The sequence below is a fragment of the Rhamphochromis longiceps genome, linkage group LG3, assembly GCF_057381845.1.
Source record: "Rhamphochromis longiceps isolate RC_006_pf linkage group LG3, R_longiceps_female_GT1.1, whole genome shotgun sequence".
Taxonomy (NCBI): Eukaryota; Metazoa; Chordata; class Actinopteri; order Cichliformes; family Cichlidae; genus Rhamphochromis; species Rhamphochromis longiceps.
The window spans coordinates 15129813-15251892 of record NC_140559.1 but is presented as its reverse complement, the minus strand read 5'-3'; the positions used below and the strand labels follow the sequence as shown (position 1 = coordinate 15251892).

General features: G+C 42.0%; 8 protein-coding genes across 16 annotated transcripts; 1 reads left to right on the top strand and 7 right to left on the bottom strand.

The window, feature by feature from the left end:
• Positions 1-1150: 1150 nt before the first annotated feature.
• Positions 1151-16757, bottom strand: LOC146673086 (butyrophilin-like protein 2). 3 transcript variants are annotated; one of them, XM_085401540.1, is made up of 6 exons: positions 16496-16757; positions 14780-15127; positions 12678-13010; positions 12490-12591; positions 2206-2538; positions 1151-2138 (listed from the first exon to the last, which is right to left on the bottom strand). In XM_085401540.1, exons 1-6 carry the CDS (start codon positions 16524-16526, stop codon positions 2092-2094), a joined length of 1194 nt encoding a protein of 397 aa, XP_085257666.1. In that variant the 5' UTR covers positions 16527-16757; the 3' UTR covers positions 1151-2091. The 3 variants fall into 3 exon arrangements, with proteins under 3 accessions (XP_085257666.1, XP_085257664.1, XP_085257667.1); XM_085401538.1 differs by lacking the exons at positions 1151-2138; positions 2206-2538 and adding exons at positions 9584-10510; positions 10577-10909 and having other exon boundaries at positions 16496-16742; XM_085401541.1 differs by lacking the exons at positions 1151-2138; positions 2206-2538; positions 16496-16757 and adding exons at positions 9584-10510; positions 10577-10909; positions 15953-16091.
• Positions 3297-8339, bottom strand: LOC146673087 (uncharacterized). The gene is made up of 5 exons (XM_085402626.1): positions 8313-8339; positions 5782-5785; positions 4298-4645; positions 3514-3837; positions 3297-3427 (listed from the first exon to the last, which is right to left on the bottom strand). Exons 1-5 carry the CDS (start codon positions 8337-8339, stop codon positions 3297-3299), a joined length of 834 nt encoding a protein of 277 aa, XP_085258752.1.
• Positions 16758-18517: 1760 nt separating the features above from the next.
• Positions 18518-24898, bottom strand: LOC146673085 (butyrophilin-like protein 2). Of its 2 annotated transcripts, XM_085401482.1 has the most exons (8): positions 24806-24898; positions 23594-23944; positions 22457-22789; positions 22289-22378; positions 20375-20707; positions 19926-20258; positions 19566-19823; positions 18521-19496 (listed from the first exon to the last, which is right to left on the bottom strand). In XM_085401482.1, exons 1-8 carry the CDS (start codon positions 24840-24842, stop codon positions 19441-19443), a joined length of 1791 nt encoding a protein of 596 aa, XP_085257608.1. In that variant the 5' UTR covers positions 24843-24898; the 3' UTR covers positions 18521-19440. The 2 variants fall into 2 exon arrangements, with proteins under 2 accessions (XP_085257609.1, XP_085257608.1); XM_085401483.1 differs by lacking the exon at positions 19926-20258 and having other exon boundaries at positions 18518-19496.
• Positions 24899-37212: 12314 nt separating this feature from the next.
• LOC146673084 (uncharacterized) lies at positions 37213-44211 on the top strand. Of its 6 annotated transcripts, none has more exons than XM_085401531.1 (6): positions 37213-37312; positions 38285-38635; positions 40755-41081; positions 41171-41272; positions 42119-42432; positions 42548-44211. In XM_085401531.1, exons 1-6 carry the CDS (start codon positions 37276-37278, stop codon positions 42731-42733), a joined length of 1317 nt encoding a protein of 438 aa, XP_085257657.1. In that variant the 5' UTR covers positions 37213-37275; the 3' UTR covers positions 42734-44211. The 6 variants fall into 6 exon arrangements, with proteins under 6 accessions (XP_085257657.1, XP_085257661.1, XP_085257656.1 ...); XM_085401535.1 differs by having other exon boundaries at positions 42119-42451; positions 42548-42731; XM_085401530.1 differs by having other exon boundaries at positions 37218-37360.
• A 4655-nt stretch (positions 44212-48866) lies between these two features.
• LOC146673083 (myelin-oligodendrocyte glycoprotein-like) lies at positions 48867-52411 on the bottom strand. The gene is made up of 4 exons (XM_085401641.1): positions 52253-52411; positions 50252-50588; positions 49999-50097; positions 48867-49321 (listed from the first exon to the last, which is right to left on the bottom strand). The coding sequence occupies exons 1-2, from the start codon at positions 52290-52292 to the stop codon at positions 50281-50283; spliced, it is 348 nt and encodes a 115-aa protein (XP_085257767.1). The 5' UTR covers positions 52293-52411; the 3' UTR covers positions 48867-49321; positions 49999-50097; positions 50252-50280.
• A 6749-nt stretch (positions 52412-59160) lies between these two features.
• LOC146673082 (uncharacterized) lies at positions 59161-67801 on the bottom strand. The gene is made up of 9 exons (XM_085401656.1): positions 67722-67801; positions 63716-63958; positions 62884-63471; positions 62408-62589; positions 61899-62039; positions 61577-61631; positions 61263-61416; positions 60095-60173; positions 59161-59588 (listed from the first exon to the last, which is right to left on the bottom strand). Exons 2-9 carry the CDS (start codon positions 63915-63917, stop codon positions 59547-59549), a joined length of 1443 nt encoding a protein of 480 aa, XP_085257782.1. The 5' UTR covers positions 63918-63958; positions 67722-67801; the 3' UTR covers positions 59161-59546.
• A 3868-nt stretch (positions 67802-71669) lies between these two features.
• On the bottom strand, positions 71670-79617 carry LOC146673081 (butyrophilin-like protein 2). Its single transcript, XM_085401655.1, has 7 exons — positions 79484-79617; positions 75947-76294; positions 74870-75193; positions 74682-74780; positions 73902-74228; positions 71933-72256; positions 71670-71867 (listed from the first exon to the last, which is right to left on the bottom strand). Exons 1-7 carry the CDS (start codon positions 79518-79520, stop codon positions 71776-71778), a joined length of 1551 nt encoding a protein of 516 aa, XP_085257781.1. The 5' UTR covers positions 79521-79617; the 3' UTR covers positions 71670-71775.
• A 14068-nt stretch (positions 79618-93685) lies between these two features.
• On the bottom strand, positions 93686-120873 carry LOC146673080 (uncharacterized). Its single transcript, XM_085401453.1, has 9 exons — positions 120698-120873; positions 109778-110125; positions 107180-107512; positions 106990-107088; positions 105910-106236; positions 103492-103815; positions 98572-98895; positions 94603-94920; positions 93686-94490 (listed from the first exon to the last, which is right to left on the bottom strand). The coding sequence occupies exons 1-9, from the start codon at positions 120732-120734 to the stop codon at positions 94399-94401; spliced, it is 2202 nt and encodes a 733-aa protein (XP_085257579.1). The 5' UTR covers positions 120735-120873; the 3' UTR covers positions 93686-94398.
• Between the last annotated feature and the right edge of the window lie 1207 nt (positions 120874-122080).

The window sequence follows — 122080 nt, the reverse complement described above, 5'->3', positions numbered from 1 at the left end:
GACACTACACAGGCTTAGAGTTTAAAGCATCTTGAGACGACTGTTGTTGTAATTTGGGGGTACAGAAAGAAAAAGAAAGAAATCTAGAAAGTCAGAGCAGCTGTCTGTGTTATGACTTACCATCAACACGATCATACTTCAAATAGCAATACCATCATGTTCAATGAATCCAAATCAACCTGATGATCAAATGACCTCAGATGAGCTGCTTCCTCCAACCAAACTAAACCACTGAGTGGATTTGTTCCCTCTGTAGTGTTGAACAGCTTAGCAGGATGAAGAAAACGAGACAAAACCTCAGTGTGTAAGAACAGGATCAGAGCCTGAAGTGAGAAATTCCTCCATGATCTACATCCAGACTTCAGTAGAGCCAAACAGACTCAGACTGTCTGCTGGACTCTTCCACACATTCAGAGCTCAACATATACACTACACACTAAATAGTTGTTGCTGTTTCAGACTCTGAATCTGAAGCTCAGCAGTGTGTTTCCTGTTTTTCTGTCTTTACATTGTTCCTTAAAGGTTCCTCCAAGTTTTCTCACTGTTCCTCTGATCCATGCAGATCATCATTACAGGCATTCAGCTTTCTTCTTCTACTCCTTCTCTGTGTGCCATGTCCTGTTTGAATCATCCATCTGTAGTCAGGAGCAGCCGCTCCATTACAAGCACCACAGCAGAACAACAACACTGGATCAGATTAAATTGTTATGACCGAGGTTAAATTCATAGAACAATAATTATTATAATATGTTAGATCAAAACCAAATTGACAAGTTAAAAAAGGCGACCTGTGATCATGCTGTTTGACATCATTGATCAATCACACAGATCAAACTGATTGTTACGGCCCGTCTAGACCAGCGGTCCCCAACCGTTTTTGCGCCACGGACCAGTTTGTGCCCGACAATATTTTCACGGACCGGCCTTTAAGGTGTCGCGGATAAATACAACAAAATAAAACCAGTACCGGTACCGAAAAAAATAAGATTTATTCATAACACACGTGAAAAGACCCAGGAAAACAGAGTTAACGAAAAAACGATAACAAAATAACGCTGAAAACCGATAAAAACCCTGAAAACCATACATTTCACACCCGAGTCTCACTCTCGCAGCCCGGCACCAAATGAGAGACCGGTGTACTCATTATCATCCTCATCAGTCTGTGTATTTAAGCCCTCTCTTTCTACTCGTTCACTGTCGTGTCATTGATGTTGTCCTTCCCGTGTGTTCCCTCAGTTCAGTCCGCCATTCAGTTGTCCAGCCAGTCAGTGTCCGTTCACCCACTCCTTATAATAAACCTCACCTACCTGCCAGTCCTGCGTTTGGGTTCCTTCTTCCTCGCCTCCACACAACGCCTGACACACACATATGAACACTGCAAGGTCAAAGTTCTGTTTTATATTAATACATCTTCCTGTGTGTGAGTCACCTGGGGTTTGGTTCCTCTCCGGTCTGGCAAAAGGTGTGGCAAAGGGCTGGGAGAGCTGAAGTACCACTGTCAACCGCCATGCCTCATTGCCTGGAGGGTGTTTCAAGTTTAATTGTTTTGTATTAGTTGGTTATATGGCAGCCATTTTGTTTTCCTCTGTGTGTGTCATGTGTTATAGCTAAACCAGTATTAACGTTCCCCCGTGTGTTATTTCAGGAGGTCAGTTTGTCTTATGTTTGCTTGAGGTTTCGTTAATTGTTACCTTGAGCTTAGTCTATTGAGTTGACCTGTTTTGCTGGTCTGCCTGTTTAAGTTTTGGCTTTGTTAAATATCTTTTTATACTTTTGGGTCAATAAAACCCAATTTTTTAAATTAAACATCTGTGTCCTTTATGCTTTACTGCTTGGTCCCTGAGACAATGATACAAACAACATACTCAAAGAAATTAAACCAAATGACAGCAGCGTACCTCCAAAACTAACAAAAACAGGAGAAAACAGTGATCAAATACAAAGGCAGTCCACCCCTACATGCTGCTGTGTAAATATGTTGTCTCCATGTAGTTAGCCAATCTGCAGGCACCGTCTCCAGGTGCATATGAGAGACAACATTACGACAGCAGTCATAACACTGATTGATCAGCCGTCAGAGGAGTCGGATCAATGGAGCTGCTTCTGGTCCCGATGTCCCCTGTTTGATCCTGGACCTGCAGAGGAGACACATGACAGTCAGACACAAATCGCACAAACCAGCAAACAAACAGACAAACCAACCTTTGACTTTGAGCTTCACGGTTTTCTTTCTGATGAAGGTTCCCTTCCTCCACACCAAACACTTGTATTCTCCACTGTCTCTCTCTGTGGGCTGTTTCAGGGTCAGACTGAGGTCTCCAGTTTCCAGCAGGTCTTTGTTCATCACAGTTCGGTCATGGTAAACCTCGTGCTGTTCTTCAAATTGGTTTGGGCCGTTTGTAAACACGTGAGCCTTCTGGAACGGCTCGTAGCGTTCCCATATCACTTGAATTTCCCCCGACAGGTTTTTTGTTGTTTTAAAGGGCAGCTGGACAGACTCCACCCCCTCCTCCACCTCCACCTTCACCGGAATCACTGAAAGAACAGCAAACATAGACAGCAGCAGGTATTCAGAGGTGTAGAGAAATACCATGTCTTGTTTGAATCATCCATCTGTAGCTTCACTGAATGCTGGAGGTTCAAAGAGTCTAAAGCACAAAGTCTGATTTGTGTTTACGGAGCAGCTCAGAGCAGATCTCGCTGTTCTCACAGGGGGAACGTTATCAGGTTTTCTCCTGGAGGTCAAAGTTCAGCAGGTGTTTGTTCACTTCTCCTTTTACACTCTGATCCTCGAGGACACAGGAGGAGCTTTCAGACCAAACTGTCCTGCAGACTCTCTGAGAGGAACTGCCCACTGAGGAGCTCCTCCGACATCTACAGACTAACAAAGACTTGTTTTCTGTTTGAATGACACCACCAGCGGGGACAGGCTAATGTAATGGAAAAAGGTCTCCCCAATCTTACTGGTGGAATTTGAAAAGAATACAAAAAACTATGATCCCACGAATGAGAAATGTGGGTGTTACACAACTCTTATAGCAAGGGGATATAAAATATAAAAGGAAGACACAAAGTGGTCCTATCTACATAAGCAACTGAAGTTTGTATATGCAGGTAACAATGTACAGAAATATTAATAGAAAACTGTACGGAGTAAGATAGCAGTAAGATGAACAATGGGCTGTGACGGCAGTTCTTTGATCATTAATATCCAAATTAAATATTTACATATTAATGAATAAATTAGCGGAACAAGTCAAGAAACCCCAGAAGACACCTGCTAACTATATGCATTATGGGTAGTGTAGTATGAGAGACTCACCTGACACCAAGGCATGACGGAAATGAAACAAAAGACTCGCAGAAACAACTACAAGAAGAAGCAGGAAAACCAGGAGAACTGTGGCCCAGGATGGAAACGGTTCTGTGGACAAACAAAACAATATCACATGACTGCTGAACGCTGTACTCAATCTGCACTGACCTCTGACCTGTAGCTACATCTCTGACCTTTGACCTGCAGCACTACTTTCTGTCTCAGGATGTCTCTGTCCCTGTAGATGGTGCAGATGTATCCTCCACTGTCTCTCTCTGTGGGGTATTTCAGGGTCAGACTGAGGTCTCCAGTTCTCAGCAGGTCTTTGTTCATCTTTGTGCGACCACAGTAAAGGTCGTCCTGGTGGTCGCTTCCATTTGAACACCCATGGACCATCATGAGTTCTCGGTCAGAGTGAGTCCACTTTACTGTGGTGTCCTCAGGCAGGTCAGGTGTTGTGTTGCAGGGCAGGATGACGGAGTCTGAGCCTTCCTCCACTTTCACCTCCACCTGCTGGTCTGAGAGAACAAGAAACCACAGTATCAGCAGCAGCAGTCACACTGATGATAATCAAAGCATCTGTGTTTGTGATGGTCCTGTGTCTTTGACCCAGTCTTTGAGCTGCAATTATAAAATGTTCATATTTGAGTTTTCTATTATATTTACATTCTACTTTATATGGCTTTTGTATTCTTTTAGTCCATCTGACTTTTTTTAGTCAGACCAGTTTGTCTCTGTGTCCTGTCCTCAGTGTGCTCATGCTAGTTTACCTCAGATTTCCTCAGTCATGGTCTCTTTGTCTCCCCAGTTTTGTTTTGATGTTTCCAGACTGGTTGTGTTTATAAAATGTTTCTGCCATTTTTTAGGTTTAGATTACTAGAAAGACCCTTTCTACTACCTTCTACTGTGACCTCTGACCTGTGTCAGCACTGTACTCATGTTTGACTTGTAATTACAAAGGTTATTGGGGTTTTTGACCTTTGACATGCAGCTGTACGTCTGTCAGTTTCAGTTCCTCCCTTTCAGTGCGGATGGAGCAGGTGTAGTCGCCACTATCAGTCAGTCGGGGGTTTCTCAGAGTGAGGCTGAAGTCTCCAGTGTCCAGAGCATCAGGCCTCATTGACGTGCGCCCGCTGTAACGCTGGTTTTGTCCGCTCAGATCATCAGTTTCTTCTTGTCTCAGATGGACAGATTTGGGGTTGAGATCAGTGCGAGTCCATATCATTGTGGGGTCCTCAACTACAAAACCTGTGTACTGACAGGGCAGCAGGACAGACTTTGCCCCCTCATACACCTCCACCATCACAGCCAGGACATGATGCGAAACTGGAAGGAGACACAAAAAACAGAAACACTAATTAACTATAATTAGCCCATATAATGAGGATAGAAAGAGACTGAAATCCCCCTGACTTTTCTCTCCCTACATCTGAGCAAGTGTGGAAAGGTTTAATATCATTTATGTGTGAAATGATAAAGCTCTAAAAAAGAGCTTTTCCATACAGTGGGATGCAAAAGTTTGGGCAACCTTGTTAATAGTCATTATTTTCCTGTATAAATCGTTGGTTGTTACAATAAAAAATGTCAGTTAAATATATCATATAGGAGACACAGTGATATTTGAGAAGTGAAATGAAGTTTATTGGATTTACAGAAAGTGTGCAATAATTGTTTAAACAAAATCAGGCGGGTGCATAAATTTGGGCACTGTTGTCATTTTATTGATTCTAAAACCTTTAGAACTAATTATTGGCTCGGTAAGCTCAGTGACCCCTGACCTACATACACAGGTGTATGTAGAAAGTGTAGCTGCACTGCAGGAGCTACGTTTCAGATAACAGAAAATTGCTGTCTGGGTTTCCCATGAACTGTTGAAAGACTGCACGAGATGAATTCAAGCTATCTAATGGATAGCCACAGATAGTGGATATCTAATTTTGCAAATTAGACCCATTAGTCTGACACAGAGACAGACAACGATTCACACCTACGGGCAAATTAGAATCACAGATTAACCTCAACCCCACTGACTGCATGTCTTTGGACTGTGGGAGGAAATCCTGAGAGAACCCACTCATACACGAGGAGAACATGCAAACTCCACACAGAAAGGCCAGATGCTGCAGTGAACTCAGGACGTTCTTACAGTGCACCAGTAAACTCATCGACTCGTGAATTTTCTTCTCTCCTTCTTAAATCCTGCCCTCTGAGGCAGCATCAGAATTATGATGCGAATGCTCTGTTGCCAAGATCAGCTCCGTCTCCTCTGGTTCATGTGTTTCTTTTATCTTTTTGTTTCTTAATTTCTATTTGTGTTGTTTCAGTTATTAAAAATGTATCTGGTGTACAGTATGATGATGTCTAAGGCAGGACAGGCAGGAGGAAAACATGGGTGGAGGAGACTTTAGGAAGATGTAATAAATGACTAGAGCACAAATAGAAATGAACAGCATATCGCCAACTGCTCTATTGGTAAGAGAAAGAACAACAAATGTACAACATCTGGAAAATAAACATCTAAAAATTCACAGCTACATAAATCCACTTAAATCTTATCATGGTGTGTGTGTGTGTGTGTGTGTGTGTGTGTGTGTGTGTGTGTGTGTGTGTGTGTGTGAGAGCGAGCGAGAGCGTGTATGTCTTCAAGTTAGGCGCACACAAATTGTATAATAATTTATATAATATAATGTGTTTTTCTGGATACACTGTGCTTTTTCAGCATTCAAAGATTGATGACACCGTGTCAGAGCACTGGCTATGAATTTCAGAAGGATCAGGCCTTAACTTAACAGAAAAGTTATCAATAGTTATTTTCTTATTACAGCTACATCCACGTCTGTCGTGCCTAGGCGGCTCACTAGGGCTGGGTATCATCACTGATTTCTATAATCCATTCGATTCCGGTTTTCAAAGTCCCGATTCGATTCAACTTAGCCTCAGACAGTCAGAAATATTATAATTCTGATCATTTATCAGTACTGACTTCATCAGAATTGTGAACATCACAGCAGATGCCTTTGTGTGAAAGTAACTGAGAATAAAACACAGAAAAACATGGAGATTTTCCTGGTCTGGCTTTTTATAGCAGATAACCTTAAAAATATTCTACAATGTTCTGCATATAAAGTTTAAATTTCTTCAGTATTGAACAACAGAAAAAAATAGGCTTTCTTGTCCGAGGTCATTTAAGTGAAAAAGAAAAGAAAAAGACAGCAGCCACAGCGCTGTAAACAACGGTAGACTGGTGGGTAATAAGCGAATGAATAATACAGAAAACAGAGATTGGAGACGAGAAACTGTTCTTGAAGTACAGAGAGAGAGAGATAGAGAGAGCTAGCTGTGCATGAAGTGTGATTTTAATAGTCGTGGAAGCAAAACAGCAAAGTTCATGACGACATTGATCGAATGTGAAGCGCAGTTTGCTGCTTCTTTTGCTGCTGGCTCGGTGAATTTTGGTTGGAGAGACAAAACCTGCAGCTCAAAATCAGCACAAAAAGACGTAATCACAGCGCGGACCGGACGCATCAGGATCGCTGAGCTCCGACAGCGTGTCCGTCTACGGGCCGTCGGGTGAGAAAGCCGAGAAAGACAAAGCTGATTCTGATGCGTCGGCTCTGTGTTTACGTCTTTGTGTGGAGTCCGTGTACCTGCTCTCATCTGCTGTTTGGTTGTTGTTGAAATGGTTTTGTGAGCTTTAATCTGAGAATCTGGCGTTTCTGGCAAAACACAGTTATATTTAAAAGTCAATTCAGGATTTAATGAATTGATATCGCTTTATTCAAGCTACTCACCTCCCACTTCCACCTGCACTTTCTACTGGACCACGGCCAATCAGAGAGGTCCCGCCCCTGACTATCTCTGATTGGTTTAGTCCACGATAGGGGCATAATGTGTGTCTGTTGTTGACCACAGGGAAGGTTGCAGATTTTTTTTTTTTTTTTTTGCTACCCGAACATTTGGTCGCACAGATGCAACCAAATATTTTTTAGTCGCACCACTGAAAAATTTGGTCGTATTTGCGACCAAATTGGTCGCACTCTAGAGCCCTGAAAGTACTTTTTCAATTTTCAGGTTTTAAAGATGTTTTTGAAAATAACTATGAAATCAGTTAACAAATCAGCCATGCAGTGTGATGAAAGGAGCTCTCTGATTGGTTAGAGTAACACAAACATGCACTGGTGCTAGCATTAGCTTTTTTAGCACATTAGCTTAAGAGGTTCAATGTTGCACTGAGTGTGAATGCTGGAGCGAAAAGTCCTTTAAACGAGCACACACACCTGTTAGTAATGCTAAAGCAGAGCTAATGGTTCAAACAGGAGCTTAGAAAAAAATCCAGGTCAGTCTCCAAAGTAAATTTTAAAATTAATTCCGACATGTATTTACTAATCTGTATTTTATTGTACAATTAAACACCAAATCAAAAAAGCTTTATGTCAATGTGTGTGAATCTCTTGGTCTTCCATATCAGACATCTGGTGCTTTGACACACCTGGAACACTGCACAGCCAAAAGTCATCAATTTAAAAAGACCAGAGCACATTTGTGCGTTTGGAACAAACTGTTACAAATAAAACAAAAACTAAATGTTGTTTGTTAAGTTTAACAATGACCTGTGAATCAGTGAAGCTTAAAAAGGCACCAGGATGAACCAGTGTGGGGACTACACAGCACTTTGTTACAACTGACCTGCTGCAAAAGCACACTGTTCCCATTTATTTAGCTGAATCTACAATAGATCTGGCACCAGGCTTCTTTTATAACCTTTAATGTGGCCAAACTTCACTACAGGCAGTATTCTGGTAATATTAGTGAGACAGGAAAGGAAAATTTCTTAAACAGATGAGCAGATACCAGGATCATGAGCATGAAGCCTGCAGATTTCAGCAGGAGTAAAGTAACTGAGGTGAGTAGTTATACATGTTACACACTTCAAATTATTTTAAACAACCGTGCGTGTGTGTGTGTGCATTCAAAGAGCGCTCTCACCGAGTACCAGCAGCACGAACAACAGCAGCAGCATCTCCTTCTCTGGGAAAAACCTTTAGTTAGAAATCACAGTGGTGTTCGCTGCACTGCAAGCATTGGTGCACGACAAAAAGTTTCCTGATAAGAAGACCCTCCTGAGTTCCTTCAAAATAAAATCCTTTACAGAAAAGGACTTTCAACATTAAACTCGGAGGAGAAGCGTTACAGCAGGGGTGCCCAATCCCGGTCCTCAAGAGCTACCGTCCTGCAGCTTTTAGATGCATCCTTGTTCCCACACACCTGAATCAAATGAATGGCTTGTTATCAGGCCTTTGCCAAACATGATGGCATGCTGAAGAGATCAAACCATTTGATTCAGCTGTGTTGGAGTAGGGATGCATCTAAAAGCTGCAGGATGGTAGCTCTCGAGGACCGGGATTGGGCACCCCTGCGTTACAGCATGTCTCACACAGACTACTGACAACTTTTAGCAACATGTGGATTTATATTCTGCTGGAACCTGAAGCTGAAAAGAAGGTTTGAAAGGAAGGACGTCAGTTTTAGTCTCTCTATGTTGAAGTTCTGCAAAATTGACAATAAGTTTTGAACCTATGAAAAATGTTTTTATAGCTTTAAAAATAAAATTCAACTCTTCAAGCTCATGACTTTGTTTTTTTGAGTTTTCCTCTTTCACTCCTGCAGCAGTTCTTATGTGTTAAAAAAACACACAAATTAATAATGATTAAAGAATTAAGTATTATAAGTATTAAGAAAATGTTTGTAATAATTTTTAAAAGGTAATGAACTTGTGCCATGTTGGAGATGTCCGCTGATCACTCTGCACACATTTTTACAGAGGACATGTTTCTGTTACAAAATATTTTCCACTAACTTCATTTAATTGTCTCCTCTGTCGCAGAGGATGACTGGAGGCTCATAGAAAGTTGAGAACAGACAGAAAACATGTCCTCCACACTCTGGAAACATGGGCCTACAGAGCTGATAGACGGAGTGTGAAAACGATCTAAAATGAGTTTACGTTTGAGGTTAAACACACATGTGGACTATAAACAGCCCGTGCATGAAGGTAACAGTCAGTAAATGTTCAGAAAAAAAGACCCAACACTGGACGTCCAGAAATGGCTCATAAAAGGCTCAATTCATGATATCAAGTTTGCACAGTGGGTAAGCTTCCTGAAGCTGTGGGAAACCCTGATTTCATCAAACACATCAGGAGCAGCTGCTCCATCACAAACACCACAGAAGAAGAACAACACTGGATCAGATTAACGGTTAGCCTGTTGTTTTTATTGAACAGGGACAGTGTGAGTTAATGTAAATGAATCAGAAACATAGTGATGGAAACCAGTCAGATTGTAGTTAAGCTGCTTATTTCCAGCTGTACACTCTGGACAGGTCACATGGTCCCAACACTGGTTGCACCACAGTAGCAAATGATGCATTCAGTGCACTGTGAACCCAAACAGTTCAACTCAGTTTTATATATAAATCATGATAACAGTTGCCTCAAGACAAGCAGGTGAAAAACAGCTGAAGCTGTCAGAGGAACAAACACACAGGCCTCTCATTTGTCTTCCTCTGAGGAGAGCACGGGTCCCTCGCCTTCACCAGGTGCAACACCTCACAGCCCACTGGTTCCACTTAGTTGGTTCCGCTCTCCATTTCCATCACAATGTAAAAATAACAACCTTCTGTTGGCATCGCAACAATTACCAAAATATTTTCTTCATTTTAATTTGCAAAAGTCAAATACACACAAAGCTTAAAAAGACAACAAACAAAACCCCAAAATAAACACAAAGGTAACACTAATCTATGTGTGCAACATAATGCATACAAAAGACACAAGAAAACCAAATGATAAGTGAAATAAAGTGAAGTAAAACCTTTATTTGAAAGTGTTTAGAAAAAGCCCAAAAATGGCTTAAAAAGGTTAAACAGCACAGACTGTAAAGATGGTGAGAAACAGATGAGGAATATGGAACGTCACACAATAGCTGATCACACACAGTGAAGGACTGTGCACACAGCAGAGACAGAGTGAGGATGTGACTGGACTTAAAAGTGAAACGTGTGTTCCTGTATTATCACGCTGTGACATTAAAACTCTCTAAATGAACAAAAAGGCAGAGTGGTGAGGGTAAAACTCAGAGTCGGATCAATGAAGCAGCTTCTGGTCCCGATGTCCCCTGTTTGATCCTGGACCTGCAGAGGAGACACAAGACAGTCAGACACAATCACACAAGCCAGCAAACAAACAGACAAACCAACCTTTGACTTTGAGCTTCACGGTTTTCTTTCTGATGAAGGTTCCCTTCCTCCAGACCAAACACTTGTACTCTCCACTGTCTCTCTCTGTGGGCTGTTTCAGGGTCAGACTGAGGTCTCCAGTTTCCAGCAGGTCTTTGTTCATCACAGTTCGGCCTTTATAAACTTCGTGCTGTTCTTCATATTGGTTTGGGCCGTTTGTAAACACGTGAGCCTTCTGGAACGGCTCATAACGTTCCCATATCACTTGAATTTCCCCCGACAGGTATTTTGTGGTTTTGAAGGGCAGCTGGACAGACTCCGCCCCCTCCTCCACCTCCACCTTCACCGGAATCACTGAAAGAACAGCAAACATAAACAGCAGCAGGTATTCAGAGGTGTAGAGAAAACTGAAGGACGGAAGCAGATCTGAGCAGGAGGAACAGGATAGAGATCCTGACACTGACAGAAATTTAAAACTGCTTGGCTTCTCATGTCTTTTGTATAGTCTCGATTATTCTCTAACCCTAAGAGAGTCTCCCAGACTTGTTCTCTAAAAACCTAAAGAAGAATTATGGATTTGATCAACTGGTCCCTTAACGAAACTGACACTCTCCGGGAATTGAGAGAGCCCGATTGTCCTGCAGAGACGTTTGCTGCCAGATACTCGATGGTCGGTTGCGTCGTGTGTCTGGCGACACTCTTGATGGAGGACACTGAACGACGTCTACCAATTCAGAACTACGGTAACAGAGTTCTGGCTGGTTGGAGCTGGCTCAGGCCTGGCTTATTGAAGAACAAGAAGCGGCTACAGCTGTTCAAAATCTCACAAGGCTGGCCTACATGATAGACGATGGGTTGTGAGTACTCAGACCTGGTGACCAGTGACGGACATTACACCAGCTGTAAAACTGGATGCAGTTTTTTCGCCCTAATCAAAACAACTACCATCTTCATCTCATCCCCTGGCACCAGCTGGATGCTCAAGGCAAAAGCTGACGGAAATAACAAAACTCTCCTTTAGATAATAAGACTTTTTGTTGTGACTCTAATTCCCCTCATTCAAGGCCACCCGCACTGATCGAAGATTGTTGACTTTAGCTTAACCGAGTGAAGGGACACTTTCTCTTGGTTGAACACAGAACACATACGCATCACGCAGACCTACACTCACCCCCCTGATCTCCCAGTTGAAGCTCAGTCTGGGGGAGTTATTTTTTCTCCTCGTCTTTCCTCATGTTGTACATTTTCCATTGTTATACCTCTCTGACCTGTCTTCCCCATGTGATGTTTGTGTAATGTATGTATGGTCGGAAGGGCAAGATGGCGCTGGCACGGCTGGCAGCCTTAACCCGATTTCCCTCGGGATGAATAAAGTATTATCAATCAATTAACGGTCTCATATTTTCTACGCACTGAGCAGCTAACAGCACTGTGACGTATGTATACTAAACTTGAATTGTTTAATCGCATAACATTTAACTTGATCTTTTAACTTGTGCCTGACCTCATTTTCTACCTTTTCCTTATAGAAAACATCATCTTTGTCTTGTTGAGTAAATATTTAAATCCCCATTCATAAGAGTACTTTTCATTGAAGTGCAACTCACTAAGGCACCTTTAACCAAATATTGCAAACAATCTGCACCTCACTGATGTTCTTGAATATTGTTATTATTACACTTCTTCTGGATTCCTTCATCTTGATAAAAACCCACAGACGAGAGTCAAAGCAACAACGTTTTGGAGCATGATGGAGACACAAGTGTTAGACTGTTTCTCCATCATTTTTCCAAGTGAACAGAGGGTTTTGATTGAGTTCACTGATCAATGACGGAGTCTGAAGGAGGTTTTCTGACTTCAGGAAAAAACTTGGAAGTTTCTCTTCAGCTCTGCTAACCATCGGCATTATGGGTAGTGTAGTAGGAGACACTCACCTGACACCAAATAATGACGGAATTGAAATATAAGACCCGCAGAAACTACTAGAAGAAGACCCAGGAGAACCAGGAGAGCTGTGGTCCAGGATGGAAATGGTTCTGTGGAGAAACATGAAACAATATCAACATGACTGTTGAACCTCAATCTCCTGCACTGACCCCTGATGTTTTTCCACATCTCTGACCTTTGACCTGCAGCACTACTTTCTGTCTCAGGATGTCTTTGTCCCTGTAGATGGTGCAGATGTATCCTCCACTGTCTCTCTCTGTGGGGTATTTCAGGGTCAGACTGAGGTCTCCAGTTCTCAGCAGGTCTTTGTTCATCTTTGCGCGGCCACAGTAAAGGTTGTCTACATTTTTAGGATGGTCACTTCTGTTTACATACAAATGGACCATAGTGAGTTCTCGGTCGGGGCGAGTCCACTCCACTGTGGCCTTTTCAGGCAGATCAGGTTTTGTTTTGCAGGGCAGGATGACAGAGTCTGACCCTTCCTCCACCTTCACCTCCACCTGCTGATCTACGAGGAAAATGAACCATAATATCAGAAGCAGCAGCAGCCATGCTCATGGTAAAGACAAAATTGATGTGCTCTGATCTGAGCATCTATGTTACTGAACTCTGATGTCTGCTACCAGTAAAAATACATGTTAATAATATATAAATATCATGATTCTCTCTCTTTTTGTTTAAAATGGTAACTAAACTGGACACTATAAAATCCATACAAATAGTCTTCACAGTGCTACCTTTAGGTAACAACTAACAAGCAACAGAACATGTGTGTAAATAAAGATAGAGACATACACTGTAGCTCAGGTGGCAGAGCAGGTCAGCCACTAATCAGAAGGTCAGTGGTTCGAACCCAGGCTGCCCCGTTGGGCAAGATACTAACCCCATGTTTGCCTACTGGTGGTGGTCAGTGGCACCAGTGTCCTCGCCTCTGTCAGTTCCTCAGGGCAGCTGTGGCTACAAGGTAGCTGTCATCACCAGTGTGTGAATGTGTGTGTGAATGGGTGGATGACTGAATGTAGTGTAAAGCGCTTTGGGGTCCTTAGGGACTAATTAAAGTGCTATACAAATGCAGGCCATTTACCATACACGATCATGATTGGTCATATCGGCTGTTCCATCAAGCTCAACCACTGTTGCTGATTGGCTCTGATTACCCACATTTCCTGACTCCAGTGGAGCCTGCACATCTGGATCCATGAAGAGGACCAGCTGTACTGTACCGACTTGGATTCTGCAGGGTCCAGCCAAAGCTCTCCTACACTAGGCCTCCACTCCTCAGTGTCTATTCAAATTTTATATACATTTCACTACATGTGGTACATACACAGTACAGATGGCAGCACCTGGTGTTCATCGTCATGTCAAGGATCGCATCTCGGCCCTGCTCTGAAAACAGTTGGCCAGCCAGCATCTCCATTTCAACCCTCCATACGCTCCACATGGTGGTTCGTGGGAACGAGAGATTTGTTCCATCAAGTCAGCTCTACACCATCTCGGAGCATGTCACTGAAGAAGTCTTTAGGACCATACTTAGCAAAGTAGAGGGCATCGTTAACTCCAAGCCCCTGGTTATGTTTATGTCCCCTCAAATGTAGCTAATTTTGATTCAATCCCTCCCAACATGTTGTTGATGCAGCGGCCTGATGCAGGTACGTTCAGGTCATCTACCCAGAAACGGAGCTCCTGGGCCATCATAGATGGAGGCGGTGCCAAGTTTTGGATCCACAACATTCAAAATTATCTGCCTTTCCTCCAGACGTGCCACAAGTGGCAGCTTGAGGCCATTAAGGGAGCGTCACTAATTTCTCATGTTGGCACTTGTATAACACCCCCTTACCACACTACCTCCACACTCACATTATGAATGCATAACCCTGCTTCCTGTTCAATAAATGAATAAATGAAAGCTACTTGATTGGAAGTGGATTCTTCTGGAATAAAGAACAGCTGGCAGCACTTTATCATCCTGTCATTCATAGTTCCAGAGGTCAAGTTTATCTTCTTAAAATGACATCCTCTGTTACATGTTGTACATCGGTCTCTATTAGGCCTGTGAGCTGCAGGTTTTCCTGCGTATACAGGATGTAAAACCTTCTGAATCAAATCATCCAGATTTAGTAGAAACACCAAAAAATCTACCTGTGAGATTTTGATGTTTGCAGACTGGTTACATCTGGAAAATGTTAATGCCATTTTCCAGTTTTCAACAAAAGAAATTCCTTTTCTATCAACCTTTAGTTTGACATTTTTCTTTTGTTTGTTTGTGTTTCTTACCTTTGACATGCAGCTGTACGTCGGTCAGTTTCAGTTCTGCCCTTTCATTTCCGATGGAGCAGGTGTAGTTGCCACTATCAGTCATTTGAGGGTTTCTCAGAGTGAGGCTGAAGTCTAAAGAGTCCAGAGCATCAGGCCTCACTGATGTGCGCCCGCTGTAACGCTGATTTTGTCCTGTTACATCATTTGTTTCCTCTCGTCTCACGTGGACAGATTTGGGGTCGAGATCATTGCGAGTCCACAGCACTGTGGGGTTCGTAAGTATAAGACCTGTGTACTGACAGGGCAGCTGGACAGACTTTGCCCCCTCATACACCTCCACCACCACAGCCAGGGCATGCTGGGAAACTGGAAGGAGACACAAGCACACACAACAAAAAACACTAATCACCTGTATGCTGTGGATTTTTCTAGTGGTTCACATCGTGGGAAAAGTGGTTTCAGAAGCCACATTTTCTGCTAAGTACTCAAACATGGATTCTTCCCATCCAACAAAAAGTAACTCGAAGGATGCTTTAAAAACATCAAAGAAAACTTTGATGCACGTCTGAAAAACACGGAGGTGAAACGTTCTGAGACTAGTCTCTGTTACGAATGAAGTGCTTTTAATCCCTGACTGTAATCTGCAAACGAAGAACGTGTTAATAAACAAGCAGGGGTGACATCACAACTGTGAATACGTGCGTACTAAACCAATTTTGATTTGTTTTCATGTGTCGGGCTTAGAAAAGAAGGAAGTTCTCATTAAGCAGATGAAACATTTTTCATGACAGTTTTTTCAACCCCATGAAATAAAAATAACAACCATAATAACAGCCGTTAAAAACAGTTTGAGAAACGTAATAATCCTAAAGCTTTTAAAGCTTTTAAGAACATACTGATTTCATGAAGTGACACTTCTGCAGCTGTACCACCTGACCTCGACATCTAAACACACTTTTACATGGACACCTTTACTGACGTTTGTCCTGGTACCACCAGCATATATAACACTTCTTAAATGTAATAAAAATATTATAATGCATTAATATTTCCTAGTTTTCACATTTGTTCTATCTCCTGACATGAAATGAACACCAAACATACAAAGCTATCAGTTTGTACAGTAACAGTCACAGTGAGACATTCTAATGTATGAAAAACAAAAAAGACCATCTCTACTGTGGACCTTACTGTAAGTCATGTGACCAGAGGACCAGGGAGGCGACCTGTTCAGGGGGATTTCTATAAGGGGGCAATTCAGGACACAAGCTATTCTGAGACTAAGCATTAAAAATGTATAAACACAGAGTAACATCTGGTGTTGAATTAAAAAAAAGAAAAATTTCTATTTGTTGTTTTAGGATTGTTATAACTTTATTAATCAGTGAACTTGAACATAGATGATTGTGCACGTGGCGTTATTGTGAACAAAAACCATTTTTGACACATTAAAGTGCTTTCTATGGTAAACGGGGCTTTTAATATTGTGAGACAAGCTTTTAGTTTTTATACAAAGTACTTTTATTCCTGCCGTGAATCACACGCACACGAGCGCTGACGCACTTCTTAAACAGACACGCGCAGATATCAGGATGATGAGCTCAGCTGTCACGGTGAGACCCGCCCCGCATGAATATCGCATGTAGGGACCACAGTAACTACACAGAGGGGCCTAATGCAGTCAGCTCGTGTTACACACTGTGTGTGTGTCAGTCTCTGTGTGTGCTTTCTTACCGAGGACCTGCAGCACGAGCCACAGCAGCATCTTCCTCTCCGCTGAAAGTCCCGTTAACTCTGAGAAACAGGCGCACACAGCTCGATCACAGCACCGCTGACGCACTGAACAAAGTTTCCTCCTCTGAAGTTACACAGAGACACCTCACAACTTCCTGTCAGAGCCTTCAAAATAAAATCCTTCTGCAGAACTCCAAACATGAAAGTGAGGAGAAGCAGCAGGGCGCACAGAGACTGCAGACAGCGAGCTGCTTTCAGGAACACGTGGTTGATCCACGTGGGTTTATATTAATGTAACCTGACCTAATTACAGTTTTAGTTTTGCAAAACTGACAGTAAGTTTAGAAGCTGTATAAATGATGGCTGTGTGTGTGTGTAAAATAATAAAAACGAATAAATAATCAAATAAAAAGAAAAAGTATTAATATAATAATATGATCAACTGTCCTCACTGTTATTTCATAGTTTGAGTTTGGACCCCCAAAAAGGTCATGCCTAAAATTCTGACTTTAACTAAATTAATTACAGGTAAATTTTCCATGTATTTTGTTACATAAGTACACTGTAAAATGTTACATTTATCATAATCTGGTCAAATTAAATGTAGTTGGTTGGTATACATGCAGGTTATACCGAAGACGGTTTACTTAATGGTTAATTAAGTGAATAAACAAGCCTTTTATTGCTGTATTTTTGCACAGTGTTCATAGTTTGTGTCATTGTGAGTTTGGTATTTGATTTATCTCCTGTTTTAGTTTTATTGTCAGAGTTTCTTAGTTTTACTTTCATTTTGATTCCCTGGGCTTCCGGTTTCCCTGCCCTCCTGTGCGCCCTAATTTCATGTCAGGTATTCTCTGCTGTTGTAACATTTCATTTTGGTAGTTACGTCTACTGTGTGCTGTTTCTGGTGTTGCTTTCTCTTCTTCTCATATTGAAGAGTTTTCAGTTACTGTGCACAAATGTACTCCATTTGTGAATAGGGGGTTTCCACATACTTCACTGAAGAGGTACGTGCCATCCTGCATAGACCTGATCCCCCTCTTCTGGCCCTCGCATGTAACATTTTCTAGATCCGCCACTGTTTGAATGCTGGAGTTTCAAACAGTCTAAAGCACAAAGCGTGGTCTGTGTTCACAGAGCAGCTCAGAGCAGATCTCACTGTTTGCCTGCTGATGATGGAGATCTCAGAGGGGGAACGTTATCAGGTTTTTATCAAAGTTCAGCAGGTGTTTGTTCACTGGCACAAAACTTGTCATTTTACACTCTGATCCTCGAGGACACAGGAGGAGCTTCCAGACCAAACTGTCCTGCAGACTCTCTGAGAAGAACTGACACACAAACTGTGGTGAAATTTAGGTTAACAAAGTCTGCAGACACGGTTAGCTGTAACAAACGCCTATATGACCATGTGCATGGGAGAGGAAACAGACGGTTAACACACTCATGCGAGCTCTGAGCTCTCGAGGCGTGGCGGCACCTACTTATCCTCCCATAACATCAGCTACTTACTTCCTCTTCTCAGGCTCTGCGGTCTTCACCCCAGCATGTTCAAAACAGATGTCGCCGTTTCAAATGACTTTAAGAAACTCATAACGTAGAAAAAGCAGTTGTTTTCTTCAAATGTCGAGGTCAAAGTAAGTTCAGCTAGTTGTTGACTGTTCAGTGTCACAACTGAGCACATAAACACTTTAAATGACAATAACTAACACACACACACACACACACACACACACACACACACACACATAAAATCTTCCTTTACAAAAACCAACTTATAGTTTTATGTGATGTTCTGTATCTCTCATTAAAATATAATTATCATAAACAGTAGAGACTAATTTGTGGACTATTTCAGTTTATTTCTTTCTAAGTAAGCAAGCTTAAATTCAGCTTTCTAAAATTTTACATGTTAAATAAAAGAAATTCAGCTCTTTGCATCACCAGTTTTGAATCTTGTGTATCTTGCTGTTGTTAAATTGTTACAAAACTGAAACTTTGCTGAAGCAGCAGGAACCCTGGCTTCATCTAACACATCAGGACCACCTGCTCCATCACAAACACCACAGAAGAAGAACAACAAGGATTAGATTAAAGGTCAGCCAGCTGTTTTTATTTTGTGTGTTAACAGATAATAACCGATCTAAAAAAGCAGATGGAAAGCTGACAGATTTGAGCTCTGCTGCTCATTTCCATGTGTAGTCCCTGTGCAGGTCACATGACTCTATCCAACAGTCCAGAGAAGAAAGATGAGTAACCTTCCTGTCATGTTCAGGTCGAATCCAATTTACAACTTAAAACACTCATAAATATTGTGTTTTCCATCCGATTGGCTCGAGGCCTTATGACATCCTCCCCACTATGCACTTGAACATATAAAAGTGATGAGCACCTCTTTCACTGAATTTTGAGTGTTTTAAACAACCATGTTACATCTGCGGTGTTCCTGGTCAAACCATAGGAAATGCCCCCCCCCCCCCCCATTGCCTGAACGACCCACTGACGACCCACTGAACTGTATTTGGTGGTGAAAAATGTTTGTTATGCCAATTTAAGAGCCAACCGATCAGTTTTGACTGGAGCACTAAAGTGAAGGGGGGAGGGGGGGGTCCTGATAAGGAAACAGGATGGGTGGAGGGGGCTGCACCACATCTGAACACCAACAACAGGAAACTGGACTTAAAATAGAATCTGCATTTCTGTGTTACAACGCTGAAACAGCCAAACCACAAAATGCAGTAAAAGTTCAAAGGTCAGAGTGACGGAGGTTGAACTCATAGAATAATAATTATTATAATATTTTACATTAAAACCAAATTTACAATTTAAAAAAAGGCAAATTAAATGAGAACAAAAAGCATTACTATGGTCCTGTGATCATGCTGTTTGACTCACAGCACTGGTCACACACAGATCAAACTGATTGATCAGCCATCAGAGGAGTCGGATCAATGGAGCTGCTTCTGTTCCTGATGTCCCGTTTGATCCTGGACCTGAACTCTCCCTGCAGAGGAGACACAAAACAGTCAGACACAATAGCACAAGCCAATAAACAACAAATAAACAAACCTACCATTTTTGTCTGATGAAGTTTCCCTTCCTCCCACTGTCTCTCCAGTTTTCAGAGGGTCTTCTTTCATCTCTGTTTGGTCTTTGTAAACCTGGTCCTCTTCTTTAGGCTGGTCTGAGGGTTTCTTATACACGTGGACCATCACTGATGGACCTGATTCTTCACGTATCCACCTCACCTCAGCATCTTTAGGCAGGTTTTGTGTGGTTATGAAGGGCAGCTGGACAGACTCCGCCCGCATCAAGAACTGCACCTGAGAGACTGAGAGGACAACAAACACAACATGAGCTGTGAATTCATAACTTCATAGATTTATTTTGGCACCAAAATCAGAGCTTCTTCTACTTCTACAGATAAATCAACCTTTGACTCTGAGCAGCACAGTTTTCTTTCTGATTAAGTTTCCCTTCCTCCAGACCAAACACTTGTATTCTCCACTGTCTCTCTCTTTGGGCTGTTCCAGGGTCAGACTGAGGTCTCCAGTTTCCAGCGGTTTTTCATTCATCACAGTTCGGCCTTTGTAAACCTCGTGCTGTTCTTCATGCTGGTCAGAGCCGTTCTTATACACGTTGACATTCAGTGATGGTTCAGGCTCTTTGTGTTTCCACTCCACTTTAGTATCTTCAGGCAGGTTTTCTGTGGTTATGAAGGGCAGCCGGACAGACTCCGCCCCCACCTCAAACTGCACCTGACAGACTAAGAAGACAACAAACACAACATGAGCTGTGAATTCATAACTTCATAGATTTATTTTGGCACCAAAATCAGAGCTTCTTCTATTTCTAATATGACAGCTGTACAGACAAACCCACCTTTGACTTTGAGCAGCACAGTTTTCTTTCTGATGAAGGTTCCCTGCCTCCAGACCAAACACTTGTACTCTCCACTGTCAGCATCTGTGGGGTATTCCAGGGTCAGACTGAGGTCTCCAGTTTCCAGCGGTTCTTTATTCATCACAGTTCGGTCTTTGTAAACTTCGTGCTGTTCTTCATATTGGTTTTCGCCGTTCGTAAACACGTGGGCTTTCTGGAACGGCTCATAACGTTCCCATATCACTTGAATTCCGTCCAACAGGATTTTTGTGGTTTTGAAGGGCAGCGTGACAGATGTTTCCCTATCCTCCACCTCCACCTTCACTGGAATCACTGAAAGAACAACAAATACAGACAGCAGCAGGTTTTCAGAGGTTTAGATAAAGCTGAAGGACAGAAGCACATCAGAGCAGGAGGAACAGTAACATCCCTGTTTTACAGGATGGGGTTTTAAGATATCATGGAAATGCACATTGATTTGGGATTCTCCTTGATGATGGAGAACCATCTCTCCTCCTGATCACCTCGACCCCAAGAAGCTGCTCAGAGTTTTCATCATGTATGAAGAGGACACTATTTACTACTTCCTTCATTTCAGCTGAGTTCCCCTGTGTGAAAGCACGATTTCTTTTAATTCAGCAGCGCTTTGGAACTGAAGCAGGCTGGATGTTGACATGTCTGACTAAAGCTAACAGAGCACAAACCAGAGGACAGCTGAACCTCAGGACTAAACTAAAGAAATCCCAAACTCTGAAACCTCCCAGAGACATTTCCCTGCATTATGAGTTTAACACGATGGATACATGGTGTCTGTTGGTGGTGTTTGTGAAGTTATGTCAAATAAACACTATGGATTTGTGAAAACTGTGTTTATTTTAAATGAAGAGGCTTCAGTATATTTAAGTTAAGCTGTCCTGAGGCTCCAACTGCTCAGCTGATCTTCTTAGTTTAATCCACTCGCACAAGCTGAATATTCTGTGAACCTCAGGTGGGTGATGTTTGCACCTGGCAGTTAATATTTGGATGTTCTGTTTGTCTTTGTGCTTTTCTGTTGTAAAGACTTGTTGGAGTCTTGAAACACTTTCATTTTCATTAAGCAATTCTTTATAAAGCCAAAGTAGTTCTCACTTTAGATCATCTAGAACAAAAGACATTAACTGTTAACTGCCTGAATTAACCATGATATGAAATATGAAACAAGTATTAACAAAACATGTATTAAAGCAAACAAATGTGCTTTTAAATACTTTGTTCATCAGACGTATAAAACAGACTTATTAATCAAGATTCTATATTTATATTGATATCAATTTATATCTATCTATTTATAAACTAAACACTAAGGATGAGTATTACTTTATAAATGATTAATTAAGCACTCACTACCTTACTAATGCTGCAGACATGTTGGATGAAGAAGCACAGACAGACTGAGCCTCCACAGTCGGCCATGTCTCACACACATCAGCACAGAAACCATGAAGATCTCATGTGTCTGAACATCTGAAGCTCTCCACCACATGACTGAGCACAACTCAAGGAGGAACATTTACTGAAGCTGCTGCAACATTTACTGTCAGCACATGTTTCCATGTCAGCTGCTGTTTACCACCACAGAAGAAGAACAGCTTGTCCACATGCAGCCTCTGTGTCAGATCAATGCAGTGAAGCACACACACTGTTTAGTAAAGTCATGTTGTGGAGCTGTTTCACTGATCAATGACTGAGTCTGAAGGAGGTTTTCTGACTTCTGGAACAAACCTGGAAGTTTCTCTTCAGCTCTCTGTATCAGCTGTTTGTAACTCTCAACTCTTTCAGCTTCTGGAACAAGTTTGTGTGAGCCACAGTCAAGGAGCCACCAGAGGACACCTGCTGACCATCGGCATTATGGGTAGTGTAGGAGGAGACACTCACCTGACATGAAATAGTGCCGGAAATAAAATAAAAGACCTCCGGAAATAACAAGAAGAACCAGGAGAGCTATGGCCCAGGATGGAAATGGTTCTGTGATGAAAAGAAAACGAAAGGTTTTCTGACCTGTGTCCACAACATTGACCTCTGACCTGTAAGTACAGCACTTACCTTTGACCTGCAGCATTACTTTCCATCTGAGGATGTCTTTGTCCCTGTAGATGGTGCAGATGTATCGTCCTGTGTCTCTCTCTGTGGGGTTTTTCAGGGTCAGACTGAGGTCTCCAGTTCTCAGTGGATCTTCACTCATCTTCGTTCGGTCTCTATAAACTTCATCCTGAGTCATAAGTTGGCCACTTCGGTTTGAATACTCACGGACCACCATGAGACCGAGGTCAGAGCGAGTCCACTCCACTCTGGTGGCCTCGGGTATGTTAGGTTTTGTTTTGCAGGGCAGGATGACAGAGTCTGACCCTTCCTCCACCTTCACCTCCACCTGCTGATCTATGAGGAAAATGAACCATAATATCAGAAGCAGCAGCAGCCATGCTCATGGTAAAGAGAGAATTGATGTGCTCTGATCTCTGCTACCAGTAAAAATACATGTTAATAATATATAAATATCATGATTCTCTCTCTTTTTGTTTAAAATGGTAACTAAACTGGACACTAAAACGGAGCTCCTGGGCCATCATAGATGGAGGCGGTGCCAAGTTTTGGATCCACAACATTCAAAATTATCTGCCTTTCCTCCAGACGTGCCACAAGTGGCAGCTTGAGGCCATTAAGGGAGCGTCACTAATTTCTCATGTTGGCACTTGTATAACACCCCCTTACCACACTACCTCCACACTCACATTATGAATGCATAACCCTGCTTCCTGTTCAATAAATGAATAAATGAAAGCTACTTGATTGGAAGTGGATTCTTCTGGAATAAAGAACAGCTGGCAGCACTTTATCATCCTGTCATTCATAGCTCCAGAGGTCAAGTTTATCTTCTTAAAATGACATCCTCTGTTACATGTTGTACATCGGTCTCTATTAGGCCTGTGAGCTGCAGGTTTTCCTGCGTATACAGGATGTAAAACCTTCTGAATCAAATCATCCAGATTTAGTAGAAACACCAAAAAATCTACCTGTGAGATTTTGATGTTTGCAGACTGGTTACATCTGGAAAATGTTAATGCCATTTTCCAGTTTTCAACAAAAGAAATTCCTTTTCTATCAACCTTTAGTTTGACATGTGATCTTTGACTTGTGATTATAGAAGGTGTTATTTTTCTTTTGTTTGTTTGTGTTTCTTACCTTTGACATGCAGCTGTACGTCGGTCAGTTTCAGTTCTGCCCTTTCATTTCCGATGGAGCAGGTGTAGTTGCCACTATCAGTCATTTGAGGGTTTCTCAGAGTGAGGCTGAAGTCTGAACTGTCCAGAGCATCAAGCCTCATTGATGTGCGCCCTCTGTAACGCTGGTTTTGCCCTTTCAGATCATCTGTTTCCTCTCGTCGTAGGTGGACAGATTTGGGGTTGAGATCATTGCGAGTCCACAGCACTGTGGGATTTTCCTCAGGTATAAAACCTGAGTACTTGCAAGGCAACAGGACAGATTTTTCCCCCTCATACACCTCCACTACCGGAGCCAGGGCATGCTGGGAAACTGGAAGGAGACACAAGCACACACAACAAAAACACTTATTATGTGTATGCAGTGGATTTTTTCCTTGGGTTGATATAAAGTCGAATATAAAGTGGTTTCAGAAAGTTGCAGAATATGTAACGTCACTCTCAGCCTTGTTTTATGAAAAGCATTCAAACATGTATCCTTCCTCTCCAACAAACACTGACTGAAAGGACATCAAAGATGTTAAAGAAAACTGATGGATGACTGAACAACACTGAGGTGAAAGGAGGAAACCATCTCTTATTTATTTCTACATTTTGGTGAAAATGAACACAGATACAAGCAGATCTGAGCCCTGCAGGGCTAACAACGACACCGCAGTCCATTCATTTTTAACAAATAACCTCACCATGCAACAACATCAAATGAGGCAGAAACACAGTCACACACACACACACACACACACACACACACACACACACACACAAAACAGTTTATTAGCAAATGGACATCCCAGTGTTACAACACATAAAAGTGTCACCACTGACAATGTTACACACAACTGGCGACACAACCAATTTTCATCTGTATCATTGGACACCTTTTCATCTTCTGTTTTTGCCATAGTCGTTAATCTTGTCAAACGTCACTACACTCTGGCAGGTTTGTGGTTCTATCAGTAAGAAACAGACGTCTGGAACACACAGATAGTTCATCTTAAACAGATATGAACTCAGCTGTAACCCTGTGAGCGCGCTGCATGAAGTCCCAGAGGGCGTTATAAGGAATAAAGTCAAGTACAGTCAGTTTACATTCAGTAAACTCATGTTAGACTTTATGTTGTCTAAAAGCACAAACAGTTGTGTCGTTGTGTTTGCATTCAAAGAGCGCTCTTACCGAGTACGAGGAGCAGGAGTGGCAGCAACATCTTCATCTCCAGTTAAAGTCCTGATAACAACAACACGCAGCTGCTGCTGCACTAAAAGTTTGGTCCTCTTAAGTTAAACAGAGGAACACTGATAATTTCCTGCAGATTCTTCAAAATAAAACTCTTTTTTGTTCTTTTTTTTTACTTTCACAATTAAACTCAGAGGAGAAACAACATGTTATTAGAAGCGTTACTCCTTCTAGTAACATGTGTTTGCTGCCCTGAGGAATTAATTTTCTGCTGTCATTTAGAATTTAAATGTAGAAATTAAACTTAAAATTTTACAAAACCGACAGTAGGATTTTAAGCTTTGTCAAAACATTTTCATACATTTACATCGTTTTTTGAGGTTTCCTTCTTCACACCTGCAGCGAGGATGTGCAGCACTGTTTGACTCACTTGTCATATTCCAAAGACATAACTTTGTTTGTTACTTCTTTACTTTTGTAAAAGTAAACAAAAAAAAGAAAGAAAAAGGAAAAAGAAAAGTGAATAACGACAATCTTTATATTTAATTCTAATAAATACATGTATGTATTTTGGATTGCTGCTAAATTTATTAATAATAATAGTGGATTGCATATAGCACTTTTCGAGAACCTCAAAGCGCTGTACAATTCCACTATTCATTCACTCTCACATTCACACACTGGTGGAGGCAGCTACAGTTGTAGCCACAGCTGCCCTGGGGCAGACTGACAGAAACGAGGCTGCCATATCGTGCCATCGGCCCCTCTGGCCAACACCAGTAGGCGGTAGGTGAAGTGTCTTGCCCAAGGACACAACGACCGAAACTGTCCAAGCTGGGGCTCGAACCGGCAACCTTCCGATTACAAGACGAACTGCCAAATCTTGAGCCACGATCGCCCTTATTCTTAAAAACGAAAAAAAATCTCATGTCTAAAGACTTTTAAACAACTGATAGCCAAAAAAAAGTACTGTACCATTAGAAACTGGGAAAATTTTGAAGTACTTGGATGACCAACTGTAAAATATGAATTAAACTAAACAGTGATTGATGACGTGTTGAATGTATAACAGTTGAAACCTAATCTTCAGGTATTAAAGCAACATACTGTGTGAACCTGATCTCTAAAAGTAGCAGAGCCACATCACATCCTGCAGCTCTCATAGACACGTTTATAAATGAGGCACTAAGTGGACTTCTCAGTAGTGACATCAGTGACCATCTTCCAGTTTTTAAAGTCTGTGAAGGTAATTACAAGATTAATATTTTGGACAGAAATAAAGATCACAGACGAGTAAGGACAGAGGAAACAATAAATGCTTTTAAAATGATTAAATAAATCAAAACTGGGTGAAATATATCAGAAACAAGATGTCAGTGTGTATGATGAATTCCTTAGAATATTTACATTATGATATAACACAAACTGCCCAATAAAGCAATATATTAGAAAACATAAATATATAGAGTGTCCATACATAATAAATGCATGTAAAAAGCAAAATGCACCAAACAGAAATGTCTTAAGACAGAAAACTGAAGAAGCTTAAAATGTTTATAAAAGATCCATCCATCCATCCATCTTCATCCGCTTTATCCGGGGCCAGGTCGCGGGGGCAGCAGCCTAAGCAGAGAAGCCCAGACCTCCCTCTCCCACAGCCACGTCCTCCAGCTTATCCGGGGAATACAAAGGCGTTCCCAGGCCAGCCGAGAGATGTAATCTCTCTAGGGTGTCCTGGGTCTGCCCAGGGGCCTCCTCCAGGTGGAATATGCCCGGAACACCAACCCCAGGAGGCGCCCAGGAGGCATCCTTGTCAGATGCCCGAACCACCTCAGCTGGCTCCTTTGAATGTGGAGCAGCAGCTGCTCTACTCTGAGCCCCTCCCGGATGGCCGAACTTCTCACCCTATCTCTAAGGGAGAGGCCAGCCACCCTTCTGAGGAAGCTCATTTCTGCCGCTTGTATCCGCGATCTCGTTCTTTCGGTCACTACCCACAGCTTGTGACCATAGGTGAGGGTAGGGAGGTAGATCGACCGGTAAATTGAAATCGTCGCTTTTACACTCAGCTCCCTTTTCACCACGACAGACCGGTGCAGCGTCCGCATCACTCCCGCCTGCAGCCCCAATCCGTCTGTCAATCTCCGGCTCCCTTCTCCCATCACTCGCGAACAAGACCCCGAGATACTTGAACTCCTCCACTTGGGGCAGGAACTCATCCCCGACCCGGAGTGGGCACTCCACCCTTTTCCGGCTGAGAACCATGGCCTCAGATTTGGAGGTGCTGATCCTCATTCCCGCTGCTTCACACTCGGCTGCGAACTGTTCCAGTGCGAGCTGGAGGCCCTCACCCGATGAAGCCAACAGAACCACATCATCCGCGAAAAGCAGAGATGAGATTCTGAGGTCACCAAAGCGAAAACCCTTCACCACTTGGTTGCGCCTAGAAATCCTGTCCATAAAAATTATCAACAGAATCGGTGACAAAGGGCAGCCCTGGCGGAGCCCATCACCCACCAGGAACGAGTCCGATTTATTCCCAGCAATGCGAACCAAGCTCTTACAACGGTTGTATAGGGATCAAATGGTCTGTAGCAATGGGCCAGACACCCCATACTCCCGCAGCACCTCCCACAGGACACCCCGAGGGACACGGTCAAATGCCTTCTCCAAGTCCACAAAACACATGTAGACTGGTTGGGCAAACTCCCATGCACCCTCAAGTATCCTCGAGAGGATAAAGAGCTGGTCCAGTGTTCCGCGACCGGGACGAAAACCGCATTGTTCCTCCTGTATCCGAGGTTCGACTAGCAGACAAACTCTCCTTTCCAGCACCCTGGCATAGACTTTCCCAGGGAGGCTGAGGAGTGTGATCCCCCTGTAGTTGGAACACACCCTCCGGTCTGCTAGTCCAGGGGTACTGCCCTGATCTCCACGCAACATTGTAGAGGCGTGTCAACCAGGACAGCCCTACAACGTCCAGATCCTTCAGGAACTCGGAGCGGACCTCATCAACACCAGGGGCTCTAAGAAGGCTGGGTACTCTGAACTACCACTCGGCGCATAAGCGCAGATGACAGTCAGGACCCGTTCCCCGACCCTAAGGCGCAGGGAACAAACCCTCTCATCCACCGGGAAAAACCCCAACGTACCGGCAGCAAGCCGAGGGGATATTAGAATACCCACTCCAGCCCGCCGCCTCTCACCAGGGGCAACTCCAGACTGAGACAGAGTCCAGCCCCTCTCCAGGAGACTGGTTCCAGAGCCCAAGCCATGTGTAGAGGTGAGCCTGACTATATCTAGCCGGTACTTCTCAACCTCACGCACCAACTCAGGCTCCTTCCCCACAGATTAAAATAAAATTTGGTATAATGTTCTTTGACCAGTGTTCTGTTGAATTAAATTTTGGAATTCTGCATTTTCTAGGCCACAGATGAAGCCATTATCCAATGATCTAATAAGGAAACAACCATGGGAATTTACATCATAAAATCAAGAGATGCCAGCGGCAGCCCTGAGGACATTGGGATAGTCCTTGAAGGCCAGAGAGTCTTGCAGGATTTGGATAACTATACCCTAGCAGCTGCAATGCTGTTTGGATTAATGTACACTTTGAACCTCACCTACCCACTGGAAAAGTATACTTTCGAGGTATTATAGAAACTGGTTATGGAGCTCAAACGGAACAGCCTTTCAAAGAAGGCCCAGGTTTTCAGGAACAGACTGTACGATTGAACAGTTTTCCAGTTATGATGTGGGAAAAACTTTACAACAACCAAAGTAAAACAAATGACAGTATTAAAATATAAAACAAAGCTTAGACTTGTAGTTAAGTTTATCCAGTCTTTATTATAAGCACCGTGCTCATTCTTAACCAGCCTGCAAGTCCTGCATTTGGTTCCTCTTTCTCCAGTTTCCACACAGTACACTGACAGAAGAACAACACCTGCTGCAAAGACACGAACTGGACCTAGTTGACGTCGACTTGTATGAGCGGCAGCAGACAGCACTCTTCTTTTTGGAAAAAGAGCTGAGGTGGAAGCCGTGGATCATCCTGTGCTCTAATGGGGTGATATGGTCATTAAGATAAGATGGGGCCTGATTATTTACGACCTTGTATGTGATGAGCAGGATTTTGAATTCAATTCTGGATTTAACAGGAAGCCAATGAGGGCCTGTCAGTACTCTTGCTGCAGCATTTTGGATTAACTGAAGACTTTCCTTCATGTAAATATGTAAAAAATTGTGTATGTTTCTGTTCTGTGTCTTGTGTACTGTTTGTTTGTATATGTGTTTTTCTTGCTGCTGTTACACCCAAATTTCCCCCTGTGAGACAATTAAAGGATTTTTCTATTCTATTCTATTCTTTTCAGGGAATTTTTAGGACTTCCTGATAATAATGAATTACAGTCGTCCAGCCTGGAAGTAATAAATGCATGAACTAGTTTTTCAGCATCACTCTGAGACAGGATGTTTCTAATTTTAGAGATGTTGCGCTAATGGAAGAACGCAGTCTTACATATTTGCTTAATATGTGCATTGAAGGACATGTCCTGGTCAAAAATGACTCCAAGGTTCCTCACAGTGTTACCGGAGGCCAAGGTAATGCCATCCAGAGTAAGAATCTGGTTAGATACCATATTTCTAAGATTTTCAGGGCCGAGTAAAATGACCTCAATTTTATCTGAATTAAGAAGCAGAAAGTTAGCGGCCATCCAGGTCTTTATGTCTTTAAGACATTCCTGCAGTTTAACTAATTGGTGTGTGTTATCTGGCTTCATGGACAGATAGAGCTGGGTGTCATCTGCATAGCTGTGAAAATGTATGCTTTTGTCTTCTAATGATGCTGCCTAAGGGAAGCATGTATAATGTAAACAGAATTGGTCCTAGCACTGAACACTGTGGAACTAATTGACCACTGCAGTGCAGTACCTGTAATACCTACAGCATGTTTTAATCACTCTAATAGGATATTATGGTCAACAGTATCAAATGCAGCACTAAGGTCTAGCAGGCTGTTTCTGTGCTGTGATGAGCTCTGAAACCTGAGTGAAAATCTTCAAATAAGCCATTCCTCTGCAGATGATCTGTTAGCTGTTTGACAACTACTCTTTCAAGGATGTTTGATATGAAAGGAAGGTTGGAGATTGGCCTATAATTAGCTAAGACTGCTGGGTCTAGAGATGGCTTTTTGAGTAAAGGTTTAACTACAGCCAGCTTGAAGGCCTGTGGTACATAGCCGATCATTAGAGATAGGTTGATCATATTTAAGATCGAAGAATTAATTAATGGCAGGACTTCTTTGAGCAGTTTTGTGGGAATTTGGTCTAAAAGACACGTTGATGATTTGGAGGAAAGTAATTATTGAAGTTAACTCAGAAAGATCAATTGGAGAAATTGGAGATAATATTACATCTGTGAGATTTCTCACAAAAGAGCTCTGACTTTTTGTCAGCCTGGCTACAGTGCTGAAGAGAAATCTAGGATGGTTCTTATTTTCTTCAATCAATGATGAATAGTGGGATGTTCTGGCTTTGCAGAGGGCTTTCTTATAAAACAACAAACTTTTTCTCCAGGCTAAATGTGTCATGGTCCTGGGTCGTTTGACCCAGCATTTTGTGTTTAATATTATTATCTCATGTCGTACTTAATTCTGGTTTTGGTTTCCTGTGTCCTCCCCTTGTGCTCTCTTCGTGTCCCTGAGTTTGTGTTTGTGAATTTCCTATTTTCCTTTGAAGGTCCCGTGTCATGTTAGCGTATTCTGTTTTACTTCCTTGTCTTGCCTAATTAGGTTCAGCTGTGTTTCCCTCTGGTGTGTCATTCCCTCGTTATCTCATGTGTATTTATAGCGTGTGCCTGCCTATGTTCCTTGTCGCGTTGTCTGTGTAACTCTGCCTTCTCTATTCTTCATCCCATGTTCGTCCTGGGATATTATGGTTTCAGGTTTGTTCTCTAGTTTTCCCAGTTTAGGTTATGTTTTAGTTCTGTACTCGACACCCTCGCTTTTGTTGTTTTCACCTCTCATAACACTTAGAGCCCCGGAGAGCAGCCAGTTGGCTTTTCTACCATTAAAACCCTCCTACCAGCCAAATGGCTTTTAGCTAGGCTTTAGCTTCAGCCAAGTGGAAGCTAAATTGGCTAGTCATTCATATGTAAATTAGGTTGTTACCTGGGAATTCTGGAGGGAGGGGAGTGGGGGGTGTGAATGAGGGGGTGGGGGAGCTGCTAAAAGCTGTGAACTTCCTTTTGTGTTCGTCTTGATGCATTCTCAATCATCCAGGGAAATAAATCTCCAAAAGTCACCAACTTGGAGTGTTTCAGTTTGCCATCTTAGGGAGAAATCAACACACATGGGTGTATGTCCTTTGTTGCTGAGATTTATTGATAAAAACAGTACAAAAAACCAACCATTTGTACACATATTTACAAATAATAATAAAAAGTGAGTGAGTACATTTCAACATTTTCAGCAATCACTCACAGTCCTCAAACAATCCTCACAAGCGCCCCTCCAACAGCCAAACCCATCTGTTCTCTGATTGGATTATTACATTTGTGATTGACATGACATTGACCAATCAGATGAAAGGAAGAAAAATAGGGTCAAAATTCGTACTTGTAACTTGCAGGGTTGTTTTTTTTTTTTGGCTAAGTCCACACACAAATCTTTTTTACACATACAAATCCTGATTTAGTGTAGAAAATATTTATGACCACATTTTGAGCCCATACTTAAAGGGTTAAAGTACGCAGCCTTAACGGTCCACAAGGGCTGTGTACTCAAAGACCCCTAAGGCTGGGAGTGAGAGGCTTGTGAAATGGGACGGTCTAGCCTCCATCGCGCTGCCCAGGTTGCCTAGCAACCATTATACTAACAGCTGGAAACGTTTCATACAGCTTTGTTTGACAGAAATGAAGGAGAACATATCTTGTTCATTTGTTTGTTTCAACATGAGCTTTGTGTGATTAGCTGAGTATCTGAGGCTGAGACCACGGGACTGTAATGGGATGAATGGGATGAATGTGCCTGATCCCATCTGCCGGTGGATCACTGACTTCCTGACGGACAGGAAGCAGCATGTGAGGCTGGGAAAGAATGTCTCGGACTCCTGGACCATCAGCACCGGCTCCCCTCAGGGCTGTGTTCTTTCTCCTCTGCTCTTCTCCCTGTACACCAACTGCTGCACCTCCACCCACCAGTCTGTCAAGCTAATCAAGTTTGCAGATGACACCACCGTTATTGGACTCATCTCGGACGGGGATGAGTCTGCCTACAGGAGGGAGGTTGAACGTCTGGTGTCCTGGTGCAGCCACAACAACCTGGTGCTGAATGCCCAGAAGACAGTGGAGATTATTGTGGACTTCAGGAAGCACACAGCCCCACTCCCCCCATCATCCTGACTGACACCCCCATCACCTCTGTGGACTCATTCCGCTTCCTGGGTACCACCATCACCCAGGACCTGAAGTGGGAGCCCACCATCACCTCCGTCATTAAGAAAGCCCAGCAGAGGATGTACTTCCTGAGGCAGCTGAAGAAATTCAACCTGCCAACACGGACGATGATGCAGTTCTACACTGCAATCATCGAGTCCATCCTCACCTCCTCCATCACCGTGTGGTACGCTGGAGCCACTATCAGGGACAAACAGAGACTGCAGCGTGTTGTGCGCTCTGCTGAGAAGGTGATTGGCTGCAGACTCCCATCTTTGCAGGACCTGTACACCTCCAGGACACTGGGGCGTGCAGCTCGGATCTCAGCTGACCCTTCTCACCCTGGACACAGTCTGTTTGACCTGCTCCCCTCAGGCAGGAGGCTCCGGTCCATTCGCACCAGAACCTCTCGCCATAAGAACAGTTTCTTCCCCTCTGCTGTCGGACACATGAACAATAACCATATGACTGTTCCCACCACTAACACATGACCCTACGCTGTGTCACTGCATCATTCCATGTTTGCACTGATCACCACCTGCACTCATGTATATATCTTTCTACGTAGCACTTATAATTCTTATTCTCATGTATATATCTCATGTATATCTCATGCACATATCTTTCTACTTAGCACTTTTAATTCTTATTCTTACTTTTATTTTTTTTTTCATGTCTATTTAAGCGCAATTTATGACACTATGTTTGCACTGAAGCACCGCAGCAATTTCCTAATGTTGTAAACCTGCTCAACATTTGGCAATAAACCCCTTTCTGATTCTGATTCTGATTCTGATTCTAAAACATGATTGTTGGGCTTCATTTCTGTGCTGAACAGGCATTTTAAGATCAGTTAGTAAATAACAATTAGCTAATGTTGTTCATGAGTTCAAAGTCATCTCACTTTGGTAATGAAAATATAATATGGCCAATATTATAGTTATTATAATAGTCATTATTAGTTATTGCAGCAGTGAACATGAACTCTGTGTCAAACACTGAGCTTCAGTAAAGTTCAAGTTGCAGCTATTTATATGTCTTATCACCTTAAATCTTCACTCAAAGACAAGTATCTTTGACAGTGTATATATAGGTGTATCATATATAAGAGACAAATGTTGTTCCTTCAGTGGACAGTGCAAAAGTTATGAGGCAAAAATTAGAATACAGCAAAAATTAGAATACAATTATCAGTTTATTTTACTGGAACTTTAACCTCCTAAGACCTGAACTCTTCCACAGCATATATTTTTAATTTCTCTTTGATATTTGGGCTGATTGGGACCCAATGAATATAAAAACAAAGAATTACCAAATTTGTTTTACCTGATTTTTCTTTCTAAAAAAATGAGAGCCAAATATCAATCAATCAATCTTTATTTATAAAGCACTTTTCATACAAAGATGTAGCACAAAGTGCTTTACATGGTTAAAAGCAGCCCACCCCACCCTCCAACTCACTCCCCACACTCTCATCAACATAAACATGAGGATATTCATTTAAAATTTCAGTAGCAGTATAATGTATTTTAGTCTAAATAACCCAAAATGTGATGTCCACATATGTGGACGGCAGGTCCTAGGAGGTTAAGATCAGTAAAGCTTTGCTTTATATCACTTTATCTTACACTCAGCGCTGTCATTGCTTCCTTCCTTCAAAACACAGCAGCTCAGAGATCATCCAGATCTGCGTGTCATGTATTTGTAACAACACACAGGCTGTTTGGAAGTCTTTTTGCCTAAAATTTGTGGGAAAGTGGAAAACTCTACAATAGTTTTTATCAACAATCTTTAAAGGTTCTGAAATGAATATGTAAAACATGATATTAACACCAACCGCCCCCAACATGTCCGGCTGGATAACCACTGCTCATCTACCATCACAATGAACACCGGTGTACCACAAGGCTGTGTGATGAGCCCTTTCCTCTACTCCCTCTTCACCCACGACTGCAGACCTGCTGATGGTTCCAACACCATCATTAAGTTTGCAGATGACACCACGGTGATTGGCCTCATCAGTGACAACGATGAGGCCGCCTACAGGGAGGAGGTGGATCGTCTGGCTGAGTGGTGCGACACAAACAACCTGCTGCTTAACACCGAGAAGACCAAGGAGCTCATCGTGGACTACAGGAGGAATGCTGACCCACATCCACCCATCCACATTAAGGGGACGGCTGTGGAGCGTGTGAGCAGCTTCAAGTTCCTGGGAGTCCACATCTCCGAGGATCTCACCTGGACGACCAACTGCTCCAAGCTGGTCAAGAAGGCTCACCAGCGCCTCTTCTTCTTGAGGACTCTGAGGAAGAACCACCTGTCCTCAGACATCCTGGTGAACTTCTATCGCTGCACCATCGAGAGCATCCTGACCAACTGTATAACAGTCTGGTACGGGAACTGCTCTGCCTCGGACCGGAAGGCGTTGCAGAGGGTCGTGAAAACTGCCCAGCGCATCGCCGGAGCACCACTTCCTGCCATAAAAGACATCTACAGGAAGCGGTGTCTGAAAAGGGCTGGGAAAATCATCAGAGACCCCAGTCACCCATCACATGGACTCTTCACCCTCCTGCCCTCTGGGAGGCGCTACAGGAGCCTCCGGACTAAGACCACCAGGTACCGGAACAGCTTCTTCCCCACAGCTGTCAGACTCCTGAACTCTGCCTCCTGACATCTGACCCACGTTAACTCATGGACTGAACATACACACACACACAATGGACAACTGTACCCTCAAACACAATAATAACATGGACTGAACCACCACTCACAACCACTAGCACTTTATATAGCCTCTGTAGAAACTATCTACACCCTCACTTATCTTAACTGCACTACTGTATAGCTCTGTGTAAATAATCATTCTGTACATTCGATAATCTTTAATCCTACAACTGTTTACAACTTGCATAGTTCCCATTTCTGTATAGCTGTATATCCCAGATTCTGTAAAGTTATTTATTTCATATTCTGTATAGTTTTTCATATTTATATCCTGTTCATAGCCTGTACATAGCTTGTACTCACTACAGCCTGTACATACTTATAGTTATAGAATATTCACAACCTACTTCATACCATGTACATTATAACATAATAGACCCATTTCTGTAATATACTTACATATCTATATTATTGCTAATATATATTGTAATATATCTATATCACTAAGCACTTCTGGATGGATGCAAACTGCATTCCGTTGCCTTGTACCTGTGCATGTGCAATGACAATAAAGTTGAATTCTATTCTATTCTATTCTATTAACACATGTAACATGAAACTGCAGCTCTGCAGAACAGCAACCATTGCTGTTTACTCCCAAGAGGGAGTGGATGGGGAGCCGTTAGGAAGTCTGATGTTAGGAAGCCTCACATACAGATCTGGAAATCTCCTCCTACTGTAAAAAACACTTGAGACTCATCTGAAAGTTTAGTCAGATAATGATTTTCCACCCTGGGCTGGAGGGAAATGAGCACAGTCTTATCTTTTAAATGTACATATTTGTAATTAATTAAAAATCAAACGCTGTGCCAGTTTCTGGCTTTGCTTGAGAGTGTGTCCAGCAAACCTGATGGTACAGACTCTTAAAATCAAACACATCCAAACTCTGAGGCTGTGAGCAAAACACGAAGCACTGAGGCCAAGAACAGCTGTAATCCTGTGTGATTATCACAGGAAGCACAGCAGTCTGTTCTCTCTTTGACTTTAGAAAATGATTTATTGGGATCAACACGAATGTTAACAGAGGGAGAATTTTACTGATTGTCTTAAAAACAATGCACCAATTTAATAACTCGGTGTAGAAAGTACTTTGTTACACTACTTGTTACATTACATTTACGTTACTGTGTAATACAACCTGGTTGTCTTAGAGTTATCACATAACAATATAAACCTGAGGCTGCAGTCTGACACACCCACACAAATCTGGTAACATTTTATATTACTGATGATTTAACAGTTTTTACTGAGCCAATTTTAATGGCTTTAAACTGGAGAAGGCACCAGTATACCACAGGTTTTTGGTTTGACTCTACTAGCACACTAGTGAGTACATGTCATATGTTTTCAGATTCTAGACAAGATATTGTTTTTGATATAATTCATTTAATCTATAGAATCAAACATCGAGGGATAGAAATACATTCTTATGGATTCCTGCACATATCTGTGTAGATGGAAATGAACAGGCTGATACGTTTGTTAAAGGTGCAATAAGAAATAATCATGTAGATATGAATATAAACACAGTAAAGATGAGGTTAAAAATGGCCTGTATTTATATAGTCCTTTATAATAGTCCCTAAGCACTTTACACAACCAGTCATCCACCCATTCACACACTGGTGATGGCAGCTACATTGTAGCCACAGACAGAGGTGAGGCTGCTGGACACTGGCGCCACCAGTAGGCAGCGGGTGAAGTGTCTTGCCCAAGGACACAACAACTGAGACTGTCCGAGCCGGGGCTCAAACCGGCAACCTTCCGATTACAAGGCGAACTCCCAACTCCTGAGCCACGATCGCCACCTTAAAAGTATAATTAAGGTGAAGTTAATGGAAAAGTGGCAGGCATGATGGGACAGAGAAGGTAAAGGTAGTGGGACAGTAGAAGAAGTCAGAGAAGTAAAAAAAACGAGTATATAATTTCAAGAGTAAGATTTGGTCACACAGGGTTAAATAGCACACTTAAAAGGATGAATAAGCACGAGACAGGAGACATTTGATCATGTAATGTTAGAATGTGGTAAATATAGGTGGGAAAGGCAAATACAGAAATCTGAATCACAGAAAAATACAGTTCAATTAAGGGTAACATAAATATTTCAAATGAGTGCAGTTCGTGGAGTTAAATAGAGCGATATTTGTGTTTTTAAGAGCAACAGCTGTTTATATGAAAACAAAGGTGTAACGATGTCCAGAAGGTGGCGGTAATGCACCTGAAGCTGTTTGCCAACCGCTACACAAGGATAGAAGAAGCAGCAGCAGCTGCAGGCTGTGGTGGCATCGAGCAATAACGGAATTTTCTCCCGGAGAATGAAGACGTTGCTGACGTCACTGCTCCTCGTGCTCGGTAGGAAAGTCGCTCTGACCCTGTTTGAAGGCGCACGCGCTCACTCAGGTGTGTGCCTTCCAACAATAAGAAGTGTAACGTGAGTTTACTGTGAATCCGCGCGCTGTCCTGAACTTCACCATGTGATGAACCGTGTGTGTCTGCGGCCTGGTGGGGGCGCTGTTCCTCTGTATCCGCTCTTCATGACGCACTGGAGCAAATATTTAACCCTCACGTCACCCGGCTGAGGGCACCGCCCTGTTTGTCGGACAGTGATGATGCGGAGCTGGACTCTTAGCTGGGCTGTTGCTGCTGCAGAGTTTGTGTCATGTGTTTTTAACTGGCAGCGAGTGAAGCTGTAGATCATTTAAACATAGGATACAGTTCATCTTCTCTATAAATCCTCTTTTTCCAGCAACACTGAAAACAACCAACTGTTAAAACAAACAAGCAGCACAAAACAATATGAAGCAGTATAGTGGAAGCCATTGTTGACAGTCACCTCATGCACTGTTTGTATATCCATGTCCACACATGCTTCAGTGGATGGCTGCACATATTTTGCACAGTTAGCTGCTGTTGTGTAAAAGCAGCAGGTGTCCACAGAGATCTGACTTAAGATGAGGATAAAAAGTAAAAAGCAGCTTTTCTTCTGTTTTCTGCTTCATGTGTGCTGAGTCAACAATGTTGTGTTGATTAGACGTCTAAGCAGCGTCTAAATGTCAGGGTTTAAATGTGAGGCTGTCAAGACGTCGAGCAGGAATTTGCAAAGTGCTGAAAGCTCAAAAAATCTCTTCCTTCTCTTTTCAACAAGCTCAGAAGATGTTTTTCACCTCAGTGTAAGGAAGTCGTCACTAACCTCTGATGCCTTTGAAACATCCGTTGGTTTTGTGTAATTACTCATTGTGTGGCTGTGACGGACGTTGTATGTTTGTAACTTTCTGAAGCCAACTGAAACACTCAGTTTGTGTTCTTGTTTGTGTCTCCTGCCAGTTTCCCAGCATGCCCTGACTGCAGTGGTGGAGGTGTATGAGGGCGTAATGTCTGTCCTGTTGCCCTGCAAGCACTCAGGTTTTATCCCTGAGGATGACCCCACAGTGCTGTGGACTCGTAGTGATCTCAATCCTAAATCTGTCCATGTGAGACGAGAAGAAGCAGATGATCTCAGAGGGCAAAACCAGCGTTACAGCGGGCGCACGTCGATGAGACCTGATGCTTTGGACTCTCTAGACTTCAGCCTCACTCTGAGAAACCCAACAAAGACTGACAGCAGCATCTACACCTGCTCCATCAGTGATGGGACAGAAGATCAGAGACTGAGAGACATCCAGCTGCAGGTCAAAGGTCGGTAATTAACCTGACCTGAACAGAATGAACGTTTTGGGATCTCTTAAAGTAAGACGTCTGTTAGTGGACTGGTGGTGCTGAGAGAAGCTTTAATGAAGTCAGTCAGGAAAAGAACCTGAAGATCCCAGTGTGTGATCCAAACATCTCTGCTTTTAAGATTAGACATCAGACTTTCATTTTGATAAAGCTCCCTGTGATCTGGATCTTAGTGCTGCTGCTACAGGCTGAGGCTGCCTGGTTTATGGTCTGTCTGAGCTCCTCTTTCTCCTCGTTCTTCCCCATCACCAAGTCATGCTCATAGATCTTTGAATTCTTTTCTGTGTAAAACACTCCAAACTCGAGTGCTCTCACAGATGGATGAAGGTGAAATCAACGTGGTAAGAAAATAGTTGGAGGAACCTAATTAGAAAGGGAGAGATTCAAGGATTCAGGTCAACAAGCTGCTGTGACTATCAGTCATTGCTAACAGCTAAAGTGTAGCTTTTACATGTTTCAGTGCAAGTAGGGCTGCACGATTTTGCATAAAATGAGAATCACGATTTTTTGGCTTAGAATTGAGATCACGATTCTCTCACGATTTTCTTTTCCAGTATAAATATTTATTGCACTTATTTACTGCACATCAACTTCGTAACAGGTGAGACTGAACATAAAAACAATAAATAAACATAAAAACAACAAAATGTTGTCCTGCTTGAAATTCCGTCTCCACCGTTGCTCGACGCTGCGTGTACAGAGCAGGTAGTGCAACAATAGAAAAATAGTTGCGGGACGGCACTGTGTAGCGTTTGTCTAGGGTGTTGATCATTTTCCTAAATCCCTCGTTTTGCACAGTGTTGATGGAGCCATATCTTTGGTCAGGTGATAAGTGATAGCCTCCGTAATTTCTTTGTGCCTGCGGGAGTTCGACGGGTATAGGGAAGCGCTGTATAAGGTTCCCGTTATTAATGTTTGGGTGGTTGACCGGGACGGATTTTCTCCTGTCACTTTCTCATCATCCCTGACGTGCTCTCCGTGGTTTTTTCCTGCTAATGTTAGCATCACACGGCACAGCTTCTGTATCACGTGGTATAAGGCTCCGCCCTCGTCATTTGTTGAGCAGGAAGAGAGAGCGCTTGTTTTCATGCAGAGTACGTCCCGGATCAAAATGCGGTACAATCGTCGTCGTCTTTTTTTTTTTTTTTTTTTTTTTTTTTTTAAATCGTTGTCATTTGGAAATGAGATCGCACATAAGTATGAATCGAGATCGCGATTTTCTAACGATTAATCGTGCAGCCCTAAGTGCAAGTAAGGAATAATCCAACAATAGCTCTTCCAGCCTGATTAAAACCCATGTTAATACACACTGTATGTGTTTGCATCATATATAGTCAGGACTACTGAGCGATGGTGGTGGACCACCTAGAACAGAAATGCCAGGGACGATGTTTTTGTCCCAGCCCATTAAAGTCAGTCTGTCGGCATCTCTCAGGTTTCATTACAACTGTTCATTTTAAAGCTCAGTTTTTAAGAGCCTAGTTTCTTTTGCAGGATGTTTCACAATATAAATATATGTAATTTATCAAACACATCATATACAAAACTAATATGTGATTAAAACTATGACATTACATGTAAGCATTAAGTCTAACGTCTCTTCTTCTCCTGTCCTCTTTCTTATCTTTGTCCATCTTCTTTCCTCTCTGTCTGAATTACAGCAGCTGGACCTTTAGCTGCGACACACTGTGAGACAAACTGCACACAAACAGTTTGTGTGTTTGCTGATGTTTGTTAACACTGCATTTGAAATTAGCTGACACTTAAACATCACGCGGTGTCCGCTCGCTTCTCCAGTGCAAGCTAGATTCTGTAGACATGACTTACGGACACGTGCACTCCCACTTCATCCCTGAGTAGAAACACTAAACCTAAAGTAACCAGCCTGTTTTGAAAATGTAAGAAGTAGAAAGTTCTGATACCTGAAAAATTTACTTAAATAGCAAAGTATTTGTACTTTGTTACTTGTGACTCAGTAACATTGATACCCAGATCTAGTAGGTCACGGCTATGCTATTACTTAAAGTGTGTCTGCTGATTCTTCTTCTACAGTTGATATTGTGGTTTCTCGTCCTCTCAGACCAGCAGGTGGAGGTGAAGGTTGTTGGAGGCTCAGACTCCGTCATCCTGCCGTGCCAAATCAAACCTGACCTGCCTGAGGACACCACAGTGGAGTGGACTCGCTCTGACCAAGAACTGGTCCATGTGTATTCAAACAGAAGTGACGACCTGACGAAACAGGACGGACTTTACAGAGACCGAACAAAGATGAACGAAGACCTGCTGAGAACTGGAGACCTCAGTCTGACCCTGAAATACCCCACAGAGAGAGACAGTGGAGGATACATCTGCACCATCTACAGGGACAAAGACATCCTGAGACAGAAAGTAGTGCTGCAGGTCAAAGGTCAGAGCTGCAGATTAAGACCAAAGGTCAATGCAGGAGGTTAAGGTCAGAGTTCAGAGGTCATGTGTTTGTTTAATGTTTCTCCACAGAACCGTTTCCATCCTGGGCCACAGCTCTCCTGGTTTTCCTGCTTCTTGTTCTGGTTGTTTCTGCGATTCTTTTATTTAATTTCTGGCATCACATCATGTCATGTGAGTGTCTCCTACTACACTACCCATAATGCCACAGCATGACTTTACTAAACAGTGTGTGCTGCATTGATCTGACACAGAGGCTGCATGTGGACAAGCTGTTCTTCTTCTGTGGTGGTAAACAGCAGCTGACATGGAAACATGCTGACAGTAAATGTTCCTCCTTGAGTTGTGCTCAGTCATGTGGTGGAGAGCTTCAGATGTTCAGACACACGAGATCTTCATGGTTTCTGTGCTGATGTGTGTGAGACATGGCCGACTGTGGAGTCACCGATTATTTCATGAAGTCTTATCTCGGCTTCCTAGAACCTCTCCTGCTCAAGCCTGTGAGCATCACCCTGTTGTCTCGTCACACAGCAAACTAAAGATCCAGGAAACACAAGAAATTGAAAATAATCAAATCTAAAATGAAACACATATTTAAAAAGAGCTAATGTATTAGCTCTTTTTAAATATTAGTCTTTTTTAAACAACAAATAATGTGCAAATAGGAAACTAAATATATTTTCTGTCCACAAGTTCAATAAAGATTCAAATGAAATCAAAGCGATTTTATTTTCCCGTCCAAAATAAAGTTTCCAACTTTTACAGATGAGTCATTTTATAAATTCACGACAGCAGTGGACGTGCTCTGGAGTGAGGCTCACGCTTATCTTTGTTCCCAGCTGCTGATAACCTGCTGAAGAAGCTCTGTCATGACTTCAGCCATGTGGGAGGTGCATGAGCCTCTTTACAGGACGAACTCATTCATGTACCTGTGCTTTTATTTAGTTTATGTTTAGAATTACCTCTAAAAACCTGCTGTTACCGTCTGTACAGCTCATGTTGTGTTCATTGTCTTCTCAGTCATTCCGGTGGAGGTGGAGGTGGTGGAGGGGGCGGAGTCTGTCCAGCTGCCCTTCAAAACCACAAAAAACCTGCCTGAAGATGTTAAAGTGTTGTGGGAACGCTATGATCCCAGAATGAAGGCCCACGTGTATCACAACGGCTCCGACCTGCCTGAAGAACAGAGCGAGGTTTACAGAGGCCGGACGAGGATGAGGGGAGACCCACTGAGGACTGGAGACCTGAGCCTGACTGTGGAACGGCCCACGGAGGGAGACGGTGGGGAGTACAAGTGTTTGGTGTGGAGGAGGGGAGACTTCATCAGAAAGAAAACCGTGAGGATCAGAGTCAAAGGTGTGTAGTGGTGTGTGTGTGTGTGTGTGTGTGTGTGTGTGTGTGTGTGTGTGTGTGTGTGTGTGTGTCTTTGACTGTCTTGTGTCTCCTCTGCAGGAAGAGTTCAGGTCCAGGATCAAACTGCTGGTGAGCAGCTCTGACATGAACCATCACTCCTCCACGTCCAGCACTGTGGGGAAAGCTGTGGATTGTAAACTTTCAGTCACGTATCAGCTTCCTGTCACACACGAGGACTTCCTGTTAAGGTCAAAAGTTCATCTATCAGCAGCTTATGCATCGTAAAACTCCACCCGAGTGTTTCAGAGGATGATGATTCTCGATGGTGGTCTTTTCAGAGCTCAGTGTTTGGGCATAAAATCCCAGATATGACACACAATGATGGACAGCAGCACCACTGCAGTATCAGCGGTGCTGGTTATTCATCATGTGTGTACTTTAAAGGAAGGAACGAGCAGCAGCATGAGAATAAGCTCCATGTGTGCACTTCCAGAGAGGATGCGGCTTCATCAGATGCACAAATCAGCAGTTGCATTTGAGCTTTATTAGCAGAGCCTGTCGCTGAGCTCTCTATTTAAACTTGAATCAGTCTTTTGCAGTAACTTGAACATGTTGGTGCTCAGTCAGAGCCCTGCATATATCAGTGAGTTACTGCAATCATACGTAACGTCTGGCTCTCTGAGGTCAGCTGATCAGTGCTTGTTGGCTTTCTATTCATTATAAAGTGATCGAGCTTCATTACATTTAATAAAATCATGTGAAGAGTGAAAGGATGGAGGAACAGAACTGCTGAAGTGCAGTCTGTTTACATATTCAGTAGGGCTGCAACGATACACAAAATTCACGGTTCGGTTCGATATTTTTTCGATACAAAAGAATGTTCATGCTTTTTTAATTTGTCATTTATTAAAATGATAAATATATATTTTAACTCAAAAGTAGTTTTTAAATGTAATGTTGCTGAAACAACAAAGTAATAAAGAAAATAAATATATCTGATTGAGGAATCACTCATCTTTTGAAAAGAGAGTTTATTACAGAGAAATGGCTCTTTCCAAAATAAAAGCCAATAAATAAAACCAAAATAGTTCCAAACGCCAGATCTGAATGAGGGTGGGGGAGGTTCAATTTGCCATGTTGCAAGGAGAGCTTAACTTCTGTCTCGCTAAGCTAAGTCGAGCTTAGCTTCTGTCTGCTAGCTTGCCCTGCGCTCAGTGAATCTGCGTTCGACTGCTCCGCCTAGGCTGCACTGTCGAGCGCAGATCCACTGAGCGCTCAACACAGACAGCATCGTCAGAAGGAAAGTTGATAAAATAAATTACAAATGTTGTATTGTTCGATACATATGCGTACCGAACCGAAAGCACTGTATCGAACGGTTCAATATCGATACGAGTATCGTTACACCCCTAATATTTAGGGATAACTATTGTGCCAATGACAGAATATGTTTCTAATTATGGAAGAAATGTCTTTATTAATAATAGAAGAATTGGAGCTGGTGCACGCCTGTTTCACTGACTGTTACAATCACTGTTTACACGTATGAATATCTATAACTATGCAAATATTATTAAAGTTATTTTATCCTTTCTTTAAAAAAAAAATCTGTTTGTTGCAAAAAAACATATAATTAAAAGTCAATTGACCTTTTTTTTTTTAACAACTGTTGGATTATTCAAACAGGGGTGGATCTATGGGGACAAGGGGGGGCAACTGTGTCCCTCCTGTAGAGCCCGCCCCCCACCACCCACCACCACAACTTCTGTATTCTCAAAACACTTTTCACCTGTTCTTGTTTTTCCGGTGCACAGTGGGAGGTTTTCCCCTCTAAAGCTTGTTAAAATCCTCTTGTTCTTGTTTTTTACAGCACATAATGACACAATAAGTACAGGGTGGGCCATTTATATGGATACAGCGTAATAACATGGGAATGGTTGGTGATATGAAAGTCCTGTTTGTGGCACATTAGTATATGTGAGGGGCAAACTCCTCAAGATGGGTGGTGACCATGGTGGCCATTTAGAAGTCGGCCATCTTGGAAAACAACATTTGCTTTTTCAATAGGCAGAGGGCCATGTGACACATCAGACTTATTGAAATGTCACAAGACAAACAAGGGTGTGCTTGGTTTCAACGTAACTTTATTCTGTCATGTCATCACAGCTGGTACAAATTAGACTTACAGACGACCGCTTCTGGTCCCCAGGCCGTATGTTTGAAAGTCAATAAACAACACTGAGAGGCAGTCGACGGTTTGATCTCCTACAAAAATAAAATTAAGTAGAGCCTGAAATCTGTTCTAATAGAAACTGTGTGAATCCTCTGTGGGGCTTTGTTTTGTTACAAAAACATCACAAATATGAATACTGCATAAATCCTGGAACACAGCATTTATATTAGCTGTTGGAGTCCAGTCACTCTGACATGTGTGACTGTAGATCTTGGCTGTGTGCTGGCCAGCTGTCGCGTCTCACTCCAGCTCAGAGGATCCAAGCGATGCTGCTCCATCTGCACTCTGCTGTCTCCTCCTCCTCCTTCAGTCTCTCCTCCTCCTCCTCCTTCCATATGGTTCAGTGAAGCCTGTAGCTCCACCTGCCTGACAGCAGCTAACAGCAGACAACATGCACCTCCTGTCACATCTCCAGGATGTCTGAACACGAGCCCACGTCCACGTGAAGAGACCTCATTAAAACAGCAGAGCTGCGATCAGCTGAGTTATGATCAGAGATATGTCTGTGAAGGTTCTCAGTCATCCAGGTCATCGTAGTTCTTTGCAAGCTCCTTTGACTATGATCAGAGATGAAAAAGCACCTCTCATATTTAAAACTGTTTCCTGAACAAATCGAATTTATCTTTGTGTTTATTGATTCATGATTGGTTTTGCCCTCCAGAGTCAACAGCTCATTTAACAGCCTGTTTATCGTATGTAACATTGTCACCATGACTACGAGTCGTTACTCATTGTTAGACAGCTGATAATAACACGGCTGTAGTTCTCATTATTTAAATCATGATATAATCAGAGGTGGGTCGACTATCCAAAAATTGTACTCAAGTAAGAGTAAAGAAGTACTTGGCGAAAAGACTACTCAAGTAGCGAGTAACTGTTTGAAATGTCCGATTTATTTTTTAAATAAATGTAATCAGACAAACAAAAATAAATAAATATACAAATTTTAGTATTTTCAAAAGGAATACATGTTAAAACATCAACAAAATAAGGCACAACTATTCTAATTTCAGATTTCAGTTTTTCACAACATAAAGCTTTTTCACCAATACCTGCAGTAAATAATATAAATATATAAACAGTGCAAACTATTTCCAGTCACAAGATATGCTGTAAACTTTATGTTCATGTTTGCTCCACATGGCACATCAGCCTCAGAGGAAACAGAACGAGGCATCCTCATTATTTAAATCATGATGCAATAATAATACTTTAATTAATAATAATCACAGTGTGCCTGTAGGCTGTACTGTGAGCTCTACACAGAAGGAGAAGTTCCACATAACCCGTGGCAGCTTGTTGTCACGTGACACCTCATTACTCAACAGCTAGGAAGGTGTGGGGGCGTGGCTTGTGCCTGACAGCATGCGAGCGGCCTCCCACAGGCCCGACCTTTCTGCTCCTTACAACAGGCTCGTTACTGTGGACTTATTTCGTTTATGTGGAATTATTATTTCACGTCACGGCCTTGGAAACACTGCTTTAAAACATCGCGTGGCTGTTTTTGATGTTACCGCTTCTTTTCATTACACGCGCCTGTGTAAAAGAAAATAACATCCTCTCGTGATTATTCCTGCTGTGGATCGTGGAGACTTTAATCACATTAACATTATGTATATTTATAAATAATATATGAACATCTTACTGGAAGAATTACTCCATGCAGACTGGTGGGTGAGCCTCGTTCACGCCCACCAGCAGAGAAAGAGAGCGAGCTCGTCTCTGCTGTCAGGGAGGAGAGAAAACAGGAAGAGGCTTCAGCTCTGACCCCCACGGGCTCTACTTTCTTCTACTTTTAACAGAAAATGTCATTTACAGCGCTAAGTGACGTCATCCTCACTCCGTTACTCACATGAAGAAAATATTCATACCGAAAAAGAAAAACAAGAAAAAGACATTTATTCATTAATAACGTTTATGAAAGAGGAGCCTTTTCTTTCTTTATTCCCACTGAAGCTTCTGTTGTGAATATCTCACAAAAGATTTAAAGATGTATGAAATGAGCTCTCGGGATTGGTCAGAATTAACCAATAAAAAGGTGCTAAATTTTAACCTCTTATAAAGATGGAAAACAAATTTAGTATTTTTATTTAATATATATGTATGTAGATATATAGATATTTTACTGAATTAAAATCCATATCTAACGCTATCCCAGCTTCTAGCCGTGTGTAGAACAAACGTGATGATACAAAATCAGACAAACACGTCCAAACTCTGAGGCTGTTAAACACAAGCATGAGGCCAGAAACATCCGTGACCAGTGCGGGTATTAGAGGAGACACAGCCGTCTGTCCTCTCTGTGCTATTTATTCTGGACAACACGGATGCCAACAGGGTCAGTGTTCATCTGATTATTAATATTTAATATTAATAATTATTATAATTATGTTATCATTAAAATAATGAGCACTACAGCCATGCTGCTTTCAGCTGTCCAATAACGTTTGTAAGGACTCGTAGTCATAGTGATGATAATAAATATGATAAACACCGCTGACTCACTCTGGGAATTATTTATGGGAAATTATTACTTATGGGAAAAAACATAAATAATTCAGTTAATACATTAATCAGTAAATACAAACAGGTTTCGATTCGTGCAGGAAACCGTTTGAAAAATTGAAGGTAACTCAGCTGAGTGACGTGTGGTCTGCTGGTAGCTGCTGTCACGTAGGTGGAGCTACAGGCTTCACTGCGACATATGGAAGGGGGAGGGGCAGAGACAGACCAGCAGAGTGCAGGCGGAGCAGCATCACTTGGATCCTCCGAGTCCTGCTGTGAGACAGCGACAGCTGGCCGACACACAGCCAGCATGTACAGTCACACATGTCAGAGTGACTGGGCTCCAACAGGAAGAGCAATAAATAACAGGACGCAGCATTTATATCAGAGTAGAAACATCACCTGTGTATAAATGATGGTGTCAAACATATGGCCTGGGGGCCAGAAGCGGTCGCCTGTAATTCTAATTTGTACCAGCTGTGAAAAATAGAACAAGTGTAAAAAACAAAAAGGTTTAATTCAAATTTATCTGTGCAGAATTTTATTTTATTTTATCTTTTGCAGCAAGCACAAGACTGTGCCATGATTTTTTATTTCTTTTTTTATTATTATAAAATAACATTATTAATATATCCATATTCATCCATGTAAACAGGGATTGTAACAGTATAACAGGCGTGCACCATCTCCAGTCATCTATTATTAATAAAGTGATTTCTTCCATTAAACGTATAGAAACATATTCTGTCATTGGAACAATTTTATCCCTAAACATGTAAACAGACTGCGACACTTGGCTCTGTTCCTCCATCCTTTCACTCTTCACATGTTCTTATTAAGTGTAATCAAGCTCGATCACCTCATAAGAGATGAAATTTCAAGACAAACAGTCACAAAGTGATTAAAATTGTGTAAATGAAAAAAGTCAAAGGACGCCTGCACAGTTGGGACGTCAGCGTCTTTATTCAATCTTCTGTGTTATGTTCGGTACTCAGAAGCATCACCATCTGAAACACTCGGGTGGAGGCTCGCGATGCACAAACTGCTGATAGAGGAACTTTTGACCTTAACAGGAAGTCCTCGTGTGTGACAGGAAGCTGATACGTGACTGAAAGTCCACAGTCCACAGCTTTCACCACAGTGCTGGACGTGGAGGAGTGATGGTTCATGTCAGAGCTGCTCATCAGACTCACACATACTAAATGTTGTTTAACCACTGAAGCTCCAGGCTTATGTGTTTTTATTTCTCTGAGGTTTTTGGTAATGAGTATAAAAGCTCAGCATCATCAATGAAGAGAGAGTTATTCTAAAATGACGTTCTTGTATTTAGACTTTAGTTTTATTTTACATCATAACACAGTAAAGCTGTGATTATTAAGCAAAGAAAAAACACTTTATTCCTTTTTGTTACGAGGGTAAAAAATACGGTTGATGCTGCATTTGAGTTAATTGTTAACTGAGAAGCATGAGGGCACGTTTATCGTAGAGCTCGTAATCTTTACAGAGGTAGAAATGCAGGAGAGGACAGCAGTGGGAACAACCTCCACCTGAGAGGAGACGGGACCATCATATCATTGCCTACACATCTGATCTGAACACGCTCCGTCTTAGTGACTCAGTGTTTGTGTCTGTTTGATGTCAGTGGGGATAAAAACCAGAGGCTCTGATGTTCATGTGGACGCCTTTATTTCAGGTTCTGAGTGAACAGGAAGTTTCTGGACCAACAACGTTAACAAAGGACGGCGTTGTAGCCGCTGTAGTCAGTTTACTCACAGAAAAACCTCTAAATTCACCTGACTGCTGTAGTATCTGATTGTTGCTGTCAAAAGTAAACACACTCCGTCTACAGAGAGGCAGAAAGCTTCAGCTGCTGTGAGGTGTGTGCCTGTGTCCACGCCTGTGGTTCCTACCAGAGGTCAGTCAGTCGTATCCTGTGCTCTCATTGGTCGCTTGAAGACTTCTTGACGCTGCAAATCACATCCCGTGTGCGTGATGATGCACTAAGAGCAGTTTGTCAGGCAGGTGTGTCTGTGTGTGGATCCTTGTGTGTTTGTAGAGCGTCTCCTCTGTGACGTCCTGATGAAGGTCAGCTGTGCTTTACAGGACGTCAGCATCCCCGTCTTCACGTTCACAGCCTGAAGAAGTGAGAGGAAAACAGAGAGGTCAAACACACAGATGTCAGTGAGTCCACTCTGCTGTGTGAGCAGCTCTTCACTCATGTTTCCACTGAGTCCTCTGACTTCAGTGATGACAGAGAGGACCAGACTGTGTCCTCTGGATCACTGTGGGACACCTGTAGCTGCTTCACTCTGCCCTGGATCAGCTGACAGCTTTGTAAACGTGTTTTCATGGGTTGGTTTGTTCCAAGTGAACTACAAACCATGTGACCAACTTCAGCGCCACAAAGAGGATTTACATGAATGTCGCGCTTAGTTTGCAGCTGGTACTGACTGTGCACGTCTATGCTGTTAGCTACCTCAGACTTACAGCATAGATGTGGTAGCTGATCACACTTACACACCATCAAGGAAGTTTTTTTATATCTGGAGTTTGTTTAGAAGCAGATCTGGACCACGCCTCTTTCAGCAGCGCTCTTATCGTAGGTCAAACCCTGAATCTGACGCTTCGTAGTCGGAATGAGGAAATCGGATTCTGACACTCAGGAGAAAGCTCAGGGATATTTGCCTGTTCACTTCATAACTCACAACTCTTTCAGCTTCTGGAACAAATTTGTGTGAGTCACAGTCAAGGAGCCACCAAAGGACACCTGCTAACCATCGGCATTATGGGTAGTATAGTAGGAGACACTCACCTGACATGAAATAGTGACAGAAATGAAATAAAAGAACCCCGGAAACTATAAGGACCAGAACCAGGAGAAACACGAGAGGCTCCCAGTATGACCACTGCTCTGTAAAGACAGACAACAAACAGTGTGACCTTTGACCTCTGAGTCCATGTAATCTAAGCTGTATTGAGCCAACAAAGTCCTTTGATTGTAAAGTAAAGACTACTTTCAGTGATGTAATCTTTATCAACAGCAGTCGCTGAAGCTTCTTGCTGACCTTTGACCTGCAGCTGCACATCTGTCAGTCTAATTTGTCCTATCATCTCTGATGGAGCAGGTGTAGGTGGCGCTGTCAGACAGTTGGAGGTTGGTCAGGTTCAGGCTGAGCTCTCCAGTTTCCAGAGCGTCAGTCTTCATGGATGTTCGGCCGCTGTAACGCTGGTTTTGATCTTTCAGTTCGTCTCCTTGAAGCTGACGCTGGTGGACGGTGGGAGGACTGAGGTCGGAGCGACTCCACACCACTGAGGGGTCAGTCAGATCGAAAGTGTCAAACTGACAGGGCAGCATGAACGAGTCCCCCTCATACAGCTCCACACCAGAGGCATGCTGGGAAACTGTGAGGACATATAGAGAGACACCGTGTGTCATGTTTGAGGTAATAATCACGGTCAGACCTGCTTACAGACGTCAGAGCAGACAGAATGATGATTACAAATGTTGAATTCATTTTCATTCATGCAACATGAATTAAACTGGAGAGGAAGCCCATCATCCAAAGATGCTAAACACAAAGCACATCAAACAGGAAAGCACAGGAAAGGAACAGAAATCTTCAAAGTAAAACAGGAAGTAAAGTGTAAAAGGGCCAGAGGATAAAAGGAAACCATTTACAAGCACAAGCAGAGTGATACAGGATTAAAAGTGAAAATGCTAAAATGCTAAACAAAGGAATCGGGGCGGGGGGTATCTTGTAGGCTGGTTTACAGGCACCGTCAGGCCTAGTGAGGGTGTCCCGCCACCCTCACTAATGAGGGTGATGGATGATGACACACGCATGCTGCTGATCAGCCTCGTCTGGGGGAGCTAATTAGGAGAGTGGCTGAGCACCCATCGTTCCGTGACAAACCGTCGGTTCAATCAGTACACAAAGCCGTTGTGAAGTGTGTGGTCTGCAGCTTGTGTGAGGTTTCTTACGGCTGCATTTGTTGTTTCACGCAGGATCGCGGAAACAGGAGGACAAGCAAGCGCCAGGAAACAGAACATATTTTCAGTATAGTAATTATGAATTACTTTCAGTAATTAGCATAATGCAACACTTTTATGAACACTAAGGAATAATGTAAGTAATGTAAGTAATAGATTACTTTTTGGAGTAACAACCTCACCACTGACTGTGACCTGATACAGTCTGATGCTGTTCATGCAACCACCGTGCCAGCTAACAGAGCATATCCACCAGTACCTATGAAGACTCGTGCTAACCACTTTCAGATTCATTTGCATCTAAATTCTGTTTTTTCTTTCACTGTTGCAAAGTGCAAACATGACAATTTTCATGAAGTTAAAAAGTAATCTATTACAGCTTTAAAACAGGAGACAGTTGATTTAGCCTAAAATCTTGTGTTGCCTCAAGTCAGTCGCTGCGTTGATGTTTGACAGATTTCAATGAAAGTTTCTGGTTGGAGCAACAAACAGAGCTCAGATTGAGCTCTAACCAGACTTCAGGCTGACTCATGGCTCTTTAAACCTCTGTTCAGGTGCAAAAGTGTTTCTCCTGTTCCTAGTTTCCCTGTTTTTGTATGTTTTTAAATGTTTCACATCATCAAACTAATTCAGATATTAGAGAAAGATAACACAAGTAAACACAAAGTGCAGCTTCTAAGTGATTAAGGGGGGAAAACGGTGCCTCAGTTAAATCACTTTAAGTTTAGATTTAAAGCACTAAACAATCAGCTCATACAGGACAAAGAATCTGTTTAAACAGCTGAAGCACAAAGAGCCACGTAACAGCTGAACAAGGTTTACTTAACGCTGTTTCAGTATATGTAGGTCAGCAGGATGTGTGAGCCGAACTCACACAGAGAGGGTTACACACCATATCAAACTTCTTCACACATGGACCTGTGAGCCACGTTTCCATCTTTTCTCCAAAACTTTCAAGACTTCCATGTTTCTAATGAGCGTACAAACCTTGTAATAAACATGATCACGTCTGTGACGATGATCAACCTGCAGTGAGTGCAAACAACCTGCATTCAGACTTCAGAGAGTTTCTTACCGTCGATGAGGAGAAGCAGGAGCAGCAGCAGCATCTTCATCCTCCTGTGAAGTTGACACCAGCACAGATGCCGTTAAACACTCGGACGCTCCTCTGCAGCTGCTGACGCACAAATCAAACGTTCCTCTCGGCCTCTGCTGTCTGTCTGTGGCAGGAAACCACCGAGAGCTGATATGAGATAAAGAAGCACCAGTTTCAGTGTTCGCTGCTCTTCATCAGTCTGAGCTGCTGTGGTGATTCTCCTGAACTCTCATCTATGTTTTAATCGTTTCATCTTTATGCATATTTATATGCAGCACATGTTTTAGCCTTCAAGTTTCATTTTTTATTTTCATTTTAACTTCATCAGCTTATCTCAGCTCCCAGCAGCAAAGCTTTGGTCTGACACAGGTTCTCTTCATGCAGATGTAAAATTTTACTGTGTTTGTTAAACTTCAGTCTGAGTCTTTCCACCGCAGGAGCTACATCTATTTGTATTTTAGAAAAATAGAGTCCATGAGTGACTCAGACATCAGCGCTGTGAAGCATCTTCAGCACACAGTCGAAACCAGTGACTCACACTGGAGGTGAATGTAATCTTGCATCTATGCGGGTCAGCGATCCTCGAGAGGAGTGAAGACAAAATGTACAAACTGACCTCAGTTCCTGGATCAACGAGGTCTGTGTTCATTATGCAGTAAGTAGCAGCTCAGCCTGATGCTGCTGTTGCACTTTGAATTTATCCTGTGGACAGTTTTGGGATCGGCCTCGTTGTGAGTCCACATCAGTGCAGTGACAGACTTTAAACTTTCACTCACCTCCACCACCACAACCAGGGCATGCTGGGAAACCGTGAAGACACACAAACAGCAGCATGCTGTGGATTTCTTCCACAGAGCACACAGTGGACTGAAGGTCAAAGGACCTGCAGAGCCCAGAGAGCTTTTAGAGAATGAAGGTCACAAATTGTGTGTTTAACCTGAAAGACAGGACTGAACTCTGAGGGACCTCACAGTCCAGAACACGCTGTCTTCTTTTTCTTCTCTGTTATATAAAATATTGACGTGTGTGTAAAACCACAGCAGTTGATGGGACCCATCGATGCATCGACACTACATTCATGCTGAACCTTGATGTGTGTTAGAAACCAGAGAGAAATCCTGGATATGATGAACCTGCTCCATAGTTCAGGTTCTGGATCAGCTACAGTTTTATTTACTTATTTGTTTTTATTTATTTATTATCAGCTGAGTGATGAGGTGTCATGTGACCACCGTGTGCTGTGTGGAGCTGACAGCGCAGCCTACAGGAGACCCAGTTAAACCTTTATTTATGAAATCATTATTATCATAATGGTGCAGATTATAATTACACATGTCAATAATAATATGAGTTGTTGTGTTTTTAATCTCAGATCATAACTCAGCTGATTGCAGCTGTCACTGACATGCACACTGAGCGCAACATTTTAATGCAGCTCTGCTGGAGATGTGAGAGGATGTGCATGTTGTCTGCTGGTAGCTGCTGTCACGCAGGTGGAGTCACAGCGAGCGGACACAGACTGCACATATAGGAGAAGATGGGAGCTGCAGCAGGAGAAACAGCCCAGCAGAGTGCAGACGGAGCAGCATCAGTTGGATCCTCCGAGCTGGAGTCAGAGCTCAGACACGGACATGTGCAGAGACCGGAGCAGCCAGCTCCAGCAGGTGTCCAATTCATGTAATAAAGCCACAGCAGCGCTCTGACTTTATTTTTAGATTCTTTCATGATGTGGAAAACCTGAGATTAATCTTGGATTTATTTTCTTCACACACATCCTGGAACAATCTGGAGCTGTGTTCGTGGGCTTTGACAGGATCCTGTCTGTAATGATAATAAGCGGCTGTGGGACTGTGGCACACACGTTTCCATGGCAACAAACACAGAAAAACGTCAAAGCTTCCCTGTTATCGCCTCACAGCGTGTTCGTGTTCACACGTTGTGTTTTTAATGTAATCACAGTATTCCCACGGACACGTCGCGGTGCACCTTTCACTGACTCGCTAGATCTCAGGTTTATCTGTAAATTTATATTACACATAAATACACATATTTTTGTGGCCTAAAGGTTTTTTTATTTTCCTCAATTTTAATTATTTTAGTGGTAAAATCATAATTTTCCAACCTAAAAAATAATAATAGAGTTATAATGTGGTTTATGAGCGCATAGGAGGTGACATTTTCTTTAGAATATGTTGCATAAAGAAAAATAGCTCTGTGACTTCATAAGAAATCTCTCTGGTCAACAACTTCCAGACTGAGTATTTGGTGGATATGCTCTGAGTATTCAGGATACAGGCGGACAAAATGGTGATGGCTAACCAACCTGATATAGTGTCGGACAAACAGAGGATGACGGCCGTAGTGATAGATGTACCGAATGACAGCAAAAGCAGGAAGAAGGAACATGAGAAGCTGGAGAAGTACCAAGGGCTCAGAGAAGAGCTGGAGAGGATGTGGGACGAGAGGGGCATTATATTGTTTTATTTCATAAAGGTAAGTTGAGCATTTGTACTTCATCACTTTAAAGGACTGTCTCCTTCTCTGTATGAGATCTGTGAGTCTGTTTTTCTCTGGCTTCCTTTGATTTGAGTCAGAAACAACAACCTCACACCGACTCCATTCTGACATCCGGTGGCTGTTCTACCCTGTTTGGTGCCCTGGGCGAACACTCCCTCTGGCCTCTGTTGTGGTCAGTGCTATCCTCCATGCTGTTGCATGGTGGGGCAGCAGGTTGGGGGTCACAGATGCCAACAGACTAAATAAACTGATCCACAAGGCCAGTGTTGCACACTTGGATTAAGATGAATTGAAACCAGTGTAGCTTTGTGACTTAGTTTTTAAACTCAAAGGCTAATGCTCCTTACAGGAAATAAACATAAACAAAGGATAGTGTGATTCACCAGTCTTCATTCGCTGGTACTGGTATAGATCCACAACAGCGCCACTAGGGTTGCCAACCGTCCCTTAAAAAACGGAATCGTCCCGTATTTCGAAACAAAAGTACACGTCCCGTATTGAGCTAATAAGGGACGCACTTTGTCCCGTAATACAGTGAGAATCAAAAGTAGTCTATAACTTTTAATGGAATTAACGCTTTGTTTGAAAACATAACTCCCAGCCCCTCTCCTGCTTTGTGACCAATGAGCTGACAGCACACTTATGACAATTCGAGTATGACAAGTCAGATTACCGCTCATCTCATTGGTCGAGGAAAGGTCGCTTACGGAGAAAATACCGGAAGACAACAGATGACCACAACAAGAAGCATGGCCAACAGGGAAACAAACGCCGACACTGCGGTGCAAGTCTCGGATGACAGTAAACCTAAAGCTGGACAAACACTGTGCGATTTTCAAACTGCACGATTGACTCGCAGGGGTTAGAAGTTCATAGGTCACGATGCAGGGTCTCACACTATACGGCCTGATGCTGTGATGCGACCTGAGAGCTCACACTGTGCCTCCATAAAATGAAGGTTATAACAGAAAATCTGTCGCTCGCTCTCTCTCTGTCTTTCACTCACACAGACACACCACCACCATCAACTTTGCTAAATTGCTAATGAAAAACACTCATCAGGCAGCTGTGATTGAGCAGCAGTGTGGATCCAACTGTTTTCACGGTTGTTGTGGTCGTGATAATTTTGTGAGGCCACATCGAAAAGGCTCGGATGAGCTTTCCAAAGTTCTACAAGTTGTGCCTCCATCGCTTGTGTCCAGATCACACGCTGCACAGCCGTGCTGCTCCGTCTTTTTCACTGACGTTTACGTGTTTGCACGTGAGCAGTGTGAGCGGCTGCGGTGACCATCTCACGAGCGATTGATGATCGGGAGCTGCTCGAGGTGTTAATCGCGTCTCGTTACCCCACGTATACTACATGATTCACGATGAAGGCCAAAATTGGGCCGATCACCAAATCGGTCGCACGACTCAAAAATCGTCTCAAAATGGGCCAAAAATCGCACAGTGTGAGCCCAGCGTTAGAGCAGCAATGTTTGTTCCCCTCAGAGAAAGAAAAGAAAAAAGGCTGCAAAAGTACAGGGAGGACTGGGAAAAGGAAAACACCTGGCTGGAAAAGTGCACTATAACACCTATAAAGCGCACTGCACTGTGTGCCGGTGTTGTGCCAAAAACTGATTTCCAATGTTTCTGTGTATTTTTTATGTGTAATATCTTTACGTATGTTGGTAAATAGACTTCGGTGAACAGGGTTTACAAAGGGGTTATATAGAGAATTTAAAAATTATCCGTTTTTCAAGTATATTTACAACTCTGTGTTATTGTACTTACATTATAACCAATCCGGTCCTTTATCCCCACTTAAAATATTTTACAGAACTATTGTAATATTTGCTGCCATTTCTGCTGTCCTCGTGGCCAACTTACTCTTACAAAAGACATTTTAATGTTAATGAGATTTTTTTTAACTGCATAAATAAAGGTTATATAAAAGTCGCTGCCAAAAACTGATTGCGGCTTCTACCTTGTTACACTAATGTTGTTTGTGGCTCAAGATGACTTTATGTCATCCATAAGGGATGCATTTGACATATGTTTCACATAGTATAGCCCAACAAGTTACTTATAGCAGTTTAAATACGAGCAATCAGTTTTTGGCAGACAATCACTTTTTGGCACAACACCGGCGCACTTTTTCCATAGGCATGCTTCTAGTGGTGGGCACATGAAGAACATGAGGGGCGTGAAAGCTCGGGGAACCCTTTACCAATTTCTTGTCCACCAGGCCACGGCTGAAGCAGATATGGTATGTAAACATTGGTTTGCTTTTTTAAACCCTCTGGTTAAGGTTAATATGGGCATGTGCAGTGAATATCAGCGCTATGTGGCCAGAAGTGTGATAATTTATTTTGTGTAATAAACAACTGCAAGGATAGATGATTACAACAAATAGATGACTAATACATAAAAGTAATACATAGATGAATAATGATGATGAGTTAAGATGCGTAATCATGGGAACAAGCGGGTTTACAAACAGGAGCAGCTGATTAGCATTAGAAAAGCTGAAATAATACCTCAACTGAAGCCAATTGTACTAAATGCACTATATGTGCACTGTTACAAGAATGTTTTTCGTTCTATTGCTTTCTATTAATTTATATAATTTTAAGTTAAGCAGGACAGAGTTCTTTTAAAGAAAGATTTACTTATATTCTCAAAAGTTAAGCATGACAGGCTTCTGTTTAAGAAAGAGACCTGTTTTACTGTGTTAATGTTGTCATTTTGAGCTAAAAATAAATGGCTAAATGATCATTTGTTTCCCATATGGTCATATCACAAAGAATATGCATCTGCTTAAATCAAATTCAAGTCAAATGGTTAAAAAATAATTTCACACACAAAAAAAAGAGCTACCACACTGGGAAGGGTGAAGACAACTGGGTTGCCCGGCCCTGGCCACGAGGTGTCCCTTATTTATTTTTCAGGGAGTTGGCAACCCTAAGCGCCACGAGGTTTCCACACAAACTAATTATTAGCTCCAGATGCTAATCATTAGCTTCATGGCTAATTCACATCTCTACCAATAACTTATATACTAATGACACATAGTGGGGATCAGTGGCCAAGTTTCCCACATCCACATCAACCCTGTGGACTTACTCCCTCTTGTGGTACAACGGAGCAATAACTACCCTGATTGATTATTTTACAACAACCAAAGAAAATGACATATTTGAACAATCAGAACATAAAAAAATATAATATTGTAACTAAAAGATTATGGCAGGGGTGTCTTGTTTTGTCTTTCTTGTCCTTGCACCAGTAATGTTGTGCAGCCCACGAACACAGTTCAACCGTAACACTAACACGAAATCATCAAACTGTAAATTACAAATTATAAACAGTTATTGATCCATTTACCACGAGTCCTAAAGCGTATATTTATTTTCTTACTCTTATATTTATTGTTTGTTTGCTTGCACTGCTGTAACTGGAGCCTCGTCGTCTCGTCTCTCTATATGCTGGACTGTTTGTAGCGGAGACGACAATAAAGTGACTTCAGCACAGCAGCAAGCAGGCGCACCGAGGGCTCTCGCGAATTTCGAAAAAAGAAAATCGGTACAAATTAGAAGTCTGTATCATGGTGTCTGCTATTTTTGTGTTTGTCGCCCATATCAAAAACCACCACTGACTATGTGTGTTAGAAGCCAGGGAGAAATCCTGCATATGACGAACCTGCTGCGTAGTTCAGGCTCTGCATCAGTGTACAGTTTTATTTACAGCTGGAGCTGTGACAGGATGTGCGTGTTGTCTTCTGGTAGTGCTGCCACGCCGGTTAGATCTCCGTAATCTGCCGTGAGAGGCCACAGACTGCACATAGGAGAAGATAGAAGCTGGAGGAGGAGAAACAGCCCAGCAGAAAGCAGACGGAGCAGCATCACTTGGATCCTGGAGTCAGAGCTCAAACACAGACATGTGCAGAGACCGGAGCAGCCAGCTCCAGCTGCACTATTAAAAAAAATTCCGTTATAAAACGGAAAAAGTGCTGGTAATTAATTACCAGCACTTTTTCCGTTATTGTACGGGCACTTCCGTAAACCTTAAAACGGATATTTCTGTAGATTTACCCGAGTTTTTCTGTACCATTGACGGACATTTCCGTCAAACCTAAAATGGAAAATTCCGTATTTTCCATAAATTTCGGCGTTATTGCACAGACAATTCCGTAAACCCTATAACAGATATTTCCGTAGATTTACCTGACTTTTTCTTTACCATTTACGGACAGTTCCATCAAACCTAAAATGGAATATTCCGTATTATTTAAGTACTCAATCCATACCATTTACGGACACTTCAGTCATCCTAAAATGTTTAATTCTGTACCATTCTCTATACCGTTTACCATCAATAAAGCACAAATGTAGAATCACAGCAATTATTTATTTCCTTTAACAGCTGCCAGTGCTTTAAAGTGATTTCACTTTTTGTGGTGAATGATTTGCAATATTTACACTACAACCATTAAAACATTCAGAACATCACCTTCACATTCAGAGAAATTTTACATACATAAACCAGCTGTTTTCTCAAAGAAGTACAGCCATGTCCTTTAACAGGGAGATGCCAAATCTAGCAACTTTTTAGCATCCACAGGCTGACAGGCATTAATAACAAATTGATTTGTTAAAGACAATGACAAAATAAGACAATAAAACTGCCAGCATTGCTGTTGCTGTCTCACCTGTCAGTGCAAAATGAGGAGCCCCCTCCAGGAGGATGCAGAAACCTACACCTCCAACTCCACATATCACACCGACAGGCAGAGCTCTGCAACCAGTGGCTGACCTTTCTACAAAAAACAAATAGAACATTAGAAGTATTACATTATACAACTTTTCTATAAAACATCAGTGCAGCAATAACAACCATGACCTTAGAAGGATGACTGTGCAACATGCCATAAAGAGATTTTTAAAACTCTTAAAACAACTTAAAACTAAAAAAAAATTAAAACTTACACCTCCAACTCCACAATGACAGGAAAAGCTTAACTGGAATGACAAATATCGCCCACCTTCCCTCCCCCTTAACATGGGGGATTTGAAACTGCAGCATGTGTGTTGTGGGCATCTAGTTAAAACATCTGAACTCACCTAATACTGTAAAAATCTGTATTTCTACTCCCAAGCCCCATGTTTTTGGATTTGCCTTTGTGTGTGTGTGTGTGTGTGTGTGTGTGTGTGTACATTCAGTCCAAAAAGGTATTTTCTGAGCTCTGAGAACAGCTCAAATGGCCCATTCAGATTCCTTCTGCTTGCATTCAAATTCCTTCAGCTGAGAAACCAGCTTGCACACCTGTGGAGGAATGAAGTGCCGTTTCTTCCCCTTCTTCTCTGCCTTGGAGCCTCGCTCAGGATTGACCCCAAAGAAAACTCTGAGGGAAAAAAAACAAAACAATAGTGATATGCAGACAAAGTTTGCACATGTAGTGTGGCTTGACAGGAGTGGAGCAGTTCAATAAAATCCTACATTTGTTTTCTTCAATATGCCCCTATGTGTGAACCTCTCTATCATTCTAGTTGACCATCTGTCTAGAACCCAATGTTGTTGTGGTGCTGGTGCCAGTGGCTAAGCTCTCTTCCTTTGTCTTTTCAAGACACATGCATTCACACTGTGCATATACAGAAATGTTTGCAAGGGTGAGAAGTCTGCTTATCACCAACACATGACAGCATGCATCCTCAATGTGTATGCAGGGATATTATAAATGCACAGAACACAGAAGGGGATAGAAAACACAGTTGACATTGTCCTATCAAAAGGTGTAACAGCACATTTGAACACGGACTGTCCTGGGGGTTATTCAAACATGGAGTGGAGAAGCTGTGACATTCAGTGCACGTTACACATCAGTACAAGTATTAACATTTGGGCATGAATCCACTATGTAGTATTTTTTAAATTAATATGTTTAGTCTTTCCTTCGGGGGGGGTCCCTGGAACAACATATTTTGAGTTTGGGGTCTGCAGCCAAATAAATTTCAGTTTGTGTGTCTTTGACATGAAAAGGTTTGACCACCACTGACATAACCTGGTCTCAGGTGCTAATGGTTTTAAAGAGATAGCTCAAACGAATTTTGTGTCAACAAACCATTCTGAGAAAAATATGTTTTTGCTCCATTTCCCAACTGGAATCATGTTATGTTATGTTTGTTTTGTTATTGATTGACTTAGGACACTATTTAAAGCAAAAAGCATGTTACCTGCCCTTTAAAAAGATATGACACATTTATTCCAACAATAGTCTTCAACAGGGAGCTACAAAATCTCTGAACAAATCCATATTCAGGGGGATCATAAGCCAATAACAGCTGATCTAAAAGCTCACAGCATGTGACGACACATTTTGAGCTTGTACATCTCAGACAAACGGGTTTAGTGTAGATTGACAAAAAGCAGGTCAGGTGCAGAAAGGCACGGCAAAGTCACATTTACAAAGTATTTCCAAACAATGAGTGCTTACCTTTGCATGAATTCGAGAGTAAAAGCCATCTCCGGTGGGTATTGGACGTTGCAGACATAAAACATGGAGAAGACGTAGCTCAAGGCCACAATGGGAGAGGTGATGTGGTCATTGACAAGTAACCCATCAACAGCAATCTTGAATTGCTGGTCACCTTAAACACAGATAAAAACCATGTACCATTTACAAAAAAAAAAAAAAATCCTATATTTTAAGGCAAGCAAAAATTTCTTTAATAAATATGACACAACAACAGCTTATAACAACAGCTAACAACAGCTTGCTGGGATACAAAAAAAGATTTAACTACAAACCTCTGATTAGGATGCATGGGGTCACTGGGAGTTCGACTTCAGGATCTGCAGAGATCTGTTTTGGTGACAGACATGATACATGAATTAATGTTTCCAGTACACACAAACCTGCTGGCAAATTGACTATCTGCTAGTGTCTTCATCAGACAGAGGTAGCCATTATGCAAAAACATTAATGTAAATAGTTTATAGATAGAGAGTTTATAGAGAATATCAGCAGCACAATTAGGGGAATCTATACTTCCTACTGTGGTTGGTTACTTGGTTCACCACTGGATGCAAATAATTATCTTGCACACAGTTTAAAATCTACAACATCTACCTCTTTTTTGTGGAAGAGTTTATAAGAGTCTTCCTTGAAGTATTTTGAAATGCCACAGATGAGCTGTATTGGACCTTCGCCCATCTTCATCCCTTTGGAGTCAAGGAAGTCATTGATCCCCTTTTCTTTTTTGGAAAGTTCCTGTTCAAGGTTCAAGGTGTTAATTTTGTACAAGTACATAAGACTAACACTCATTTTCGTTTGGAGCTATGGAGAGAATTTTGAAAAAAATAAAAATAAAAATGAATTATTTCATTTTCATTTGCAACCTGTTCTGTTTTGATCTCAAATGTCCTGCTTTTTTGGTTGTCACTTCCTGATTTTTGGTCTCAAATCTATTCCATTTGATTGTTCATCCAAGTTATTCTATTTGATTGGTTGCCAGTTTATCTTTTTTGGTCTCAACTCTCTTTTTGGTTGCAAATCTTTTTCTGATTGATTAATAAAGACAAAATTCTCTCCATATGGAGCAGCACAGCACAATCATAATAATAACAATAACAACACACCTGTGCCAGCTTGTTTTGTACAGAGAAGCCAAGGAGTTTAGATGCATGATCAAACAGGTGAGGAACTTCAAACAGGAACGGCCACTCGTCCTTTACAACGGCAATAGTGGTATCATCATCGTTGAGGATTTCACGCTGAATGGGATATGTTTCAGTCATCAATTTTCGAACAGATGACTCCTAAAGATATGAGGCAGTTAGACAAACAGTCGAACAGTTAGTCAAACTAACCAATTAAAATAATAAAACAGGGTATCAATTTCAATTGACTATGGGCATAGTGATCTACAGACGATCTACAATTTCACAATGTGTCCTAAATTGTACTTGGACCCAGACCTTATCGCATTACTCCTGCTATATACTATTGCTGTGTGAATGGTTGTATGTCTAGATGGTGGACTGTAGGAACCGAATTGCCCTTCGAGGATTAATAAAGCTTTCTGTATCTGTAATGGATGATTGCAGACCCAGCTGAAGATCCTGGGTTTGAAAGGCACGTTTCAACTCATCTCGTTTAGACAGCAGGTCTTCTCTACACACGGCCCCCTCAATGATTGGATCCCACGCCACACATCCATACAGATCTGAATTCCTGGGCCTTTTCTTTGTTGAATTTTCACCCCCTGCTTGCCTCTTCAGTGAGCTTTGTGGCCTCTTCATATTTTCAATTCTGTGTTCCAGCTGACGAAAGAGAGTTTCAGAACCATCTTTTGCAAAAGGTTTGTTTCCAAACGGCTCTGTCAGCTTGAAGGAGGCAGGATATTGTCCTACAATCATACTGGCGAGTTCCCTCAGCTTTTGTCTACCAGGTCTTCCTGGGTGTTTATGGAGGTAATCTTCAGCGACGATCCGAACCATCTCTCGTCTGTCTTTCCCCATTATGTACTTTTTTTCACGCAACTCATCCATGACTTTTGAGGGAAATTTGTGCCATGGTACAGAATATGCGTCTTGGGATGGGGAGTCGGCTGTCTCAGGTGGTGTTGAGGGCAGCTGAAACCTCTGTGGTTCAGGTGTTGATGAGGGGCCAGGCCGGGTGAACTGCGGTGGAGTTTGTGAATCTATGGATGACATGACAAACATCTCCATAAATTAAACACATCACAATTGTTGCAAATCAATTAATACATTGGTCCTCAATGTCCAGTTTGGGTCAACCAGGAATACAAATGGACCTAATTATGAAAACCAATTATAGAGTAATTATTGCCATGTACAGCTGATGGCAACTTTTTTTTTGCATTTTTGGAATAAACCTTTGTAGTTTCAGAAAACTTGCATTAAAACAGAGGGGCAAAAACTCACCTGCTTCCAATGCTTTGACAGCTCTGACGAATCTTTTGCACTGAATGAATGGCAGAGTGTCTTTAATGTCCTCCGGGTCCACAAGGCTCAGGTCATCTACAGAGAGAACTCCTAATTCCTCCAGTTTAGCCATGAGTGTATCCATCTGATCGCTACTGAGCGATGGCATTGCTTTCTTGACATAGTTTTTCACAAGTTCCATGTTGGTGTGTGTTTAAGAGGAATGAGCCACCGAGTACCTCTCTGGTAAGAATAAAGTGGATGATAATCAGCAAGTTTGTTCAAATCATGGCAACTGAACAGGTCAGAAGCATTTTCATCAAGTTCATAGAGTCCAAGCTCAGGTATCCAGCTGGCAGTTTTCCCTCGAAGCAAAAGTAGGACAGTAGTTTCATTTTTTACAAAAATGCTTGCTATTTGTCCTAACTGCAGTAGTCCTTTTGTGTAGCTCAGTAAGACCAGCATTCCATTTGCATATGTAGTGCCTTTAACCTGCACACTCTCTGTGACAACTGAGTTACTTGAGTTCAAATCAAATTCTCCAACCACTGTCTTTATGTTCTGGTCATAGAGCTCTGGATAGAACCGTGTTGAGTCTGAGACATGAACCTGGGAACGAAACAAGGTACCACAAGACTGATAAGCCTGAAGCAACTGGTGCCGTTCAGCCAGAGACTTGGTTACATTTATGAAGTTCTTACTTGCTCTAATGCACCTTTTAAAATAAGAATGTTTTGATTCAAAGCGCATTGTCCAAGTATATATGAGTGGGCCAAATTGTAAAGTCAAGTGTGCATAGTGAAGCAGATAGTGGTGTTTTGGTCTAAGTTGAACTCTTGGAAACAGCTCTTGCCTCAATTCCACATACAGTTCAATCAGTCCCTTCATGAAAGCAATCTGCAACTCTGAGAGCCGAGGTGCACAGACAAATTCAACAAGCTCCCTCAGAAGTAGTACAAGTCCCCATACTTCATTATCAGCATCTTCAATTGTGTCATGCACCAAAACAGGCAAGAATTTCAAAAGCCACCTGTTTTGGGCTGCATGTCCTCCAAGCCTGGCTCCTGTAGTGGGAATAGTGTTTAGCTTGTCGCTGCTTTCACCAGGAAATGATTTGATTCTTTCATTAAGAACCTCATAACTGAACCACTTTTGTGTTCTGATTAAGAACTGCAAAAACAATGCCAAATCATAATCTACTACCCCCTCAAACAGATCATGAGCTAAACAAGCTGGTAAGCCTGGCTGACACACATGAAAGTTGGACAGTTTGTTGAAAACACTGTCACATTTAACACCGTGATGAGTGTGTACTTCATTGTTACTTTCCAGAAACCGCACAGTCTCATTATGATCAGCTGGATTTCTATGAGTGAAAACTGTGAGAGGGTTCGACTGAAATTCACTTTTTGTTGCCAAACAGTATCTGCAGAAATATTGAGCTGTGCTGAAATTTTCTGTAAAGCCACCAATCATGTGGGAGCCCAGATTATCGCCCATTATGCACGCAACAGTGCCTTTATATATTTTTCCATTGAAAGATATGCCCCTTTCCTCCAGCTCACACAAGTCTGACACTAGCTTATTGAAAATCTTATCCATTCCAAAGTATTTGCAATCTTTCTCTACACAGAGTAATGCCAACTGTATCTGATCAACAGTTGATCGTTGGTGTGGATGAAAATTTCCAAGTGTGAAGTAGACAGCCAATACTTTATGCTTTGTCTTGGCAGATCCGAGTGGATTAGCCACCTCAAAAGCATCCTGAAAGAGCATTACCTTTAAACTGTCTGGGTCTGAGGAAAACATGGCATTGGATTTGATGGCCCACCCATCAGTGACATCACACAGTACATCATCTTCAGAATTTGAACTAGGACTGTGCTGATCTAAACCTTGCTGTTTCAGAATTACTTTGAGGGTTTCCAGTATTGGGATGTAATGATAGTGCCTCTTCTGGCCACTGCGATTGCGTCCAAGAAAGACTTCAACAGGTTCAACATAGTCATAGTGTGACTTGTAATATTTCAGCCTCTTGTGTTGCGTAGTTAAATGACCCTTTTCATGTAATGCCTTGTGCATAGGGCTCTGCTCGTATATACTATTCCCAAGAGATGTTACAGTCTCCTTTGGAACACCATACTGCCCCAGTTCACAGGCTAGTGCATCCACAGTATATTCCTGTTGAATATCACTTATAGTTCTCATTTCATTTGCTATTTCTGTTATTGTGGAGGCTGGAACCAAATATTTTGCCTGTAAACCCAAGTAAAACTGAGCAAGACTCTCTGTGAAGTTGTCTTTCACTTGATCACTGCAGAAATTATCACTTTGTTCTGCATCAATGTTAAAACTTTCAGGTTCTTCAGGTGATCCTTCACCTTGGAAAGACCGTTCTGTTAGTTCACATATATGAACTGGGGCTATCTTGGTAACATCCCACCCTTTATGGTATCTGGAAATATGCGTTAAAAATGATGACTTTACATTGAATGTCTTAGAACATCCATCAAAGGGACATGTTACAGTCAAACCCTCATCTATGTGACCACTCAAATGACACTTTAAAGTTTTAAGATCATCATATTCACTGCTGCAAAAATTAAACAAGCACCTTAACTGTACAGACACATTACGGTTCCATGTTTGTGTGCTCCTTCTGTCTACATGAGCTCGTGACATATGCACAGCAAGGCTACTGTATGTGTTAAACTTCCTTCTGCAATCCCTATGGCCACATAAAAAAGATACATTATTATTATTTCTGTGTGTTCGGCAGTGTTTCAAGTAATCAGTCGAAGACCGAGCGTTAAAGCCACAAATGTTACAAGTCAACATTTTTAAGAGATTGAATTTGCCAATTGAAGGATAGCCAGAATCAGAACAGAATCAATATGAAAACAATAAATTTATATCAGCACAGTGAAGCACATTCACTTTTCAGGTACCTTCAAATAAGTAATCTGCGTTGGGCTGCATGGGCCCAACCTTTATGGTATCTGGAAATATGCGTTAAAAATGATGACTTTACATTGAATGTCTTAGAACATCCATCAAAGGGACATGTTACAGTCAAACCCTCATCTATGTGACCACTCAAATGACACTTTAAAGTTTTAAGATCATCATATTCACTGCTGCAAAAATTAAACAAGCACCTTAACTGTACAGACACATTACGGTTCCATGTTTGTGTGCTCCTTCTGTCTACATGAGCTCGTGACATATGCACAGCAAGGCTACTGTATGTGTTAAACTTCCTTCTGCAATCCCTATGGCCACATAAAAAAGATACATTATTATTATTTCTGTGTGTTCGGCAGTGTTTCAAGTAATCAGTCGAAGACCGAGCGTTAAAGCCACAAATGTTACAAGTCAACATTTTTAAGAGATTGAATTTGCCAATTGAAGGATAGCCAGAATCAGAACAGAATCAATATGAAAACAATAAATTTATATCAGCACAGTGAAGCACATTCACTTTTCAGGTACCTTCAAATAAGTAATCTGCGTTGGGCTGCATGGGCCACTCTCTTTGGGCTGCAATGTTTTCTGCAATGAAATCTGATTCTACTTAACTATCACCCCTTTTAATTATTACCATGTTCAGTTGCATGCTAACGTAACACAGCGAGCTATAACAATACACACATGTGGCTAATTTACACACACACACACACACACACACACAAGCGCGCGCATCCAACTTATGGGCTAACGTTAACTTTAGTTGGGCAAACCACGCTTCAAAATAACGCAAAACCCACACATTCAAATGTTACCATGAAACACACACGGCTACCAACTGACTATCGAGACCAAATTTCATGTAAGAGGGAGGGAAAAAATGGTTTTTGACGTACTTACGAAGCGCAGGCGGCTGGCTAATGCTAACGCAGCTAGCAGTAAACGTCCACTCACATACACACCACTACCAACTGCCTATCGAGACCAATTTAATGTACAAGGTGGCACTCAATTCTCATTCTCATTCCACACAACCAACCTGTTTCCAACTTTCCTTGTGACTTGCAGAAATTTAGGTAGGCACTGACCGCACTGAAAGTAATGGCGTCGGAATATTCTGGGTGGGGGAGAAAATTCTGCCTTGCGCAACAGCAAACTTTCCGTATTTCGCAAAACGGAGCGAATCCGTAGCAAATCCACGGTAAAGGGACCCCTAAATTTACGGATTTTTTTAACAGTGTGGTGTCCGGCATAAATTCATGTAATAAAGCCACAGCAGCGCTCTGACTTTACTTCAATGTGAAGGTTCATTAAACACCCGAGAGTTTGATGTGCATAGAAAATGTCTGCTTGTTCGGAGTAATACTTCTAATGATGATGATGATGATATCAGCGGGCACCAAGGACGCGTCGGCCTGACTTTATCCTTCGCACGAAGTAAGCGAAGCATAAAACATTAAATATTAAAAATGAGCCGCTTTATATCCAACAAACAACAAAAATAATAATTATTCATGTTTATTCGCTGATATTAAAAAGATTTTCCTGACCCGCGTGGGCTCTTACCTTCATTTCTCCAGAGTTTAGAGTCTTTGAAAGCCTGAGATTTATTTTCTTCACACACATCCTTGAACCATCTTGAGCTGTGTTAGTGGGCTGCCTGTAATGATGCGTGGATGTCATAATAAGCCACTGTGGGGCTGTGACACGCTCGTTTCCATGGCAACAAACACGAAGCATAACGTCAAAGTTTCACACCGTTAACACCGTGTTAGTGTTCACACGTTGTGTTTTTAATGTTATCACAGTATTCCTACCTCCCACTGACTCGCATCGCGGGTTTATCTGTAAATTTATATACAATACAATTTTATTTATATAGCACATTTAAAAACCACAGGTATGCCAAAGTGCTTCACAGAACGAGTCAGAGCAATAATAGGTACAAATACAAAACACAAAATACAAATAAAATATACTAACAGGCGGGTGACAAAACTAACCAATAATAAACAGCATAGTAGGCACACCCCGAAAGGCTGAAGGTTAAAACATTATAAATATTAATAAAGCGAAAAAGATAACTTACAGTACAACAAAAATGCGGGCTCTAGGAGGCGGGGAAAGCAAGGCTAAACAGATGAGTTTTTAATCGAGATTAAAAAGATTGAATTGAATCAGACGCCCGAATAGCTAGAGGGAGGTTATTCCAGAGGTTAGGGTGCAACAGCGGCGAATGCGCGGTCACCTATATCGCGGCTTCCTGCGGCCTAAACCTGTTTTTATTTTCCTAGATTTTAATTATTTTTGCGGTAAAATCAGCATTTTCCGACTTAAAAAACAACAACAGCGTTATAATGTGGTTTGTGGGCACATTGGGTTTTTTTTAAATTGCTGTAAATATATTAAATTGATAAATAAAGGCGTGTTTTTTTTCCACCTGTCACAGAACAGCGTGCAGAGTATCGGAGCTCTGACATGAAGAAGCTCATGTTTCCTTTGTGGAGCTTCACATGTGACCCTGTGATGTATTTCTATATTCATGTTTTTATAGAAATAATTTTTCATAATTTAAACAGTTTAGGTTGTTATCTTTGTAATCCTTCATAAACTCATAAAAATTATAAATTGAATACATCCATTTCTTCCATAATTTGTGTGATTATTAACAAAGATTTAACAGAATATTAGTGATGGTCATAGCTGGACTGGCCATCGGCCCACCAGGCAAATGCCGGCCGATGGGGGTTTTTTTCTCGTTTTTTCCCCCTAACGGTATAAACACTGAAAGGTGGTGGATGGCCAGATGAAGGGAGATGTGTAAAAATAACGCAGTTGTTTAGTGGTGGCTATTGCAGAGCTTCTACAGATTTAGTAACATTAGCAAGTGGTGGAGGCCAGCAGATGCAACACGCTGGCAGGTGGATGACGGAAAGGCAGGTGGAGCAGAGACCCGAGGCGGTGAACTGAACTTCAGGTAAGAAGTTATGACCTGCAGTCTATCTGGGTCAGATATAAACCAAGTTTAGGTGGAGTTTGTTTTTGTTGTGCTGACTTTTTACAGTCAGTTACAATAACTCGTTTCTATACTGCTGGGCAGGTGTTATGATGTTATTGGTTCTTTATTGTTATATTGTTATATTGTTATATGTTTCTTTTCCAACTATTTATTTATAAGTGACTTATGTATGTATGTATGTATATATATATATATATATTGTACTATTCTTAGTTAGCGTATTGTCTGTCTTGTCTTAATGTTGGTTTAAAATGGAGCACTGTAACAAAAAAATAATTTCCCCCAGGGATCAATAAAGTATTCTGATTCTGATTCTGATTCTGATTGATGTTGAGCTTGTTTTATCTTATTTATATGGTTAGTTATTAGAGTTTCCAACCGTCCCGTAAAAAACGGAATCGTCTCGTATTCAGAGAAATTATTACGCGTTTCGTATTGAGGTGAGAAGGAACGCAGTTTGTCCCGGACTCCAGCTACAATGAAAAAGACACAAAGCTGGAGTTATTCTGTGTCTTTGCTGCACAGCTGCCTCTTATCTCATTCCCCCCTCCCTCTCCTGTTTCTACTTCAATCATGAAACTCAATGATCAGCTGATCGGCTTTTCTCTCTTGTTTGTTTATTGCTCTGAATCTTACAACAAACGTTTTCATCTGATGTCAAATGTATAGAAATCCATTATTGTACATAGTAATTTTTTTAGGGCCCCATCATAATTTCTTCAGAAGTAGCTAAGTACTGTATATGATGCCAGCATTTTCCCACATTTTCTAGATTCTGTACCACTACTGTGTGTAAAATTCCATCAAAAAGTCAATTAAGTTTTATTCTTTCTCACCTGTCTTTCTGTCTCCTTTCACTTTTTAAAGGTTGCCATGTTAGAAAAAACAGCCCTGTCATGCTGTTTATTGATGTGGCAAATGAATGGTTTATGAAAGTATATCTAAATCTGTCATCAGTAATCAGTAATGATCATGTCTCACCTCTAGTCTTCTCTGTCTCAATTTCAGGTTTTCACCATGTGTTGTAGATAGTTCAGGAGGTTAACTCGACCAACAGTCTACTGTCAGGTACTGTTTAGAATACCAGAATAGGGATGGTGTAGGTTTAAGTTTATTAGACTGACACATATGTACCAACAAGACACTGTACCTGTGACAACAGCGTTTGTTTTCATTCAAAGGCTTTATGGTTTTTCCTATAATACCTGCTGGGCCGGTCTCTAGTCAAAATGCCCGGGACGATTTTTTGTCCCAGTCCAGCCCTGGTGATGGTTGAGTATGCATATATTTGATTTAGATTTTTTTAAAGGCAATAAAGAGATAACCTGTACAATTAATCGAACCTGAAAAAAAATTGAAATAAATATTTAAAAACTCCAAAATCATCAAGACATGCAAACTATTGACCACAGCTGGTTCACAGCATCTCCTTCCTGGTTTGGTATCTCCTTAAAACATCTTGTACATCTGTGTTTGTTAACTATCAGGTTTGTGACCAATTTCATTTTCTTTAGAATAACTTTCATAAAGAAAACCAGATTTGCAATTTTATAAGAAATTGCTTTGATCAACAACTTCTAATCTGTGTATTACAGATTGGAATAACCAACCTGACATAGGAGTGTCAGACAAATAGAGAATGACGGCCGTAGTGATAGATGTACCAAATGACAGCAACATCAGGAAAAAGGAACATGAGAAGCTGGAGAAATACCCAGGCCTCAGTGAAGAGCTCGAGTAGATGTGGAGGGTGAAGGTAACAGTGGTCTCAGTGGTAGTGGGAGCACTCGGTGTGGTGACTCCCGTGCTAGGCGAGTGGCTCCAGCAGATTCCAGGACCAACATCTGAGAGCTCTGTCCAGAAGCAGTTCTGAAACAGCTGAGATTTTTTTATTGTTTTATTTCATAGAGGCAGGTTGAGCATTTGTACTGTATCACTTTAAAGGACCGTCTCTTTCTCTGCATGAGACCTGTGAGTCTGTTTTTGTTCGGCTTCTGGAGATTTGAGTCACAAACAACAACATCACACTGACTCCACTCTGACATCACTGATCAATAATCAAAGAACACACAGATCAAACTGATTGATCAGCCATCAGAGGAGTCGGATCAATGGAGCTGCTTCTGTTCCTGATGTCCCCTGTTTGATCCTGGACCTGAACTCTCCCTGCAGAGGAGACACAACACAGTCAGACACACACACAAAAACCACCAACCAACCATCCAACCAACCTTTGAGAAGCAGTCTTTTCCTTCTGAGGAGTACAACACCCGTTTTGACTTCACATCTGTATCTCCCACTGTCTCTCTCTGTGGGCTGTTTCAGCGTCAGACTGAGGTCTCCAGTTTTTAGAGGGTCTTCATTCATCGTGGTTCGCCCTCTGTAATCCTGGTCCTGTTCTTCAAGATGGTCAGATCCACTATGATACAAATGGACCTTCCTACATTCAGGTTCACAGTATTCCCACTCTACTGTGGCGTCTTCAGGCAGGTTTTGTGTGGTTTTGAAGGGCAGCTGGACAGACTCCGCCCCTTCCTCCACCTCCACCTGACAGACTGAGAGGACAACAGACACAACATGAGCTGTACAGACAGCAGCAGGTGTTCAGAGTTGTAGAGAACGCTGAAGGAAGCAGATCAGATCAAACATGCAGCCGTCAGCAGCATGTTTGTGGCTCTAAGAGCATTTTCACACCAATGGTTCTTTTACTCTGGTCTGAACTTAACGGGACACGCAAAGCAGTCAAACTTACACACAGCTTAAAGTGAGGGATATAGCGACACAGACCAAGGAAAACATGGGGCTTAAATACACAGAGGGAGCTATCAGGAAACGAGAGATAGGACACAGCTGGAACAAAATCAGGCTAACGTGGCAAGGGATGGGACAGGAAACACTGACATCCGACACGGACCTTCAAAGTAAAACAGAAAACACACCGACTGAACTTACAGACTCACGAGCAGACACATCACAGACATTAGCTGCAACTGTCCAAAACTGGACTTCCTCTCTCTGTAACATGCCGTCAAAAACAAAATGCACCAGTACCAGTTCTTATTTCTAACAATCAGCACACAAGTCCTGATCATGTCTCATTTTCATGCAAATTAGATCCTTTTCTGAGAAGCTGCAGAGAACCCACACAGTCACAGGGAGACTGTGCAACCTGCACTTGACAGCAGTGCTAACCACTGTATGATCTGTCACTATGGGATGGCAATTTCACCTCTCCTTTCACCCAAAGGAGATAAAACAATGAATGACTGAAGTTTCTGTCTTCAGTATTGGAGAACTGACTCTTAATGACCAGCATGCAGACACAGAAACAGACAAATGCAATGCAGCCTAAGAGCAAGTCAACATCTGATTGGCTCCTGTGTCTCCAAAATATTTTCATCTTGTTTGTATAAATTGATGAAAGAGTCATTTCAATATAGATTTTGTCCTGAAGTATTGTAGTTTTTATTTTGCCTTTAGGACCGACCATAGAACCAAGTCCGCTAGAGCTTATCTTTATATTTTTACATGCTGTAGTGCCATTCTAGAGAGCATTTCAAGTTGCTATACATCAATACAACTGTTATAGCTCAGATTTTAATAATATGTATGCATTAAGTCCACAGTAACTACATAAATTGCAAAAAAGTGCAATGAACCAAAAAAATTGAAATCATCTTAGGGTTGTTTTTTGTTTGTTTGTTTTTTTAACTTATATTTCTAGTTAGGGAAATTTAAGAGGTTTATCCCTCAAAACTGTAAATACAAAAAAGTTGCACAAAATAGTTTCCCACCTCAGGAGATTTATTTTGAGTGTCTTCTTAGTTTAATTTATGGGATACGCCAATTTTTAAGCGTGTTTCTGGAATATTATGTTATTGTTGCTGCAACTGCTTTTCATGCATTTTTGCATGTGGAAGGAAACCCTGACTTAGGATGAGCTGATGGAATAAGATGTAAGTGCAACTGGTTTCATATGCAAAAACAATTATTACGCTAGCTTATGTGGTTGCAGTTCTACAGGGATTTAAATACAGTGATGCAAAATGGAGCGTGTCTTAACCCAGTCTTAAAGGGTTAAGCTTCTTTCATCAGAAAAAGATAAAAGATTGTTGGTCAGCCAATAATGGTAGGAACAAGCACGGGTCATCTAGTTACAACATTGACCTCTGACCTTTGACCTGTATGTACAACACTAACCTCTGACTTTCAGCTCCACCTTTCTCTTCAGCAGGATGTTTCCCTCCCTGCTGTAGACGGTGCAGGTGTAGGCTCCTGTGTTTCCATCTGTGGGGTGTTTCAGGGTCAGACTGAGGTCTCCAGTTTTCAGCAGGTCTTCATTCATCTTTGTTCGATCCCTGTAAACCACTTCCTGTTCTCCAGGCTGGTCAGAGCCGTTCTCATACACGTGGACATTTTTGTTGTAAGAGTTACTCCAGACGACTTTAGCATCTTCAGGCAGGTGAACTTTGGTTTTGAAGGGCAGCTGGACAGACTCCACCTCTGAATCCACCTCCACCTTGGGGTCTGAGAGGACAAAAAAGCACAACATTAGCTGCACATACATCAGCAACACTGAGCACAGTTTATTTGACTGGATGAAGTCAAATATTTGCAGTTCAAACATGTTTGACTGGTTCCAGTATGAAATATTCTATTTTTTTTATTAGTCCTTTATTTATCCAGGTAAAAAATCTCATTGAGATTAAAAATCTCATTTCCAAGAGACACCTGGCATCATGGCAACAAAAGTCACTCTAACCACAAACGTCATTCTAACCCTGTTAGCTGAGGGATATGATGAAATTTCAACATGTCCATACTTGCTTTATGGCTTAACCAAACATAAAGGCCCAGCCAGAGATAATGTTCATCTGGATGGTGATTATGAACTTTCTGAAGGAAAACTGACTATAACGTAGCCACCAGAGGACACCTGCTAACCATCAGCATTGTGGGAGTGTAGTAGGAGACACTTACCTGGCATGAAATAGTGCCGGAAATGAAATAAAAGACCTCCAGAAACCACAAGAAGACCCAGGAGAACCAGGAGAGCTGTGGCCCAGGGTGGAAATTGTTCTGTGGAGAAACACACAAAAAAAGCAAGATCTCTGAATCGTGACTTTGATTGTTAGCATTGACCTCTGACCTGTGTCAGCATCACTTACCTTTGACCTGCAGCACTACTTTCTGTCTCAGGATGTCTTTGTCCCTGTAGATGGTGCAGATGTATCCTCCACTGTCTCTCTCTGTGGGGTATTTCAGGGTCAGACTGAGGTCTCCAGTTCTCAGCAGGTCTTCATTCATCTTCGTTCGGTCTCTGTAAAGTCCATCCTGTTTCTTAAGGTGGTCGCTTTTGTGTGGATACACATAGACCACTATGTCAGCACAAGTCCACTCCAGTGCGATGTCCTTTGGCAGCCCAGGTTTTGTTTTGCAGGGTAAGAGGACAGACTCTGACCCTTCCCCCACTGTCACCTTCATTGGGTCATCTATGAGGACAAGAGCAACATTATCAACCACAAGAGCAGGAGCAGAAAAACATTAGTGGTAACTGAAACCTGATGAACATCTGCATTCCTGAGCTCTGACTCTGGCTTTTTACTGGTGAAGATGTCTGATGGTATTATTTGGTTTACCGGGCATTACTCACCAACAGGGAAACCACTGAAAAGTGGGGTGAAAAGAGGGGAGTGGACGAGAAGTGCTCAGTGTATCATGGGAAGTCCTCCCAGCACTTTGAGTGTACAGCAGCAAGGGTGGTGAAAGGTTGATGTCTGATCTTAAAAGCAGAGAGGTTCTCTGTCTCCTGAACTGAGACTGTGCCCTTTATTCTGGATGCCTTCATTAAACATTCACAGGTTCTGTCTCCAGCTTAGCCAGTCCACCAAAGAAAAATCTCCTATGTATAAGTATTATAAGCAAATACTTTATAATGCAATGGCTAAAAACTCAGATTCACAACATCATTTGCAGTGGCAAAAGCAGACACATTCATCTTAGAGTTACAGAGGAGTCGTTCCATCTCGCATCAGCACATTTTTAGAGCATTTCCTGCTCATCCATCTGATTTGCATAAAAAGTGGCTGTAGATGGTTCAGTTCCTGCCGCTTTCATCTCCCTCAACCTCTTTTGTCCTTCCTTCCAGTTTTTTTAAGGATATACTACCTCTCCATTTGACCTCTGACCTTTGTCTACAGGACAGATTTTTTCACCTGTATTTTCATCTGGGGTTTGTTGCTGACCTTTGACCTGCAGCTGTACATCTGTCAGTCTCCGTTCTCCTGTCCCATCACTCATGGTGCAGGTGTAGTTGCCGACGTCGGTCCGTTGTGGTTTTCTCAGAGTGAGGCTGAAATCTCCAGTGTTCAGAGCATCGACCATCATTGATGTGCGCCCGCTGTAATGCTGGTTTTGTCCTGTAAGGTCATCTCCTCCTTCTTGTGTCATGTGGACAGTTTTGGGATCCAGATCACTGCGAGTCCACATCACTGTGGGTTGATCAGGAATGAAGCCTGAGAACCGGCAGGGCAGCAGAGCAACCTTTGCTTCCTCATACACCTGCACCAGCACAGCCAGGGCATGCTGGGAAACTGAGGACACATAAACACAGATTAGCTGCACGCTGTGAGTTTGTCTCAGAGACCACATTTATCTGCAGGGAGCAGAGTAGTCAGCCAATCACATTAACTGTAGTTTATTTTAATCATCAAGGGTTTTCAGCTGTAGTTGACAAAGTTAAAGTCTTGCACCTCTTTAGTCGAGCACATATCCATGAAACTGCAGTTTCTGTTCTGTTCAGTCTCACTGCTGCGTTCGACTCTGTTGACCATGAAATTCTAATACAAAGGTCTAACAGGTCAGGCACCTGACTGCCGCTCATCATTTCAAATGAGTAAAAATTCAATTTCAATCAGCAGTTTTCAATTTTTACAACTAAAAATACCATCAGGAGTTTCTTAGGGGTCTAAACTATAGTATAAATGTTGCTGATACTAAATGGTCTGCTTAAATAAGTTAATATACAGTATCAAAAATGTTTGTTTCTGTCTGCTGTGTAGGCACATTGAAATGTGCATTATGAAAAAATTGCATTGCTTTAGTTGAGTGCATTGCAGGGGAAGATCGTGTAACACTGATTCAAATTTTGCTAAAAAATAATCTCTGGGTTTTTTCTATAAAACTAGATCCTTGAAACATGAACTGTCTAATTGGTGCCAAGAAAAATGTTATTGATCTCAGAGGGAAATTCATCTGTCTGACATAACTCATCAGCCATTTGTATGAGAATTAAAAGCCTGATGAGTCAGTACTGATGGTTTCTGCTTCCATAAAGATGTTATGAAGTGGTCGATCAGAGTTGTGCATCTTTCCACCACTCCCCCCACTGTGCCCAGTCTGGCTCACAGAGACAGCTCTCCTCACCAGTTTGTCCAGTCTCCTTGCATCACTGTTCCTGATGCTGCCTCTCCAGCAGACTGCAGCGTAGAGCAGGTTTCATCCATCCATCTTCTGCTTATCCAGATATGAGTCACTGGGGCAGACAGACCCAGGCCTCTCTCTTCCCACCACCCTCAGTTCTTAGGTGGAGAGTACCATGTCATTCAGGCTACGTCCACACGTACACGGGTATTTTTGAAAATGGAGATTTTCTGTTTTCGTTTTAAAAAATAATCCCGTCCACACATAAAGGCAGAAATGAAGGAAAACGCTGCTATGAACATGCCAAAGCAGCAGGTGGCGCTAGATTCCTAACCGTGTAGAAATGTTGGCCAATCAGAAGTCTAGAAGCCTCGGTGGGAAAAAGTAAACAAAGCTGGGGCATAGAAGCAGAACCGAGTCGTAAGTGTGGAGGGACAGTAACTGTGTGTATATGTAAGCATTTAAACACTGCAGAGAGTACAAGTAACAGTATTGTAGAAATGCGTTTCAGTGAAACAATAACGTGGCGCACAGTGTGACGCTGCGTTTTCTCCGTTCAGCTACAGTCTGACCATTTCACCGGGAAAGTTACATTAAACTTGAGAGGTGTAGAAGTGACTGCTTCTGTGCTGCTTCCTGTAGTGCTGCGTGCAAACACAGTGCAGAGCTTCTGCTAAACCACAACATTGTTTTTGCTGACAGTCCTGCAGACTCAAAACCATCAACAAGCATCCAGCCTCACTTACACACACAGACACACACAGTAGCGGTTTTAGATACGGGCGACACGGGCGGTTGCCCGGGGCAGCATCACGGGCATCGGCAAAAAATAAATACTCATGTTCGTACTCATGCTGCCCCGACATCAGCCAGCGCATATTGGGAATGGCACAGGCACCGATTGGTTTTCTATCACCCTTTTGCTGGGAGTAAGGGCGCCCTTCGTTTGCGAGGTGCGCCTGCAGCACAGGGAGGAGAGGGCGGGGCGGTGGGGGAGTCTCTGACCGGCTGGAGCAGCATCTAATAACCAACTCGCAAAATAAAACAAAATAAAAACAAACCAACAAACACGAAAACAACAGACATCATGATACAGACTTATAATTTGCACCGATGTTTTTTCGAAATTCTATAAAGTGAGCGCGAGAGCCCTCGGTGCACCTGCTCGCTGCTGAAGTCAAAGTAAACTTTATTGTCATCTCCGCTACAGTCCAGCATATAGAGAGACGAGACGACGAGGCTCCAGTTACAGCAGTGCAAGTAAACAATATATATAAGAAGAGTAAGAAAATAAACATACACTTTAGGACCAGGAGTAAAGGGCTCAATAACAATTTAAAATTTACAGTTTGATGATTTAAAGTCTCACAAACAACCCGTCGAAAGGGGAGGGGCCAGCTGCTTCCAAATAGAGCACATTTCATTCATAATGTTGTAAATCCAAGCCCATTATGTATTCATGATTTGAATCCTGGGTTGTGTGAAATCTCAGAAATGCACCCTAGACAAAGTGAATCTGTGAACTAAGGTGTAGGTGTGTTAGATCATGTTGTGGTGATCCTTGGGTTGGGGGATGGGTGTTCATACTGGAGTGCAACATTAAAACCAAGATGGACAAGAAAAGTTCAAAGCCATCAGGTCCTCAGTTTAGAAAAAAGAGAAAAGAAGAGGAGGAGAAACGAGCAAAAGATGCAGGTAAGCAGATGTGTGATTGGATAATGGCAGGTCATCCTGAACCAATCAGAATCAGAATACTTTATTAATCGCTAAGGTAATAATGTGGGTTACAGTTGCTCCAAGAAGAAATGGTAAAAATAGCAACAGTAACAGACTAAAGTCCAAACAATACATTATGTTACAGATTTTAATATTAATTAGTCATTGTCAGTTGTTGATTTGTCCTGTTCTCATTGTGTGACGAATTATGACGACTGTTTGGTAGCTGTTTGCATACTATGCATACTCTCTCTCTCTTCATATGTGCGTGTGGTGGTTGGGGGGGGCGCGCCAGAGGGAGTGTTCGCCCGAGGCGCCAAACAGGCTAGGACCGCCACTGCGTACACACACACACACACACACACACACACACAGCACCAAGTTTCCTTTGGTCACATATGAAATGTGAGTCAGAGCTTCAGCTACACAACAACACACACAGCAGCTGATTGTAACACGAGCTCATCTGAAAGCCACCAAGAAGAATCCAGAGATTTGAAAGTTGCTGCTTTGGATTGTTAGTTTGATCTGAATCAGAATCCAGTGTTTGATGGAAATCTCCTCCTGCTGCACTTCAACACATTAAAGAGAGAGAGATGAAAGAAAAGCTGATGATGAGAGCAGAGAGAGGAAGGTGTACTTACCGTGCAGGAGGATCACAAACACCACAAACATCTTCATGTTCCTGTCAAACTCAGAGACTCTTTAAAAGCCCTTCAGGACATCAGCTCACAGCAGCTTCACTTTCCTCTGCTGATCATCTACTGACACTCTCACACTGCTTCAGACGGGACATGAGGCTGACGGGTACAGTACCCACCGTGACCATGTCACAGCTGATCCACAGAGTTAAATCAAAGCCTGTGAGGAGAAGTGTGAGCAGACGGCTCATTAAGGTGTGTCTGTGTCACAGATCATTTACAGCCCGACTCGACCAAACTTCAGTAAAGCAGCAATAAGATGTGAACTTTGAAAAGAAACAAAACAAACTTGTTAATGTTTAAATTTGGTTCTTAAGTGACGAGTTTAAAGTTTCAGGTCGGTGTTACAGTCTGTATGTAGAGAAGAACAGAAACTCAAACTCTGATAAACTGAACCTGCAGCCGAGCAGGTCAGGACTTCCTGTAAGATCTTAGTTTTTACTCTCTGATGGTTTAACTTCAGCTTTTCAGCACATTTATTTAAAATTACAGTCAAAACCCATAAAACACTTTAAACCAGCTGCAGGTTTGATGTGTTTCATTCATTTAGTGTCATTAAATAAGTGAACAGCCTCACCCTGTGTAAACATGTCTTTCATTCCAGATCAGTTAATGTGATGCTGTTAATGAAACACTGAATCAAAGCTGAAAGTCACATGTTGGTCGTGCAGCTGCACACAGGATCTAAATAAAGGCTTTACTGAAGCACCGATGCCTCGTTTTAAATGTAAAGCTTCTCAAAGAGAAACAAAGAAGAAGAGGCAGTCACTTTATGTGACACAGACACATGAAGAAGTCAGACAGGTGGAGTAAAGCTGAGCTCTGATCCTGGCAGAGGGTAAAATCAATGATTAACTTCTACAGTTCAGGACAGAAGGACTCTGGGCTTTGTTTCAAAAACCGTGTTAACGACAGAGACGTTTTACAGGCTCAGGATGGACTTCAGTCTTTTCTGGGTGTGACAGAAAGAAGCTGCTCTAACAGCACACATGCTGATATGAATGAATAACAACCATAAATTCAGATTTATTGTAAATTAAGTGTGTCTGTAAATAAACTGTAAAACAGGAGGTAATAACATCTCTCCTTCATCTGTGGAAATAAAGCTTCTTCTTTTTCTTCAATATTCAGATTCATTATATTTACAATGCTGTGATTTTACTGTGTTTGCTCAGACCCAGCAGACTGAAGGATCAATGCATTTTTGAATAGATCAAAAAGCGCCCAGCAGCGCCCCCATGTGGCCACTCATGACCCTGTATTTATTTGAAACTTTCCCACGCTCACAGAGCAGCAGCTTCCACATCCACACTCATGATGTTCACTGGTCTCGGGTTTATTTTAAAACTGTTTGAAGAAAATATAAAGTTTAAATAAACTTTATTTTCTGTTGCGTTTAGGTTTATGAAACAGTTCAGGGGTGTGGGAAAGCTTTAAGATCACACAAGTGGATTAATGAAACATTTTCATGCTCCCCAGTTAGACTGTTACTCTCACGTGTGAAAACACACGAGGCTGCTGTGACTCAGGGGGATGAGCAGGTCATCGACAAATCAGAAGGTTGATGGTTTGCTTCCCCTTTGCAAATAAAATCTGTTTGGGCAGCTTGTTGATGTGAATGTTAGATAGAAAGCATTTATGTAGAAACACTGTCTGAGTGAGTGATTTACTTTTTGTCTCACTTGATACAAGATATTTTTACTTGAAATAATGAAAAATCTGCCAATAGAACAAGTGGAAATTCAAGATTCACTGGCTAATAAGTTCACATATCTTACTGAAATATTACTCTTTAGCTGCTTTTGTCTTATTTTAAGTGTCATGACTTTTTTTTCACAAGAAATAAGACAAACATACTTGGTAAGATTTTGAGTTTTTAAAGCGTGCCCCCGATGGTCACCAGCAGAGTCAAAAAGGAAAAACTGCCCTGCTAGAAAACAGCTTAACATCAGTACAACACAGAAAACAGACAGTTTGGTGTGTGTGTCCTGTCCAGAGTGTAATATCCAGTATTAAGGACCTCTGACCTCAATCTAAACAGCAGTTATATATTTAGGTTAACAGATCTGAATCATTTTCACTTTGGCTGTTTTTAGCATGCCAGTTAAACCATCAGATGTGGACAGCCATGTTTGTAGTTTGAGCACCTCCAGTCCACTGTAGTTTCCTGAGGCAGGTCAGCTGTGGAGCAGAGCAAGCTTCTCCTCTTACATTTCCTAAAGAACGGAGAGGAAAGCAGCAGAACATGTGTCTGTTCGGCTAAACCCCTAAACATGAATGCAGTCATACAAAAGAACAACACAGCAAGACACAGACTCACATTACTTCTCTGCTCTGTGCTGTAATGCTTCACTCCTGAGAGCACCGTAGACATACGCTATGCAAACAAGGATGACCACAACACAGAATAAAGTTATCATAAACCTCTCCACGAACACAGATCCTGCTGGGAAAAAACAACAGAAAATTAATATCATCCAACATATTTTAACCTGGGCCTGAGTCTGGCATTAGTCTTTGATCTGTGGTTACAGCAGCTGTCATTTATTTATTACCTTTCACTTGCAGCCATATGTGTCTGACTATCAGTTCTTCTTCTCCATCAGTGATGGAGCAGGTGTATTTTCCACTGTGAGACTCTGCTGGTTTTCTCAGAGTGAGGCTGAAGTCTCCAGAGTCCAGAGCATCAGGTCTCATCGATGTGCGCTCGCTGTAACGCTGGTTTTGTTCTCTAAGATCATCTCCTCCTTCTCGTTGTCGGTGGACAGTTTTGGGATTAAGATCATTGCGAGTCCACATCACTGTGGGGTTCTTAAATATGACTCTTGAGTACTGGCAGGGTAATAGGACAAACATTTTCCCCTCATTCACCTCCACCACCACAGCCTGGGAAACTGTGAGCACATAGAAAAACACAAATTAGCTCCATATTTTGAGGTTGTTTGCAGGAGTGCAGGTAACTTATTTATAAGGACAAGAGATACTGAAATCAAAGAGCATTCAATCAGCACATGTCGAACTTCTCTGAAAAATCTGCACTCTGTGAGGGAAATGGGAATAGTCCAGTCTGAGTGCACCAGTTCAACCAGGGAAACATACAGACTCGTTTCAGGTTCAAGACTAAAGTTAATGACTTTAATGTCATTGTAACCGGTAAAATCAAACTCAAGCAGCTTGACTGTATTCAAATAATGGTTTTAGATTTGACAAGCCTGCAGCACTGGGAATATAACATTGACCATTAAATAAAACAAATGACAGCAAAACCAGCAAGTGTTGATCCTCCATCAGTCTCCTCTGCATACATTCGTCACATTCCTGTTATCCTCCTGGAGGATGTAAAATCATTCCTACCCAAGACATCCTCTTATTTAATGCTGGTTGGTCTAAAATGTCTCAGATTTTGAGCTGGGTTAGGTGACTGTGAAGATCATAGTATATGATTAACACCATCTCAGCATTCATTAAATCATTTGCTTGCAACCTACTTGTAATTGGTCAGTAACTTGGTCAAGACAAGGCTGAAGTTTAAAACAGTTAATAAATAAATAAAATAATAATAATATTAATAATAATAATAATGAGAAAATCCAGGAAATCTCCAGGCCCAAATTGATTTTTTACAGACTTTTATTAAAAAAAAAAAACCATGGTCTGCTTCAGTATTAACTAATTGTCCCTATTCTTACCATTTTAGGCTCTACGCCATCATGTTTGTCTTTAATGGGCAGGATTAACAGTTGTGGAAATATTTGAAGTGCCTCAATTCTATGCTTTATATTGACTAAAATGCCATATAACCATATAGTGTAGTATTAAGTGGACACAGGCCTGAAAATAAAGGCATTAGACTACATGTCCTTGGAGGGTAGAAGGCTGTAGACTCTCGCCCACGCTTGCCTGGGAGAAAGTAGATAACAGGGGAGCATCTTCTAGTGGAAAGTTACTGAAACACTGTTGATCAGACTAGAGAGGGACCAGCAGATTGATTGTTTGATTGTAACTGATTGTTTATTCTGGGAAAAAAAGGAATGGGATATTGCACTGTTTTATGATGCATTATACTGCTGATTTATAAGAAATACTGTTTGCAGAGCATCATGGCCTTGCTTTTCTGATTACAAAGAGAACAGAACATACAGGAGGAGAAAAACAGGAAGCCAAGGTCATGACTTAGGCTCACTGAGAGAGAGAGAGAATGTGAGTGCTTAGTTTGGAGGAGGGGCCAAAGCTATAAGAATGTGAGAAATGGTCACGTGGACACTTCGAGAGTTTGCCAGACACCCTCCTGTGCATATCTCCCGTCCAGACGTTTGTAATGCTTAAAGAGTTTGTATGGAATAATGAGAAGTGTATGGATTAAAGAGATTGTTGATTCAGCATTAAACACCGAGTGTTGTTCTTCCTTCAGCCTGAAGGTCAAAGAGTTGGGGATTTGACACAGTGTAAAAATGATGCTAGTACCAACATTTCTACATGTATTTGAATGCCTTCCAGTCCTAATTCTCAAACCCTTTTTTAAATCTCTGGTTTTCTTAATCAATTATTTATTTGGAATGGTAAACATCTAAAACTGAGGAAAGCTCTTCTTCAAAGACCCAAGCCGGTGGGAGGCTTAGCCCTTTCCAATTTCCAGTACTACCATTGGGCCACAAATATCAGGAATGGGCTATTACTCTGTTTTATGATGCATTATATTGGTGACGCTACAATCTTGAACTGTCATCACCAGTTTGGGTCATCATGGTTTCTTTACCTGTGACTTTAGGCTTATCCCTTTCTCTTGCCTAGTAATAATAGAGTAGTCCATCAACCTCTTAGAATTTGGTCCCAGTTTAGGAAGAGCATTGGCCACCAGGCTTTTTCACTTCAAGGCCCAATTGGAGCAAATGAATTGTTTTTTCCTTCAGTGACGGTGTTCCACATCTGGCACAGAAAGGGTCTAAAATCCTTTGCAGACTTATGTGTAGATGGACAATTTGCAAGTGTTGGCACTGCTGCTCTTCAGTGTTTTTGCTTTTTACAGGTCACACACTATGTGCAGACAGTGACAGTACGATTCCCTCAAAACAGACGATCCTGTAGATGATTTTTTAATTCTCAAACGAACATCAGTTCTTTACTATTTCATTTACAATTTACAATGTTCTCCAGTAGCTTTCATTAAGACTAAATTAGAAAAAGACCTTAACATTCATATCAGAGATCAACTGCGGCATTCTATCCTTGGCCAAGTCTACAATATATCAGTGTGTGTTCGAAACATGCTTATTCAATTTAAGATCATGGGGAGCACTGGTCCAGGGCTAAGTTGGTGTGCATATATGCAGAGGTGGACCCAACCTGTAGAAGGTGTAGAGCTGCTCCTGGTACATTGCTTCACATGTACTGGTCCAGTCCTTCACTGGACACACTCTGATTTCTCTACTATGTCTTAAGTCCTGCGGCATCAAATTAAACCAGATCCCCTCTGTGCTAGTTTTGGTGCGCCAGAACTCAAAGTTGCCACATTCCAGATTTAGAGCATTAAACAAATGTTTTAACCCTCATAACTTCTTAATGAAAACACATAATAAGCCATTAAGCAACAAGCCATGAACTATATTAATGAAATCAATCATCCCCATTGTTTCCATTTTACTTGAAATAATTTGTGTAACAATAGTTTATGGTTTAAAATATATAACAGATTATAAATTCTACGTATCACAATCAACATTTTATAAAAATGACAGTAAGATCATTTGCCTCATGTAAAATAGAGTAAAATATCATTAACGTTAATACTACTAATGGGAGGTAACAGTACCGTTCACAAGTAGCAGAGACAGTAGAAACATCTTCATCCTGCTGTAAATGAATCCTGCTAATTTGCTGCTGACTCAAATGAACTGCGTCACATGACTCCATCACATGACTCTATCAGCTGACGCAGAGAGACGCAATAACTTCCATTTCCAAAAAGACGTCTCTATGTGTGAACCACAGAGAAGGCCATTACTGCAAATACTGAACAAAACCAGAAGAAACATCTTACTGCACTCACTCAAGAAAATGATTTTTTGCAACTCTGGTGCTTTAATAGGTGCATCAGTTTCTTCTGTTCATGTCTAAAGATATTTTTAAAAAAGGAAGTCAGAGCAGGAGTTTTATTGTTCCAGCTAAGCAATGTGTGGATATCATATCATAAAACATTAAACACCTTCATGAATGCAGAGAATAACCCTAATCCCATATCTGACAGCCTACAGGCCTCCAGTGCATGCTGGGAGGAGATTGAGGTATGTGTGTTAATTTGGTCACATGTGCCTTAAGTGAAACAGCTGCTGATTTCAGACGTTGGCGTTCACACAGCATCAGCAACAGGCTTTACAGTAAGGAGCTCACAGGAGTCAAAGCTGACGAACAAACTCTTCTTCTGTACAAACAGATTTACTGGTTTCACTGAAGTTAGTGAGGAAGACAATGATACTGGTGCATCTCTTGTTCTTACTCGCGCTTCAACATTTGCTTCAGTAAATTTAAAGGTTTCAGAAGTTTCACATAATGCCCGAGGCAAAGATTTTCGTTTTATTTCTCAGATGATCGAACACATAAAAGTGTGAACAGTCACATCTTGACTCTTTCTTACTTCCTGTTTTCTGCGTTTAATCTTCTTCTCCTTTTTTGTTCCTCAGTTTTAAAACACATTAAGCTGGCTTCAGGATTATTGTGGTTAACCACAGATTAAAGCAAAGCTCAAAAACTCCAGGTCACATGTTTATGTGTCTTTATCTTCATGGCACGGGTGCGTTTACCCTTAAAAAAATGTTTCAGCATAAAAGCCTTAAACAGAGGTCACGCTGGAGATGTTGGGTCTTTACTCGTGGTACCAAACATCCGGCTGGGATGAGACTCCACCAGTGGTGTGATGGGAAAGTTAAAGACTCTGCTGTGACCTCAGTGAAGGAAGATGTTTCCCTGTTTCCTGTCACCAAGTTCTGTTGTTTACATGTTGTTCTGTGACTACAGCAGAGAGTTTGCCTCCTTCTTGGTCAGAGACATGCAGACTGTTATTTGATCAAAGGCTCATAAAACCTACAAAGATAATCTGACTGTACAAACTTCAGTTTATTTAAGCACATCAGAGCTGGTCCACCAGCAGGAACCTTCAAACCTGGAGACAGTGTAGTGTCTAATAAGAGCATCAAACATGAGGAGAAATCAGAAAATCACATCCTTTTAGGCAAATTTCATAAAAAAGGAGTGAAGTCAAAGGACTCATTCAACAGTGACATTTACTGCTCTCTAAATCACAAAGACTGAAATTAAATCTCACAACATAATCTAGCAAAATTGAGACTGTTTAGTTCATAAATACTTAAACTACCTGAGGTTTAACTGAAAATATACCAAGTAAGGATGATAAACAGTAACATAGTCTAAGGGCGAAGAAGCATACTAAAGCTTGATGTCCTAGTTACCACATCAGGTGCACTCTCTTCATTATTTCTTCCCCTGCTGTGGGGTACCTTCCCTCCAGGCAGGATGTTGGTGCTTCAGCACCACAGAGCAGTGTGAGGATGGGTGAACTGAGCTGAGTCAGCAGCTGAGGGACAAAACAGGAAGTCACTGTTGCTTCCTAACAGTCAACCAATCACAGGCCTCACACTAGACAGACGCTCAGACTGGAACAAACTTCCTCTTCCTCTGAGATGGGTTGATGGTTAAATATTTTTTCTATCTGGTATGTTTTCAAATATCGTGAAGTCACAAGCAAAGGGAGAACACACCAGGGTAAACGTTTAACACTGAAATTATTAATCAAATAGACAATGTGATGTTTTTGTATTGCATATATGGTCAGAAAAGGTCCAATTTCACCTGTAGGCAAGTGCAAGTGACAAATAAAGACTTCATTCATTCACATGCCAATTTTAATTGTTTAGAACTGTCACGTGTCACAGCTCTACAGAGTGGGCAGTCGTGATGAAGCCGTTCATCTTCTTTGTAGATTCAAGCTGCTGTTCACATTCTGTCCACCAGATGTCACCAAAGAGGACTATGTTGGAAAACCTCGAGTAATGAAGCCTTTTTTAAAATATAAGCTTCAGAAGGTTTCATGTGGACAAAGATATCAAAATGAGGGATGCTGTCAAACTTCAGCGTTACACAGCTGTGTATGTCTAACCAAAATTTGGTTGAATCAGTTCAAGAAAAAAACAAGAGTTGAAATGTTTCACAAGCTCAATCACAAAAGTAACACAGGTCCACCTCAACTTTGAGTCTTGTTTTAAGAAGTACTAAAACGGGGTAAATATAATAAATCAACTTTACATGCATTTTCTTAATTTTTGGAGAAATGGGTGAAACACATTTAGAAAAAGCCTTTTTATATAATCGACTTATCCCCATTAAAAGCTTGCAAATGTTTTCCTGAGTCAGAATGATGGAAGAATGGATGAATTAAAGGGTAAAAACCAGCGTTAGTAAAAAAGTTGAAAACTTACAGTGGTTTGTCCTTTGCTGCAAAGGAAATATATATATATATATATATATATATATATATATATATATATATATATATATATATATATATATATATATATGTATATATGATTTTGCATGTGTGCAATATTAAGTTATATATACGTTTATATAAGTTATATATATTGTTTATGTAGCCTGGTCTCAAATATCTATTTTAGACACTACAGGTTAAAAGGATATAAATATTGTCATGTAAAAACTTTATTGTAAATATTTCATATGTGTTTAAAAAAACAAAACAAGAGTTCAAATGCATTAAAAATGTGTTTAAAATCACAATAAATAGAAGTCAATTATAATTTAAGTGTTCATGGAGTTAAAGTTACAAGAAACCCAAAGGTTTGTTATCTAATTTAAAACAAGGAAAACTTTGTATTTGCTTCAAGTTGTTTTACAAGCTCATTTTGGGTTGTCAATCTTGTATTTGTTTTTATCCCATTGGTTGATGTAAACCTATTGTCCAATCAGACGTAAGGAAGGCGGGATCTAAGTGAGGCGAAGAAAAGAAAAACTAAGCTAGTGAGAGTCGGCAGCAGCACGTTACCGGAGGAGGTTGTGTACCAGAGCTAACGGGAGAATAGTCAAAACAATAGCCGTGGATGCAGAGTCTACGTTCCTGTTATGGACTGTTTTGCCCTGTGATGAGTGAGTACTGAATGTGGAGTTAGCATTGAGCTTAAACGGAATGTATAAGTACTTAAAATGTATGATGTTAATCGCGAGTTAGCATGTTAGCATTTTAGAGCCTGTATTAGCTATTAGGGGTGCAACGATACACAAAATTCACGGTTCGGTTCGATACTTTGGTGTCACGGTTCGATATTTTTTCGATACAAAAAAAATGTTCATGCCTTTTTAATTTGTCATTTATTAAAATTATAAATATATATTTTAACTCAAAAGTACAGTTTTTAAATTTAACCCTAACCCTTGTGCGTGTTTTTTATTTTGACAGCGAATGCGCACCTGCGGACCACTTATGTGCAGCCCTGGTTATATAGCTCGTCATATTGCAGCCACAGAAATTCTTTTGTCCATGAAACCATAAAGCTGCACTTTCTTTTTGCCTTATAGTCTGATTTGTCATAACTTCTCCGTTTTGTGGTAAGCTTTTCTTTGGCTGTCACTTCTTCACCCTGACCTGTCTTATTTGGCTCAGCAGAACTGAAATGCTTTTACACACGGACTCACATAAGCTCAGCGATTCTCTGCGCGATCAACCTCTCACATGTTTAAGCTGCGGGAGATTTCACTTGTCATGTTTGCATAGTAAGCTAACGATTGATAAGACGATGTCAGAGGAATTGGTGCACAAATTATCATCACTCACAGATCAGTGCTGTCGCTCTCTATACACAGTTCGCACGATTGCAAAGTGAAAGCAAAAAAACAAGCGCAAATTCAAACACGATTTCAATATGTCACATATTGACAGTGGCTCACCGATGCCAATGACATAATTACCCAGCTACATTTCTGAAAGAATGCAAAAGCATTGACATATATTTTTCCTTCCTACAATAGCCCGACGGGCAGGGCAGAGATAGATTTTGGTAGCCCGACTGAAAAAAATCGCTAGCTCCGGGACGTCGGGCTAGCGATATTGCGAGCCCTGTATCTGATTGAGGAATCACTCATCTTTGGAAAAGAGAGTTTATTACAGAGAAATGTCTCTTTCCAAAATAAAAGCTATACTATCCGCTTCTTCTGGGCTATATTCTCAGCAGCATAAGGAGAATCATGTGCTAACAGCTGTCTAAATGACTCGGGTAAAGTTAGTAGCATGCTTGTTGTTTTTGTCTTTGCACTAGGATGATGTCGGCGTAAATGTGCAGTCATATTCGTTGTGTTCCCACTAGTGCTTTCAGGTTAATCTCGTTGAAATGACCTTAACGCCACAACACGGCAAATCTCCGTTAACGAGCTACCGCCGATCGCCCCGTGTGTGGGGCTAGACGGCCAACACGTTAACGAGCTAACTGCGCTAACACACTAGTTCCCACCCATGTAATTGAGCATTGCATGGCACATCCAACATACTGTTTTACTTTAGTCCATGACTCGCTTACCTTCAGGGTCATACGTCACATGAAAACCAAAATAATTCCAAACGCCAGATCTGAATGAGGGTGGGGGAGGTCCATGTGTCTTGCTAGCTTGCCCTGCGCTCTTCCTTCTGACTATGCTGTCTGTGTTGAGTGCTCAGTGGATCTGCGCTCGACAGTGCAGCCTAGGCGGAGTAGTCGAACGGTTCAATATCGATACGAATATCGTTGCACCCCTATTAGCTATGTATGCTGAGTATGTAAGCTACAGATTACTCTATGGAACTAAATAGTAATCTCTAATGCACAGTGGACCGAGAGGAATTCTCTGGACCCTTCTGCTGTGGATAGGATTTCCGTGGGTTTGTCCCAGTGTGCTCAGCAGCCCATGTATGCCGCTAATTCCGACCACGTTGCCGAGTGGAGGCCGCATGGTCACAAACCGAGCCTGCCCCTCAGCTTGTCCTCGCACTTAGCCCGAAGGATTTGTGAGTAGCCACGAGCACGTGCGTTTTGTTTTCTGCTTGTTTATCAAGCGAAGCGGCCATTTGTGTGTTTTCTGGCCCAACGAGCCCGAGCAACGATCAGGCCTGCAACGGTTTCAGTAAATGAGCTCTAAAAGGTTACAAATTTGAACTGAACTTAAAAGGGGAATATCTTGGATAAATGTGTTGTTTCCAAAACATTGACTGTGAATTGTGAAGAGGAAAAAACCATCCAATTGAATTGTAAGGAAACACTTCAGAACTGGGAATATTGTATTTTTTATTTTTATTTAAATCATACTTTGTTTTGACTAAATCTTACATTTTGAATTTAAAGTTTTGTGTTGTGTCATATTTATGATTTACAGAGTTTATAAGTGATAAGGGTTACTAAAAAGGTAAAAGAGAGGTTTAACATGTTAGATAAATTCATTATTCTTAGTGAAGATTAGACAGAACTCCTTATTTTCACTAAGTGGAGGCACCGCCAACATTAAGATTTCTAAGTACAAAGGTTAAAACTGGTTAGCTATCGTTTCTCCTGTTTACCAATAAAATAAGTAACGTACCCAGGGCCCCGCTCAGAGTACTATCACCATCTTAACCGAGGGTTAATCCAGAGCTACTTGAGTTGGGTGCTACATTTAGTATTTTTTTTTTTTTTTTTTCTGGAAGTGACATCAGAAACAGCAGCATGTGACATCACGTGATGGCGGAGCTTCAGTTCATCCTTTGTCATCCTTTTTTTTTTTTTTTTTTAATAGGACAGGGGGAAAGAATGAAAGAAAGAGGGGGAGAGGAAGAAAGAAAACCAAAGGGGAGAAGAGACGGTGAGAAGGGGGGGAAGAGAGAAAAAAAAAAAAACTCCTGGGTCACCTGTATGGAGAGAAAGAAAAACAAAAAAAACAGGGGAGACAGCAAACAACAAAGAGCAACATAATAATAAAAAAAAAGCACCATCACAATAAACTAGCTAGTCATAGATATCAATAGTTACTAAATAATAAACGATATTGTGCAGCACGCAAGATAGACAGCACACAGTGTGCTTTGAGGCAGCAGCCAAGAAAGCTGTAGTCCGCATCTGTGAATACCCATGTGTGCATACCTGTGTGGATCAGCATGCTTGCATTCCAAAGGTTTCTCCATGTAATGATCTGCTAGAGAGTGTGGGGAGCCACAGCCCTGTCCTCTATGGTATCAAGCAGGTATGGAGGAGATCAAAACTCCAGACATCCAGAGGCCCCCAGAACACAAGAGACCAAGGAAGACCCACAGAGGGGCAGCCGCGCCACTGTCCCAGTAAGAGCTAAGGAGAGTCCCAGATGAGAGCTCATTCAGCAGCCGCGGAGCAGAAGCCAGGGGGAGTTGCAGTGACGCGCCCGTGAGCTCCGCCGGTAGCCAGCTGTGCCTGAGTGACCGAGCCCCAGGCCGAGAGGCCGGGGGCACCCCACCTCCAAAGTGGCCCGAGCGAGCCCCAATAAGCGGCCGCCAAGGAGTGAGCCGGTGTGTACCCGGACGCCCACCCCCAGATACAAAGAACCACCAACGCACCGATACCTGAGGGAGTCCGCCACCGGCAGGGGAAGTGGTGGTGGGTGGAGATAGGCCTCCAAACCTTGGAGGGCCCGAGATGTCCCCCAGTCTGCCACATACTCCGAGGGTTGTCAAACTGTTGCTCCACCCTGTCCCTGTACTCACGTTTGGCTGCTTTGATTGTCTTCTGGAGTTGGTAATGTGCATGTTTGTAATCCGATGTGTTCGCGGAGGCAAAAGCGGCGCTCCTTGCCGCCAGTGCCGTGCCCATGTGCCGCAGACTGAGTCTGTGTACTCATCAATGTCATTAGCAGCCACATGAAACCATTCCCAGTCCTCGTGATCAAAACACTCCCGCAGCGTGGACACTGATTGGTCCAACCAACGGTGCACCGCCCTCAGCGTTGGAGCTTCATGTTTCAGCTTTTGCCTGTAGGCGGGCAGGAGCAGGATGGAGCGGTGGTCTGATTGGCCGAATGAGGTGTGGGGGAGGGCTTCGTACGCATCCTGGAAGGAAATGTAGCAGTGGTCAAGTAGCCGGTCTCCACGAGTAGTGATGGTAAATTTGATTCTTTTAACTGAATCGAGTTTTAATGAGTCACTCACCAAAGTGAATCGATTTTTTTGAGTCATTTGATTCACTGAGTCAGTTGACCAGAGAGTGCAAAAAATGTACATTTTCACTCAAACTTAATTTGTTTCTCTTTTCATGTAAATCCTACTGCTAAGATGAATGATTCTAAAAGAAAACAACTATTTTATAGAGCAAAAAAGAGCAAAAACATTTCTAAAATTAAGCAATTTCCTATCAAAATTGCTTAATAAACATTTATTTTGTTTATTTTTATTTTATCAGTATTTTCCTTAAATGTGTCAAATATATATTTTCTCATCTAAACGTCCACTGAGCTGTGAGCCAGGGGGCGGTAATGCGCCTTAACATTGGTTGCCAACCAAGAAGAAGAAGAAGCTGTGAGCCAGGAGGGAGGGGGTGAGTGAGTGAGTGATTCGCTTACGCTTACGATTCAGCACAGGAGGGAGGGGGATGAGTAGCTCAAATGTGCTGTTAGCATGTTAGCAGAGCGATGCTACTGTGAACCGAGGAGCTATTTTCTTGATGTGAGCTTCTACTCAGGGTTTTTTCTTCCAGTTAAGAGCAGAAATTTTTTTGTTTCGATACTGGATGTTGTGTTTTTCTCCACAATTTTAATTATAAGCTAGATACATTGCTGCTAACAACAACAGGGATGAGTCAGTGAGTCAGTTGGGCTTGTGAATCATGATTCATGAGTCAGTAAAGTGATTCTCGAGTATTGAACGATTCGTTCATGATTCGCGCATCACTATCCACGAGTGTTGAAATGGATGTGTTGGTGGAGTTTTGGTGAAACTTTCTTCAGGTTTCCTTTGTTAAAGTCCCTGGTCGTGATAAACGCCGCCTCTGGGTGTGCGGTTTCCTCGCTGCTGATCGCGCTGTACAGTTCCCTGAGTGCTCGGTCAGTGTCGGCTTGTGGGGGAATGTAAACAGCCGTAATAATCACTGCTGTAAATTCCCTTGGTAGCCAGAATGGCCGGCACTTAATCATCAGGTTCTCCAGGTCTGGTGAGCAGAAGGATTTAACTGGGTGCACGTTCGCATAATCACACCAGCTATTGTTGATCATGAAACACACACCACCGCCTCTGCTTTTCCCAGTAAGATCCTGTGACCTTCCCTTGCGGTGCAAATAGAACCCCGGTAGTTGTATTGCGGAGTCTGGTACCTTGTCCGATAGAAAGGGTTTCTGTGAGACAGATCACGCAGCAGTTCTGCATCTCTCGCTTGAACGAGATCTCTGCCCGAAGCTCGCACAGCTTTTTCTCCAGAGACTGCACATTAGCCAGTAATAAACTGGGTAGTGGTGGTCTGTAAGTGTGCCGTCTCAAAGTGGAACATGTGCACTGTTCCTTTATTAGTACCACTGAAGCCCACGCCCCTCTGGTCATGTGATCGTGTGGTTTGTAGGACGCTCCTCTTCCTCAGAGGATCCACCTGTGCTTCCTCTCCTCTCTCCTCCACCTGTTACAGTGAGGGAACGTCCTCCATGATGGAGGAGCTGCTGGAAAGTGCTGAGAGTTTCCTCCAGAGTGAGACCTCTGTCACAGTTCAGAGGATCTACGGCAGCAGAGACCTTCATGGACACTAAAAGTCTCAAACACACAACAACAACATCACACTGACTCCACTCTGACATCACTGATCAATAATCAAAGAACACACAGATCAAACTGATTGATCAGCCATCAGAGGAGTCGGATCAATGGAGCTGCTTCTGTTCCTGATGTCCCCTGTTTGATCCTGGACCTGAACTCTCCCTGCAGAGGAGACACAAGACAGTCAGAGACACACACACACACACACACACACACACACACACACACACACACACACACACACACACACACACACACACACACACAAACAAACCTTTAACTTTGAGCTGCACTGTTTTGAATCTAACCCGTCCGTTCCTCCAGACATCACACACATATTCTCCACTGTCTCCATCTGTGGGCTGTTTCAGGGTCAGACTGAGGTCTCCAGTTTTCAGCAGGTCTTCATTCATCTTCGTTCGGTCTCTGTAAACCTGGTGCTGTTTGTGAGAGCCGTTCTTATACACGTGGACCTTCCTGTATTCAGGTTCTTTACATATCCACACAACTTCAGCATCTTCAGGCAGGTTTTGTGTGGTGTTGAAGGGCAGCTGGACAGACTCCGCCCCCTCCTCCACCTCCACCTGACACACTGAGAGGACAACAAACACAACATGAGCTGTACAAAGTGTGATTGGTGTTCAGAGCAGCATCATGTGACTCTTGCTCTGCACTAAATGAAGCGATGGAGTGGCGCCTCCTTCAGGCAGAGAAACAGCTCATGGAGAGAAATAATTATTAGAGCAAAAACAAGAGTGGAGCTGCAAATAAGGCCGAGAGGAACGCTGCAGAAAACTGTTCATGTGTGAATTCATCACTTCATAGATTTCTTTGAGCACTAAAATCAGAGCTGCTTCTATTTCTAATATGACAGCTGTACATTAGAGCTGCAACACTTTAAATGTGAGCCATAAAAACATGATACTCTACAAGTGCATTCAGCTCTGACACTGTCACATCATGAAGGAGACGTGGAAATCACTTTGTTACACAAATCAAAGTCAAATCAATTCTATTGATGGAATATTGTGTGATCAATAGACTGATCAGTTTCTAATCTGTCATCGATCAGCTGGAAATCCAGCATGTCAAACAGACAGGCAGCAGATTAGGACCAAACACAAACACAGTGAGACTTTTTCTTCACAGCAGTTGCAGGTAAACTGCAGCAACAATGCGACTCAGACAGTTTCTCTGTAACTGCAGGGCTTCCTGCGCTGCTGTTAGTCAGACACGGATCAACAGGTTGTGGATAGAAAGCAGATTCCTTCAGCAGAGGATCCATATCACACGTGAAGCATGTCGTCGGGAAACAATCAGTGAAAATGGGACACTTTGAGCCTCAAACTCTGAACATGACCTGCTGCAGACCAGCTGATGTGTTCAGTTACCATGGTGAGGAATTTCACAATAAAGGAGGCGTGCGCTCTGTCTTTTCCCGGCCCGACGCTCTGGGACGTTTTAGACAAGTTTCCTGGCAGAATACGATCCCGTCCGGAGGCCGACACCATCCTTATCCACATGGGCACCAACCGGACTCCAAACAGCGCTCCCACTTCCTCAAACTGGAATTTATGTTTGTCAAGTCAAAGTCAAAGTAAACTTTACTATTATCTCTGCTATACACAGTACAGTACATAGAGAGACAAGATGACGAGGCTCCAGTTACATTCAGTGCAAAAGAACAACAACAAATACAGTAAGAGAAAGAACATGAATAAACATAAAGACTGGGGTAAAGGGGGTATACACTGTCGTGGAAAAAGTTTTGAGAATGACACAAATATTAGTTTTCACAAAGTTTGCTGCTAAACTGCTTTTAGATCTTTGTGTCATTTTTTTCTGTGATGTACTGAAATATAATGACAAGTACTTCATACGTTTCAAAGGCTTTAATTGGCAATTACATGACGTTTATGTAAAGAGTCAGTATTTGCAGTGTTGGCCCTTCTTTTTCAGGACCTCTGCAATTTGACTGGGCATGCTCTAAACTTCTGGGCCAAATCCTGACTGATAGCAACCCATTCTGTCATGATCACTTCTTGGAGTTTCTTAGAATTAGTGGGTTTTTGTTTGTCCACCCGCCTCTTGATGATTGACCACAAATTCTCAATGGGATTAAGATCTGGGGAGTTTCCAGGCCATGGACCCAAAATTTCAACGTTTTGTTCCCCGAGCTACTTAGTTATCACTTTTGCCTTATGGCACGGTTCTCCATCGTGCTGGAAAATGCTTTGTTCTTCACCAAACTGTTGTTGGATTGTTGGAAGAAGTTGCTGTTGGAGGATGTGTTGGTACGATTCTTTATTCATGGCTGTGTTTTTGGGCAAAATTGTGAGTGAGCTCACTCCCTTGGATGAGAAGCAACCCCACACATGAATGGTCTCAGGATGCTTTACTGTTGGCATGACACAGGACTGATGGTAGCACTCACTTTTTCTTCTCCAGACAAGCCTTGTTCCAGATGCCCCAAACAATCTGAGTTTCATCGGAGAATATGACTTTGCCCCAGTCCTCAGCAGTCCATTCACCATGCTTTCTGCAGAAGATCAATCTGTCCCTGATGCTTTCTTTAGAGAGAAGTGGCTTCTTTGCTTCCCTTCTTGACACCAGGCCATCTTCCAAAAGTCTTTGCCTCACTGTGCGTGCAGATGCGCTCACACCTGCCTGCTGCCATTCCTGAGCAAGCTCTGCACTGTTGGCACTCCGATCCCACAGCTGAATCCTCTTTAGGAGACGATCCTGGCACTTGCTGGACTTTCTTGGATGCCTTGAAGCCTTCTTAAAAAGAGTTGAACCTCTTTCCTCTTTCCTTCCATTGTTCCTTCAGTGGGCTGGTTTCAGTCATTATGCAAATGTACTGTTTATAAGATTGGGGAAACCTGCAGTCAGCTGAGACTGAAGAAGTCACTTGGACGTGTGACGAAACGTTTCTCCCACAAAACGCTACGTCCAGATGAACAGAATCAACTTTTTGGAAAACTCTTTACTTGAAGTTCTTGGCCTTTTTGGTGATGGGGGTGGTGTTGATGGTCTAGGTGAGATCGTCTGAGATGTGAACTCCCAGGAACTTGGTGCTGTTAACAGTCTCTACTGTCGAACCGTGGGTGCTGAGTGGTGTATGAGTGGTGCATGTCTTTGCAAAAGCGCTATACAAGTACAGGCAATTTACCATTCCTAAAGTCGACGATTCTCTCCTTGGTTTTGTCCACATTCAGTGACAGGTTGTTTTGGCTGCACCAAAACACCAGCTGCTGAACCTCATCTCTGTACATTGACTCTTTGTTACTTGTTGTTTTGAACAGAAACATGATGAAATCTGGAGAGGACTGTCTAGTCTGTGAACTCTGATGTTTTGAACATCAACGTGCTTCTTGCTAATGTAAAGTAATTTCTCTCCTTTAATTCATTCTATTATTAGAATGAATTAAAGGAGCTCCAAAGAGCTCCAAAGGGCTGTGCTTATGCACAGCCCTTTGGAGCTCTTTGGAGCTCAGTGGACCGTCTTTGAAATCCTGCAAGTTTTCATCAGATTATGGAATCGAGTGAGGAAACGCTCATCAAGCTGTGTAGATATGATTCCTCCAAAGTTGCTGAGTGAAGTTTGGGATGTCCCTGCCCCTCGGCTGCTTCCAATAATGAACACTCGTCTGTCCTCTGGCTGTGTCCCAGAATACTTAAAGACAGCCTGTGTGCAAGCACTCATCAAAGATCCAGCCTCCATCCTTCTGACTACAACAATCACAGAGCCAGCTCAAAGTTTCCTTTTAGAGCAGAACTTTTGGAGAACACTGTCTGTCTGAAGCTTCTTGGAGCGTCACGTCCATGCTAGAACTCCACTTTGACTCTGACTGTGGATCCTGTGTTGGTTGGTTGACATTTGACAACATCCAAATGACTGGATCAAAGTGTTTGAATGATCTCAGCAGCTTTAAAACTATTGATATTTATACATTTACATTGGTTTGGACTAAACTAACAAAACTATTGATTTGATCCAAACTCAACTCATGCCAGAGGCTTTTATTTTGAAGTCAGGATCATTTCAACTCCATTTTTAATGGTCTTTTTAGTTTGTTCATTTCAACACACAGTGGCTCGGCCTGACAATTTTGCTCTTAAATGAAAACATCAAAGAATTTATTTTATTGGAATGAACTTAAAAATAGATTCAAACTAAAAGGTTTTAGAGAATAAACTCCTACATGACCTCGGACCTTCGACCTGTATCTACAGCACTGACCTCTGACTTTCAGCTCCACTTGTCTCTTAAGCAGGATGTTTCCCTTCCTGCTGTAGACGGTGCAGGTGTAGGTCCAGTTGTCCCAGTCTGTGGGGTGTTTCAGGGTCAGACTGAGGTCTCCAGTTTTCAGCAGGTCTTCATTCATCTTCGTTCGGTCTCTGAAAACCTGGTGCTGTTCTTCAGGCTGGTCAGAGCCGTTCTCATACACATGAACCTTTGCATTGTTATCCTTCCACTCCACTGTAACATCTTCAGGCAGGTGAAGTGTGGTGTTTAAGGGCAGCTGGACAAACTCCACCCCTGAATCCACCTCCACCTGGGGGACTGAGAGGACAACAAAGCACAACATGAGCTTGGATGGAGACATTTGTGTTGACTCTAACAGGCTGAATGCTGCTGCTTCACTGGGAGCTCACTGTTAGATAGAAAGTGGTCAGTGTGAAGAGGAGACGCAGCAGAAAGATGAAGACTGACAGGAAGAAAGCAGTGAACAGACTGTTGGAGCTGCTGTTAGTGGGACAGGACTTTATTCAGTCTCTGAGGACCAGATTTGACTTGATGAAGCAGAGAAACACAGTCTGAGTGTTTCTGTCACACTCACTTCATCACACAGCTCAGTTTGACAACATGTGGAAGAATTTGATAGAAGCCTTCCTTTAGTAAAAGCACCAAGAAAACACCATGAAAACACCTCACTACACACAAAACTGCAGTACTGGCAAATTGTACATAAAGTATGAAAAGTCAAAGTACTTATTGTGCAGAAAAATGTTCCCATCAGTGTCTGTGGATCAATATTACTGCTGCACATGTTTAAGGCTGAGCTCATTTCAAATCCTTTCTATTGTGTTGAATCTGCAGTAATGCATCATATTCTATAAAATCATATGTTTGTAGTGGCTGTCCTGTGAGGACCACGTCTCTCTAAACAAACAGCTGTTAATGAGCTCACAAACACAGGCCTACAGCTGGATTTGAAAAAGTCCATTCAATAGAAAATCAACAGTCACAGCTGGATTCAAAGGCTTGAGCTCTGTGTGACATGGTTACCTGTCAGCATCTACAGGGGGATTCAAATATGAAGGAAGCATGAAGGTGGTGCATTAGAAAAACTGCTGCTTTCAAGTGCAGAGCAACAAACTATTTGAACTGATCCAACTTTATTAACACAGACAAAGATTTGTATATTGGCTGCTGTTTGCTGCTATGGATATAATCCAGGTGATTTGGGAGAACTACATGTGATACTTTGATTCTTCTTCTCGGTCTTTTGTCCCTAGCTGGAACTTGGCAGGGGAGGTTGTCCACGAAGCCATATATGTCACTGTGTGTGCCGTAGGGTCTCCATCTTGATCAACGATGCATATCAAGGCCTTGTGGTCTCTTGCCCTCACCTTCGCTTGCTCGAGTGTTAGACGTCGTTGTTTAAGATAGTCTTCAAATTGCTTGATCCAAGTCTTCTTGGGTGCATCATGCACTCTCCGGCGGGCGGGGTTCTGCTACATCAAAAGGCAAGCCGTGATAGGCTGATTTGAGGAGGGTAAAGATCTTCTTGGGGACATGTTCTGCTTCCAACATTCTCCACAGGGCAGTCTGATTGATGCAATCGAAAGCAGACCTTAGGTCAATGAAGGCAATCACTGTCGACTGTCCACATCGAACCCTTCGCTCAATCAGCTGGTGAAGAACGATGATCTGATCACAGCATCGGCGCCCAGGTTGAAAGCTGGCTTGCTCTTCTCTGCTTGCCTGCTCATGATGCTTTTGTAGGCATGACTGAACGATTTTCATTAAGACCTCACCAGTGATGGAAAGAAGGCTGATTCCACGATAGTTCTCGCACTCTCGGGTGTCACCTTTCTTGTAAAGTGAGATGGTAATTACCTTCCTCCACCTTTTCGGTATCTCATCTGTTCTCTAGATCTGTTGAATTAGTCCATTAAGTTGAGAAAGGAGGCTGTTTTAATTGATTCCACAGTTACTTGGTCCAGCATCATTTTTGGCAAAGATAGCATGCATGGACTGCATGTTTAACTTCTTCAATTGTTGGTTCGGCATCTGACATTGGTGCATGGGGGGGGGGTCGATTTCGGGAGGCACTTCAGTTCGGCCTTGCAGCATGTCATTATTGTAGAGGCCATCAAAGAATTCCTTCCAACAATGCAGGTGTTCAGTTACTGAGCGCACAAAGGTAGCATCAGCCTTCTTGATCTTGTCATTTGTGGACTTCGATTTGCTGCTTAGACGACGCAATGAGCAGTAAAGTGTGGGGTAGTCATGTCTCGACGATGCCACTTCCAGGTCTTCAGCCACTTGGTTCCAGTAAGCTTTCCGGTCCCTCTTCATCATCCTGCATACTTCTTGATTGAGCAGCCGGTAACGCTCAAGGTCTACCAGTTCTCCTTTCTTGCGCTCTGCTACCAGATCGAGACGTTTGTCGGATATCCATAACTGGGTGTGGTGCCGGGTTGGGGGACAGAGTAGGCGGGCACTTTCAAGGATGGCCTTAGCAATTTTTTGCTCTTCTTTATCCACATTGTCTGAATCAGCCAGCAGTGCAAAACAATTCAAAAAGGCGTGTTGGAATTAGGGCTGGGCCATATCATACCGTTCACGGTAATACCGGTATAATGTTAGGCAATGATAAGGAAATGAAATATTGCAATAGAATATGGGTAAAACGCGCATGTGCAGTGCCTTTGTTTTCATACGCACATGGTGGAAAAAGCATGGCGGCGACGGAGAATGAGAAGGGAGAAAGCGGATCATTGAATGAAACAGATGAACCAGAGTTGGTTTGTAAAAACGCTGCAACTTCAGCGGTGTGGAACTGGTTTAGCTTTCGTCCGTCAGATACACACCAAAGCAAAATGTTTGGTAGAGCATACTAGCAGGCCGTCGTTATTACTGTGTTTTTTGGAAAATACGGCACACTTAAAACCAATCCTTTGATTTTTCTGAAAATCGACAGTGCCCCTTATAATCCCGTGTGCCTTACATATGAATTCTAGTTGTGCTTACTGACCCCGAAACGATTTATGAGGTACACAGCGCTCGAAAATCTGTCAAATGTTTTAGTACGACATTGCTAAGCTACGAAGCCGCACAGCTTGATGGATTGTGGGAGCATTATGGCTATCATAGTCAGGGGCCTGGCGGAGTGATACATACTGTACTTCACCATAATATTACTGTATTGTGTTGTGTATAACCTCTTTTTAAGTTTTGTGGATATTATACATGGTTATGCTGAGGATATGTCGGACAGTTTCTACTGGAAATGCCTTTTGGTTACACTGTCAGCGAGGAATTTGCATTTGCACTGTTAAATGTTTATATAACTTTTAATGGACATAAAAAACAGCTGCTTTTTTAAGTGAAAATACACTGATGGGTTTTTTTTTTTGCACTAATAAAGTTGTGGAGTTGTTAAGTATTTTATCTTGTGTAAATTATATCGTCAGTTATATCGTTATCGCAAATTTTCAAATGTAAATTTGTAAACTTGGATGGCGTCTGCTTCATGTGCTCGAGTTTCAATTGTAGTTGAGCACAAACAAGGTAGTGATCAAAGCCACAGCCCCTCATTGCACAGACATCTTGAAGGGATGATCAGAATCGGGCATTTATTAGCACATAGTCTTGCATTGCCGAATCCTTTCCACTAGGATTTCTCCAGCTGAGCTGGTGTTTAATGGGGTGCTGGAAGATGGTATTCCCGATTACCATTTTGTTGGTCGCAGCAGAGGAGAAAAGATGAAGTCCGTTGTAGTTGATCTCTCCATGGCGGGAATGACCCAAGGTAGCCTCCCAGCCAAGCCGTCGCTTGCTTAACACTTTTCTACCCCAGAATAATAGAGTGTCATGGGTTCATTGGAGGAAGAGGGCTTGATGCTGGTAGTACCTGATCCCATTAGACGAAGTTCAGACAAAGCTGCAATTTGGATGTTTCAGCGCTGGATCTCTTGCACGATGATCTCGTTCTGGCCAACGTGATGTCCCTTGCGGACATTCCATACACCAATGTTGATTGCCACTTTCAGTGAAATTCGAATATTACCTTGGACAGTAGTCCACTTCTCACTAGCATCCTGAGTCCCTCGTGCAGTATCTTGAATGTGCGACGTTGATCGATTTGGATCTATACAGTTTCATGCCCCATTTCCCCAGAAAGCTGGTTCTGGTCGATTCGGCAGGGGACCACCCTCCTTTTGCAGCCGGGCTTGGGACCATCCTTGGCGGCGTTGACACTTTGATGCAGCCATGAATCTGACTGATTTCTTTCCATTTTCAAAGGTTGATGCATCAGGTAAAGTCCTTAAAAAGCTCAGAAATGAAGAGAAAGGTTGGTTAAAGCAAAGAGAGGCACTGGCAGCCTTTAAGACACTAAACAAGAGAAACAGATCAGAGAACATCAGACTGAATAAGTGGAATAAAGTGAAACAGAGAACTAACGCTCCCTAAGAATGGAGCTGTCAGAGGAAGAGAGCAGCAAACTGAAAGTCTCTGTTAGCTGCAGAGCTCTGAAACTTCACACAGCTTTGGATGATAACATGGAGAAAGGATGTGGAGATGTTCACACTTCTGCTAGAAATCATCTTCTAGTTATTGTGACTCAGATACGACTGATTATAGATGAGGACCAAAGAAGGTTGTTACTGAGATTTGAGATTTTAGCCACATGCTAAACAAACACATGTTCAGAAACTAGAAGATGTTACCTTTCAGATGAAGTCTCACACATGAACTTTGCTCCTACAGTTCATCTGCTGAAGCTTTTACATTTGGGAGGAAATCAAATAAAAACCAAAACAGCCACAAACATCAGACATGCTAACACTGTGACATTATTGGATGGAGCCCACTGAGACTGAACCACCATCATGAGTCTGACCTTTGACCTGTATCTACTGCACTGACCTCTGACTTTCAGCTCCACTTGTTTCATCATCAGGATGTTTCCCTCCCTGCTGTAGACGGTGCAGGTGTAGGTGGAGTTGTCTCCATCTGTGGGGTGTTTCAGGGTCAGACTGAGGTCTCCAGTTTTCAGCAGGTCTTCATTCATCTTCGTTTGGTCTCTGTAAACCTGGTCCTGTTCTTCAGGCTGGTCAGAGCTGTTCTCATACACGTGGACCTTTGCATTGTTATCCTTCCACTCCACTGTAACATCTTCAGGCAGGTGAAGTGTGGTGTTTAAGGGCAGCTGGACAGACTCCACCCCTGAATCCACCTCCACCTGGGGGACTGAGAGGACAACAAAGTAAGAAACACAGTCTGAGTGCTTCTGTCACACTCACTTCATCACACAGCTCAGTTTGACAACATGTGGAAGAATTTGATAGAAGCCTTCCTTTAGTAAAAGCACCAAGAAAACACCATGAAAACACCTCACTACACACAAAACTGCAGTACTAGCAAATTGTACATAAAGTATGAAAAGTCAAAGTACTTATTGTGCAGAAAAATGTTCCCATCAGTGTCTGTGGATCAATATTACTGCTGCACATGTTTAAGGCTGAGCTCATTTCAAATCCTTTCTATTGTGTTGAATCTGCAGTAATGCATCATATTCTATAAAATCATATGTTTGTAGTGGCTGTCCTGTGAGGACCATGTCTCTCTAAACAAACAGCTGTTAATGAGCTCACAAACACAGGCCTACAGCTGGATTTGAAAAAGTCCATTCAATAGAAAGAATGACCGGGGTGGTGGTCCCCATCTTTAAGAAGGGGGACCGGAGGGTGTGTTCCAACTACAGGGGGATCACACTCCTCAGCCTCCCTGGGAAAGTCTACGCCAGGGTGCTGGAAAGGAGAGTTCGTCCGCTAGTCGAACCTCGGATACAGGAGGAACAATGCGGTTTTCGTCCTGGTCGCGGAACACTGGACCAGCTCTTTATCCACTCAAGGATACTTGAGGGTGCATGGGAGTTTGCCCAACCAGTCTACATGTGTTTTGTGGACTTGGAGAAGGCATTCGACCGTGTCCCTCGGGGTGTCCTGTGGGAGGTGTTGCGGGAGTATGGGGTGTCTGGCCCATTGCTACGGGCCATTCGATCCCTATACAACCGTTGCAAGAGCTTGGTTCGCATTGCCCGCAATAAGTCGGACTCGTTCCCGGTGGGTGATGGGCTCCGCCAGGGCTGCCCTTTTTCTCCGGTTCTGTTCATAATTTTTATGGACAGGATTTCTAGGCGCAGCCAAGTGGCGGTGGGCTTTCGCTTTGGTGGCCTCAGAATCTCATCTCTGCTTTTTGCGGATGATCTGGTTCTGTTGGCTTCATCGGGTGAGGGCCTCCAGCTCGCACTGGAACGGTTCACAGCCGAGTGTGAAGCAGCGGGAATGAGGATCAGCACCTCCAAATCTGAGGCCATGGTTCTCAGCCGGAAAAGGGTGGAGTGCCCACTCCGGGTCGGGGATGAGTTCCTGCCCCAAGTGGAGGAGTTCAAGTATCTCGGGGTCTTGTTCGCGAGTGATGGGAGAAGGGAGCCGGAGATCGACAGACGGATTGGGGCTGCAGCTGCAGTAATGCGGACGCTTCACCGGTCCGTCGTGGTGAAGAGGGAGCTGAGTGTAAAAGCGAAGCTCTCAATTTACCGGTCGATCTACGTCCCTACCCTCACCTATTGCCACAAGCTGTGGGTAGTGACCGAAAGAACGAGATCGCGGATACATGTGGCGGAAATGAGCTTCCTCCGAAGGGTGGCTGGCCTCTCCCTTAGAGATAGGGTGAGAAGTTCGGCCATCCGGGAGGGGCTCAGAGTAGAGCAGCTGCTGCTCCGCATCGAAAGGAGCCAGCTGAGGTGGTTCGGGCATCTGACAAGGATGCCTCCTGGGTGTTACGGGCATGTCCCACCGGGAGGAGGCCCCGGGGCAGACCCAGGACACGCTGGAGAGATTATATCTCTCGGCTGGCCTGGGAACGCCTTGGTGTTCCCCCCGATAAGCTGGAGGAGGTGGCTGGGGAGAGGGAGGTCTGGGCCTCTTTGCTTAGGCTGCTGCCCCCACGACCCATAAAGCGGATGAAGATGGATGGATGGCATTCAATAGAAACTCAACAATCACAGCTGGATTCAAAGGCTTGAGCTCTGTGTGACATGGTTACCTGTCAGTATCTACAGGGGGATTCAAATATGAAGGAAACATGAAGGTGGTGCATTAGAAAAACTACAGCTTTCAAGTGCAGAGCAACAAACTATTTGAACTGATCCAACTTTATTAACACAGACAAAGATTTGTGTCTCAGCTGCTGTTTGCTGCTATAGATATAATCCAACTGATGTGAGAGAACTACATGTGACACTTTGATGCAGCCTGTATCTGTATCTACAGCACTGACCTCTGACTTTTAGCTCCACTTGTTTCGTCATCAGCATGTTTCCCTCCCTGTTGTAGACGGTGCAGGTATAGGTGGAGTTGTCTCCATCTGTGGGGTATTGCAGGGTCAGACTGAGGTCTCCAGGTTCCAGTAAGTTTCTCTTCGTCTTTGTTCGGTTCTTGTATTTATCGTCCTGTTCTTCAGGCTGGTCAGAGCCGTTCTCATACACGTGGACCTTCCTGTTGTTTTTGTCCTTCCACTCCACTTTAGCATCTTTAGGCAGCCAAACTGTGGCTTTGCAGGGCAACAAGACAGACTCCACCCCTGAATCCACCCCCACCTGGTAAACTGAGAGGACAACAAAGCACAACATGAGCTGTAGTGAAGGTTACTAATGTTCTCCTCATGACCTGTTATAGTGGACTTATTTCTGTGCTTGTCCTGTTAGACCTCAGTGTAGACCACAACATTTTACTACAAACACTAGAACACACCAGAGTTATTAAAAGGAAATTTACTGCAGTGGTTTGAATCACATCTGATAGATTCCAGTTTGTTCATGTAAATGAGGAGTTTTCTTCAAAAAGTAAAACTAGGCATGGATTTCCACAGATTTCTGTATTGGGACCATTTCTTGTAATATTATTAGAAAACAGCAAAATGCTGAAACAATACTTGGTTTACAACAATGTAAACTTATTATATATTATTCACATTTCTGTTCACTTGTATTGGTTGTTTTCACATCTGCTGCACTCTGCTGGCCTCTCTTGGAAAGAGATTTTATTCTTAGTACGACTTTTACAGGGATAAATAAAGTACACATGCAGTCTCTGTGTCAGATCAATGCAGTGAAGCACACACACTGTTTAGTAAAGTCATGTTGTGGAGCTGTTTCACTGATCAATGACTGAGTCTGAAGGAGGTTTTCTGACTTCTGGAACAAACCTGGAAGTTTCTCTTCAGCTCTCAGTATCAGCTGTTTGTAACTCTCAACTCTTTCAGCTTCTGGAACAAGTTTGTGTGAGCCGCAGTCAAGGAGCCACCAGAGGACACCTGCTGACCATCGGCATTATGGGTAGTGTAGTAGGAGACACTCACCTGACATGAAATAGTGCCGGTAATGAAATAAAAGTCCTCCAGAAACCACAAGAAGAACCAGGAGAACCAGGAGAGCTTTGGCCCAGGATGGAAACCGTTCTGTGGACCAATATCAAAAATAATGTCATGATTTCTGAACTCTGATGTGCTGTTGTAACACTGACCCTTGGTCTTTATCTACATGTCTGACCTTTGACCTGCAGCACTACTTTCTGTCTCAAGATGTCTTTGTCCCTGTAGATGGTGCAGATGTATCCTCCACTGTCTCTCTCTGTGGGGTATTTCAGGGTAAGACTGAGGTCTCCAGTTCTCAGCAGGTCTTTGTTCATCTTTCCACGGCCGCAGTAAAGGTTGTCCAGCTGTTTCGGGTGATCACTATTGTTTGAATGCACTTGGGCCACCATCAGTTCAGGGTCAGAGTGAGTCCACTCCACTGTGGTGTCCTCCGGCAGGTCAGATTTTGTTTTGCAGGGCAGGATCACAGACTCTGACCCTTCCTCCACCTTTACCTCCACCTGCTCGCCTGAGAGGACAGTAAAGCAAAAAAACTAAAATTGCATCTGGAAAGTATTCAGTTGTTCCACATTTTGTTATTCCAACATTCATTCTCACCTCAAATTTCTACACACACAATACCTGGGATTCCCATGATTCATTTACCTCACAATGACAGGGTAATGCTTTACATTATTGCAAATATATTAAAAATAAAAAATTAGAATAACATGTATTCGCAAACTTTGTTGAAGCAACTTTGGCAGCAATTAAAGCCTTGCATCTTTCTCAGTATGATGCTGCAAGCTTGGCACCTATTATTATGCATTTTCTTTATTCTTCTTTGCAGACCCTCTCAAGCACCATCAGGCTGAATGAGGAGTGTCAGTGCAAAGGCATTGTCTAATCTCTCCAGAGATGTTTGATTGTGTTCTTGCCTAGACTCTGGCTGGACCGCTGAAGAACAAAGAGCACAAAGTGGTCCCAAACCACTCCTTTGTTATCTTGTCTCTATGTTTAGGATCATTTTCCTGTTGGAAGATAAACCTTCACCCAGTCCAAGATCCAGGGCACTGGAGGAGGTTGTTATTAACAAGGTCTCTGTATGCGTTGGTGCATTTAGGAAATGTTCTAGTTCTGTCCACTGAGAAATATCCCACAGCATGATGCTGCCACCATCATGTTTCACTGTAGGGAGAGTTTTGACCAGGTGGTGCCTGGTCTTCTTCATACATGACACTTGACATTCAGGCCAAAGAGTTCAATATAGATTTCATCAGAGCAGAGAAATTTTCTTTCTCATGATCTGAGAGTCCTTCAGGGGCTTTTTGGCAAACTCCAGGTAGCCTGTTATGTGCCTTTGACTGAGGAGCAGCTTCAGTCTGGCTGCTGTACCATACAGCCCTGATTGCGGGTGTGCTGCAGTAATGGCTCTCCTACTGGAAGGTTCTCCTCTCTCCACTGAGCAACACTGGAGCTGACTAATGTCTGCAGACTTCAAGGCTTGATTTGTGTTCTGACATGTACTGTCAAATATGGGACCTTATGCAGAGAGGTGTGTGTGCCTTTCAAATCATGTCCAATCAACTGCATCTATCACAAGTGGACTCCAATCAAGAAACATCTGACAGATTATCAGAGGGAACAAGATTCAACTGAGCTCAAGTTTTAGTGTCCCAGAAAAGTGAGTACTTCTGTACATCTGTTAATTTTAGCTTTTTTAAATACACCTGGACAAATTTTAAGCAAATGTTTTAGAATTTGGAGGTGAAAAACTGATTCCATCCATTTTGGAATAAGGCTGTTACATAACAAAATGTGGAAAAAATGAATAGGTGAGAGTATTTTCCAGAAGAAGCAGCAGTGTTAAGTCAAATTGTTAAATGTTGTCATTGTGTTTCTTGTGATTTATTTCAGAGCTGTGGGTGCATGAGAGCGCCTAACAGCTCCCCATTTGCGGGAATGCAAAATAAAGATCATTTTTGAGTTAGACCACTTTGAGCCTTGCCAAAAGAATGCAAAGAACTGAATTTAATAATTTGATCCTACTGCTTGGTTCAAGCACACACACAGTGCCTTGTCTTTTGTAACCAAGGGGGGGGGTTTACGGTGGGAGGTGCTTGTGTAAACTGTTGTGTGTGTTGCAACGGTGTTTTCAATAAAAGGCAACAAGCAGAGGGGTCATTTGGTGGTAGGATTCGAAGTGCATTCCTGAGACACCAACTGGGGCCTCCCAGATCGATCGATCGCTTACTGTCTTGTTTTCTTCATGAGGAATAACTCTCTAAACTAGCGGGGCCTGTGGAAACACAGACTCAACAAGCAGTCACACTGATTTTAATCATAGAATTGATCTGAGCTGAGATCTGAGCATCTGTGTTACTGACCTCTCACTCTGCTGCCAGTAAAAAATATCAATAGTCGAGTCATTAAAATCTCTATTCTGCATGAAAAAATATCAGGAAAGCTCGTGAGCCAAAACTGTGCCAGGTCTTCACAGTACTACTGTTATAGTAATTACACATAAATAAGAGAATATTGGTTTGTTATTGTCTCTCGCTATTAGGCAGGTGAGGTGCTGGTTTTCCTGCACATGTAAGAATTTCTGGATCAAATCATCCAGATTTATTAGAAACACCAATAAGATTCTATTTTCTTCTTTGGTGTTTCAGAGTGGTTGCTTCTAGAAAACATTTTTACTATTTTATCAGTTTTTTCAGAACTAGAAAGATCTTTTCTGTTACTCTTTAGTTTGACCTCTGACCTTTATAATAACAGGTGTTGAGTTTCTTACCTTTGACATGCAGCTGTATGTCTGTCAGTTTCAGTTCTTTTCTTTCATTTCCGATGGAGCAGGTGTAGATGCTGCTATCAGTCTTTGTTGGTTTTCTCAGAGTGAGGCTGAAGTCTGAAGTGTCCAGAGCATCAGGCCTCATTGATGTGCGCCCGCTGTAACGCTGGTTTTGCCCTTTAAGATCATCTGTTTCCTCTCGTCGTAGGTGGACAGATTTGGGGTTGAGATCATTGCGAGTCCACAGCACTGTGGGGTTTTCAGGTATAAAACCTGAGTACTTGCAAGGCAACAGGACAGATAATTCCCCCTCATACACCTCCACCACTGTGGAGATGGCATGCTGGGAAACTGGAAGGAGACACAAGGACACACAACAAAAAATACTTGTTATGTATATGCAGTGGATTTTTTCATTGGGTCCACATAAAGTAGTTTCAGAAAGTTGTAGAATATGTATCGTCAATCTCAGCCATGTTTTATGAAAAGTATTGAAACATGGATTTTTCCTATCCAACAAGCACTAACCATACTTGCCAACCTTGAAACCTCAGAATTGGAGAGACATTCAAAGGGGGGGGGGGGGGGGGGGGTTGTAAGTTAAATGTCACCATTATTACTGTGCCCCAGTCGGGGCTGTCCAAATTCAGATGCTGTATCCACCTGACGACCCGGCCTTCGTGGTCTAAGTAGGCTGGGTCCTCCGAAAGCCGGGTAGGCCGGAAGTGAGTGACTGTGATGGCCTTCAGAATTACGTCACGAGCTCTCTCTCTTGGTGAAGTGAAACTGTGCCATCTGCTCCATGTTATCTAAATAACAAGAATTTACGCTGACGTAAATTCTCGACCATCACACTCTTCTGTTTAATCAGTTTTCTGTTTGACGCTTATTCAGCTGTGTGAAAACCCCAGAGTAACCCCACCGAGGGATTAATAAAGTTTAATTTAATCTAATCTAATAACTTTAATCTCAGCCAAACTGATGCACTCAGTCACAAATAAAACACTGAAAAAAGTCAAACAATAACATCTTAGGATATCAAAGTGACTTATATATCATGTTTAACCCGAGTAGTGAAAGACCACGGGGTTTGAAGACGATGTGTCGGTCGGCTCAGATATTTGAAGTTTACACAGCCACATTCTCGCCTGAAAATGTGCTAAAAGTTTATTTTTCAACCGGTGAAATGAGGAAAGCCATCTCTTATTTATATCTACATTTTGTTGAAAAATGAACATGAATGTTAGAACGCATAAAAGTGTTACCATGGACAATGTGACAGAGAGCGAGTTTTGAGACGTGAGAGATTTGTGACGTTTAGCGTGTTTGGGGTGTGTAGTTAATGTGTTGTCTTGTGTAGTTAGTGTGTAGTGTTCAAGGCTGGACTGGGACAAAAAATCGGCCCGGGCATTTTGACTAGAGACCGGCCCACCAGGATAAATGTGACGTCATTCAGGGGTAAAACCGCAAAGGATTCTGGGAACTTGTGGCAAGAGGTACTAGCGCACGCAGGCTTTCAATTGAACTCAGTTATACAGCGATAAAAAGAAACCCAAAAAATGGCAAGAAGCTGTTGTATTATTAACTGCAATAGCCGGTCGCATGACAGCCATGGGAAGCCGACGGGTAAAGAGATCGTTTTTTTTAATCGGATTACGTCGTTGAAGAGAAATTTTTTAAGCCATGTTTCCGAAGTAAGAGCCGACGGATGGTCTGGATATACCAAACATAACGTCTCAGAACACTCCAGCACACATGTTAGTCTGCTCCAAGCAGAGGTGGGACCAAGTCATTGTTTTGCAAGTCTCAAGTAAGTCTCAAGTCTTTATCCTCAAGTCTCAAGTCAAGTCTCAAGTAATGTCAGGCAAGTCAGAGTCGAGTCTCAAGTCACTGGTGTAAAAGTCCGAGTCAAGTCACAAGTCTGAAACTTTGAATTTCAAGTCCTTTCGAGTCTTTAAAAAAAACAAACGAAAAAATAATGTTGCAGTTATGCTAAATGTAAATATTAGACCATGTAATTTTAAAATCTGTGTTTTTCTCAACACATACAAAATAGTGAACTTAGAAAATATACACAAATTGTGAAATTGCACCTCTTTAAAATGCAGCTCAATTAAACCTAGCTCCAAGAATAATTTTCACCGACAGTTCTGAGATAAGCTGCATGTTATTCTTGGATGCGGTTGTAGGACCGGCTTTAAAATCGCATGACAAAAATATCATACACATTAAAAAAAACTGTATCACCAACGTAGCCTGGACAACATTTGCTAGTTAGATGAAGTCAGCTATCTCATCGTAGCATATTTATATGCATATTTATAATCATACGGTTCTTGGAGTGAGTGCATACACTCATGAAGTTTAGTAACTTCCGGTCACTGCAACAAGCCCAGGTACAGTTTACCGACGGATGGGTGCAGGACCTTGAAATGCACCGTGTAGAACGAAAGACCATCGTACGTATCATAAGTTTACCAGTCTCACAAATCGTCTTCATAAATACACATTCGTTAACCGTTTATTAATAGGACCTTTGAGCTCAACGGTAATTAATTAGTAGTGGAAATAATTTCTGGTAGCATCACAGAAATGTAGCAGTGACAATAATATTGTATGCTGTAATCGTACTGGGCAATTAGTGATACAAAACAACTGTTTTATCCTGTGAATAAAAGTATATGTTTTTGTCAATGTACCATAATAACAGAAGCGAAACGCAATATTGTGTCAGGACAATTCACTATTTATGCACAATAAATAAAGGAGCATAGCGCGACAATTTCTGTTCAGCGCCAGACTTGCTTGTAACCTATATCACCAATTATGTTAAGAAAAATGACGCATTAACTACAACAGCAGACTGACCTTTGTGTAAATGCTTGGAGCAGACTAACCTGTGAGCTGGAGTGTTCTGGGACGTTATATTTGATCTTTGAATGGCTGCAATCCAGTCGCCTCTTTGTTACTTCGGAAACATGGCTGAACAATTTCTCTTCAACGACGTAATCCGATAACAACCGATCTCTTTACCCGTCGGCTTCCCGTGGCTGTCATGCGACCGGCTATTGCAGTTAATAATACAACAGCTTCTTGACATTTTTGTGTTTCTTTTTATCGCTGTGTGACTGATTTCAATTGAAAGCCTGCGTGCGCTAGTACCGCTTGCCACGAGTTCCCAGAATCCTTTGCGGTTCTACCCGTGAATGACGTCACATTTTCAATCTCTATATAATATGCATGTTAAATTTTATATTTGGGGTAAAATATCAAGTCTTTTCAAGTAAACCGGTTCAAGTCCAATTCAAGTCCCAAGTCATTGGTGTAAAAGTCCAAGTCAAGTCACAAGTCTTAGAACATTTTTTCAAGTCAAGTCTAAAGTCATAAAATTAATGACTCGAGTCTGACTCGAGTCCAAGTCATGTGACTCGAGTCCACACCTCTGGCTCCAAGCATTCCCACAAAGGTCAGAGTTTTGTTGTAGTTAATACGTCATTTTTCTTAACATAATTGGTGATATAGGTTACAAGCAAGTCTGGCGCTGAACAGAAATTGTCGCGCTATGCTCCTTTGTTTATTGTGCATAAATAGTGAATTGTCCTGACACAATATTGCGTTTCGCTTCTGTTATTACCATGGTACATTGACAAAAACATATACTTTTACTCACAGGATAAAACAGTTGTTTTGTATCACTGATTGTCCAGTACGATTACAGCATACAGTATTATTGTCACTGCTACATTTCTGTAATGCTACCAGAAATTATTTCCACTACTAATTAATTACCGTTGAGCTCAAAGGTTATATTAATAAACGGTTAACGAATGTGTATTTATGACGACGATTTGTGAGACTGGTAAACTTACCTTTGTTCGTACGATGGTCTTTCGTTCTACACGGTGCATTTCAAGGTCCTGTACCCATCCGTCGGTAAACTGTACCTGGGCTTGTTGCAGTGACCTGAAGTTACTAAACTTCATGAGTGCATGCACTCACTCCAAGAACCGTATAATTATAAATCTGAGCGTGGTGAAAGTTGGGCAGCACGCTGACGTCTTAACCTTACGTCTAACGACGTAAGGGTCTGACCCTTTCACTTGTTTGATTTTTTCCTCGTATCTTTTCTTTGACTTTTCATCAAGTCTGTCTTTGTACGGACCGGCATTGTTCTCCTTTTTTGTGCAGCAAAGAAAAAACAAGAAGGTATTGGAACCGAAGAATGAACGTTTTGCGGTGCTGCAAATGCTTGCATTTGATGCGGTACATGGATTGTTTTGCCACGAGTTCCCGGCATGCAATGCGCGAAAATCACGTGATTGCTAAACAAGGGGGAGGGTGCATCCGGCCTCCTCGGCTGTAATTGGTCCAGCCCAGAGTCGATCATGACCAACTGGCCAATCCAACACCTTTCATTATATATACCCTTCCTAAAAAAAAAAAAAAAAAAAAATCCAACGGCCCATAAAAACGAAAAAATCACCAGCGGCCCACCGGGCAGATGCCCGGTATGCCCGATGGCCAGTCCAGCTATGGTAGTGTTGTGCATAGTTTTGTGTTGTGTGTCAGAACAATGAGGCGACTGCTGTCTCCAGGTAGAAACAGGAGTGATACACCTGCTGCTGTCAGACCTGCAGGTATCAGGATGTGAAGTTCTCCTTTATAGTGGACAGAAATTATTTTTTTGGAGTGGCACAAATAATTTGTGTGGCATCTTATTGAATGCAGAACAGCTGATTGTTCTGTAAATAGTTTGAAATGGTTATTTAAAAAATCAAGGTAAAAGGTAAATGGATGCAAATAACTTTGTTGTTTGCAAAACTTGTGCATAGGATTTTAAAATTGACAATTTATATTTGCATTTAAAGTTATGAAATATGATTCAATAAACATGTTTGTGGTTGTTACAGTAAAAAATATATAACTTCTACTTGGATTTTATGTTTTTTGTCTGATTTTAGATCAATTGTGTTAATACTTTGTTGTAAAGGCTCACCTTTCAGCACATTCACTTCACCAGATGCACCTTGTTTCTTTTCCTCACCTTTGATTGGGTGTGGTGCTTGCCTTAATTGCACTCACCTGTCACTCGTTATATAAGGACTGCACTCATATACAGCTCACTCTTTCTTCACTCCCACATGGGGCGGAAGCCGAGGTGAGTTTCTGTTTGAGTCTCATGAGTTCCTGTATTATTTTGAGTTACTTAAATCGTATTTTATTTTCCCTTCAGAGATAGCAGTCCATGTGTGTCTTTCCTTTACCCATTATTCAATAAAAGGACAAAACCTGCAAGTGATTGCTGACTGTTCATTCTCATCCTGACCGGATGAGCCCTGATGGTAACAATCTCCAACCTCCTCTGAACAAAACAACAGTATGTCAAAATGAAAAAATACTGTAAATTCAGACATGTGAGGTTGTGCTGAAAAGAACGATACCAAACAAGGCAAAGTAAATAGTTTAAAGGTGAAATGTGGAGGGAAAAATCAAAAGTAGTTAAAAATGGCCAATTATACCCTGGACCTCAGAGGGTTAAAACATTTTTTTAAAGTAATGCAATAGTTGCTTTTCAAGTAATTAATTACTTTTAGAATCTTGTAACTCAGTTACTAACTCGGTTACTTTTTTGAAGAAGTAACTATAGTTAATTACTTTTTCAAAGTAACTTGCCCAACCCTGTTTATATTCTTTTTTTTTTTTTTTTTTTTTTTTTGCCATTTTCATTAATCTTGTCAAACGTCACTACACTCCAAGTCAGTTTCAAGTCAGTTTACATCCATGGATTCTTCCTCTCCAACAAACACTGACTGAAAGGACATCAAAGATGTTAAAGAAAACTGATGGATGACTGAACAACACTGAGGTGAAAGGAGGAAACCATCTCTTATTTATTTCTACATTTGGTTGAAAATGAACACAAATACAAGCAGATCTGAGCCCAGACACCTTCTTTTTGAGACAGCAGGGCTAACAACGACACTGCAGTCCATTCATTTTTAACAAATAACCTCACCATGCAACAACATCAAATGAGGCAGAAACACAGTCACACAAACACACACAAAACAGTTTATTAGCAAATAGACATCTCAGTGTTACAACACATAAAAGTGTCACCACTGACAATGTTACACACAACTGGCGACACAACCAATTTTCATCTGTATCATTGGACAGGTTTTTTTTTTCTTCTATTTTTGCCATAGTCGTTAATCTTGTCAAACGTCACTACTCTCTGGCAGGTTTGTGGTTCTATCAGTAAGAAACAGAGACGTCTGGAACACACAGGTCATCTTAAACAGATATGAAGTCAACTGTAACCCTGTGAGCACCCTGCATGAAGTCCCAGAGGGGGTTATAAGGAATAAAGTCAAGTAGAGTCAGCCATCTTCAGAAGTTTTCTGATGACTCTGCGGTGGTTGGATGCATCAGCAGGGATGATGAGACAGAGTACCGGGCTGTGGTCGACTCCTTTGTCACGTGGTGTGAGCAGAATCATCTGCAGCTCAACGTGGCAAAGACCAAGGAACTGATCGTGGACTTCAGGAAGACCAGGAAACACTTGACCCCTGTTTCAATCCAGGGGGTCAGTGTTGACATTGTGGAGGACTATAAATACCTTGGAGTACACATTGACAATAAACTGGACTGGGCTAAAAACACCACAGCACTTTACAGGAAGGGCCAGAGTCGTCTCTATTTTTTGAGGCGACTGAGGTCCTTCAACATCTGCCAGAAAATGCTGAGGATTTTCTATGAGTCTGTGGTGGCCAGTGCGATCCTCTATGCTGTTGCATGCTGGGGGAGCAGGCTGAGGGTCGCAGATGCCAACAGACTTAATAAACTGATCCGTAAGGCCAGCAATGTTGTGGGGATGGAGCTGGACTCCCTCAAGGTGGTGTCGGAGAGGCGGATGCTGTCCAAGATAAAGACAATGTTGGATAACACCTCCCACCCACTCCATGACATGTTGGTCAGTCACAGGAGCTCGTTCAGTGAGAGACTGAGATTACCGAAAAGCACCACTGAACGACACAGGAAATCATTCCTGCCTGTGGCCATCTCCCTGTACAACGCATCCACTTAACACACTGTTTGCTGCTACAACTACATGTTTCTTTTCCAAATATTTATTTATAAGTGACTTATGTATGTATGTATGTATATATATGTATATATTGTACTATTCTTAGTTAGCGTATTGTCTGTCTTGTCTTAATGTTGGTTTAAAATGGAGCACTGTAACAAAAAATAATTTCCCCCAGGGATCAATAAAGTATTCTGATTCTGATTCTGATTCTGATTTACATCCCGTAAACTCATGTTAGACTTTATGTTGTCTAAAAGCACAAACAGTTTTTTTGTTGTGTTTGCATTCAAAGAGCGCGCTTACTGAGTACGAGGAGCAGGAGTGGCAGCAACATCTTCATCACCGGTTAAAGTCCTGATAACAACAACACGCAGCTGTTGATGCATTAAAAGTTTGGTGTTCTTAAGATAACCTGATCATTTCCTGTTGATTGTTCAAAATAAAATACATTTTTTTATAGCAAATGACAGAATTACATTTAGAGGAGAAACATGTACCGTCTATAGGGCTGTTTGCTGTTCTATGGGATGTATATTCTGTTCGCATTTGAAACTTAAATTTAACATTTTGTTAGATTATAATATTATTTTATGCCATGTTATACCCCTAATTAAAGATTGTGAATTATTATGTACCGGTAGTTTTAGTTTGCATTATTCTCCTGAATTAGAAGAAGCTGATAACTATTGCATTAGTTAAACTGATTTGCATTACATTAAACTGCTGATTTATTGTGAATGAATGATGTTGTTTTATGATGCATTATACTGCTGAGTTATAAGAAATACTGTTTGCAGAAAGTCATCGCCTTATTTGTCTGATTAGAAGAGAACATGCTGGAGTTTTCTGCCCCATCTCAGCAGGAGCAGATAAACAGGGAGCCAAGGTCGTAGCTTAGGCGCTGTGTGAGAGAAAGCATGTGAATGTTTAGGCTTTTATGATAAGGTGGGGGCAACAGAGGCTATAAAAGTTTGATCAATGCTCCACCATTTTGAGATCAGAGGCTGTCTGCATCAGTGTCCATCTCCCACGCGTGTGACTATTAAAATCATCGTTTGACTTAACCCGGCCGGACCAGTGTTGTTATTGTGGTTTTTCCTCTTGTATCCATCCCCAATTTTGAACTCGTAACAATTTACAAAACTGACAGTAGGATTTTAAGCTTTGTCAAAGCATCTTCATAAATTTACATCATTTTGTATTTGAGGTTTCCTTCTTCACACCTGCAGTGAGGATGTGCGATACTGTTTGAATCACTTGCTACGGTCCTGGGCCTGTGGCCCTGTGTTTTTGATTATGTATTATTGTTTATTAGTCTGTTTTCTTCTATTGTTCATGGTTATGAGTGTTTTGGTCCACGAGGGCCGGTGCCCTGCAGGTTTTATCTCACCCTGGGCCAACACACCTGAATCACACAATTAGTTCATTACCAGGCGTCTGGAGAACTTGAAGACATTGTGAGAAGGTCTGTGTATTTCCTGTTTTACTTTGAAGGTCTTGTCTCATGTTGGTGTATTCTGCTTTGCTTTCTTGTCTTGTCTAGCCTAATGATTTCTAGCTGTGTGCCCACCTGTTCCTGGTTTCCTCATGTGCCTGCCAGTGTATTTTAGTCCCTGTCAGTCAGTACTTCTTGTCATGTCGTTAGTGTCAGTTCTCACAGTTCTCAGGTCCGTGCAAAGACAGACTTGACAAAAAGGCAAATAAAATGTTCGAGGAAAAAAATCAGAGGAGTGAAAGGGTCAGACCCATAAGAGAATACAGAGTGGAGTAAGGACGTTAGCGTGTTGCCCAACTTTCAGCACGCACATATTTATTATTATATGGTCCTAAGTGTGAGTGCATACACTCACAAAATGTTTAGTAAGTTCAGATCCCTGCAACAAGCCCAGATCCAGTTTACTTTGGTGTAACTATTTTCTGATTTGGACTATTTCATTTTGTTAAATTTTTTTCTTTGTCTCCTGTACAGGCCCACGCAATCTATTTGTCCCCTTCATGCCTCACCTTGAAATCATTTCATCTGTCAGCCTCACTCATCAAACTAAGGGGGCGGGGTTGTCAACATAGAACATGTTTGCAAAAGTGCTCAGATGTTTTCAGAGATGTCACTGGAACACTGGGGCTGTGAGCTCGGTACACTCTTGTTTAACCAATCACTTTCATTCCACATTGATCTGTGACAAACTGACGGTTCATCTCTGTTACAGTGTTGCGTTAGACTGCTATATTTTTGTGCTCTTTATATTGTAGATTTTCACGTCTCTCGGATAGTTGGCAGTAATAAGGATGATTTTTGTAAAATCATATTGACATCACACGTGAATTATTTGTAGATGACCGTTAGATTAGTTTGATGCTGCCGACACTTTCACGTGATACATCTGTGAAACTGTGTTAACTCATAGAGCTGAAGATATCGTGGATATGCTGACGTGGCTCTGTGGTGTACAGGGCCGTTTATCCTCAAGATTAATATTTACAATAAAAATATCAGCCGAACATCATGAAGTCTGTATGTGTTTCATAGTGTTGAACAACCTTTGTACAGTTAAAGCCAGCAGTTACTACATGACGGAAACACCAACGTTATTTCTTTTATGCATTTATCAGGTCACGCTGATTACTGAACAAAAACCCAAAGATCAGCTGTTAATCGAATTTATTTGCTCGCTCTCCTCCTTAAACATGTTTTTAATGTTAGTTATAATTCAGAATTGGCGACTGAAACAGGTAGGACACGTACGAACATCAGGAAATAAAAACTCGATAAATATAACCTCAGTAAATGAAGTCTGTGTCAGCGGGGGTTACTACAGCTGTGTACCGGGACCTGCGCTTTGTCGGCGGTAATAACAGCTCGATTGCTTGCGAGGCGAGCGGGTGAGACTTTGCCGTGAGACTGGGCAGACATCTCAGAAATCATCGAAGCACTTTTGCAAAGAGGCTGTATCTTGACAAACCGACCAGACACATGAAGATTAAACCACTACATTCTCGGCTAAAAAAAAATATTAAAACGGTATTTGGTAACACACAAACAGGGTTTTTCAAAGTTCAGTTCTGTTAGCTTCCACATGCCGGTTGTTGTGTGCTAGAAACAATGGCCACCAGGCCAAAGCAATGGTTTTGACTCGATCAGCGTTAACCCCGCCCCCTGAGTTTGATGGTTGAGGTTGACAGATAAATTATTTCATGGTGAGACCTGAAGGAGTCAACTGTGCCAAAATAAATTAATTAAATATACCATTAAATAATTATTTAAATGTGGCAATAATTAATTAATTAAATGTGTCAAAAATATTTATTTAATTAATTCCCATTTTAATTAGTTAATGACACATTTAATTAATTAGTTAATGGTGTATTTAATTAATTCATTATGTCAGTCCTGGCATTCCCTACGGGTGATCCGTGTGGGACTAAAAAGCTCTGATAACGTCCATCCAGCAGCTGATAACAGGGACATTTGGTGCCATGTCAGAGCTGCACAGTCAATCATCCGTTTGGCTCTTTAGTTTGAAGAGTTCAAAGCAGCAGCAGAGAATCTAAAGTGTGTCACACAGCACCAAGTTTCCTTTGGTCACATATGAAAAGTGAGTCAGAGCTTCAGCTACACAACAACACACAGCAGCTGATTGTAACATGAGCTCATCTGAAAGCCACCAAGAAGAATCCAGAGATTTGAAAGTTGCTGCTTTGGATTGTTAGTTTGATCTGAATCAGAATCCAGTGTTTGATGGAAATCTCCTCCTGCTGCACTTCAACACATTAAAGAGAGAGAGATGAAAGAAAAGCTGATGATGAGAGCAGAGAGAGGAAGGTGTACTTACCGTGCAGGAGGATCACAAACACCACAAACATCTTCATGTTCCTGTCAAACTCAGAGACTCTTTAAAAGCCCTTCAGGACATCAGCTCACAGCAGCTTCACTTTCCTCTGCTGATCATCTACTGACACTCTCACACTGCTTCAGACGGGACATGAGGCTGACGGCTACAGTACCCACTGTGACCACAGCTGATCCACAGAGTTAAATCAAAGTCTGTGAGGAAAAGTGTGAGCAGACGGGTCAATAAGGTGTGTCTGTGTCGCAGATCATTTACAGCCTGACTTGACCAATCTTCAGCAAAGCAGCAATAAAATGTGAACTTCGATAAGAAACAAAACACTCATTAATGTGTAAATTTGGTTCTTGAATGACAAGTTTACATTGTTACATTTTCAGGTCTGTGTTACAGTCTGTATGTAGAGAGTAATACAGACATAAAGGTTGATTCTATATAGATCATAGATCAGTTATAGATATAGATCAGTGTTTATACTAGTATCCTGGTGACTTTCTCATCACATACTCATGTAATGACTGAACTTTGATCTTCACACAGAAACTCAAACTCGGATCAACTGAACCTGCAGCTGAACAGGTCGGGACTTCCTGTAAGATCTGATCCAGAAGGTTTTACTCTCTGATGGGTTCACTTCAGCTTTTCAACTTTTTACAGTCAAAGCCTATAAAACACTCAGCACTTATTTAATGACAATAAATGAACAGCCTGACCATGGGCGCCCCTGTGTAAACGTCTTTAATTCCAGATCAGTTAATATGATACTGTTAATGAAACACTGATTGATCCTAGCAGAGGGTAAAATAAATGATTAACTTCTACAGTTCATGACAGATGGACTCTGAACTCTGGACTTTATTTCAAGAACATATTGGCTGCTGTGTTAACGACAAAGAGATTTTTACAGGCTCTAGAATGCCTTTCTGAGTGTGACAGAAAGATGCTGCTTCAACAGCACACATGCTAACAATGATATGAATGAATGAAGACCATGAAGTTCAGATTTATTCTAAAATATTCTCTTTGTAACTAAACTGTAAAACAGGAGATAATAAAATTCTAAAATCACACAGAAGGATCAATGTTTTTGAATAGATCAAAAGTGCCCAGCAGCACCCCCATGTGGTCACTCATGACTCTGTATTTATTTGAAACTTTTCTACTCATTGAAATGATGAACAAAGTTTATATATTTATATCAAACTTTTATTCTCTATGTCAGGGGTCGGCAACTCTGGGAACGTGTGCCACAACTGGCACAACCATAGCTGGACTGGCCATCGGGCCCATCGGGCCCACCGGGCAAATTTAGTTTTTATGGGCTGATGGTTGTTTTTTTGTTTGTTTTTGTTTTTTTGTAACAGTATA

Excerpts from the sequence above, each read along its gene's own strand:
- LOC146673087 (XM_085402626.1), bottom strand. The coding sequence starts at position 8,339 with ATGCTGCTGCTGTTGTTCGTGCTGCTG. Across the intron at positions 3,838-4,297 it reads CGTACAGCTGCATGTCAAAG|ACCAGCAGGTGGAGGTGAAA; the intron begins GTCAAAAACCCC and ends TTGTTCTCTCAG. Across the intron at positions 3,428-3,513 it reads AGTAGTGCTGCAGGTCAAAG|AACCGTTTCCATCCTGGGCC; the intron begins GTCAGAGATGTA and ends GTTTGTCCACAG.
- LOC146673086 (XM_085401541.1), bottom strand. The coding sequence starts at position 16,076 with ATGTTACTCTGTGTTTATACATTTTTAATGCTTAGTCTCAGAATAGCT. Across the intron at positions 13,011-14,779 it reads CGTACAGCTGCATGTCAAAG|ATCAGCAGGTGGAGGTGAAG; the intron begins GTAAGAAACACA and ends TTTTCCTCGTAG. Across the intron at positions 10,910-12,489 it reads CCGTCATTATTTGGTGTCAG|TGATTCCGGTGAAGGTGGAG; the intron begins GTGAGTGTCTCC and ends CTGTTCTTTCAG.
- LOC146673085 (XM_085401482.1), bottom strand. The coding sequence starts at position 24,842 with ATGAAGATGTTGCTGCCACTCCTGCTCCTCGTACTCG. Across the intron at positions 22,379-22,456 it reads AGTAATGCTGCAGGTCAAAG|AACCATTTCCATCCTGGGCC; the intron begins GTAAGTGCTGTA and ends TTTTCATCACAG. Across the intron at positions 20,708-22,288 it reads CCGGCACTATTTCATGTCAG|TGATTCCAGTGAAGGTGGAG; the intron begins GTGAGTGTCTCC and ends TTGTTCTTTCAG.
- LOC146673084 (XM_085401530.1), top strand. The coding sequence starts at position 37,276 with ATGAAGACGTTGCTGACGTCACTGCTCCTCGTGCTCGGTAGGAAAGTC. Across the intron at positions 41,273-42,118 it reads CTGGCATCACATCATGTCAT|TCATTCCGGTGGAGGTGGAG; the intron begins GTGAGTGTCTCC and ends TTGTCTTCTCAG. Across the intron at positions 42,433-42,547 it reads ACTTCATCAGAAAGAAAACC|GAAGAGTTCAGGTCCAGGAT; the intron begins GTGAGGATCAGA and ends TCTCCTCTGCAG.
- LOC146673083 (XM_085401641.1), bottom strand. The coding sequence starts at position 52,292 with ATGAAGATGCTGCTGCTGCTCCTGCTTCTCCTCATCGACG. Across the intron at positions 50,589-52,252 it reads CCTGCTTCTCCTCATCGACG|TTTCCCAGCATGCCTCTGGT; the intron begins GTAAGAAACTCT and ends ATGTCCTCACAG.
- LOC146673082 (XM_085401656.1), bottom strand. The coding sequence starts at position 63,917 with ATGGAACTTGTGAAAAACTATGTCAAGAAAGCAATGCCATCGCTCAGT. Across the intron at positions 62,590-62,883 it reads CTTTCAAACCCAGGATCTTC|AGGAGTCATCTGTTCGAAAA; the intron begins AGCTGGGTCTGC and ends CCTCATATCTTT. Across the intron at positions 60,174-61,262 it reads ACTCTCGAATTCATGCAAAG|AGTTTTCTTTGGGGTCAATC; the intron begins GTAAGCACTCAT and ends TTTTTCCCTCAG.
- LOC146673081 (XM_085401655.1), bottom strand. The coding sequence starts at position 79,520 with ATGAAGATGTTTGTGGTGTTTGTGATCCTCCTGCACG. Across the intron at positions 74,229-74,681 it reads CCGGCACTATTTCATGCCAG|ACCCCAAGGTGGAGGTGGAT; the intron begins GTAAGTGTCTCC and ends TTGTCCTCTCAG. Across the intron at positions 72,257-73,901 it reads GGTGGAGCTGAAAGTCAGAG|TCTGTCAGGTGGAGGTGGAG; the intron begins GTTAGTGTTGTA and ends TTGTCCTCTCAG.
- LOC146673080 (XM_085401453.1), bottom strand. The coding sequence starts at position 120,734 with ATGAAGATGTTTGTGGTGTTTGTGATCCTCCTGCACG. Across the intron at positions 107,089-107,179 it reads AGTAGTGCTGCAGGTCAAAG|AACGGTTTCCATCCTGGGCC; the intron begins GTCAGACATGTA and ends ATTGGTCCACAG. Across the intron at positions 103,816-105,909 it reads AGTGGAGCTAAAAGTCAGAG|TCCCCCAGGTGGAGGTGGAT; the intron begins GTCAGTGCTGTA and ends TTGTCCTCTCAG.